The 104,016-nt window shown below is 44.1% G+C and overlaps 8 protein-coding genes and 1 long non-coding RNA gene across 16 annotated transcripts; 2 read left to right on the top strand and 7 right to left on the bottom strand.

Annotated features, from left to right (window-relative positions):
- Positions 1-5,770: 5,770 nt before the first annotated feature.
- On the bottom strand, positions 5,771-6,539 carry LOC128082315 (uncharacterized). The gene is made up of 2 exons (XR_008207609.1): positions 6,146-6,539; positions 5,771-6,032 (listed from the first exon to the last, which is right to left on the bottom strand). It is a non-coding gene; the product is annotated as an uncharacterized LOC128082315 (long non-coding RNA).
- Positions 6,540-12,517: 5,978 nt separating this feature from the next.
- On the bottom strand, positions 12,518-29,530 carry LOC128082309 (carbohydrate sulfotransferase 6-like). 6 transcript variants are annotated; one of them, XM_052686360.1, is made up of 3 exons: positions 16,534-16,722; positions 15,431-15,748; positions 12,518-12,960 (listed from the first exon to the last, which is right to left on the bottom strand). In XM_052686360.1, exons 1-3 carry the CDS (start codon positions 16,575-16,577, stop codon positions 12,675-12,677), a joined length of 648 nt encoding a protein of 215 aa, XP_052542320.1. In that variant the 5' UTR covers positions 16,578-16,722; the 3' UTR covers positions 12,518-12,674. The 6 variants fall into 6 exon arrangements, with proteins under 6 accessions (XP_052542320.1, XP_052542318.1, XP_052542316.1 ...); XM_052686361.1 differs by lacking the exon at positions 12,518-12,960 and adding an exon at positions 15,206-15,303; XM_052686358.1 differs by lacking the exons at positions 12,518-12,960; positions 16,534-16,722 and adding an exon at positions 29,407-29,530 and having other exon boundaries at positions 14,132-15,748.
- TMEM231 (transmembrane protein 231) lies at positions 27,333-32,371 on the bottom strand. The gene is made up of 7 exons (XM_052686365.1): positions 31,972-32,371; positions 31,731-31,900; positions 30,745-30,873; positions 29,407-29,550; positions 29,043-29,124; positions 28,799-28,909; positions 27,333-27,963 (listed from the first exon to the last, which is right to left on the bottom strand). Exons 1-7 carry the CDS (start codon positions 32,111-32,113, stop codon positions 27,779-27,781), a joined length of 963 nt encoding a protein of 320 aa, XP_052542325.1. The 5' UTR covers positions 32,114-32,371; the 3' UTR covers positions 27,333-27,778.
- A 119-nt stretch (positions 32,372-32,490) lies between these two features.
- Positions 32,491-40,380, top strand: GABARAPL2 (GABA type A receptor associated protein like 2). Its single transcript, XM_052686367.1, has 4 exons — positions 32,491-32,628; positions 32,923-32,978; positions 37,669-37,841; positions 39,821-40,380. Exons 1-4 carry the CDS (start codon positions 32,595-32,597, stop codon positions 39,909-39,911), a joined length of 354 nt encoding a protein of 117 aa, XP_052542327.1. The 5' UTR covers positions 32,491-32,594; the 3' UTR covers positions 39,912-40,380.
- Positions 40,381-45,484: 5,104 nt separating this feature from the next.
- Positions 45,485-61,435, bottom strand: ADAT1 (adenosine deaminase tRNA specific 1). Of its 2 annotated transcripts, XM_052686352.1 has the most exons (9): positions 60,946-61,426; positions 60,211-60,279; positions 59,288-59,342; positions 57,485-57,615; positions 55,703-56,321; positions 53,607-53,752; positions 51,221-51,320; positions 50,274-50,360; positions 45,485-46,459 (listed from the first exon to the last, which is right to left on the bottom strand). In XM_052686352.1, the coding sequence occupies exons 1-9, from the start codon at positions 61,112-61,114 to the stop codon at positions 46,327-46,329; spliced, it is 1,509 nt and encodes a 502-aa protein (XP_052542312.1). In that variant the 5' UTR covers positions 61,115-61,426; the 3' UTR covers positions 45,485-46,326. The 2 variants fall into 2 exon arrangements, with proteins under 2 accessions (XP_052542312.1, XP_052542313.1); XM_052686353.1 differs by lacking the exons at positions 45,485-46,459; positions 50,274-50,360; positions 51,221-51,320 and adding an exon at positions 51,597-51,634 and having other exon boundaries at positions 60,946-61,435.
- Positions 61,436-61,616: 181 nt separating this feature from the next.
- On the bottom strand, positions 61,617-73,397 carry KARS1 (lysyl-tRNA synthetase 1). Of its 2 annotated transcripts, none has more exons than XM_052686351.1 (14): positions 73,305-73,397; positions 72,421-72,571; positions 72,051-72,216; positions 71,089-71,182; positions 70,700-70,886; positions 70,396-70,521; positions 68,330-68,449; positions 67,303-67,465; positions 67,030-67,203; positions 66,220-66,305; positions 65,240-65,325; positions 64,793-64,919; positions 62,045-62,188; positions 61,617-61,742 (listed from the first exon to the last, which is right to left on the bottom strand). In XM_052686351.1, exons 1-14 carry the CDS (start codon positions 73,364-73,366, stop codon positions 61,656-61,658), a joined length of 1,773 nt encoding a protein of 590 aa, XP_052542311.1. In that variant the 5' UTR covers positions 73,367-73,397; the 3' UTR covers positions 61,617-61,655. The 2 variants fall into 2 exon arrangements, with proteins under 2 accessions (XP_052542311.1, XP_052542310.1); XM_052686350.1 differs by lacking the exon at positions 73,305-73,397 and adding an exon at positions 73,075-73,239.
- On the top strand, positions 73,348-76,397 carry TERF2IP (TERF2 interacting protein). Its single transcript, XM_052686363.1, has 3 exons — positions 73,348-73,895; positions 73,984-74,060; positions 74,630-76,397. Exons 1-3 carry the CDS (start codon positions 73,424-73,426, stop codon positions 75,065-75,067), a joined length of 987 nt encoding a protein of 328 aa, XP_052542323.1. The 5' UTR covers positions 73,348-73,423; the 3' UTR covers positions 75,068-76,397.
- Positions 76,398-81,398: 5,001 nt separating this feature from the next.
- On the bottom strand, positions 81,399-87,201 carry LOC128082310 (carbohydrate sulfotransferase 4-like). The gene is made up of 2 exons (XM_052686362.1): positions 84,056-87,201; positions 81,399-83,455 (listed from the first exon to the last, which is right to left on the bottom strand). Exons 1-2 carry the CDS (start codon positions 84,076-84,078, stop codon positions 82,309-82,311), a joined length of 1,170 nt encoding a protein of 389 aa, XP_052542322.1. The 5' UTR covers positions 84,079-87,201; the 3' UTR covers positions 81,399-82,308.
- Positions 87,202-93,904: 6,703 nt separating this feature from the next.
- On the bottom strand, positions 93,905-102,710 carry TAT (tyrosine aminotransferase). Its single transcript, XM_052686354.1, has 12 exons — positions 102,570-102,710; positions 100,725-100,960; positions 100,406-100,510; positions 99,480-99,547; positions 98,991-99,149; positions 98,662-98,800; positions 98,062-98,114; positions 97,653-97,805; positions 96,803-96,931; positions 96,374-96,457; positions 95,341-95,439; positions 93,905-94,558 (listed from the first exon to the last, which is right to left on the bottom strand). The coding sequence occupies exons 2-12, from the start codon at positions 100,957-100,959 to the stop codon at positions 94,415-94,417; spliced, it is 1,368 nt and encodes a 455-aa protein (XP_052542314.1). The 5' UTR covers position 100,960; positions 102,570-102,710; the 3' UTR covers positions 93,905-94,414.
- Positions 102,711-104,016: the final 1,306 nt, after the last annotated feature.

Here is a 104,016-nt window from a genome sequence, read left to right on the forward strand (position 1 = left end):
CGGGGACACCAGAGACCGCGGAAAAAAAGTTGGATGCAGTTCCGTATGTTGGCCACACGGGGGCAGCAAGAACTGCGAAAAAACCTTCGTTGCAGTTCCGCATATTGGCCACACGGGGGCAGCACAGACAGCAAAAAAACCCTTCGTTGCAGTTCCGCATATTGGCCACACGAGGGCAGCACAGACAGCAAAAAAACCTTCGTTGCAGTTCCGCATATCGGCCACACGAGGGCAGCACAGACAGCAAAAAAACCTTCGTTGCAGTTCCGCATATTGGCCACACGAGGGCAGCACAGACAGCAAAAAAACCTTCGTTGCAGTTCCGCATATTGGCCACACGAGGGCAGCACAGACAGCAAAAAAACTTCGTTGCAGTTCCGCATATTAAACTTCGTTGCAGTTCCGCAAATCGGCCACACGAGGGCAGAAGAGACCACGGAAAAAACTTCGTTGCAGTTCCGCAAATCGGCCACACGAGGGCAGAAGAGACCACGGAAAAAACTTCGTTGCAGTTCCGCAAATCGGCCACACGGGGGCAGCACAGAGAGCGGAAAAAAATTCCCTGGGCGTCCACGCGGTTCTGGAATACCTCCACGCAAGGAGAAACCACGGCCTCCCTGGGCAGCCTGTTCCAGAGCTGCGCCATCCTCACCGTGAAGAACTCCCTTCTCGTCCACGGGCGGAACTTCCCGTGCTCCACTTGACGGCGATTTCCCCTTCTTGGGGCCGCGCAGGGCTCCTCTCCCTGTCCCGCACACCTCCGCACAGCTCTCCCGCACACCTCTGGCGGAGCTGCCCTCAGCACTCGCTCCCGTCGCTCTGCGGCTTCTGCCTCGCTGCTGCCCGGACAGCAACGGCTGCCACTGAGGTGGCATTCTAGAATCAGTGGGTGGTTGGAATCCTACCTCAGCCCAATCCTGCAGAAGCTGCCATGGGGTTGTCATGACCACAGCGCAGGACCCAGCGCTTGCTCCTGTGCAGCCTCGTACGACTGGCCTCAGGCCGTCCCTCTGCAGGGCCTTCCTGCCCTCGAGCAGATGGACGCTTCCTCCCAGCAGCGTTCCTTGCACTGCGGGGCCTATGTAAAACCCACACTAGAGTCGTTTTTTCAATTCAAGAGCGTGTTACAGCACCAATCTATTTCACCCGTAAGGAAATCCAGGAAGAGATGGGAGAAATACACAACTACTGCCAGACTGCTTTATAAATTTCTTTCAACAAGAGCATTTTTCCTTTTTGCTTCTATGACCACCTCATTTTCTCCTCCCTTTTTGTGGGGAAGCTGCCTCCAGTGCCTGACTTCAGCAGACAGCACGAAACACAACACAAAGAAAAACGCTTGCCGTGAGTGCGGGGTGGCTGTGCTTTGCCAGGCACACGCTTGGTCAGTAAGTGCCCCACAGCAGCCCCGAGCCAAGCCCTGCATGCAGTCACTGTGCCCACAGCTGGTGCACCACTGCCAGAACCGATCTGAGGACACAGGTGGATGCAGGCACTCCTGCTCCTTCTGCAAAGCCATCCTCTGCAGAGCCCGCTAGATGCTGCTCACTGCTGGGCCAACCGGGCTCCCGTTTACTGCAGCCCTGGGATAAACACATGTGCACTCTTCTGTGCAGCAGTGAGCTCCAGGCATGAAGCACCAGAGGGCAAATCAGCGGAATCTACTGCTGACTCCATCAGGTCCTTCTTCTACCAACCACAGGGCAAATACCATGGCACAGAACACAGGGGGGAAAAGCACTGCTGCTCGCGCGCCTACAATGGAATTGAAAACAGCTACTGCAAGAAGAGCTCATAGGGCAAACCAAGCCTCAGACACGTGCGCGCACACACACATACATATATTCATTTCTCTCTACCTTAGTAAACGGTTTTCTTTCAACACAAGCTCTATTTTTCTTTTCCCACCCAATTCTCTCCCCCATCCCATGGGGAAGAGGGGAGTGAGCGAAGGATTGTGTGGTGCTGAGCCACCCACCAGCTTCAACCACAACAGCGTCACAGGGCAATGGGAGCAAACAGAGATAAAACACAGAAACTCGCTCTTTCTTTGGCTCATGGCCGCCACAGAGCTCGTGTCTTAGTGACACACACAACCGTATCTCCAGCTATTATGCGTCTCACTAACGCAAGCTCAGCTGTGAGCTGTCGCTCAGCCTGTCACCACAAGCAGAAAATAAATGGACATACACAGATGCCCTTATCCACACAAGCCAATCTGGGTGCGAGGAATAAAAGCTCACTGGGCCATGGGCAAAGCAGGGAGCACATAGACAGGAAGCAGGAAGGAGCTGAAGTCCAACTCTCCTACACAGAAGACAGGGAGAGCTGAGTGAGCACCACAGGAGGAGTTACAACGCAGCTTAAGAGCTTACAGAACCCTGAGATTGCCAAAGGACCCTGCCAAGGTGACTCTCACCATTCTTTTGCAGGGGTCTCACAGATGTTTTGGATGCTGACTTCCACTTCCTCTGTCATTTGTAGGAAGTCCGGGTGAAAAATGCTCATTTTGTCTGGGCAGCACTTCCATGGTTCCATGGTTATGACTGGGGAAAAAAAATAGCACGCAACTCCATAAAATTTACCTCTCCGCTGTTCGTGTCAGCACAACATCTGAGATGAGCATTACACATCCCTGCACCTGATTGAAAAGTCATCCAAGCCTATGTTCCACACAGCTTCATCTCAGTGCCAGAAAAAACACACACAGAAACGTTTAGAAGATTCTTTGCGCAGATAAAAGTGCAGAGTGCAAATGTATTCTTTTCAGTAATAAATAGTAATGTAGAATCCAAAGGTAACTTATTCAAGAACTAATATGAAATAACGGTCAATGAAAAGGAAATACGAGATTAACTATTTTCATCTAAAAAATCGTTGCTAAACCTCTTCCCATCAAAAAGGAAGCATGCTGGGCACTGTTAGCAGCAGCTCAGACAGCATCTTGCACCACAAAATGTGGCACATTCTTTTTGCTCACAGGCCTCTTGTTTCTCTAATTAGTGTCAGATTCATTCAAAATACATGCACCAGAACAGCCATTCAGTTCTGTTGAGGTAGGAACCCACTGCTGGGATGTCCCCCAGTCCCATTCCCTGCTATTTCCAGCATTGGCGGGGAAAAGGAAGAGCAACTGACTTCACCTACCCAGACTTCTGCAAGGCCTTCGATACAGTCTCACATTACAGGGAGAAGCACAGGGGAGAGCTCTGGTGGCTGCAGAAATCAAGATGGTGCTTTAAAACAACATGATTTACTGGGCACGAGACATGAAAGACAAGGTTAAGGTGAAAAAGCCTCCAACCCCTGTGGATGTGGCTGTCTGCACAGACAACAGCTGCCTGCTGTCCAGCTAAGCACTCACCAGCAGATGCCTTTCATAGAATCATAGAATTAGCAAGCTTGCAAAAGATCTCCAAGATCATCCAGTCCAACCGTCCACCTACCACCACCATTTCCCACTAAGCCACATCGCTCAGTATAACATCCAATGTTTCTTGAACACCTGCAGGGACAGTCACTCCATCACCTCCCCCGACTGCCTGTTTCAGCATCTGACTACTCATTTGGAGAAGTGTTTCTTAACATCCAACCTCAATCTCCTCTCATGCAACTTGAGGCCATTCCCCCCAGTCCTGTCACTACTTACATAGGAGAAAAGGACTATCCCCACCTCAACATAACCTCTCTTCAGGTAATTGTGCAGAGGCGTAAGGTCTGCCCTGAGCCTCTTCTCCAGACTAAATCATCCCCGTTCCCTCAGCCACCCCGCATAAGACTTGTGCTCTACACCCCTCACAGCTTCACTGCTCTTCTTTGGACACATTTCAGGGTTCCAATGTCCTTCTTGGACAGAACTGAACACAGCACTCAAGGTGAAGACTCACCAGAGCTGAGTACAGGGGATGATCACATCCCTGCTCCTGCTGGCTCCAGCCCTTTGCACTGCACTTCCAATCTAAACCCGTTCCTTCTGCGGTAGCGCTTGCATCCTCACTTAGGGCTGGAGCTCAAGAGCTCAACGCAACAGGAAGAACACAGCGTGCAACTGGAAGACGCGCCTCAAAGCCAACAAGAGTCATCTCTCTGACCTTGGGCACAACTCACCAACCGAGAGCCAGGCCTTGCCAGCTTGGCTGATCTGAGCATGTCAGAGGGGGCCGGACATCAGATCACAAAGTGTCCATTTCAATTGCAGCTCCATGTAAGGAAAAACACCAATTAACAGGCACGAATGAATTCATTCACAAGCTGCACAGCAAGTGTGTTCTTCATTAAAAAACCCACATGGATTCTTAATCCAAAAAGAGAATGGCAAGAGTTTGTACCGATTGAAGAGGTTCTTGTTCCTAAGCCTCATCCTCTTATCCCGCCTTTCCTTGCCTCATCCCCTACCCCAACTCCTGAACGATGCACGCAGGTTTAAACTCAGATCTCAAACCCATAGGACTCCTTTCACAGGACTCCATCAGAAAGGACGACGCACTTGTTCCATACACCCAAGCTGACCAAGCAGTGATATCACGGTCACTTAAACACACAGCAGCATCCACACCCCAAGCACGCACACTGCTTCCTGTGTTACTGGAGCCCACAGCTCCCCTTCACACCTCTGTGGATTCCTGGTGATTCACATCGATGCAGCCTCACTATAGATCCACGGATGTCACACAAGGCCTGCAGGACTTCTTTCTCCACAAATCCCATCTGCAGGCATTGGTTCATAAGGTTTACCACCCGCCCTCCTGAGCAAAAGAAAACACTAAGAACAAGAGCAAAGTGCTGGATTTGACCCGGCCTGGTCCCCAAGCCTCAGTCCTGCTAGACATACCCTGGTATGTAGACTCATCCCCAAAGCCTGACTGGACATCAGCACATGCATCAGTCTGCAAATGCCCCATCCCAGCAGCAAGGGATCAAAGCACTGGGACAAATGCTGAAATAAAAATGCCACGCAAGTTCTCTATTAGCATTGATCATGAACAAATCTACCCCGGAGGATGTGGGACAAGTAGCAGAAGACAACAACCTGCAGAACCAGCTCATTTGGGGCTGCTCCAGATGTTTGTATGCTCCCTTCCATGGCCCAGGCCAAGCTTGCTGAGCTGCTCACGCAGCAATTAAAGGCCGCTGTGACATTATTTTTGGATTTGGTGTCCTCAGTGGATGAACCCAGCACCTGCCTGTATGGCAACATGTGACCTTTTGGCTCAAACATCAATCCCAAATCCCAAAGAAACAGGGAGGCTGCAGCATGCATACTTTGTGCAGCCCCTGCGCTCCTTGAGTCAGAGATCGCTGACATGCTGCAGTGCCCCATTTCCGTTGCAGAATGACGCAGGATTGCTGAAGTCACTGCAGATTTGGAGAAAAGACAAACTGTCTCCAGAACGCACTCCCCGTAGAACTTGCCCACATGTGTGGGGCACAAGCCCCATTTTGGGGGCAGTGAACACCACATGTGGGGTGCAACCCCAATTAGGTGACCCCACCGTCATAGCCATCCCAGAGAACACCATCAGCCCGCTGCACATGGCCATCAACTTCTTCCTAGACTCCACGCACCCCACAGGCATTCCTATCCCCATCCTCAACCCCATGGTGACATCGGCATTAAAGCACAATTGAGACTGTGCGAACATCAATATAGCCCTGTGCTTTCTGCCACCATGCTTTAATTTCGTTATCATTAAGTGTGCTGAGCAGTTACATTTCAGTATGTGAATATTTAAAAACAACGCCACAGATACTGACAAAAAATTAAAAAAAAAAAAAAAAAATCTCTTTTTTTTAATACCTATTCATATGCACTTCGCACAACTTTTCTGGCTTAGGAGTAGTTTCCCTCTGTTTTCTTCGTCTTCCCCTCCCACTTCTAGCTTCGCGTTACTCCCCCATCATCTCAAGGCAGACACAACAGATCGCCACGGACTCCGCCGCGGGCCCCCGCCAATGTCCCTCGGAAAAGTTCTATCCGTGGTCTCTGCTGCCACCTCGTGGTCAATGCGGAGAACTGCAACTGCCTCTTAGTCCTGCAGGCAGTAAGACGCACGCGAATAGAAATGCGGAAGCGGCATTTTAACCGCTCTGCGCAGCTAATCCGCCGCATTCAATGGTGATCAGTCCTCCAAGCAGTAGCGGACACGCACCCAACTTTAAGACAGCAACTGTTTCGACAAACGACTGCGGGTACGGGCAAGCAGTCGATTCTTGGACTGCCGGCTCAGCGATAATCTCCCCTTCTAATCCAGGATGCCCCTCATATATTTCCGCCGTTTCATGCCCGAGCCCACTCGGGAACGGTATGGCTCACAGCTGGCTCTGAACGCCCCGTGACGTCCAATTTACACGCCCCCGCGGTGGACTAGCAGACGTCCCCCCCAGACGTGCACCGTCCCCCACCCTTTTAAAAACCCTCGCAGTGGCAGTGGAACACGAGCAGCTCGGACATTCGCGGACACGGCACTGGCGTACAGCGGTGCCGACACTGCACGATAACGGGACCGGAAAGTGTTCAGAAATCAACACGCGTGCGCCCGCCGCGGTTTGGGGTGCATACGTACGCAAGCTCTGCTGGAGCTCCAGTAGTCTATTACCGAGACGGGCTTGGGCGTAAAACCGCCCGAGAAATTAGATAAAGATCATCTAGGTTTGGAAGAGAGAAAAGTATCGCTGAGCCGGTGGTCCAAGAATTAACTGCTTGCTCGCATCTCAAGGCTTCTTAGAAATCGATGCTATTTATAAGCTTTCTGGCGCATGTGCACTATTGACTGGAGAACTAAGCATAACAAAACTTGGCAGATTCGTTGCGCAGAGCGACGATTAAGTACGAACACCACTTACACGTGCCTGCGCGCATGCGTCCTGCTGTCTGCGGCAGCAAACATACACGGCCGCCATTCCACCGGTTGGCCACAAAGGGGCATCAGAGACCACGGAAACAACTTCGCCGACCGGTTCGACGCGGAGCTGCACCACAGTCCCTGGCGCTCCGTTCTTTCTCTTCTTTGCAGAGAAAAACCTTTAAGTTAGATGGAGGATGAGAGGGGTGATAAAAAAGCGTAAATTAAAAAAAGACCAAGGAAAACTTCTCCACCCCCAGAAGAGCTGTGCTAAGTGCTTATGAAAATCTGTAAATAAGTAAGTAATCATCAAATTGATGTTGTCGTGCTTGGATTTTTTTTTTCTGTTTGTTTGTTTTTTTTCCAGCATCTGAGGTGATGAAAAAGCTGGTATCAGTTGGACAGATGCATGCAGTGAAGCTAAGGATGGCTTGAAACTATTAACAGAGCAATGCAAAACAGTCATACAACTTCACGAAAAAACGTAGTAACAGCTTCAGTACCTGGCCACACCACTCTGAGATTCCATCCGCATCACCCAAGGTTTGTAGATACCCACCAGAATGGTTTTGATATCAAGCAATTTGTTGTCAGTTCTTTCATTCACAATCACTGCCAGGATCTGCCACAGGGTGTTCTGACCACGGCCACCACAGCTGAACTGTTTTTATAACAGTGCTATTTCCAGGCGTGGTTTCAAGCATTTGGTATAGTTTTGACCCAAAGGAAGAATTAATATGAAATGTGAGGTATGCATAAGTCATCATGAGGCGTGTTTCTCAGCATCACCTTTGAGAAACAGAGAATGGATTTGTCAAAAAAGTCTCAGAACAGCAGTAACATACAAAGCTGTGTAAGAATAATATGAGAACACTTTGCAAGGAGGTGAAGAACTTTATGACCTCCGCCTGGGAAATCCAGCACCATTTGCCTGCAGATACCTCTTTGGCAACTGTTCTAGATCCAGCTGTACATTCTGCTTGAGAACACAACTCAAAACTACAAAGACGACAACGGGAGTTTTACATAGGCAGAAGAAAAAGAATGGTATGCCTCTTTCAGTATTGAAAGCGAAAGAAATGCACACCTTATCAACAGGTTGACAGCATGTCAAGCAGCAGCCAGTCCCAGATAACGATAACAGCTAGACACTGAAACAGCTTCTGACAAAATCTACAATTTCTTGTACGGAATAAATCATGACAGAAGTTGACTCTGAAGAACAAACTAATTGTCAGCCTAGGGTATTCCACATTACTGAATTTACCTCAGAGTCTGTGCTTTTATTTCTCAGCAGCGAAAGTGCTATCAGGAATCAAGTTTTCCTTCAGCCTCAGCTACCGTCTGCTCTGTGCACCCCTTTACCAGCGTCATCCCAACTGATCTTCGTAACTGTCTTGACATTATACTAGCAGTATAGTTTGCAAGAGAGACTGCCAGTGCAGTATCTCTTGCAAACAGGGATTCAAGGCAAGTGTAGCAGTAGTAGATTCAAAGCATTTGTTCAGCAGTAGTTACTGAGGGTTTTGCAGTCTTCTGGTGCATTGTTTGATTGGATAAAAGCATGAATTTTTATAAAGTCATTTATCTAGGATTGAAGAACTTCAACATCATAAACAGCCACTTAAATTCATTTAGGGAGGAGTAAAAAGTCAGATGCTGAATCTGTTTAACAGCTGTGGGAATACCAGGAAGACTATTCAAAGCAGCAGCTGTGAAGCAAGATAAACAGCATGAGAAGCAAGGATACCTCTAGAAGAGGAGAAAAAGCAATAGAAATGGCTCACGGCTCTGATCAGATCAGTGCACAGTTATGGAGAATTTGTGGAATACTCTGTTGACATGTAAAAGTGGATGGGAGAGCTGTAAGAGCAGATGGGAAAGCTACGAAAGGAAACTTAAGAATGTATGTAAGTGATGTGAAAACTTGTAATAAGTTATTTGGATCTTTCACATCTGAGTCTGTGTATCAGACACTGCAAACAGCCTTTTACATGGTCTCTGAAATACCACAGAGAATCTCTGTAACCTCTCTGACTTGATTCAGTCAACAACAAGGATGTATCAACAGGAAAGAATCCAAAAATAGGTCAGATAAAGGACTTTTTTGATAAATACTGCTACCCAAAATGTTTTAGTTTTTTTTTTTTTTTCTTAGTTATTAGGGACTCTTTACTGCCTTCACTACTTGGTCCTTGTGTGCTCATAATCCAAACAGATTTGATATGCCTTCCTCTGTTAATAGCAACACCACTGGGACTGAAAACAGAAAATGAGCATTTAATTTAGATTTTGAATGAAAGAGAAGTAATTAGAATTCTCAGGTTCTTTCTGCTGCTCAGCTTCCAACTTCCCTTCAGCTAAATAAAACATAATGGAGACATGCTCAAAACATAATGGAGACATGCTCATCTTACAAGCTATATGCAGTAAGAGAGAAACAGTGAAACATTACCTGTTAATCCTATTAATTGTTATTGTGAAACACTTGAAACTATCCCCACAAGTAGTGTGGGCCTTCAGAAACACAGCTAGAGAACAAATTAACTAAACAATCAAATACACAGCAACTCTTATACATGAGGGTTACATGGCAGATGCTACTGCTGGAGAGAAGAGTGATGTAAAATTCTTCAGAGTGGATTCTCTACTACTGCTTCACGGAACATAAAGTAGCCAAGGAATAGGACTACATTTAATGGGAGAGAGTGCTATTTTCAGGAGTTGCAGGTTGTGGTTGTGTTTTTTTGTTTGTTTGTTTTGTCTGTTATGGGCAGAGCACGTGCTCCTTAGACAGGAAGAAGCAGAAGCCCACAGGCCAAATAAAGTGGTAACAGTGCAAAGCATATATTTCACTTGCAAACATTTCAGTTACAACACTGGAGAAAGATTTTTTCGTTACTCTCCTGTAAATGTGCCCAACCTTATGATGAATAACCACACCACTCATTTCATGTCCTCACTTCTCCAAATCCCTGGACAAATGAGAAAAGAAAGGGACTCCTACTCAGATATAGAGTCATCATAGAATGGCCTGGGTTGAAAAGGACCACAATGCTCATCTAGCTTCAATCCCCCTGCTGCGTGCAGGTCGCCAACCAGCAGCCCAGGCTGCCCAGAGCCACATCCAGCCTGGCCTAGAATGCCTGCAGGGATGGGGCCTCCACAGCCTCCTTGGGCAACCTGTGCCAGTGCCTCACCACCCTCTGAGGGAAAAACATCCTCCTAAAATCTAACCTAAACTTTCCTGTCTCAGTTTGACCATACCCCCTTGCCCTATCACCCTCATAAACAGCAGTTCCCCCTCCTGTTTATTCACTCCCTTCAAGTACTGGAAGTCCACAATGAGGTCTCCCCGCAGCCTTCTCTTCTCCAAGCTAAACAAGCCCAGTTCCCTTTCTTCGCAGCAGAGGTGCTCCAGCCCTCTGAATCTTAGTGGTCTTCCTTTGGTCTTATTCCCAGAGCTCTGCCTCTTTCTTGCGCTGGGAGTCCCAGGCCTGGATGCAGTAATGAAGATGGGGCCCAAAAGAGCTGAGTAGAGAGGAACAATCACCTCCCTCTCCCTGCTGGCCACCCCTTTTTTTATGCAGCCCAGAACGGAGTCATCCTTCCAGGCTTCAAGCACACACTGCTGGCTCACACCCAGCTTCTCATTCATCAGCACCCCAAGTCCTTCTCCACAGGGGCTGCTCTCATGGGGTTTTCATCCAGTGTGTATAAATACCTGGGATTGCCCCGGCCCAACAGCAGCACCCTGCACTTGGCCTTACTGAATCCAGTTAGGTTCACAAGGGCCCACTTCTCCAGGCTGTCCAGATCCCTCTGGATGGCTTTCCTTCCCTCCAATGTATCAACTGCACCACCCAACTTAGTGCTGTTTACAAACTTGCTGAGGGTGCACTCAACACCACTGTCTGTATCACTACTCACTTCCCCTTCCTCTTCAGTGGGCTGGGGGAGAGAATTAGAAAGAAAAAAAAAAAAAAGAAAAAAAAAGCAGCACTTGTGAGTTTAGAACAGTTTTATAGGACAGCAAGGGAAGAAAAAATAAAAACAACAGTAAAAGGCTACACAAAGCAAGTGATACACATTACCTCCTGACTGATGCCCAGACGGTCCCCAAGCAGTAGTCTCTCCCCTTGGCCAACTCCCCCATTTTTATTGCTCAGCATGATGCCACATGGTATGGAATATCCCTTTGGCCAGTTTAGGACCTGGTTCTGTTCCCTTCTGGTACATGATGGTGACCTGGACAACTGATGACTGCTTAGAGGTACCTTTCCTCACTCGCAGGGATAGGATTTACCTTGTCTGCAGCTAGAAAAATCTTCCAGCAGCTTCATTTCAGACCTCACCTGCTTTACTTCTTCTCCGTCTTTTCACCTTCAACCACAGTAGTTCCTGCCAAAAGTGACAGGATTCCTCCTTCTTCTCTTTCCCACAGAGTGAGACAAAAGACGTACAAATCTAAGCCAGATGTTGCCAGTGACATCCACATAGATGAAGGGATACCTTAGCCTGCAGCCCCACCCCTGGAAGAGAGAGAACACACAACTATTACCAGCAGTTTTCCCTAACCTGTGTGAGGCTAGTAGCCTTTCTTCAACATGATTTTCTAGAAACGCTGCTCTTTCCTGGATTTCTCTCTGACAGTTCCTGCTTCAGTAAAGGTCCTGAGGGAGCCACAACAGGAGAAGCTCTAGGAAAGTTCTGACAAAGTGTGTATACACCTAGCTCCTGTAACTACTAAGTGTAGCAACTGGACAGATCAATACAATAGGAAATGCATTACAACAGAGATATGATGACAGAAGGACCAGTACAATAGAAAGGCACCATAAAGGAAGCAAGGAAGATTGCTCACCTTATCAGAGGATTCCAGGTTCACAGGGGAAAGCTTCGCCAAGGAGGCATCTCCAACCAGAGCCCCTTCCCCCATGGCAGTCAGCCCTTAAATGAGGTCTAAGAGCTGCAGCCAGGCTCCGTCCCTTCTGGCCCACAGCTGAACTGCTTCACCTGTGCTCCCAGGGCTGACCGGGTCTTTTCCCCAGCTGCTCAATCAGTGCTTCAGGCTGTGACTCATGGGAGGAGGCTCTACAACCCTCCTCTGGTCTTCCCTCCTGCTAGCTCTTTTGGCGATTCCCTGGGGTTGCCCTGACTCTAGCTAACCAGGAACCTGCGAAGCGGTCATTTGCCTATGTCCTCGCAGGTCCCCCTCCAGTACTCCGAGGCACGTATGCCACTGCAAACCTGGTCTCCGGGCACCAGAGACGGCATCGGGTGACAGCAGAGGCCCCGGCGCGGCTCCCCGCCCGCTTCTAGCCGGCTGCGTTCTGCGGCCGCGCCCCCGTTCTGCCGCCTCCGGGCGGCCACGAGAACCCCCTGGGGCTGCCACTGCTGATGGACCAGATTCGTGGCACCGCGGTGATGGTCCCAGTCACTCGGTCACTCGTTGCCACCACCACAGGAAAGCATCCTAGGCCGCCGCCACCGCACAGCTCCCGGGCACCGCGCACGTGCTCTCGGTGTACGTGGTGAAGAGCGGAGCGAGGACCGCGCGGAACGCCGCCGAACACCAGCAGGGAGCCGCGGCTCCTCCTGGCGCCGCCGCGGGAAGCGCCACACCTCGCCGCGCTCCTTCTCTTTTTAAAAAGCCCGAAAGCGGCACCTTGCAGAGCCTCCTTCAGCGGGAACTCACAGGGCGCGACCCCCGCCCGCCTCTCCCACCGGGAGCTGCCTATCGCAGCCCGACCCCGACCGGACCGCACTCCTCCCACCGCCGTGCTGCTGCCTCCCCGCGGAGTCGTGGGGTACCCGAGACGGGGCCGCGGCTCAGGGCACCCTCGGTAATCCCCTCGGTTTTGCCGTCGTGCTAGTGGTACGCGGTCTTTCTCCCGCCCCGCCTAGAGCCCGCACGATCCTCATCCCAGCGGTTAGAGTCGGTCGCGGCGCCGTTGTCGCAAAGCTAAGCTCCGCACGACCCTCCCGTGCAGAGACCCTCCAACGGACGCGGCCCATCTGCCCTGAGGCTTCGTGCCAACTGCTCCCCAGCTCCACTGCTCTCCACCTCCACAGCTGTCCTCCTCCCTCCTTTTTCCTTTGGGAGTACGATTCAGCTCTGGTATTTGAGAGGAAAAAACTCTGATCCCAACTCTGTTCCTCCACCCTGCCCTTTTAGCCTGGGCTCTTTAAGAAACTTGTATTGCCCTCCTATTTCCATGGGAGAGTACAAAACATACCAAAGAAACAGACTGGTAACAAACCTTATGTAGAACTGTATCATAGCAACAGCGTCGGGAAATTGTGAGTCTAAGACGCTCAACCAACGAGCGAGCGCCAGGAGAGATTTCCCCGCGTCGAATTCGGGCACCGAACGGAATGAATTTCGCTCCGTGGCCAATAGGCGGCGTGCGGCCGTTACCGTAATAGTGAATAAACTATCACTATCGCTATCGCTAAGATCCTTGCCCAACTGAAATTTTTGACTTCGAGTGTTTCTCACAGGAATCAAACATGTGCCTACTGTGTTGCAATAATGAAACACAATTGGGACAGCATTAACATGCTATTTCCACAGCAACTCCAACAAAGATTTCTCGCCTCGTTTTTTGCATCCCAAGCTTTATGCACTTTGCCAACATCTCTGTTTAACTATTTGACTGCAAAATCTGCCACTGCAAAACTCTAAGAAAACTATCAATAAGATAACCTTGAGCCTTTTACAACAGAACCACTGCAGTTATTCCAGCTGTTGAAATTTCGTGTTCAAACGTGTTCAAAGGAGGGCAACAAAGCTGGTGAGGGGTCTGGAACACAGGCCATATGAGGAGAGGCTGAAGGAGCTGGGAATGTTCAGCCTGGAGAAGAGGAGGCTCAGGGGAGACCTCATTGCTCTCTATAACTTCCTGAAGGGAGGCTGCAGTGAGCTGGGGGTCGGCCTCTGCTCTCGTGTCATCAGTGATAGGACCAGGGGGAATGGCTTCAAGCTACGGCAGGGGAGATTCAGGCTGGACATGAGGAAGTGTTACTTTTCAGAAAGGGTGGTCAGGCACTGCAATGGATGCCCAGGGAGGTGGTGGAGGCACCGACCCTGGGGGTGTTCAAGGAAAGGCTGGATGTTGTGTTGAGGGACGTGGTTTAGTGGGAGCTGTTGGGAACAGGTGAACGGTTGGACTGGGTGATCTTCTAGGTCTTTTCCAACCTTGGTGATTCTATGATTCTATGAATTTAAAGAAGCCTAAAAAAATACACAACTGCATAACAATTTTAAAGCAAAAGAAAAAAGACGAGTATTTCTTAGGGGGAAAAAAAAAGGCAAATTAGTTTGTATTTTGATCCCTTTATATGAATCAAAAACAATGAATATTTTAAGTATGAAACTGGAACAAAACTATTATCAATGAACAAAGATGTCTTTTATCGAAAGAATTTATATTTTAAAAACAACACTCAAAACAGCACAAACAGTTGCAAATTTACAATCTCACAAGTATCTTGCTGAATTTTTCACAATTTTTTTTTGTTTATTTGTTTTGTGGTGTAAGAAGCTTGGGGGGGAAAAAAAAAAAAGCTTTACTTTATGAACCAGCAGGCAGGAAGATAATTAAAGTCATTAGCCAAGGATTTTCAAACTACCTATACAATGCAAAACAGATAGATACACTCTACCTTTTTCCCCTCCCTAATCTCTCAAAGTAATGGCTTAGTTCTTTGGGTTGAACGATGACCAACTGAATTGATTTTGTCTTCTTGGCAACACTAAATCCAGTGACAGATCTCTTTGTTCTTTTTCTGAATCCACTAGCTGATAGCCCAGCATGTTTATAGCGCCTTTGCAAACGTCCTGTATTTTTTTAATTTTCTGGAATGAAAGAACATTTCTCCAGGCCTGGGAAACATTAACTGCATCTCGAGATGTGATTTTGAAGGCTTCTTTTTTTTTTCCTGATCCCTGTCCATGTGTGATGTTATAGACCCAACTTTTAAGTGTGGGGGTCAAACTAAGATCTGCAAATTTATACATTTCTGAAATTTCTGACAATGGGTCTCTTACCAGATCTTCAAAACGAATCATTAGATAGCGATCTTTAAGGAAGCTAGGTGGTTTTAGAGTTGCTGTTTCATAAATCTGAACGTGACTTCTACAAATCTCTTGCATTACTTTATATTTGCTGTCTTCCACTTTAGTGCCATTGGTACTCAGAACAATCCCATTGTCACGGGCTAATGCTTTGACTGATTGTTCTCGTGACTTTACAACCGCCCTGGGGTCACGGACCAAGTGGATTATTTTGAGGTTCAGGGATGGATCGGTGAGAAGTGGGTAGAGGACCTTCAGGTCAAAGAAGCGAACCTCCTTGATGACAACGTGGCTGTAGGTTTTACAGGCTTCTTCCACCTTGCTGAATGGGTACCGTCCACAAAGAGTTTTGCATGCCATTTCACTGGTTATGTCAGTACGCTGAAAGGAGTCACAAGCGGGAGCTGTACACAGAGCCCGACTCACTGCCCACTGGAAAAGATCAGATAAGTTTCTTTTCCAAGGCATATAGGCATCAAAAACAGACATATCGCAGAGAAAGACTGACCTGACCAGGTCCCGCACCGCCATGTGCAAGACTTTGGCGCTGTTCTGGTACATTGTAACCCATACATGCCATGCAGGCTCCATCAGGTAGAAGACACTGGGGTGCTGGCTGAAAAGCTGGCCGACAAAAGAAGATCCCGACCTCCAGGAGGAGAGGATGAGGATGTGGACTTGAGACGATTTCTCTTCTGAATGAGGAGTGAAGCTATTGTAGCGAGCATACATGAAGAGTAGGAATCCAGTCTGGACCATAACAAGAAGCGTAATGATTGTGCTAGAAATCCGAATCCTTGCCATTCTCTCTAGGCAATTAAAAAAGCTGAAAAAGAGAGGGAAAACAACAGTGAACAGTTGATACTATGGCATAATAACAATAACGCACAGTACAAACTCTAGCATTAGTAAGACCCTTCTTTAAATACGCATATGTATTTGGCACTCCTTGGTTCCATCATTCAGGGAGGAGAGCATCTGCGGATGGACAGGTGTTGGAAACAAATAAATAAATGCATTACAGCAAGATCACAGTAGAAATAAATTTGGAGCAAAAGCTTCACGCTGAAAGAAATCTTGAAGCTGCTCAACTGCTCAAAATACAGAATGCTCTCTACTTGGAATCTGGCAAATACTGCCAATGGAAAAAAAAATCCTAATCACTCCAATGTATTTCAGTCTTTGTCTAAAATTACAAGGGTTTCCATCCTTTGAAAGGGGTAAGCGGCAACATTAACAACTGTGGCTAATGAAATCAAAACTACCTTATCAATGACTGAGCACTGCACCCTGTGGTGACAGTAGGCTGCTGCACCAGCTGATCGTTAAGCACAACTCTCCATTTTTCGAAACTACAGAAGGGTGAAAGCTTGCAATTTGAAGCAGCTTCTGGCCATAAATGTTATATGGAACAAGCAGTTGATGCATGCACTTGGGCTACAGTGTGCTGAGGGAGCTGGCGGAGGTCACTGCCGAACCTCTCTCCATCATCTTTGAGAGGTCTTGGATAATGGGTGAGGTCTCTGAAGACTGGAGGAGAGCCAACGTCACTCTGGCCTTCAAAAAGGACAAGAAGGAAGACCCAGGTAATTATAGGCCTGTCAGCCTCACCTCTGTCCCTGGAAAGGTGATGGAACAGCTGTGCTGGATGCCATCTCCAGACAACTGGGAGAAAAGGAGGTGATCAGGAGTAGTCAGCACGGGTTCACCAAGGAGAGGTTGTGCTCAACCAGTGTGGTGGCCTTCTATGATGTTGTCACATGCTGGGTGGATGGGGGAAGAGCAGTGGATGTAGTCTACCTTGATCAAATACCTAGAAAGGCATTTGATACTGTCTCCTTATAACAAAGCTGAGGAAGTGTGGGGTAGATGAGCGAACAATGAGGTGGGTTGAGAACTGGCTGACTGGCAGAGCGCAGAGGCTCGTCATTGGCGGTGCAGAGTCCAGTTGGAGGCCTGTAACCAGTGGTGTTCCTCAGGAGTCGGTGCTGGGTTCAGTCTTGTTCAACATCTTCATCAATACCTCGATGAGGGGATGGTGGCCACCCTCAGTAAGTTTGCTGATGATACGAAGTTGGGAGGATTGGCTGACACGCCTGAAGGCCGTGCTGCCATTCAGCGAGACCTCGATAGGCTGGAGAGCTGGGCAGAAAAAGACCGGATGAGGTTCAACAAAAGCAAGTCCTACATCTAGGAGGAATAATTGCATGCACCAGTACAGGATGGGGGATGAGCTGCTGGAGAGGAGCTGTGCAGAGAGGGACCTGGGTGTCCTGGTGGACAACAGGTCGGCCATGAGCCAGCAGTGTGCCCTTGTGGCCAAAAGGCCAATGGCATCCTGGGGTGCATAAAAAAGAGCGTGGCCAGCAGGTTGAGGAGGTGATCCTCCCCCTCTGCTCTGCCCTGGTAAGGCCTCATCTGGAGCACTGTGTCCAGTCCTGGGCTCCCCAGTACAAATAAGACAGGGATCTCTTGTAAAGAGTCCAGCGGAGGGCCACAAAGATGGTGAGGGGCCTGGAGCATCTCTGCTATGAGGAAAGGTTGAGTGAACTGGGTCTGTTCAGCCTTGAGAAAAGAAGGCCGAGAGAGGATCTGATCCAGGTTTATAAATATCTGAGGTGTGGGGGCCATAGTGGTGAGGCCAGGCTCTTTTCAGTGGTACGTGGAGACAGGACAAGGGGAGGCGGACACAAGATGCAGCATAAGAAGTTTCGCACGCATGTGCACAAGAACTTCTTTAGGTGAGGTGATGGAGCACTGGAACAGGCTGCCCAGGGGGGTGGTGGAGTCTCCTTGTCTGGAGATGTTCAAGTCTCACCTGGACGCCTACCTGTGCGATCTGGTTTAGGGAACCTGCTTTGGCAGGGAGGTTGGTCTCGATGATCTCTAGAGGTCCCTTCCAACCCCTACAATTCTGTGATTCTATGATACAGTGCCCTGTGAGTGACTACATGGAGATGGGATTTAAGGAACTACCGACTTACGAGTTAAGCATTCCTTACAACCTTTCACTAGAGATTTTTGGACTTAACCCTTTATGCTCTTACTTTTGCAGATTTCACTTGAAAGCAGTCAGAATGCAGACAACACCAAAGCTTAGTGGTGCAGCTAGAGGGAAGAGATGTCATCCAGAGGGACCTTGACAGGCTGGGGGGGGAAGAAGGGGGGGCATGCCAACCTCATGAAGTTCAACAAGGCCAAGTGCAAGGTTCTGGGTTGGAGCACTTTCAAGCACGAATACAGATTGGGCAGAGAATGGCTGGAGAGCAGCTCCGAAGAGAAGGATTTGGGAGTGTCAGTTGATGAAAGATTCAGTGTGAGCCAGCAATGTGCTCTTGCAGCCCAGAAGGCCAGCCACATCCTAGGTTGCATCAAGAAAAGTGTGACCAACAGGTTGAGGGAGGCAATTCCACCCCTCTACTCAGCTCTTATAAGACCCCATCTGGAATACTGCATCCAGTTCCAGAGCCCCCAACACGAGGACATGGAGCAGGTCCAGAGGAGGGCCACAAAGATGATCAGAGGGCTGGAGCACCTCCCCTATGAGGACAGGCTAAGAGAAGAGCGCAGGGAAGAGAAGGCTCTGAGGAGACTTTACAGCAGACTTCCAGTACCTAAAGGAAAGCTGGGGAGGCATTTTTTATGAGGCAGGTAGTGACAGGATGAGGGGAAATGGTTATAAACTCTAAGAGGGTAGATTTAGACTAGATACTGGGAAGAAATTTTTGACTGTGAAGGTAGTGAAACACTGGAACAGGTTGAGGATGCGCCTCCCTGGAAGCACTCAAGGCCAGGCTGGATGGGGCTGTGAGCAACCTGGTCCAGAGGGAGGTGTCCCTGCCTATAGCAGGGGGTTGGAACTAGATGATATTAAAGGTCCCTTCCAACCCAAACCATTCTGTGACTGTATGTTAGTAGTCTGAATTTAAAGGAAATAAGATCCTTATGTGTGAAGATCACACTGAGCATTTTATATATAAGCATTTACTATTCAACTGCACTTAATTTTTTTCTTATTGCAGCAATAGGTACCTACATTAACCCTCTCTGGACTCTGTTGAAAGCAAATCATGTGGATTAGTAAATACAAATATAAACCTATTTGACATAATAAATGTCTTTTTGTGCTAGTAGAGAAAGCTGAAAAGAAAGGTTAAGTGAATGAAATGGTAGAAATAGACAGTTATCAGCTCTTTAAAGTATGATAACAATCACAGGGAGTGAAAGGGACCTCAAGAGATCGTTTAGCCCAACCCCCTGCTAAAGCAGGTTGCATACAATGAATTGCATAGGTAGGTGTCCAGATGGGTCTTGAATATCTACCTAGAAGTAGACTCCAGAGCCTCTCTGGGCAACCTGTTCCAGTGCTCCGTCATCGTTTCTGTAAAGAATTTCTTTTGCAAATTAGTACAGAACTTCCTATGCTCAAGTTTTAGGCTGTTACTCCTTGTCCTATAGCAATGCACCATTGAGAAGAGCCCAGCCTCATCCATTTGCCTCCCACCTCCCTTTAGAGATTTATGAATGCTTATCAGGTCCCCTCTGCATCTTCTTTTCCACACGCTGAACAGATTCAGGTTACTCAGTCCTTCCTCATATAGGAGATGCTGCAGGCCCTTTATTACCTTTATGGCCCTCTGCTGGACTCCATCTAAGACATCCCAGTTTTTTTGACCTGGGGCACCCAGAACTGGACACAGTAATCTAAATGTGGCCTCATCAGGGCAGAGTAGAGGAGGAGGATCACCTCCCTCGACCTGCTGGCCACACTCTTTCTAATGCGCACCAGGATAACATTGGCCTTCTTGGCCACAAGGGCACACTGCTGGCTTGTGGCCGACCTGTTGCCCACCAAGACCCTCAGGTCCTTCTCCATCAGGTCATCGCCTAACCTGTAGCAATGCGTGCAGTTATGTGGTGCAAGATTCTACACTTGCTCTGTTGAACCTCATCAGGTTCCTCCCTGCCCAACTCTCAAGTCTGTCCAGGTCTCAACGAATGATAACAAAACCTTCCTCTCAGCACTGTATCATCAGCAAACTTGCTGAGGATGGACTCTATCCTTTCATTAAAGTCACTGATGAAGATGTTGAACTAGATGGGACCCAGCACCTACCCCTGAAAACACCACTACTTACAGGCCTCTGACCAGACTCGGCACCACTGATGACAACCCTCTGACTCTGCCAGTCAGCCAGTTGTCAATTCACCTCTCTGTCCACTCACCTATCCCACACTAAGTTTCATAACAAGGATGTGGCAGGAGACGTGTCAAATACTTTGCTAAAGTCAAGGCACACAACACCCACTGCTTTCCCCACATCTATCCAGCTAGTGATGACATCATAGAATATCTCATCAGGATATAAACACTATTTTAAATGAACACAATTTTGCTACTAAACGCAACAACATGGAAGCCTGATATATAAGTAAAGCACTGAATAAATACACATTTTCAGTGTTTAAGATTAGTCTTCTATCCTTTTGTGAAAGTTGGGAAGTTTCTGAGCAATGTACACACATGCAGACTGCAAAAATAAATGAATAATTACACAACAAAATGCAGCATCTACGACAATGTTGCCCGGGGTGTTTCAGTGCATGAGATCACACACGCATTCCGTTCAAGAATTTCTCAATAACACTATCTTTTATTTCTAAATTTCTCAAACTAAGCACGCACAATTCTATTTACATATAAATATTCTTTTATATTTGCAATAGCGTCCTCCAGTTTTACAGTTCTTTAACCCTGTATTAAGCTTACACTGCTCCAATGTACACCTTGATAACATACTAAGATCTTCCACAACTTCTCACAAATGCAAAAAGCTGCTGAATACCTTGATGGATCACCCTCCCATAAAACTCTGAATATTTATAAACCTACTAAGTAGATTACATGATATCATAACCTTAATCACAAGGGACAGGAGCTTGTACTACAGGGTGCTCCTTCTGATCCTGTTTATTTCCCTGCAGGACTCACCAGAGGGTGCTACTATGCAAGCTCTTCCTTTAAAAACGGAAGGACAACATGCTTAAACATGGTCAGCTAACAGGTGAAAAACTGGCCTGTGCCTTGTTCTGTGCTGCCTCTCTATTTGCCTGCCCTCTCTTCCTCTACCTGCAGCTCAGCACTGCAACCTGCAGATCCCACACCCCCCTTGGGAGAGCAAAGGAGCTTGTTCCTGCTTCTTTTCTCCCTTCTTTGCTTCACAGCCGCACTTCCCTGGGGTTGCACCAGCCTTACTAGAGCAGGCTTCTTGAATGCAATAAATAAACAAACAAAGGGTGGAAACAGAAAAGGCACCCGAGCAGCCAGATTTCCTACTGTTACTGACCCTTCAGCTGCCATCTCATTGGCCAAATCACCTTTTACATCTCCAAAAAACTTGGGGTATCACAATATATGCTTTCATACACATGGATGCTGCTAAGCATTAATTATTTTAATAATAGTTACAACGTTCTCAGATTTTGGGGAAACTAAGACTTTTTTACTACAGTACTTCCTTGGAGAAAGCTCTGGAAAATAGAACAATTAAAATTCTAATTCTAACAAATTCCCAGTACAGAATTATCTTTTCATGAGCTGATGCAACTGCTCAGAACATGGTCTGAAAAGCATCTGCACACAGCTGCAGTCAGGTCACAGTCTAGAGTTAAGCACACTCATCAGGTTTGTCTGTTAATGGCTACTACTAGAAGCAGGATCCTGGACTAGGTAAACCCACAGTACGCTCTAGAATGCCTATTTCTATGTATTTTGCAAACTAAACTAATTATACAAATTAGATAGCAAAGAGATGATTTTCCTCTGATAGAACGCTGAGCTGCAGAGCCAGTAGCATCTGCCATCATTCACCGAAAGACCAGACCCAGTGCAGAAAGCCACCCAGTTTTCATCAGAAGGGTAATAAATGCATAAATAAATCAGCAGTACTCACCTCAATAAGCTTGCTATCTAAATAGGGCACTTTTCAGATGTAACACAATATAAAAATGGAGTAGGGATGAAATAATTTGAGCCAAGGAGGTTTGTTCAGCCTGCGCTTTTAAGGACATGTATTTATTTGTAGCATAAGACAAGTTATGTTGTAATCAAGAAAATGAATCTATGGAAGTCTGAGAGCAGGATAATTACTGAGTGAACTTCCTTTCACTACAGAATTTGACCCTAAGAGACTTAATATATTAATAAAAATTAATTTTAGATTAAAAAACAAACAAAACAGATCCTACTGTTATATTTTACTAAAATTACTATAAAGACAGAGCAGTGCACTAAGCTTGAGGCAAAAGACTGGCTTGGAAGACTGTCAGAACAAACAGGTCTGAATCTGTTGCAGAAAGACTGAAAAATTGGGCTAGAATAAATCAAAGAACTGGAAATAACTGAATGAAAAATTACAAGTACATTATTCTCCAAAAGCAGTTCTGAGCAACTGAATCTCAACTGTTTTTGCCGAAGTCTTATCCAGTCATATTATGTCTAAGAAAATTTTCAGCATACTTTCTTTTAAAATAGTTTATATTTATGAAGCATTTTTAAGCTGAAGTCTTTATGCATTACAAATACATTACTTTAGCTTCCACAAAATGCAAAAACATACCATTAAAAGATTTTCAGAATGGATTTCATCCACTGAGAAATGAATACTCACTTCATTATACACTTAGGCTTTTGTTAGCTGAAAATTATTCCATCCTATATGCTCATCATACTTTAAGTGCTGACTTACAGACCAATCATTAGAGTTGAATATAAATATAGTTTACGTCCTCACAATTCACCAAAGCATACTTCAGTACTGACTGCAGAAAAGATTGTACTAGTAAATGCCAACATGCATTTTATAGAATTAATAGGAAAATGCTTGTGCATGGTTTGATAAGCACAGCAGAGTTCACCGGAGAGCCTGTATTTTATGCAGGTTTACTCACTACGTTCTTCAGATGTAAGACATCACATCACTGTGTATAAGAAACACACCACCAGAATGGCTTCCATCAGCTGACATTAGAAACAAATTTTCCACTCAAAACAGTGAAAAACACAGGAACATTACAAAGCAGATCCAAGAAAAGGGCACAATATTGCAGTAATTCTTGCCATAAATCACGCTACTGACACAAAGTCACTTTCCAGTGGTCTTTCCAAACTAGAAATGGTGCATCTTCACAGGGCAAAAGCTTATTGCATTGCCAACAATACGGGGATTGGCTGGAGGGGGTTGGGGGATGGAGTGTGGATTAGCTTAGAGGATGTCTTCTATAACCACTGGTACCTTTCCAATAGTTTCGCTAAACGGTTGAAAGGATTGCCTGCTTAATTATTTTAACGTAACAGTGAAAGTAGAACAGCAGAAACAGTAAAGCACAATAAATGTACTATAATCATACATTTTGAAATCTGACATCATTTCTTTTACAGTCTAGTAGAAAATCAGACTGCAGGAGTTCCTTCCAAGTAATGATGAAGTTTAAGTTTAAATACTCCATAGTATAATGAAACATACCATGGTTTTCATGGTATGACCATAACATTATATTAATAATAACGATTTTCAAAAAGGTATTGAGGTTTAATTTTTTTTTGTTTTTGTTTGTTTTTCAGCCAAAACAGTTTGAAATTAGACAGTTTGATGAACAAAAGACTACGTCAAGACCTACAAAATCTATTTCCCCATGCAGTGTTGCAGAAGATAATATAGTGTCTTCTGCCACTAGTATTTTACTCAGAAATAGTCGTTCCCAACCAAAGCTGCAGCTGAGCAGACGTCATTTCTTTAAATCCTTGTTGAGAATATCAACTGTTTTCAAGGATGACAGAACCGGGATCACGGAGACACTTGTGGTGACCAAGTGCATTTCACCTCGTTCAGACTTTGCAGACGCTGTTAACAATAGCATCCTAAAAGTCAGCCTGAGGACGTGCAGGCTAAGCTGCGCTGCGCAGTGCCCCGTGAAAGTACCACTAAATCTAAGAAGAAACGACAAACTATTTGGCTCTATGTTATTTTCACCTAGAAACAGAGGCACGTTAGATCAACGGCAGTGACACGTTAGAAAAATGGGAAGGGATCTGCTAGAACGCGCTCCACAGCACCTGACTTCACCGTTTAATCCCCTTAGCTCAATCAGCCACGTTCTCCAGATTAAAAAAAATAAATAAACCGACAAACCACCACGGTCACAGCACCGCCGGTACCGCTCGGCAGCAGAACCGCGCCCGAGGCGGGAACAGGGCCGGGCCCAGCACTGCTAATTCACAGCACGAGCCGCCTTAAAAACCCACCGCCCGGGTCGCTCAGGAAGGAGGTGCCGCCGGATAGCGACAAAGAGCCCCGTCCCACGGAGCCGGAAGCACGCGCAGCTCGCCGACTGCGGCGCGGACCCCCGTCCGCCTGGACGTACCTGCCCGCCGCCTCCCGGCACCGCCGCGGATTTGAGCTCCCTGCGGAGACAATGAGCCGCTTTCAGACGTGGCCGAGGTACCGCGGCAGCGGGAGGAGCCCGGGAAGGGGCCGATCCACCCCGACTCCGGAGCATCCCCGGCAGAGGAGCAGCCCGGCGGGGGCAGGCCGGCAGCCCGCCCCGCCCCACACCGACTGGTGGGGGCCGAGGCCTCCCCGCAGCCCGCGGCTCAGGCGCAACTGCGAGGAAGGGCCCTGCGATCCTGCATCTTTCTGCTGCGACGCCGCCAACCCGGGGCCCCTGTGCCTCGGGCGCGGTGCTCCTCGCCTGCTGCTGACAAGGCAGCCAGGAGAGAACCACAAGGTCGCTGCCACGAAAAGGCTGCTTGGCTGGTTAAACAGACCTAGAGGCATTTTTCACTTTCACTCCCCCCAACATATCACCTCCTAAAAGAAAAAAAAAAAAAACAAAAAAAAAAACACCTCCTAATATATTCTCTTACATACTTGGAAACCCAAATGTCTACATTTCCACTTTGGTTCATGTGCAAAAATTTTAACCCACAACTTCACTTTTCTAATAACACTTCCTAAGACGCTTCCTAACATCCAACTCATTTTTGCACGCCTCTGGGGCCTCATCACTGAGCAGGGCTTAGATTGCTCTCTGGCAACTATATACACAGTTCTGCTACACAGAACTACTGGTGTTGATTTGCAGCGGTGTTTTTATTTACTGTTGTTAAGCAAGATAAAGGAAGAATCTTTAGAGGCAGACTTCTAAGAAACACTTTTTCTTAAAGCTCCCTTACAGCTAGGCCATCTGTTTCTTTTATTTACATGGTTCTCCTAAGTTCTGTTTTGCACTTTTTTTCCCCCCAGGTCTGTCCTGAAGAAAAACATGAAGAATGTTTTCTCTATTTCCTGAACCAGACCTATTCATCATTTCTAATCTCATATACTGTTACTCTCATAAGCCTTACTTATCGCAACTTAATAAGGAAGACTGTAACAGGATAGAATAGTAAAGTATCTCCCATTAGCGCTGTTGTCCTGTCATCATCATACAATCCTCAGAGCTGGAAGGGACCTCTAATGGCCTGCTAGTCTAACACCCCTGCAACAAACAGAAACACCACAGCAAGACCAGGTTGCCCAGAGCCTGATTCAGCCGCACCTTTCAAGTCTCCAGAGACAGGGCATCAACCACATTACAGGGCAGTCTGTTCCAGTGCCTCACCACCCTTTACTGTAGAAGGCTTATCTAACCTAAATCTACTCTCTGAGCCTAAAACCACTTCCCCTTGGTCTGTCACCACAGATGCTGCTAGCCTCTCTTTCTTTCCTGTAGTTTCCCTTTAGATACTGGAAAGCCATTATCAGGTCACCTTGCAGCCTTCTCTTTTCCCCAGAGGAGCCCCAGCTCTCCCAGCCCCTATCCTCTTTCATCTTCCAGATGCTAGCTTAAGCAAACTCCTGCTCACCTTTTTTGAGTGCTAAGAATTCCATTGCTGCGAGAGAACAAAAAACTCAACCCCCTAAAATGGGGTTCTAGGGTCCCTTCAGATATTTCTAGTCCTTGCTCACGTGCATCCTACATACCACACTCATTCAGTAACTGATCAGTCTTATAAAGTGAGTACATTTGGTATAATCTTTGCCATAACAAGCTCCCAGAGCTAATTCCTGCAGCCACATAAGCAGTAGCAGAACTGTAATGGAGAAGAGCAGGGACTATGGCAGACCAGCTATAAATACCAATTTCAGATACTGAGCAAATGAGCTCCCAGGAATCAGCGCCTATCCTTTTCAGTGCCTGGAAAGGCTAAAAAGCAATTAACAGCTGCTTTGATACTGGGGACTCTGATATAAAGTCAATTTTCTGTATTCATAAGCTATCAAGTTATGAATATGATATAATCTATCAGAACTCAGAGATTCAAAGAGCAAATGGGACACTTCAAATGAAATACACTTACCTGCAAGTACAGATGGAACAATTTACAGTTCACAACTGTGTAAGTTTCCAGAACACAAAACGCGCTGGATAACCAAGACAGCCCTCCCTATGTTAGCATTAGCACTTGTGTTGAAGAAAAAGCTGGGACGGAGTCCATCTAGCACATAAAGGTTGAGAGAAATGGAAGTAACCAGACTGCAAAGTTTCAAAGAAAGTTAAACAAAACCTCCAGGGAAGATGGCTATTCTGAGAAGGTGAAAAGGAATGGGCAGATTTTTTTTTTTTAACTACCAAGATTCAGGAGGGCGACAGCCAAAAGACAAACTGTACAATTCTCTGCAAATTATTCTTTCGCCTTTATTAGCTACACCATGGTTCAAGAGAATTGTATTAAATAATACCCAGAAATGTTTTAGAATCCCCCTGCCATAAAACTGCTTTGCTAGAATTGAGTAGTAACAAATTCAGAAACATGAGCCCCAAAGGAAAACAAACAAAAAAATTTATTTGCCTGTTTTCTCTTTCTGGGCTTAAGTCATCTTTTCCACCTGCCTCCAAGAATGAGGAACAGTCTTCCAGTTTTCAGCAGGAATTACTCTATTCTGAATTATCATATACATTCTGAAAATAATTATTCATTTGCTTTGGAACTCTGAAGTTTCTTTGGTAGACTGTTAACGTTTTCTTTGTGAGATGCTATGCTTCTGTGTTTTGATGTTCCCAATAGCTTACAGTAACATTGCCAATAGTAAATGACTGTACAAATTTTGCAGATACCATCACCTAGAACCCAGCTTCTCAAATCTGCCTTAACTTTTCCATCAACAAATTTAATAACAAAGTCAGTGGACACTTATAACCACAGTTACAGAAACGTGGGGGGAAAAAAAAAAAAAAGAGTGACAGTCTCATCCCCCATATATGATAGATATATTTTTCCCTTTTATAGCACACAAGTGGAAATATAAGTAGCCCTTAGCTGAATCCTAACGCAATAACAAATTGATTAAAAACACAGTACAAGTAGCTCATATTACGATGCTTGTCATATTATTTTCAGTCTTTGTGGTTTAACAAAATTTAGGTCATTCAAAAGCAGCTCACTGAATTCTGGTTTGGGGTTTGGTTTTTTTTTTGTTGTTTTGTTTTGTTTTTTGAAGTGCGATCCTGTTGGAGAAAAAAAAAAAAAAAACAACCAAAGCCCACCAAAAACCAAAGTTGTTCTTTAACTGTTCAAAATTAAACACTTCAGTCCCAAAGTTCCTACAGAAATACAGAGACACGCACATCTTCAAAAAAAGAAAATGACATCCTTTCATGACAAGACGTAGCATTCACAAGATGTAGCAAGAACAGAACATACTCAGAATATATTTACAAGGTTCTGATCTTCTAAAGAAAAAGGAAAATGTGCAGAGAAAAAAAAGCAGGTACTTATTTTTAAACCACATTTCTTAAGTTTTCAGGCATTTCCTCAGGACTGATGCTGTTTGTAGGACAATACCGGAGACAATGGCAGAATTGGCGAAACTGGAGTCGTAGCAAACACCTGATTCTGGAACACAAACATTTTAATCCTACCAAACACCCAAAGAAAGACGAGGAGAATGCTGACGTACTGGATCCAGGCAAATTTAATCATTTCCCAAAATCCTGGCTGATATTTACATGAAGTCAAGGAGCGTTAAAGAAGACACTTCTGATACACTCACTGCAATAACTAAACAAAAGAATTCAGAGGTGGAAAGGCACATCAATTTGGCAACAAGTACAAAGCCTTTAGTCACAGAAACCTCAAAAAGCCTCTGACCACAGAAAAGCTAGAATGCCTATCATAGAAGACATCCAGAACAACTCTGTGGAAAGTGCCTATGTTGCCTCTACTTCACCAGCAAGTAGGTATTGGTAATTCTTAATTCAGGTAAAGAAAAGTTGTGAGGGATGTGCTCTAAGTTTTTTTCTAATTACAGGCCTATTCTTGTCTGAGAAACTAAGCAAAGAACATAAGGATAATTAATTACTTTGGAGCAAAAAAGGCTTTTTTGTTTTGTTGGCACATGCAACAGATTTGCCTCATCCACTGCAGGGCTATCATTTGTTGAGCCTACGCCACATACAGGTTTCTGATTTGCTTTAGGTCATAAAATGCAGTAACACGATTTGCCTGTAGCAGTTACAACAATTACAGGATTGAAGAACTAGACCAAAACTTAGTAAGGACGTTCAGAGCGAACTGCTAAGAAACTGCCTTAAAATATCATTTTAGTAAGGCAGAACAGCAACAGACATTCCCTGTAGGAAAAGACAGAAAGGGTTTTGCAAGCAAAAACAGTAATGGTATGCACATGCAGGGACAGGCAAACAAGTATACAGCATACACTTCATTGAAAAAGGAAAAATTTAGGGACAAGTCTAAAAGAAGGTAGTGTTCATTTGTATGTGAAGGCTCAAATAATACTATCCGGTTATTTCACCACTAATGTAGTTTTCTAAGGATATAAGATAACTTCCACTGGGTAATGAATAGTGGCAGTAACGATAAATGGCGTATTTGCTGCTCTTCCAGTCGTCCAAATGGGGTTAGGATCTGAAAACACTGTCGTCACTAAAACAGGGAAGGAAAATATCCAAGTGAATGGTCTTTTCAGTTTTAATAGAGAACTCAAATCCTTAAATAACAGCTACTAATGTAGTAAATGTTGCTGTCCTGCAGTTAGCAGCTATACATTCAGGCTTACCATTTCTATCTCGATACGCTGCAATGATGTTTTTTAGATCATAGTCACTTGCAAAAGGGCTTGTGCCATTGATCACAGACACCTGTCACCACAAGGAGATATTTGCATTATTTGTCCACTCTTCAGGAAAGTAATTCTACTGAGTTTCTTAGCCAAAGTAACTGTGCCTTGTAAGGAAATCACAAACATTAGACTGAATATCTCAGCAGAAGAACATCTTCTACCCTCCAACGTAACAAATAAACAACAGCTCAAAAAAGTTTCAGTGTCCACTCTATGTATGTGTGCAAATAATTAAGGGGTCATTTACAGTAACAGGAGAATAACAAGGGAGAAATTTACAGAGGAAAAAAAAAGTTCTCACATTGTATCTGGTATCAAGCCCACAGTGGTTAAGTAATTGCCTCTGGTTCAGTTTCAGGTCTCCATTCGCATAGAGCTGAGATCCCGGTACAGGAGAAAAAAACTGAAGAAAAGCCATGCTCTGCATCACGAATGTCGACATCCTCTGAAACAGTGAACACACAAGCAGAAAATTTAGGAAAAACAAAATCACCCACAGTTTTCTACCAATTTGTATCTATAGAATTTCTTCATAGATAGGATTTTGCTGACATGAATGTTTCAAATTATCACATTATTCTAAAGAAGGGAGTGTCTAACAATTAACATGCATAATCTTTTATAAATGAACTAGCTTTGCTGCTAATTAATTAACTAATCTTGTTAACTGAAGTTCCACAGATGATTCAGTGAAGTCCAACAGTTTGACACTAATGACAGAAAACAAAACAGTGCCTTGCCATAACATGCTTAAGGTAGCAAAATTATTAAACACTTTTACTGGAGAAAAGCTTTGAAATACTCAGTTACCAAGGCAAGATAAGGACTCCCAGACTTTGTTACAGGCCAAACAAAGTTGTTTCTCTGCACTGGTCAACCACTCAATCTGAAGGAAAACTTGCACATTTACTGTAAAATGAAGCACTGTTAGTATTGGAGCTTTTCACATGCTATTGATTGCTGGCTTAATACTTCAGCACATAAACTCAGGACTGCAAGGCTTCTACTCTGTGATTCAGAGTAAACACAGCACAGCAGCGCTTGCTAAGTTTTTCCATCTGCATTCAGCAAATTTGTTCGATAAACTAAACCTAATCTTACTAGTAAAATGTCCTTGCCTATCTCTTCATTGAACTCTATAATATATTTTACTGCTTTGTACTATTGCTACTTCCACATACTTCCCAAGAATTCTCTCTGCACTAGTGTCTCATCCATTCCCTTTATGTATTAAACTGCCACCTGACCCTCCACTTCAGAAAACTGCTTGTCAAGACACAGCAGTATTTAAGAGCACACAAACTTCTGTGTACTGCAAGACTCTCAAATATTTTCTGATGCCATCAACTCCAACATCTGTTGTTGTACATCTCTGTTCTATATGCTACACTAGAGATCAAGAGAATACACAGAAGCAAATCAGCCCTACTCCCTGGAAAAAAAAAAAACAAACAAAGCCAACCGATCCCCATGCAGAGAAACCAGGAATGACCTGATAGCAGGAGGAAAAAAAAAAATCAGATATGTTACTAAAATCTCTCAGAAATTTCAAACGTGCAAAGATTCTTTGCATAACTAGTACTGAAATACTACATTGGGTTTATGTGTCACAACATAAATAAAACAAAAAAATGCTCACATAAAGGTGGTAGGAAAAGATCAAAATCAGCTGAACACCAACTACATGCTCTGTAGGTCGTAGCGGAAGCTCCAATTTAAAATGCAACTGATCCATTTTGCCATCTTGATTTTTGTCTTCTTCTCTAGTCTAAAAGGAACAACCAGACTTTTATTTATTTTAATAGAGGAGTTTTCCTGTTAAGAAATACAAAGAAAAGTTAAACTACAGATTTCCATAACTGCAACATGTACATACAAAGAAAGCAAATAAACAGCATAGTTAGAAATATATAGAATATATAGAAATATAATAAAAAGCTGCTTGATTTTAAAGACATGAGATTAGAGAGAAGCAGCCTTAATCTGTTACACAATGCTCCATGCACTCCACAGGAAGAGAAATGACTCTCCAAGAGCTCTTCTGTCCTATGCCATTCCAGACATCTTCCCTGTATGCGGCAATCCATATCTTAATGCTGGATCCATGCTACATCCATGTGAATGTTTAATGGCCTCCAGCCATGGCAGCTCACTCTTAGTAGCTTCTTTACACCACGTATAGTTCCTGGTAGTAAGCCAAGGCTCGCGGTGCTTCTGTGTCACTCTTGCCCAGTACCTCAGCAATTCACAACCATGAGGAAACATAACAGAGCTTTCACAGATAAATAGCTACTACTCCTGAATCCCAGAAGAAACAATGGCTGCAGGGGAGAGACTATATGCTTTAAAAGCATGTTTCTGCATTCAAAAGCAGGGGGCTACCTGCAAACCCCCACAAGCCTCAGAGTATAATCCTTACAGAAGGGGGAATGGGAGGGGGAAGGAAGAAAAATTAAGAAAAAAAAAAAAAACAGGAAAGAAAACCCAGCAACTAGCTTTGGGAAAATTTGCAATGTCCGTCTGCAAGCCAAACACAAAAGCTGCCTGTCCGAGGCCAACGAAGCCGCATAGCGCGAGACTGAGGACGGAGCTCCCCGACTCCCTGCCCATCACCGGGCCGCCTACCGACAGGAGCGGGACGCGCAGTCGGTCCTCCTGGAGCCGGTTGAAAGCTGGGAACGTGCTCCACGCCAGGAAGCTACCCGGGCCAGGCCCGGTGGTGGCCACGAACAGCACCTCGTACCGGAACCGAACCGTCGGCTGCTCTCGGTACGCGTTCTGCTTCAGCCAGAAACCTGCAGGCAGAGACGGCGCGAAGTCTCAGCGTGGCCCCGGGCAGGGCTCCGCGGGGCTGGGAGTTGCTCACCGTGGCTCCTGTAGGCCACCAGCAACGGCGGCACGTAGGTGAGCACGGCGATGAGCAGCAGCGACAGCACGGCAGTGGAGCAGAGCCCAGCTCGGTAGCGCGTGTGAAGCGCGGGGTGCGAGAACAGCTCCACGCCTGCCATCCCGCGCCCACGGCAGCAGCAAGTACTGAGTGGCCGAAGCCAGGCTTCCCCACGCGCCGGAACGGGCGCGTCAGCCGGTGAACATTGGTTCGCACGTTCCGGGAAGGACGGTCGAGGCGAAGCGGGGAGCGCCCAGAGACGGCAGCAGGAAGGTAGTGAGGGCAGTTGCTACGGCGTCGGGACCCGCAGCGCGACCGCCAGCATCGCAGCGGCACCGCCGAACGGACCGCTGCGCAGCCTCGTTTCCTCCGCGTGATTCCCCGCCGTTCGCCGCAGCCCCGCCCCTCCGCCCGCGAGCCGGAAGCGCCGCGTTCCAGTGGTTGCTAAGGAACCGCCGAGCCGGAAGTCCCGCCTGCCGAGCCGGGGCTGATTTTGTTGTGACAGGGTCCGTGACAGCCGCAGGCTCCGCCGCCTGGCTCGGCTCCCTTCTTGCCCGCACCAGGGCCTCGCCGCTGGCTCCGCTTCCCGCCCAGCTCGCGCCATGAAGTGGATGTTCAAAGAGGACCATGCGCTGGGTAAGGGCGGGCCTGGCGCTCCCCGCCGGCGGCCTCCTGTCTTCTGCGTCGCCGTCCGCACCGGGCCTCGCAGTCGTGCGTGCCGCGGCGGGCTCCCCGCGCCGGCGCGGTGGTGCTGGGCGGACGGTCCCGCGGTTCTCGACGAAGGGCGGCGCGGCGGTGGAGAACGAGCTCGGTGGCTGGGGCCGCGTCACGGAAGGCACGACGGTGCCCGCTGGCTGCGGTGCTGCTCGCTGTGTAGGACTCTGACTGCCCTGTTACTGTGCAGTGACTAACTGCGAGTTTTGTTCACAGAGCACAGATGCGTGGAGTCGGCAAAGATCCGCGCCAAATACCCTGACCGTGTCCCGGTGAGTAACCAGGCCAGCTTTGATCCAGAACTTAGAGGCAGAGATGGATAAACTGCCTGCATCCTGCCCTCTATTCTTTGACTGGATCCCACCAAGTAAATTCATTTTCCTTTTTGCCACCTTCGATGTTTTAAAGAAGGCCCAAAGACGTGCAACTACCCAGCATTCCTTCCTCTGCCCTAATGTGCATTATCAAATAAGCAAGAGGGCCTGACTTTCTGAACACTTACCACGCATGTCTATGCTTTATCAGTGTCCTGCTGATTGCTTAGAGCTATTATATCCCCAGAAAAGACCTTGTAGAAACATAGAATGAGCTGGGTTGAAAAGGACCACAATGCTCATCGAGCTCCAACCCCCTGCTGTGTGCAGGGTCACCAACCAGCAGCCCAGGCTGCCCAGAGCCACATCCAGCCTGGCCTTGAATGCCTGCAGGGATGGGGCATCCACAGCCTCCTTGGGCAACCTGTGCCAGTGCCTCACCACCCTCCGGGGGAAAGACTTCCTCCTAATAGCTAACCTAAACCTTCCTGTCTCAATTTAAAACCATTCCCCCTTGTCCTATCACTATCCACCTTTGTAAGCAGCCATTCCCCCCCTTATTTATGCACTTCCTTCAAGTATTGGAAGGTCACAATGAGGTCTCCCTGGAGTCTTCTCTAAACAAGCCCAGTTCTCTCAACCTTTCTTCATAGGAGAGGTGCTCCAGCCCTCTCATCATCTTAGTGGCCCTGCTACAGACCCACTCCGAGAGCTCCACATCCTTCCTGTACTGGGAGCCCCAGTACAGTACTTTCAGTGTCTTGAAGATAATTCTGTGCATGATGTCAAGAAAGGGAATAAGTTCTTTACACCTTTACAGTCCTATTTCCTGGCTGGATGAGGGAGGTGATTTTCCCATATGTATTCTATGCCTGTAACCAGCCTTACCTTGGTGAATCCATGTCTTGCAGACCCAGTTGTTTGAAGAACCATTGCAAATGGTGACTCCTTTCTGCAGTAATACCTACCTGCCTGCTAAATAATGGATGGCTTCTTCACTCTGCAATAATCCCTTTTACCATGTTTCAGTCATGGAGGTGACCATACTTACCCTACTAACACTCTTAGTAACAGTTAGCAACATGTCCACACTTTCAGCCTGCCTACTTATGAGTAAGATTTTCCATATCTCATCTGATGACATTAGTTTCTATTAGTACCATTCCTATCTGACCTCTTGGTAACTTGGTACAGCACAACCCAGAGGAAAGCCTCTAAATGCATTACCTTTCTCTGCTACTGAATCAAACCTAGTTACAACATCTCCAAATGTAGCGTGGCAAGCTGATCCAGTCCTTACCATTCTCCACTTGGCTAACTATAAAACATACTCTGTTGCATACTAATAACCATATACCTTCACAAGCATACTTTTGTCCATTTCCAAGATGTCTTTGAAGATGAAAAAGAGAGACGTTGCAACTCATGGTGCATGTTAGAATTACAATGAACAGCAACAGGGAACAAAGTAACAGGAATTAAATCTCCAAGTGCATTGTGACGCTTTGTTTGAGCAGATAAGTATTTTTCTGCTTGATGTTTCATACTGAGCCACCTAACTTTTACAAAGTAGTTGGTTCCTGTAACAATCAGAAAGATCAGTAGGATGGAATGGTGATACAGGAGGTGTAACAACAAAGGCAGTAGTGTAATAGATGTTATAAGGGAAGGAAGAAAGGACCGCTCACCTGTCTCTGAAGATCTAAGCTCACAGAGAAAAACTTCACAAAGAAGGGACGCCGAACGAAGATACTTCGCAGTGCTGGTCAGCCTGCAATGAGGTCTAAGAGCTGCAGCCAGGCTCCGTCCCTTCTGGTCCCACAGCTGAGCTGCCTTCACCTGTGCTCCCAGGGCTGACCGGGTCCTTTCCCCAGCTGCTCAGTCAGTGCTTCAGGCCATGACTCAACAGTTACCATACAATATCAAATACGTTTTTTTCATTTACCAGTCAAAGATTTTTTTTCAGACTTAATGCATGTTTCCTTCTTTTCAGGTTATAGTCTACATCCAGAGTGATGTAGGTCAAAGGGAATTCAGTTCTCAGCTGCTGTATACACATATTTTAGGGGCTCAAGCATTATAAAATGTATTAAGATAACATACAACTACCTGCCCTTGTCCCTTTAGGAATGAAATGGGAGTAGAAAGACATTCATGCTTCCTAAGCACTGCTATTTTAAATTTGCTGAGAGATCAAGTGCTTGAAGGGTAAAAAGTATCTGTAAGTTTTACTAAAGCAGTTCACCAGTAGCCTTGACTTCCAGTTGTGAAGGTTACTTCATGGTGAAGCTACAATGTGTGGTGGATTATTGCAGTGTGGTTTTTTATGTTTCAGTTGTTAAGGCTTGAACATTTTGTTCAGGCTGTTCTTTGTGTTCTTTACGGTTCCCATATATTGTAAGGGCCAGCTAGTTTACCCTCCTGTTTCAGTTGACTCAGTTGTAGAAAATAAGAAGATTCTCCAGACCATACAATATTTTGTACTTTTATCTGAGCATTACCTATATGCTGTAGCAATGGCGAATGCAGATAAGCAGTGGAGATGTGGCAATTTCTTGTCAGCTCGATTTCCCCTCATGCTTGTCCTTGAAGGACTACTTTATGTGGAGCAATGACCATCAGGTCCTTTCTAGACATTATACTCAATTCTCGTTCTGATACCTGTTGCTTTTTGTGTACACCTTGCAATCTGTCCTTCCCGTGGTCGGTTTCTCAATTTCCTTACGTACGAGTGAAATACTCTGATGCACAAAGAAGAGACTAATATCTGGTAAGACAGTAAGAACAAGAACAAACCATGTGCTTTAGAGTGTAGTTGTGCACACTCAGAATAGCATGTTGAATTTTTTTTTGCTGTCTTGTGAAAAAATAAGGAAATTATTGCAAACCTGAGTCAGTAGGCATTCTGAAGTGGTCATTAGCGTGGGTAGCTGCTTTTCAGGGTAGCAAAAAAAAGCCTGTTGGTGTAAACACCATCGTATTTAGGCATCTTTGTTTGGGTCCCGTGTGCCTTCTTTTACCAAACTCTCCCGGTATAAGCAAGGAAGTGCCAAGTTCTTATGGCCAGGCAGTATAAGAATGTGTGATTTTTATTAGACTCTTAGTCCACGTATCCCACCTGGCTCTTATTTATATGTAGCTAAAACCTACATTTTATTAGCATGCTTTCCCTATTCTCCTGTTTCTTCATCTGACCAACTGACGCAGTCATCATATCATCTGTACATGTATCTATGTATCAGATGCTTACATAGCTGGTGTAATTTGGTATGGCGCAGGCACACAGATGACATCGCATCACGGCACGTTTCGGGTACTTTGGTAGAGTGCTCAGCTGACACCGTTGGCAGACCAGCTGGTAACTCCAGGGCACACTGAAGGCATGCTTCATTTTGATGCCTTGGTTTAGAGCTCGGCAGGAACACCGACTGCCTAATTGGGAAGTCAGTAATCGTTGCCAGATTGATTATACAAACCCAGACAGAAGGAATGTCAATTCAAAAGCAATGCTGCAATGGTAGAAATATGAGCGTGTGTCTGTGGCAAGCTAGAGCATTGGGTTATGCAATTTACACTGCAATTCTAAGAATTTTGACTGTACTCAGAGCATGGCTTCTCCAGCTCCTCACTGCTCCCTGCAGTATACCTCTGCTTCTGCTGAACCTGACAGTTTCTGTCACAGTGGTACACGTGATGTACATACATACATACCAGTATATGTTGTGTTATGATACAGTACATTGCACAGATTAATACAAAGAGCTTTAAAAAGAACTTAGACAATTCTGGATTTTTTTACATGGAAGCCCAAGAGATATTTTGGCATTTAGGACTTGCACACAGCAGGCAAAACGGCCTCTCATTCACATTGATTTTTATTTTGTTCTAAATTTTTTGTTATACTCCACATGAGGGCAGTTGGCTCTGTCACGTATTAGGAATGATTTGAGACATTATTCAAAGACCACAGTTGTTTGAAGAGTGGAGGTGGTGTACCTATCAGGCTTCTATTTCTTGGTATTGCCCGTTGCAGACTAGAGTTCTGTGCAACAGAAGATTTCCATCAACGAGGTTGCTGAGGCAATGGAATAGGCAGCCCAGAGAAGCCATGGATGCCCCACCTCGAGGTCAGGCTGGACAGGGCTTTGGCTAACCTGGTCTGGTGGGAGGTGACCCTGCGCATCGCAGGGGTATGGAACTGAATGTTCTTTAAGGCCCTTTCAGCTCTTACTCAGGATCTCGGTGATTCTATCATTAAATTGACCCCTAGCAGGGCTCTATTTTATTTTTTTTCTCCGAAGCTTCATATCATCCTGCACGTGGATGATAGTTTGAAAAATTAGCAGGCCATGTTTAAACACAATAGGATGTTACTCTCCCAATTTGAATAAAAGTAATTTTAGATCTCCAGGATACGAGAAATAATTTTCTTTAAGAAGCAGATGTTTTCCAGGATTCTTTTGGGCACCTTGCATCTTTTTCACCCTGCTCAGGCACAGGAAATTTTGAGCCGTTGTATAAATGAATGTAAGTTTCAGCACAGCTGTAAAATCAGGTTGTACAGTAGTGAGGGAGTCCTGTCTCTCACTATCAAAGCTGCCTGTTCATACCAGTCCTGAAAAACTTCACTTTCATGCATGTTTTACAGGTCATAGTGGAGAAGGTATCAGGATCTCAGATTGTTGATATTGACAAGAGGAAATACTTAGTTCCGTCTGACATCACTGTGGCCCAGTTTATGTGGATCATCAGGAAGAGGATTCAGCTGCCCTCTGAGAAAGCAATATTCCTCTTTGTAGACAAGACTGTCCCACAGTCCAGGTAAGCAGCTGTTCACTTGCTGTTCAGAACCATTTTCGCATGGCTGTACGTATCAGAGGAACAAAAAGAAACCCTCCTGAGGATTAGTCAGCAATTTTTGAAGGCATTTGGTCACATTTTCATCTTCTTGTGGCTATGACTTTTTTTGGTCACACATATTGATAAATATTTAGTTCCTCAAGCTCAGCTGAAAGGTGAATGTAAAAGACATTCTGATTGCAGTACATTGCAAGAAGGTAGACTGGGGTTATGACATCGTAAATATCAGATAACTTCTCCACGTGGCAAAAGAAGCTGTATGTTAAATGTTCAAAAGCCAACACTGTAAACTATTTTAAAAAATCATTAACCTATTTCTGTCAGCTCACACAAAAACTTTTTTTTTTAAAAATAACTTTTCCCTGTAAATACTAAATGCAAAATGACTAAAAGTAATGTGAAAAACACTGCTCTGTAGAGCGGAGTAAGCATCAACGGTTGTCTGCTACATACAGAACAAAACATGATGTTAGCAGCTACTACAGCAGCTTGCTGTACAAGCTATTTTAATAATATTTGAGGAAATAGAATGTGGTGTTAGTTTAGAGGCAGTGTTATTCTTGTTAACGCTTACCTGTGTAACAGCACCTCCAGATCACCTGACCAGACTCAGGTAGAAATATTTTTACTTAATTCATGACACCTATGAGCATCATAGGACCTGTGAGGACTTTTTCTTTTCCTTCTTCTAGGAGTATTAGGAATGCCTTAGTCCCATCTTCTCAGTACTGTAGAACTGATAGGAACAAGCAGGAAAGGAAAAGAAAAAAGGGCACGCCGTATCATCGCATGCAATGATGATATCACAGCCCTGCTGAAAATACAAGGCGTTGAACCTTCGAGCTGATGTAAAAATAGGAACTTTTGTTAAGAGGCAAAAACGTCACCGGTCCACAGTTCTGCCCGTTTTCCAGGCTAATGGTGCTGCATAAACTCCTAACATCCTTTTCATCTAGGTGGTTATCTACTATTTCTCAATTTCCATCAATTTCAAATACTGTCTGCAGCTCTCCCCAGCTCCTCTCCTTGTGCACTACCCCTTTCTCACAGGGAAAAAGCCGTGATTGTTTCCCCATCACCCACATTCAGTCTTTATCTTTCAGTTCACTGTCCTTTTCTCAGACACTCTTGGGAAGTTAGAAAAGATGATCTGAAGGAGCATCTTTATGCAGCTGACACACATCAGTCACTGTTTATCTGTCATTCACAGACAGCTGTGTTATTGTGCTGGCCAAGTCATCGCTTGGGTTTGATTCTGTTTTCATAATACAGTCATCCCACAAAAGGCTACTTAGATTGTGAAGGGCCACAAGCCTATCCTCATAAAATAAATGAGTAATTAAGTTGTCCAAATGTTCAAGAAGTACTAGTTTCTAACTGGTTTGGAATTTTGGTAGCAGCACTATTTTATAGTCATCACTTCTTAGCAATATAGACAAAAGAGCTTTTTACTTCCCCAAACAACCTGGATCTGAAAGAAACTGTCCAGAAAATACTTGTGATGAATTTGAGATCGTCAGAACAGTAAGGACTGTAGCACATGGAGGAAGAAATCAGGTTGTTTACTCAAGAAGCAAGGTTTCAATGTGGCTGCAAAGAAGGTGCTGTCAGGCTCTTAATCTTGCTGTTAAGTGACGGCCACAATAATGTCTGATTCAGAAACAGAAATACATCCAGTGACTAATTTTCAATATAAGGAAGCACTGTGATAAACAGATTTGTGATGTACAGAAGTAACAGAAATCTAACAGAAACGTTCCAGAGAGAGCACTGGACACTTTGCGAGCACAGATGTCAGATGCTTTTTATATGTTCTTATTTTTGTATTCTATTTTACATACAAACTTAACATTAGCTTTTATGAAGCCTTGTTTACGTGAGGTTGAATTACCATTTGCAATGGTCATCTTGTAAGAAAGCTGTTTCTCTTTTCCTTCAAGCTTAACTATGGGACAACTTTATGAGAAGGAGAAAGACGAAGATGGATTCTTATACGTTGCCTACAGTGGAGAGAACACCTTTGGTTTCTGAATGGTGGATCTTGGCTACTATATCATCCTGCTGTGCACCTTGTAAATAGCTGATCATTTTCTGTTCTGACATCCACAGAAGTTCCTTCTCTATACATGCATTTGTAACTGGATTTATTTCCTAACAATAGACAGGTCTTTTATTAGACGGTTAAATTATGAAAAAAAGGTTTTTTTGTGTTTTTTCTCATGGCTATGAATTCCTAGAGCCTCATTCCTTTGGAAGTTACATCTACACATTGATTAAATAATAAAGCTAAGTAGTTGGGCTTCTAAAATATGGAAAGAAGAATGCACATTTATTCTGTTTTCAGATGTTAAGTTTATGAAAAATAAAAGCGTTGCATTAGTATTGAGAACACTGGAGTTGCTAGATTATCGTAAGCAGTAGCAAGATGTTGATCATGTTAAAACTGCACTAGTATGTACCTCTTTCTCACTTAACAAACAATAAAAATTCCTACCACGGAGAGCTTTGTCGTTTCTTTACCTTGGTCAGGAAATTGGATATCTTATTTACTAGGCAGTATACAACTGTTCACATTATTTACTATACTCTGTGCCGTTTCTCAGCATTTAGGATGCAGATAGTGACAGAAGGAGGGAAGAGGATCTATCTGTAGGATTTTAAATCTAATAAATTCAGAAAGAAAAGAAAGATAATTTCAGAAAGAAAAAATCAGAAGAAAAGCCAGTCCTTTACACAAGCTATCAAGAGAGAAGTAAATACTGTGGGCTTTGAGAAGCTGGACCTACGTGACAAAGTCATAGCATATAAAGGGCACCCTGAAGAAGGAATTATACTAATAGGGAACCAGAGAGTAGAGAACTGGAAGGAACAATTTGTTAGAGAGAGAGAGAGAGAGAAATAATTGGTAAGGGGTACATATTAAAACAGTTGCATTAGCAGCTCTTAAAAAAGCAACAAACACAAAAAACCCCACAACACACAGCAGCAGTCATGCTAGGGGCATGAACATGTAACATCTTGTCCAAGCAAAAAAATTAAGTAGGCATTTTAAGGATATTACAGAAACAAGTATGTGAAAAAAGTAGCTTTGCTTTTCTGAAATAGAGAACTAGAATTAGAGATGCTGCATACAAGATAAAGACTTAAAATATCACTTGCTGTAGTCTATGAGCACTGCTGCTAAAGCATAGCACAGCAAAAATAGAGGTTTTGCCATCAAACCATAACTATGTCTACTTAAGAGGCAGTTCAGTCACAGGTTTGGTTCTATGAAACTGCAAAATCAAAAACAACAAAATCAAAAATTTGCCAGCACAGTACTGGAGTTCATGCTCTGATAAGAAAGGACAGAATTACATTGGAAAAGCAGCATTGCTTTTAACTTCACGAGTCAAAAAGGAGTCACTAACTCCAGTTTAGGTTCTTCATAAAATGTTTTAATTTTTATGCTAAATGGTGTAGAACTATACTTTACAAAATGCTTCTGGACAGGAAATGCGTTGCTTTCCAAGTGTAAATCACACTCATGCTGGACTCAAGTTCCCATAAAGCCATGTTATGCCTAGAATTACGTTTGGCTCTGCAGGTCCAAGAGGTTCTGCATAAAGACTCCTCCATGAAGAGACTGGAGCTCGTGAAATATTGAAACCACACTTTCTGGTGCTTGTTAGAATAACAGAGCTGCATGCGCTTACTGCCCTAAGAGCACAGTTGATTTCGGTAAGCCTTTCATTATTTGAAATAGCACACAGTGTATAGCAGTACCTTAGTGAACATTCTTTCACTGTTTCTTCCATGGGTTCATTCCATCCCCCCTTCAGTGGATTTTGGGTACTGTTTTCTCTGAACAGAATTTTTGATTCAGAATTAAGTGGCTGCAGCTATGATCTGTAATACTCTGTTCTACTGAAACAGGAGAGTTGTTTCCTTTCAGCTGAAATTTCTCCATTTATCTGTGGTAATAAGTTAACTAGCTGCTAACGTGAGTAAAATTGTACCTTTGCCCTTAAAACTGCAGGAGAAAGCTGATTACTTGTGAGCATGCAAATATATCTAATCAAACAAGAAAAGATGAAGTCTTATTCCCAGTGTTACAACTTAACTTCAGAAATACCTTTCATAGTCCTCTAAAAATCAAATAACTACTCTTAACTTTTCTGTTCAGACTTAGGACCCCAGCTACACAAATAATGACAGCAAATGCAGAAATAAAAGCTTCTACAGCGGCAGCTTTGCTTTGCAGCTGCCAGATGTACTTGAAACTGCAATAAAACAGATTTTAATTCTGAACCTCCCCCGCTGAGAGCAGTCTCTTACAAACCAATTAAAAGCAACTTGTTTGGTACATCTGAATCCATCTGATCTTGCCTTTCTGTTAAGCCTTAAGGACTGAGAAGACATTGCAATTTATACACTGAACAAATGAAGTTGAATTTTACTATTTCTACAGCAGCACTTCTATTTTTTTCTTTCCCTATTTTTAAGCTTACATAAAACATCATCTTTGGTATAAACAAACCATCTAAATTCATCTAGTATGTGTATTTCCTCAAACCCTAGCTTGCTTCCCGTCTGTACATCATGAATGTTGCAATGCCCTTGTGAGGACATTATTGATTTCCAGGACTGTTACGCTCTGAGAAAGAGCAGCTCAACTGCTCAACTGCATTTGGTGGCCAGTTTTCCTCTAACACTTTTCCTCCCCCTTTATCAGTAGTAACTTTCCAGCAGTAAGTAACTCGTTTTCATATTTATGCCTCAAGCATTTCCTCCAGGTGCGGTTTCATAACCAGCTAACAGTATGTAATCAACAAAAGGAAGTAAGGCTCTTGTGTTTACTGGATTAATTGCAAAACTGGCAATTCCTAGCAAAAACCCATTTTGCTTGGTTTGTTTTTCCACTAAGACAGTAATTTCAATCATTTTTCCATTTACTCTGAATGTATTCAAAACAGTAAGCATTCAAGCCAGTGTGAGGTGAGCAACAGAAGTACACGCTGAAGATAAGAACTTCGCTTTTTTAAGGCAGAGATGCTACCATATAATCTTACATAATCACAAACTCAAATGGATGCTAAGTCTACTTCAGACCTGGCCAAACACTTGTTTACGTTCTGATCCCGACTTCCTTAAAAATGAGTGAGCTGCCCACCCAGCCTTCGTACAATTTCTCCATCCGTGAATCTGTTGTAGGCATCCCACACAAATTAAGAATTACTGGCTTTTGGCAAATAGGGATGATCAGTCCCTATACTGATTTGGAAAAGCCATGCATCTAACTAGGTGATATATTATGTAGAACACTTTACATATGCCATGTCTCTGCCCTCACAAGTCCTGCCATTCCCAATTATTGTTTTTCCTCATTAACCGTAAGCTGTGAGCATTCTCCTCCCTCCAACCTGCTCCTCTTCAGCCATCTCTGCATTATACTGTCCTCTGTACACCTTAACTACCTCTGTTTTTCAGTGCATCAGCTACACTGCAGCATGAAGAAGCAATAAAAGCTTGGAACATGTCAACTGCTATATTCCAAGAGCAATTCTTTCAGAGATCTACAAGTAATGCCAATAGTTTAGTATGCTACCTCTTCCAAAAGCAGAGCTTGTGATCTTTATGCAGTTTTGTCTTCCAATTTTTAGAGCTGTTCCTCAGTTCTACTTACAGCGTTTCCTGACATTTTCTAATTAATCAGCTGCAGCATTTCAACACCTATTTTCAATCCCAGAAATCCTATCAAGCAGACTGTAAGGTCCCCTGTACAAAAACGACAGCTGTTGGAGAGGGTCCAGAGGAGGCCACAAAGATGATCAGGGGACTGGAGCACCTCCCCTACAAAGACAGGCTGAGGGAGCTGGGCTCGTTCAGCCTGGAGAAAAGGCGGCTGCGGGGTGACCTCAGTGCAGCCTTTCAGTACCTAAAGGGAGCCTACAGACAGGAGGGGAGTCAACTCTTTGGAAGGGTAGATAACAGCAGGACAGGGGAAATGGTTTGAAGTTGAGGGAGGGAAGATTTAGGTTGGACGTCAGGGGGAAGTTCTTTACAGAGAGTGGTGAGGTGCTGGAACAGCTGCCCAGAGAGGCTGTGATGCCTCGTCTCTGGAGGTGTTCAAGGGCAGATTGGATGGGGCCTTGGGCAGCCTGGGCTGGTATGAGATGGGGAGGTTGGTGGCCCTGCGTGTGGCAGGGGGGTTGGAGATTCATGATCCTTGAGGTTCCTTCCAACCCTGGCCATTCTGTGATCCTGTAAGACTTAGCCCAAGTCTTCTAAATGCTGCCTTGTCTTAGTTCTTTCCCTTCCTGAGTATTCATTGACTCACTATAAGACTAAATACGTCCTTAACTTCACTCAGAAAACAAAGTTCATATTAGCGTTCAGCACCTCTAAAACTGCTTTTAAATTTCACAAGTATTAGAAATAAGCAGTCTACAGTTGATAAGTGCTTTACAAATACACATGAAAACCTTACTTGGAACAATTCTAATTGCCAGGCACAAATTTTAGGAGAGTTAAAAGCATTTGCATCACATAATTGCTCATCCGAAAACTAGCCTGATGCCAGGAATGCAGAACAACTAACTTTATTATAATGCGTTTACGTAACGCATTTCAATATTGCATCTGGATAAGAACTGGAAATACTCCAGTCCAGTCGGCAGGTTCACTAGGGGCCTTGCTGATGATTAACGAAGGGAAACGAGGAATGTTAAGGAATAGTTTCTGCAAGACTTCAGGGAAGGACAGAGGTAGATTTCAGGAGCCTAGGAATTTATTGATTACCTCTTTAGTTACAGCACAGGACTGCCGTGGGGTTGCTATTTGCTCACTCACAGCAACTGCTACCACTTCTCAGCAGTTCATCCAGGACCCATCTGCAGTGGCACCTGGCCATCTTCCAACCTTAATGACTAATACAAATCAACCATTCTGCATAATCTCCTGCCCCCTACAAACACAGAACAGCTCTCCTTTCACCAACTCAACCGGTCTTTCTGGATGTCAGTGCTGGACTTCAGAGGATAGGCTTGCACGCACATAATTCAAGTTGTTAGTCCTTCAACAAAAAGGTAACTATTCTTACGTGAAAAGTCAACTGAAGTATGAAGCAAAATGATCTGCTCTAATCAGTTCTCATGCTGCAACGTGATCTCTGCTACCCACCTTCCAATTCCATATGCAGCTCTGCAGGTTGACAGTAAAAGCTGATTTGAGAACTGCTGTGCCCATTTTTCAAATACAAAACAGTTAAAACACTAAAGAACAAAACACTCCAATAACTAAACAATTTTTAAGTTGTAAATTAATTACTTCTTTCACCCCGCCATTGCATCGTCCAAACATTAGGAGTAATAAGTTACAAGAGAAAAGGCACAGAAAGTATGCTCAGTATCAGTCATGCAGTCCTGAACTTGCTCACAGACGGCAATAATTTGGACAAAGTTTGAGAATTACCCATTCATCCTCCCCCAGGCAAGCAATGTGGATTGTTCTACCATTCAGATGTTAGTTGTTAATCAAGCATAAAGGAAAAGATTGCCAGAGACTACTTGCTGTCCCCACCTTGGTGGGGCTTTTTAACAAACATTTACCAGGAAACACTGACATAAATCACTAAGGCATTTCTGCTTTTAATGAAGTATCACTGAAGGAGGAAAAACAAAAAGCAAGAATGACCCATGCTTGAAACACCGAAGTGTATGTAAATGTTTGCCTGGAACTGCACAGAATTAGGAAGTGTCTTTCCTGTACACAGAAGCACAACAAATGAAGGGCACGTGGTGTGGTACTGAAATCATGAGACATGCACAGAATACCATGAACAGTGTTATTTGACAGCTTTATCCCCAGCGCTCTTTTGCTTCTGCTCTGGGTCCTTGTCACAACAGTAGCTGATACAAAGGACTTCCAGAGGAAGACCCCTGAAAACAACTACTTCCAGTTAGGAGCAATGGGCCTGGAGGGACAGAAAATTCTTCCACACAAGGAAAGACAAGAGTTATAAAATATACGACTTACTACACATTAGGTTGTCCCAGCATCACAAGAACAACCTCAGTGTTATGAAGAGTAGAAGAAAAACAAGCACTGAAGTTTCACAGCAGCAGCCTCTTCCATAGCACTGCTCCAATTTTAGTTAATGTCACTTCCATTATAGTGGACTCTGATAGATTATAATACCAAGAAACAGAGGATAGCACATCACTGCTTCCTTTGTTTTGAATTGTTTCATGCAGCTCAGAATTAAGTATGCAATGATCCTTTCCTATATTTAATAAAAAGGAGGCTTCAGATCAATCAAAACAATGAGTTCTCTAAATCGCTTCCCTTTTCAGTTCTGTCTTCCTTTGGCATAGGAACTAGAGGATATTTTTTGCATCCCTCAACCAGCAGAGGTATCTGCTGTGTTCCATGGCTTACTGCTGGATTTACATAGCTGCTTTTATTCTCATGTGAAGAGCAGATACTCCTGGGCATTCTTGATCCAGCCCAGCAGTGCCTGGCTACGCAGTGCCTTCCAGGCTTCTTGATAATTTAATGCAGCTTCCTTGTAGTCCAAGTAGGTTTCCAGAGTCTTCATCCTGACAGAAAACACACAGCAATGACAATTCTTATATTACTCTTTTAGATATATAGTCACAAAATGAAAAAAGCAACCAAACACGTAAGAACACGATAATGTCCTATGAGCTTTTCCATGCCACTAAATGAAATTCTCCTGTTCTTCTAGTCTTCTGAATAAACTGTACCTGCTTTGTAATCTCACTTGGGTTACAGAGTTTGATTCTGCACGTCACTAGGGAAACCTAGAGAGACCAAGGCCTTTAGGAAACCAGTGTTTTCAGACACTGTCAGGATTCTTATACAAGAAAAAAAACTTGTCTGTCACGCTTCATACACACTCTTCAGCAACAGAAGTTACCAGTGCCTTTGTGACAATATATTACAGAGAACTTTCATGGTAATAAGAAATGCTGATGCAAAGTAGAAAAGGTGGATAAAGATGGGTGCTTTAATATTTTGCTAGAACAGCTGTGATTGCTGGTTGGCAGGGAAGGGGATAGGGAAGAAGAGTCTTCCAACATAAAATAATGGGAAAGAGCGAGATTAAAGTTAAATACACACACACACACCCACACCAAATCATCTCCTTAAAGCGTTAAGAGGCTCAGTCTTGGTGCTCTGCTCCCTCTCCTCATGTAGCACCCATTCCCTGCAATCTCAGAACCAGTAGTTACTCTGCTGAATGCATCAATTTTCAGAAGACAGAATTACAAGTTCATGGTATCTGATCACCAGTGAGAAAAGAGAACACAAACACCTCTAAAACAGTTTCATCAGGACTTCGTTCATTTCCTTGCACTTTTGCCAGCCTCTTCTCCCTTTGCTGAATGGCATCAGCTGCATGAGACAAAATGTTTATAAATTCAACCCAATATGAAGGGGATATCATGGGCAACACGACCTTCCTCAAGAAAGAGGAGCCAAACTGCTGTAAGGAAGCCTAATGCAAGAGGTCTGTGGAGCAGGGCGCTAGGCTCCAGAAAAAGGAGCACCACAGTCACCACCACCACCCAAAATACCAGCAGATTGACCAGAAACTATAATTCAGTCTTTCAGCCTTCTGTTATAACAGTGTGATACGCACAGCAAACCATGATATATTACCTATCCTAAAGACCTTAGGGCTGGAAAATGGAAGGCTGTGAACTTGCCTATGTGCCACTGCTGAACACAGGAGATGTACAGATCATAGAATGATTTGGATTGGAAGGGATTATCTAAGTTACAGCCCTCTTCCACTAGAGCAGGCTGCCACGGCTCCATCCAGCCTGTCCTTGAACACTTCCAGGGATGGGGCACCCACAACTTCTCTTGTGTGCACTCTGACAAACCTGCCTGCACAAACTGTGCTTCAAGGGCATCACTGAAGAGCTAAAAGACCAGCAATTATCTGCATAAGCAGAGCTCAGGGAACAACACAGCTCCAAGGACTGTGGACCTTAACCAGTTCCGATCAGGAGTTGTGTGCTTCATACTCAAGGGTGATGACCGACACTTTCTTTGGGAAGAAATCATTACACTACCACACTTCCTATACTTAAAGTGCTTCCAAGATGTTTAAGATTTTGATGCTGTCCTTCACTGTAAATTCAGGCCATGACTTGTATTTGTCCTTTACTCTAGAATAGCTGATGTCAGATGCTGTTTACATCTTCAGAACAGTTACCTGTACATTCTAGCATGGTCAAAGATCAAAAAAGAATTACAGTACACAGATTTTTGAGCTAACTTAATCTTGTTAAAGGTGAAACACCTATTTTCCTTGCATGTACTGTAGATGCTGATGCATACAGACATATACACACAGGTACATATGCATTACACAGACATTTTTCAGTCAGTTGCTAAGCCAAGATAAAGATTGATGCCTACCTCATTTCCCTGAATGCTGTTTTGTTCTATTTTTTTTTTCTTTCCTAAATCTGCTGGCAACTGAATGGTTCTTCAGTACACATCCAGCAGTCTGACCCAATTTAAGTAACACACATAAGGGATTTGTCTAACTTAATTATTCCAATTGACCTCCTTCATGAAAATATTACAGTAGAAAGTAAGAAGAAAACTGAGTTGCTCCTCATGACACATTTTTCCATACTCATTATCAAAGGAATGATAACATGAAAGTGATGCAGCAGCTGAGATGGAACCAGTAAGAGAACCGAATGAGGCAGCAGTCTGGCTGCTGTAGCTAAAAAAAAAAAAACAACCAACCAAAAACCAAACCAGAGAGATGGATTTATACACCAGCAATTTCAAGCATTCTGCCCCAAGCAGGCTCTCGGCTTGTTCCAATTTAACACTGCCCATGCTGATCCTCAGAAGAGATGTGAAGAATCAGAGAGAGGGTCAAAAAAGCAGAAGCAGATTTACATATAGGAAAAAAGAAAACAAAAGATCATCATAATCACCTACATTAGTTCACTGCAAAGCTTTAACTGCCCCAGTATCTTAGCAGTGAACAAAAGTAAATTAGAGAAGAGTTAAATGAAGTCCTGAAAAAAAAAAATAAAAAAGCAACTGGACAAGTTGGGTGGTGAGCCAGCACCTCTACTGTGCAAACAGAGCCTGTGCAGCCTAAAAATAATGCCACATGTGCAAGTCATCTGCACTTTATCAGAAGACAAGACAGAAAAATAATAAAGGACAAAAATGCCAAAGGAAATTACAAAGCCACTGAACTCAAGAAGAGGCCTGAGGTGAAGTGACTTTATGTAAGGAGCACGAGATCAGCACAAGGAGGCAGCTACTCAACAGTGAATCAGGTCATGCTATGTTGGCAGAAAACAGTGATGTAAGCCACAAGCAACTCCTTTGCAAAAGAGAGTGATAATTTTAAACTGAATTAAGAAGAAAATGTGCCTCTCCACACAGCATCAATTAAAACCATTTCAACAACATAGGTCATGTTGACATTGAAGCTTTTAAATACACAGAAGATAACTGCAATCTGTAATTCACAAAACTTAAAACCAAGTAAAACCTAATAATTAAAGATTGAGGGTGCACTTACTATGGCTGAGTTTATCTTCCCTGGTGTCTTAGTGCTAATGAAAGGAAGAGATGGCCTATTTCCCCTGCTCCCAGTCACACATACCTTCTATTTTTATTTATTTTGCATGGGTTCTTTTATTTGCTCCAGCTTTATCTCATCTCACTAGCTCCTGCTCCATCACATGCTTTGATGAACAAAGATTTTTGCATACATTTGACTAAAAAAATTTTATTCAAACTCTTATTATGAAGGAGAAAGAGATGGCATCTAATATAATTGCTTAAACACCAGTGAGATATCAATAATCACAGAACCATTTGAGGACAGAGGCTTTGAATCCCATGCTGAAGGTAAGTGGTAGCAGCTCACACTTCCAGAAAATCCTACCTCCTTCCTCTCACCTCCCTCTTTGCTCCCCCTCTCCCAGTTGCTCACTGACATTGGACAAGATTGCTTCGACTCAAGGGGGAAAAAAAAATTCTGCCAAGATAACAGATTGGAAAGGCTTACAGAGGGGTCCAGAAAACAGCACATCTAGAGAATGACAAGGCTCTGTGATCAGAAAAAGAACACATCAGTTCAAAAACAGTAAGCCTTCGCACAGAAACAACCTGCAGCTTCTTTTCTCTCATTAATACATGAGCTGTTTATCCAACAAGGTAATTTAAAACAAAAAGACTTCCTAACCCATCAGGGATATGACATATTATTCAAGTCTCAAATTTTAACAGTAGATTTATCTCAGGTGACACTGATTGGCAGAGCCTGGGATCAGCAGTGTTCCCGAACCTCATGAAAATAACTTCTCACTCTTAAAGATATGATGAGAATGTATTTACCGGAGAGTGTCTGGTAAGCTCTCCTTTGAAATGCTTGTCACCAGCTTTTGGAATTCATGGAAGAGTTCCACTTTACAGATCTTTGATCTGATGGGGAAAAAAAAAAAAAGCAACAAGATAAGAAATGCACTTTCACCTATTAGTTCCTTCAGTGTCAGCCCTGTCAGGGCAAAATGCCTCTGCCCAATCCTAAAATGAGCTGCAGATACCACAGCTCAATCTCCCCCCCCTTAACGCTTCCCACCCCATCTGAGCTGCCCACTAATTTTTTTTTTTTTAAACTCTTGATTTAGATGTTACACACAAAAAAGCTGAATTATCCCAACTGTCCCAGGTAGCACTCTGACAGTTTGCAGAGAACATTTAGCATTATCTAGTAATTATCTAGTATTTCACATGGAGGAAAACAGACCAACAAGCAACATTTTCCACCAATCACTCTGAGATTCCTTGAAGAAGAAATGAGGATAGAAATACAAAATGTTTATTATTAAGCAACCCCCCTGTAGTAAGTCTACAAATTCCTTATTTATTTATTCCTTATGTAGTATCTTTTACTACAAAAGCTCTTACAGAAAGAGAAATCTGCAACAACTAAAGAAGTCCTGCAACAGGCTCACTTCCTTCAGTCTCTAAAAGTTACAAAGTAAAAGCTCTGCTAGCTTTGCCAATAAATAAGCTGTCTTTTAATAAAAAACCATCACAGTTCCACAGCAACACTGTTAATGTTTTTCTTTATTAACAGCGACAAGCAAGACACAGGAAACTTCTCAGCCCCTAAAGCCCTTGAAGAAAGTGAGTTCCTCTCACTTTCCCTCCCTTACACAATATTTACTTATTCCCACTCCTTAAGTTTCTGCTCCAACAATGCATCACGCACCACAGTGACCTAAAGGAGAGGCTAAAAGGTAAAATACGTGCATCTAGATATCACAGCATTCTCAAACCTGCTCTGAGAGCTTCCAATCCCTTTCTTTGTAGTTCCTTGCCGAAAGCCATCTGAGGTGACATCCAGAGGTCGCTCTGGAACTGCACTCCAACTGATAGCTGGGAACAGAAGATTGAGAACAAGGGAGACACTCTTAGAAACAAGACTTAACCATTCCCTCAATTTTCTGAGTTCACATGACACCACGCTACTCTCCCAAAGTAATTAAGACAAATAGAAAGAGGACTGTGTTTCTCTTGGGTACACAGGTAAACTCCGATTAGAAAAGCAGTAATAAAAACAAATACACACACACTTTTACTCTTCATCTTCATCAGCTCCTTTAAGAATCCATGCCTCTTTAAACATTCAGCCTACAGCTTCACCATTGTCTCCTTTTTAGAAGGATTCTATTCTCTTTGGTACATCCAGTCTAGACAAAGTATGAAGAAACTTCCAAGTTAGATGGCAGCTGCACATCAGTCTGCAAACTACCAGCCTACCTTTATACCTTTACCAGTCATCCTTTGTTTTCCTTATTATTTTGTGTATCCTCTAAATTGCTCTTCATGTGTCATAATTGACACATACCAAATGTACATAGTCATCATCTGTGAAAAAAGTTACTAGCTTATAGTCAAACAAAAATACTTTGGTGGAAGAGATAACAAGTGCCAACAACATTATGCTCTTCCCCTATCCTGACACCTGATTACCATCTTAACCTGTAGTGCTCTGCAGGCTGAAGCTTGGCATGTCCCACCTCACAGCCTTATAAATAACTACCAAACATCAGAAGAAACACGTTTGCAGAAACAAAACTGACATGCCCAGCCTGCCCCTCTCTAACTGAACAGTAGTATCTTCAACATCTACTGCCTTGAGGAAATTTCTGCTCCCTAAACTCTCTCATTCCTCTCTCTTCCTAATGGGTGAAACAGCTGCATGTACATGAAGTCTAAAGAGAATTTTCACAGCTTCTCTTATGATGCCATCCTGCCATTCGAGATACTCAAGAACTACATAATATAAAGCATTATACATTACGCAGACCAGTAATGTATTGTGATTCAGCTGTCAGCTACAGTTGCTATGCTCTGCTTGATGCAAACTGTACTTATGCTGTGACTTAGGTGATTTAGTGCTGCAGTACTCCACAAAAGTGAAATCCCTACATAATGTCAAATAACATAAAATACACAAATATTAAACAATCCCTGTATAGAATATCTAAAAAATAAGTTGTTTAGAGGACATCAAACTCCAGAAAGTAGATTAAAACTGACTTGAAATTCAAAACTTTCTCTATTTTTCCCCATTTCTTTCTAGATATTGCAGACTTCAAAATATTAAGTTGAACATGTTCTTCTTAGAAATACTAGCTGCAATGTACCTATCCAGCACATCTCAATATCCAGCTTAAGAACTATGAATTTAGATTTAATTTTGATTTTCATTGCTACGTGAAAAACTCAATCTAGTATATTTCATACATGCAAAACAGTTTAATATTCACCAACTCCTTACATAGTGACCTAAGTAACCATACAAAAATACTAAAAAAATACTTTTTTTAGATTTAGTACATTTAGACACAGGTTGCCACAGACTATTTTTGCTTAGTTAATTCACACCACTTTTCAATGATGGATTTTATTTCCCAAGTCCCAGTATAAAAATCTTTCCCTTATTGGCACCTACAGGTAATTACAAATTGAGGCATCTGTGAATTCCACAGAGGAGCTCTTTATTTCTATGCTGTTTTATGATCAGGTCTGTTCCAATCACAGGGTATCTCCAAGTACAATAGCAGTTGAAGTTTTGAAAAACTGCTTAACCTCACACACACCATCAGTTCCCTCCCCCTCCTTCCTCCACCAAAAACAAGACCACACTGCTAAATTACAACGTGATTTGCACATTAATTCATTACGATGAAAAAAAAAAAGGCAACATCTCAAAGAACTTATAAATAAATAAACTTACAAACTTATAAAACCTTTATGCTATGCTCTCCTGCATTCCTTCTACATTCAAAAATTTCTGGAGAGTTTAAAAGCACACTTCAATATGGCAAATTTTCTATTGATCGAGAAGAAGGTAAAGCTAATTAAAACAAGAAGTCTCAATATTTTTCTTTTCACCCTCAAAATTTTTGAATTGGCTAGTTATTTTTTGCCTTTCTTTAGATTATATATTCCTACAAATTCTCAGCTCATGCTCTGCCTCTGCTTTCCTCTAAGCACTTTCCAGTGCTGTCTTCAAATTATTCTACTGCTGTAAACCACGCTTTGCCTCCAGCACTGCCAGTGAACAATGCCACATTTTACAGAGCATCACCAAATCCACCCAATTTACATTCGGCCCTTTGCATGCCATTACACAACCAGCCCACGTTCACTCACCTGCGCTACAGGGAACCAGTTTTCTTTTGCTGCTCATCTGACCTTGTTGGATGGCCTGACGGCTATGTTCAAACTGAAGGTCTGACTGCAGCAACTGAACCTCCTGAGTGCGAAAACCATCTGGTAACAAAGAGATGTGCCGACACCTAAATAAACATGGAGAAATGCAAGCAGTTTCAAGAATTGTACTCCAGGACAAGCAGATTCTGCACGATTTAGTTTCACAATCTAAAATGCGTTGCATTTTAAAACAGAACTGAATGCAAGCTGAAAAACAGAGGTAAGAAGATCTGGGGACATTTCCCCCTTCTAAACAGTATCTGTTTAGGCTATGAAAAAAACAGCCACATAGTTTAGTAAGACCTTGTCCACCCTACATAAACTACAATGAACCAATTTTAATGTAGATACAGTTTAAAGCTAGGACAAATCCATAGAAGACAGGCAAAATAAAAACTGCAATATAATTCTGCAATCAAAATGAAAAAAACAATCAGAAATTATTTACACAGTCAACCACACTACATTAACAACATTTTTACAAACCTGAAGGTTCTTAATCAAAGACTAGAAAGTTCCATATACAACCTCAGCACTGTTACCTTCACAAGCACTCAATAAATGTTATTAGAATTTGGGGTTGGACTTGATGATCCCTAGAGGTCCCATCTAACCCATACAATTCTGTGATTCTGTGAATCACTTGAGGAGGAAAAAAACTGTGTATGTTTAACTATTGTAGTATTCACATAAAGCAGCAATGAATTAAAGCTAAGGGTCATCTTATCAGATGTACTTTGCAAAGTCAGTTTTCAGACTGTATTTATTAAGTAGCTGGTCAGGCACTATTTCTGCAACCTTTAAACATCTGAGCTCTTAAAAATTAGCAGCAAACTCACAAAAATGAAATTAATTACAGGGTGAGTAGTCACGTGGCAAAGTCACAGTATTTATTTTCTACTCCTGGGACTAAATAACAAAATGGTGAAAACAGAAACCAACAAAAAAATATTCCTCAGTATGTTATTTTAAATTCAGCAAAGAAAACTCTGAAAAGCAACATAAAACCAGCACCTTCCTAAAACACCCACATATGAAAGTGTGCAGAAAGTCTACCAAAGTGCTCATTCATTGCCTTGTAGGAGAGACCGTGTAGCAATTGCACAGACCAATACAAATGGGAAAGGTGTCACAACAGAGGTTTGCTGATGAAAGGACTGGCACAATAGAGGTGGTATAAAGGAAGGGAAGAAACTGCTCCCTGTATCTGAAGATTCCAGGTTTACAGAGGAGAGCTTCACCAAGGAGGGATCTCCAGCCAGAGCCCCTTCCCCCGTGGCAAATCAGCCCTTCAATGAGGTCTAAGAGCTGCAGCCAGGCTCCGTCCCTTCTGGCCCCACAGCTGAACTGCTTCACCTGTGCTCCCAGGGCTGACCGGGTCCTTTCCCCAGCTGCTCAGTGGTTCAGAATGTGACACAACAGTTACTATACAGACTTGTCTTCAGGACAGAAGTACTTGGGAGCTTAATTCAATTCAAGGAATTCATTATTCAGACATTTGCAACTTTAGGAATGTATTGAGGACTCTACTATTCAGTTACCTAGAAGAGACAAAAGCTGCTTTTGCTCACCAACTCATCTCTATAAAAGAGGACTTGGAGGATTATTGAGAATATCCTGAGTATAGGCAACTGAATAAATTACAAGCTCTGCTTGACCTTCTTTGATAAAATAAATTCTGGAAGACAGTGAGAAAAATTCAGCTTTACTATGCTAAAAATATCCCAAACCTGTGTTCTTTCAGGCTTTACTTTCTGCTTCTAGAAAAGCTCGGGCAGGTAACAACCTCTCAATGTTCCACAAAGGAATAATCAAGCAGATCCTGAATCTAATGAATTGTTTTATACACCTTCAAGTCTAATCAGTACTTTGGTCAGCAGAAGTCATCTACACAGGGCTACTTTCTTAAAAAGTGAATTTTCGAAGTCCACACGTTCTGCAAGTGACTCTGGTGCTCAGTTTGGATATCTGCACAAGTTGTCTTCCATAACTCAATTTCTATACAAGCTACCCAACTTCCAGTGTAGAGCGCATACCTTTCAATAATTGCTCTCTGCATAGCTTCTTGGCTGTATGGACACTTCCCCACTATAACTGCTGACAAATACACTGGATACTGCAGGAAATGCATCAGAAGGGCTCCTTGACATCCCAACACATTCCAGCGAGCCAGTTTATCGCTGCATGACATGGAGCATGTTCTATCCCCACGACCCGGCTTCACCCGTAATAACCCTACACAGTGATACTCTATGCCAGGTATTAGTGCGTCACTCAGCTCTCCAGGTACACATTTTGCTCCAGTTCTATAAACGTCTACTGCCTTCAGTTTGTCAATGTTGGTCTTCTTGTTAGCTGCCTGCATCTCTTCAGAACATTCACAGCACTCTGGACTCACGCTGCCTTCTGGTTTCACAAATACTTGCTGAATAGCCACGTCCTCAGTGATCGTGGAAAAAAATCCACCATCAGCATTCTTCATTCTCTTGATTATATGACTACCTGCCATCTTCTCTGATTTCCTTTTATCTTCTGGGCCCCTATGATCATGGTTACTACTGCACAACACTGACTGTCCAGTTACATCACGTCCATTCACTGATTTAGAAAGATGGTTCTCTGTTCCTCTAATTGGAATAATAGAAGCATCACCACCTAGAGAAGAATGAACATCAAAGTTAGCCAAACAGGTGTCTCATATGAGCTTAACAGATCAAAGCAATGTTATGGCTACTACTAGTTTTCACAAATTTGTACTCAAAAAAAATTATAATGACTGTAATACAATGATCAGTGTGAAAAATCTGCAGGAAAACCAAATGATACAACCCCCAAAATAATAAAGAAAACACTACCAAATTAGAATGGAAATCATAATTTACGTCACTAAAACAAGCTCAAAACCAAAATTCCAGGATGAGTTTAAAGCAAAAAAAAAAAAAAAAAAAAAAAAAAAAGCCAAAAACCTGGGAAGCATGTGAGGATAGTAAGTCAGGAAGTTACTATTAAACTTGAAGATGGTAGATTCTGTTCTTATCTTGCATTAATGAAGAAAATAATTACAGCCTATACCAGCAATGACATGAAATTTACGAAAATGTAACGTGTCTGTACTAACTCACTGTTAAATACTGATGGGACATTTAGAGAGTACTCTGCTTTGGTAACAGACTAATGGTTGAAAGAGCACACAAGGAATCTGAGCAGCTGAGAAGTGGCATTCCTATGTTTTGCCAACAGGCCTTTATCTCCGTTGCGGTGCCATGGTTTTTAGTTTCTTTTCACTCATTAGTTTTGTTGGGTTTTTTTCCAAACGTTCCAGGAGTGTCTTTTGTAACAAAACAAAAGGATGCATTCCATTCCATAAGATGGGTTGCATTCCATTCCATAAGATGGGTGGAGAGACATAGCAGGACAGGAGTATTTATTTATTTACAGGAACTGTAGTAAATGCCCTTTTTTTTTTTTTTTTTTGTCCATAGGAATCTGAGTCCAGGAAAACAATTTAAAACATTTAAAGTAAAGTGATCAAGAAATATGACAGGATGTCTAACATTTTCATTACTGGAAGCCAAACATCCCACCATACAGTGAGCAGTTTATTGGGTTTAATGAGTTCTCACGGATCATATCCAGTGAAATAAAATGCCAAACATATCTGTGGAAGCCCAGTCAAGTACCTCTCAGGGCACGTACTGATAGCGTTGACATGAACTGCCTACCACCTTACTCTTACTCCGGAAAGCCTGGAAAAAGTAAAATCTTTTCTGTTTCTTACGCTTGGGAATCATGAAATTGGTTCACTCCTAAATACTCACACGGGGTATGACTACAGAAGAAAATAAATACGATATTTGGTTTGAGTTTCCATTTCCCAGTTTCAGCTCCTGGAATAAAGATGCTGCATTGTTGGTAGGAAGTTGCCAGGCGCATTTGATGGAGAAGATACCTGTTAGACAGAAAGTTTCCAAGAACCATTTGTTTCACTTTTGATGCATGGTAAAAATGACAAAACTTGTATGTCCAGTACTGTTTGCTCATTCCTGATCATGTATTTGAGGAGCCAATCAGTTATGCTTCTGTAGTCAGAGAGCATCCTGACATACTCCATAAACAAGCAAACCACTACAACCTTAATGAGAGCTCAAAGGGTTAAATTCAGAACAGTTAACTACCTCCTCACATTGCACAGGCAGGACCTACTCCTACCACTCTACTTATTACCAGCCCTGACACTCTATAAGAACCAGTTTAAGAACAGACTATAAGAACCAGTTTAGTAGCAAAATCACAAAATCACAAGGTTGGAAACGACCTGCAAGATCATCTAGTCCAACCACCCTCCCATCCCTATTAGTACCACAAGCAAAAAAAAACTACAGAAAGTCAGATATTTGCTTCTGCCACCTTAGTCCCATGAACCAGCTTCCCCACGCTTTCCACAGGAAATATCATTGAGCAGATCCCCCTGGAAGGTATGCAAAGCCGTGTGGAAGAAAAGGAGATGAGAAAGGATACCAGAATTACTTCGTCAAGAGCAGGTCCTGCCTCACCAACCTTGTTGTTTTTTATGATGGCATTAATTGCATTAATAGATAAGGGAAGAGCCGCTGATGTCATCTATCTAAACTTCAGTAGGCATTTGACATAATCCGCCCATAACACTCTTCTCTCCAAATTGGAAAGATACGTGTTTATTGGTGGACTGTTCAGTTGACAAGGAACTGGTTGTGAGATCACACCCAGAGAGTGGTGTTCAATGGTTCAATGTCCGCATGGAGACTGGTGACAAGTGGTGTCCCTCAGTACTGGGATGAGGGCTCTTTAACATCTTCATCAATGACAACAGAATTGAGTGTACCCTCAGCAAGGTTGCAAATAACACCAAGCTGTGTGGTTGACATCTCCAAGGAAAGGGATGCCATTCAGGGGAACCTAGACAGGCACAAGGAATGGGTCCAAGCAAACCTTACTAAGTTCAAAAAATCAAAGTGGAAGCTGAACATGAGCCAGCAATGTGCCCTTGCAGCCCAGAAAGTCAACTGTATCCTGGGCTGCATCAAAACAATTGTGACCAGCAGGTCAAGGGAGGTGGTCCTGTCCCTCTACCCTGTACTGATGAAACCTCACCTGGAGTTGTGTATCCAGATGGGAAGTCCTTGGCACAGGAGAAACATGGACCTGTTAGTGCATGCAGAGGAGGACCACAAAAATGATCCAAGGGATGGAAAACCTTCTGTTTGAGGTAGACTGAAGAAGAAAGCTCTGGACCAGGCTCTGAGCAATCTGACCTACCTTTTCATTGCAGTGGAGTTGGACTAGATGACCTTTAAAAAGCCCTTCCAACTGAAACCATTCTGTGATTCTAAGCAAACATAGGAATGTATGTGGAAATAGTGAAATGCTACCTTCAACACCTAGTCATAATGCCAACACTGAAATCACATGAAATAACATCCTACTTCTTTGTAAAGGGTCTCTATAATAACAAGGAAGAAATAAGCATTCTCATTCCTGAAGCTGTCATTTCTGGCTATTTCAGACGTAAGTTAGAAGTTTTTTTTACATCACAACAAACAACCTCAAGCAGCACGGAATAAGAGCACGTGTTCATGTCTCACCTCTGGAAGCTCCTTTTGGCCACAATTTCTGCATGACTGTCATTCAGAATGTCTCCTAATGCAAGAACCAAATGAGAATACACAGTATTAATGAACAGGGGAAAGGTTCAGCAGATTTGCTAGCATTTGAAGGGTTTAACATAGGTTGGAATAACCTAATACCAATTTTAAACATCCGATCACTACAAAAGGAGATCAAAACTCCCTTTCAGTCTGTAGCAAGTCCCAAGGGGAAGTCTTAGCAGTAAAGATTGAAGTAAGGAAGGCAATAACTTGACCTTCTTAGTGTTCTGAGTGAACCAGGCAAAATCCATACTATGGATATATATTAGTTTTGTATCAACACAGTTTCAGATTAAAAAATAAAAATTGGAGGAGTCCAGATTTAAGATAACTTTCCTTTTGGGCAAGTGTTATAGAGCTGCTATGGCACTACACAGACAATTGGAAATTGTAGCTACTGGTTGTCACCTGTCTTATACAGGTACTGCAGAGTCATGGAATATGTAGAAAAGAAGAAAGAGCTGGCTAGTACCTCTCGTGTCACGCCTTCCTTAACACCGCAAGTATCTTTCATAGTGGACAACAACAAAACTAGACTGCACCAGGTGACAGAAGCACAATAACTTCAGTTATGTTTTGTTCTGCTTTTAGCTATTAAATGTTTGGGTAAGTAGATCTGGGACCTAAACTGCTCTTTTCCACACAAAACTTATTCACCTTCAAGGCAGCAAACGTTTAAGGCCACTATTTTGTCAAACTCCTGTCTGCTTGCTACGGATAAAGACTGCATTATATTGCCTCAGACTTCTGGCTTCAATCCAGAAGACCGACTTCAATGCCTTGAACATTCTTCATTGATTCTATGGCATCACCAAGAAGGAAGTTAAGACATGTAGTCTTGGATTTTACATAATGCTTACCAGTTTTTCTCATTTTGTTTAGTCCAATACATTTTGTTCCAGTTCCGAGAGCAACAACCTCCTTGGTTACTGAAAAAGAAAACAAACTGGACAACTATCACCAGAAGCACTGTTGTCATGCAGTTATTTTGTTAAAACGGTACAGAAGACTGAATGGGTACAGTAGGGCAACGTACAGGGAGGCAGGCAGCGAGATGTTCCAACTATAGAACTGAACGCAGTAGATAGAACCACCAGTGTCATGATCACAAAGTACAGGTACTAGCATCGGTATGACACACTAGGCAACCAGCAGTGAGCAGCAGCAAAAGACTCCTCATGTCTAAGAACTATGAGTTACAATCTGCATTACAGCAACTTGAAAGTGCCAATTAAAGAAAAGATGATGACGGGGAACAACAGCAGAAAAAGCACAGTGCACCAATGCTTTTACTGCAGGTATCTAGGACCTGCCCAGTCTTTCATCGCTTACTAAATAGCTGAATGCAGGCTTTCACCTTCTTAGTTGCAGTCTGAACAACAGTATTTCACTGCAACTCTCTTTTTTCAGACAGAAATTGTAAAAGCTCTTACCAGAAGAATTTCACAATAGAGAGAAATGAGACAGGAAAGGGTGCGTTTGTTATTTTAAAATAAATAAATAAATGGGTATCCTGAAGGATAAAAAAAAAAAAAAAAAGAATTATCGCAAATTCACCGCTGCCCCTCAGCTTCAAAGCACAACTCAGTTCTCACCCTGCAGGCTCCCCACATCAGCAGAACCCTCTCCTTTAGCTGCAGATTCCACTTTGACCACAGCTGCCAGCAAAGTCCATTCTCTGCTTGGATCTGGCTTTCCCTGCTTAGGGAGTCTGGTCCTATAATGCTCATAACACAACTCAGCAATTTCATCTGCTGACCACATGGCGCCCCTGCAAGTGCAGCTTCTGCGCCGGATGCAACCACGGTGACAAGCCCGTCCCCCCAAATCTTGCTACGCTGTTGTGCAACACCTTTCTGGGACAGATTCTGAAGTGCTTGCACCTCCCCTTTCCAAACTGTCACGCCAAACAGGAGTTTTCTAGTTTCTCCCAAATTGTTCGGAATAATAATAATAAACCAAAGCCACGCTGGACCCCGAGCAGCCCACGAGCAGCAGCTGCGGCTGTAATCTCCCGACGTTCCTATCTCACAGTGCCGCTCCCGGCACGGCTCCGAGCTTCCGCCCCTCTTCAGCGACGGGGTCGCCCACGCGCCCACGATGACAGCTCCGAAGCCCCCACTCCCCGTCAACGGCGCACGGCACCGCGCCGCCACCTCCCGCCAAAAGCACCCGAGGCCGCACCGCACTCCGCAGCCCCACCCCGCCCGCGCGGGCCGCCGGGAGAAGCAACTCTCGCGCAGGCGCACAAAGAAACAGGCACACGGCGGACACCGCTGCGTTTATTCGTGGCCCGCCCCAGGTTTCACACAGAGGTGCCTTCGGCGGGCTGCTCGGGATGCCCCTCCTTCTTCTTGTCCTCCGGTTTCATCGCTGGAAACAGCAGCACCTCCTGCGAAAACGGACACCGAGGTCTGATCGCCGGCGGCAGAGCGCAGCCGTGCACAAGTCTCGCGAGACCGCCGCCGCTCTGCCCCGCCCTGCGCCAGACACGGGCGGAGCGGGGCAGGGCGCTGCGCCTACGGCTACCGCTGAGCGCGCAGGAGGGGTACGAGGGCCGGCTGCGCTGAGGCGGAGTTCTAAGCCGTACAGCACTACAAACGGCTGTAGGCCCTGCTATTTTGCATCGTTACGGAACCTCATTCCTATTTTCTGATGCAGCCAGCAGCAGGCGCTGCCGCTTCTAATACTCACCTTGATATTACTGGAATCGGTAAGGAACATGGTGAAGCGATCGATTCCCATGCCCCAACCAGCTGTAGGGGGAAGTCCATACTCCAGTGCAGTGCAGAAGTTTTCATCGATAAACATGGCTTCATCATCACCCGCAGCTTTTGCCTATACGAGAAAATAAACAGTAAAGGGTGTTTGCACAGAGCTAGGATAGTACCAGTGCTATTAACTCCTACCAGAAAGGAGGAAGATGTTTGTAGCAGCCATGTCACTGATGGAACTAAGTCCCTCTACAGCCACACAAGTCAGTGACAAAGGAATTTCACACCTGTGAAGTTGTGCAGGTGCACTGTATATGTTTCCAAATCGACCTAAAGTTCAGTTCCCTTATGACCCAGAAGCTTCTTTTCCAGAGTCAGCCTCCTGACTGTAGTGAAAGCTGTATCTGGAGATACACGACAGGAGACCACAGTGCAGTCAATTGCTTTCAAATGTTTCTCAAGCTCTTCATTGCTTCCGAGTCCCCCTTTAATGCTTGCAGAAACAGTTAAGGACCAGAGTCACTGGAATCACTGCTTTGTTTCATGAAACAAAATTAAGTGATTATTTTCCTTCAAGAGAAATATTAAAACCCACAACACTGGGATGTTAACTGCTGCTTCTTATGTAAACTTACTCTTAACAGCCTCCAAGCGCTAAAGGTGATAATAATAAATAAATCTTATGTGTAACTATTGAAACAACAAACATTTTGGCTCACATAGTTTCAAAACTGCAACAGTTTTAAAGCAAACTACTCTGAGTCTGAAATTCTAAAATATGAATGGACACTCTTCAACTCGATTTCTGCCTTAACATTATATTTTCAGGGAAATTTTCATTCCATACACACAACCAAAGGGCTACAAAGTCTGGTCGTGTTTATAAAGAGACAAGCGCAGCAAACATGCACACAGCATTCTGAAATTTACTATTAACTTATTTAACATAAATTAGATTTTCCTGGGCTTGACAATTTTTTAATCCTCTCAGGTATTGCAAAGCCATCAGAAAGAAAAGGAAGAACAGAACTTCTGCAGACTGCACCATCTGACCTCAATCCCATGCACACACACGCATCCACGTGTATGCACATGTACCTACTAACAAAACAGTACAGACATGTAGTTCTACACATTTGTTGTCTTAATAGCTTCCAATATGCAGCTCTATTATGTGAGCCAATTTAAAAGAATTCAGTTCTGAAAATGAGATATGTCATTCCACTCAAACTCTTACTGGACATGGAAAATTATTTAAGAAGCTAGAAGTATCGTGTTGTATGATTACACAAAGGCTTTGTTGTGGAAAAATAACTGAATTTCAAATTTCAGGAAGACAGATTAAACTGTCTATCTGCTTTTTTCAATCAGCATTGTAGGTACAAAAAAAAAAAAAAAAAAAAAAAGGGGAAATAAAATCACAGAATCACAGAATGTCAGGGATTGGAAGGGACATCAAAAGATCATCTCATCCAATCCCTCTGCTGGAGCAGGAACACCTAGACCAGGTTACACAGGAATGTGTCCAGGTGGGTTTTGAGGAGAAGGAGACCTCACAACCTCTCTGGCAGCCCATTCTAGTGTTCTGTTGCCCTTACTGAAGTTTTTTCTCATATTTATGTGAACCTCCTAGCTTCCATCCGCTGCCCCGTGTTCTATCATTGAATTTCACTGAGAAGAGCCTGGCTCCATCCTCCTGACACTCATCCTTTACATATTCATAAGCATTAATGGGTTGACCCCTCAGTCTCCTTCAAGCTACAGAGATCCAGCTCCCTCAGCCTCTCCTTGAAAGGGAGATGCTCCACTGCCTTAACCATCTTTGTGGCTCAGCGCTAGACTCTCTCAAGCAGTTCCCTGTCCTTGAACTGAGGGGCCCAGAACCAGGCACAACATTCTAGATGCAGTCTCATCAGGGCAGAGTAGAGCGGGAGGAAAACCTCTCTTGCTCTGCTAACCACAGCCCTTCTAATACACCCCAGGATGCCACTGGCCTTCTTGGCCACAAGGGCACAGTGCTGGCTCATGATCACCCTGCAGTCCACCAGGACCCCCAGACCCATTTTCCCTATGCTGCTCTCCAACACATCAGTCCAACCTATGCTGGTACATAGGGTTGCTCTTGTCCAGATGCAAGACTCTACACGTGTCCATGTTATATTTCACTAATTTCTCCCTGACCAACTCTCCAGCCTAAGTCTCACTGACTGGCGTCACAGTCTCCTGGCATTCAGCCACTTCTCCCAGTTTTGTGTCATCAGCAAACTTGCTGACAGTGCACTCTATTCCCTCACCCAAGTCATTGATGAATAGTACTAATCCCACTACTGATCCAGTACTGACCCTTCAGGGACTAGATACAGGCCTCCAACTAGACTCTGTCCCACTGACCACAAGTCTTTGGCTTCCTTCCTTCAGCCAGTTCACAGTCCACCTCAGCATCTGATTGTTCAGACCACGGTTCCTCAGTTTAGCAGCACCAAATGCTTTACTAAAGATAAAGATATTCCAAAGCCTAGAAGTACTACTCGATAGCAGAGGTTAGATTGCTTTCTTGTAAAGGAACTTTGCTGTATGGTAAACAAGTTTTAACCACAGGCTTTCACTTAAGTGAGGAACGCTCACTCTGTGTAATCATAACCCTTTTCATCAGTAGGACCAGTGTCAAATTTCAAAATACTTTTATACATACCTAAATCATTGGTTCCCTATTAGGGAAACATCCTACCTTGGCCTGGTCTTCAAAAAGCTGCCGCTGCTGGAAAGGATCATTCAGTTCTGTGTATGCATTACACACTTCCTTCTTCATCACAAAGAGCTCAAAGCGTTCTGTTAGTCCCCGCTGAACACGATGCCTATGTGAAAATGACAAATCAACCACATCTTAAATAAAATGGATTTACAAGACTGAAAGGGCATGTACATTACTTTGGGTGCATTACCCATATTTGGCAGCAACAGCTGTCTAGATTAGTCAGCATGAACATACCTCTCCTCTGGATGCTGGGTTTCACAGCTCAGGACCCAAGATCTATATATAGGCTTGTGTCAGAATAATATTTAACTAACATGTAACATCAGTACCTCCAGGTTTTGTTTTTGTTGTTTGTTTTTAAATAAAGTAGGAGTGAAGGACTTAAAAGAATTACATTATGACTGCATATCATACCCTTACCATTTGGCCAGAGGACTCATGATCTGTGGATGATCACAGATGAAAGTTGGGTTGATACAAGTGACTTCGAGAAATTCACCAACTAACTAGGAAAATAAAAGCAAAATACATGTAAAGTACAGCATCACTTCCCAACACTACCTTCCCCAAACATCCTATTTCCTTTTCTTCAGCATAGAAGCGAAAAACTTCAGTAATTCATGTAAAACCATGAAATGGTTTGAATCCATTTAGCAAACCATAAAAACAAAAAGCTTTAATAATCACAGTAATGTCTTCTTTAAACAGAAAACGTGTCCTAATTGGATAAGAAAAAACAAAATTGCAAAACCTGCTAAAAAAAAAAAAAAAAAAAAAAAAGTACCATATTTTAATTTGGATATCATAGCACAGGACAATGAGAAAAGCAGCAGAAAAAGCAGCAACTAATGCCACTGATTAAAAACAAACAAACAAACAAACAAACAAACAAACAAACAAACAAAAAAACCCAAACAACCAAAAAAATGATATTGAAATCTACCATTCAGTAAGGTACATACAAATATATGGTTCTCTCGAACAAAAGCAACAAAATTATCATAAAGCAGATCTGGCTTGGGCCTAAAAGATCCATTTTGCACACTAACATTTTCTAGAGCTCATACTAAGCATGCATCAGTCAACAACATTTTATTGAACACGACAGGATTTCAACACAGGGAGGTTTGTCATTGTCATGGAGAAATAGCTTGAGTGCATGTCAGTGTTTTCTCACATGCAGCTAAACTTGCTCTGAAGAGACTTCTATTAAGTCAGAATCATTTCAATTGGAAAGGACTTATAGAAATCATTTGTCCAACTTCCCTGCAAGTTAGATCAAGTTGCTCAGAGCCTGGTCCAGGTACTTCTACAGACAGATCCTCAAAGATGACAGCAATACAAAAACAACAACAACAAAAACCAACCAACCGACAGACAAACAAACCACCTTTACTTACTTTGTCGAGAAGCCTGGCTGTTGTCCTAGGAGGTGGACACTCCACATTTCTCACTGCACAAAGGTCATCAAAGAACCTTCGAGTTTCTGCAATTGTAGACACAAACTGTAAGAGCCACCCCAGTAACCACATCTTTTCCTTCTGCAAGCTTCAACATGTCTTAGAGTGATTCTCAGGATCTTAATAGTGGAAACATTAATAGCAGAAATCATAACAGAAAACATTAGCTTAAATGTCAGTTTCAAACACCATGAAAGTGGTATCTGCTTCTCATCAGTTTACATTAAAAAAGTTATTTTGCATTTTAGAAACCTGAACAAGTTACACAATCCAACATTATTACTGCCAGATATTAGAAAAATTACTGAAAAGTGCACTAATGTATTTCCTTAATTCTGAATTCCAAGAATTAAGTAATAGATACACACATTTGCTAGAAATACAAAAATAATCTTATTCCTAACCTGTCATCACAGACATGGAGACTCAACTGCACAAAACACAGAATAAATAAGAAGTAAAAAGCTGTGCCTCTTCAACAGATCAAAACCTCTTCAGATCATGCCTCCTGAGTATATGGTGTTACATATACTCCACAAAGAAAGAGGCAAGACAGTCAGATCTTGCCTTCATGGCAAGAAGGCTTCACTTCTTTCTGTACTTTTTTGTAAAAGACAAGGCTGGAGAAAGGCAATTCCACATACTGATGCCACCACGAGAAAGTAGGTGGTGGAGTGCAGGCTAAGGGCTTCAGATCTTTACTCCCTTTTTCCTAAGAAAGAATTAAGACATCCATAATCGACATCTAACCTTCAGTTTCAAAAGACTCAGTTGATGGAAATTTCACTCCTAAAGTCTTTTCCAGTTCATCCACCATACTAATGCGCCGGAAGGGAGGCGTAAAATCTATCTCATAGGCCTGTCCATCTTGACCATCTGGATGGTAAGTGATCTTGTAACTTCCAGTAATGTGCTTCACCATCCCTATAAGAGGAAGCTGAAGTTAAGAAGAGAGCATGGAACATAATATGCAATTGTCTTTGGAGATTCTTACTCTTTTTTAATTAGTAATGCATATGTAACCTGAAAGCAACTTCTCTGTGATTTCCATCAAATCATGGTAGTCTGCATAAGCCATGTAGAATTCACAGGTTGTGAACTCAGGGTTGTGAGTCAAATCAATTCCTTCATTCCGGAACTGACGTCCAATTTCATACACTCTGTCCAGGCCTCCAACCACCAACATCTGAACAGAAGGAAATGCAAATAAATACTAACATTGTCAAAAGAACAGTGGCTCATAACCACTGCATCATCTGACAAATCTCATTCAAGTTTCATTCTGTTAATGCCATTCCAAAGAGTCCACTGTTGTGCAGGAATATCTTCTCTTCAGTTACACTTTTTTTTTTTTTTTTTTTTTTTTTTCCCCAAAATGAGAAGTGACCTTGCTGCTAAGCAGGCTAACATACTATTGTCTGCATTAGGCAGAGTACTGCTAGCAGGTCAAAGGAGGTCATTGTTCTCCTCCAATAAGTGCTGGCGGGGTAACATCATAGAGGGGTACTATGATCAGTTCTGGACTCCTCAGGAAAAGAGAGACATGGTCACACTGGAGACAGATCAGTGCCACAAAGATGAATGACTGAATAGAACGCTTCTCCAATGAGAAAAAGATGAGAGATCTGGGACCGTATAGACTAGAGAAGAGAATGCTCCAGGGGAAATCTTATCAATGTACATAAATATCTGAAGCAATAGCTTGAAGACTGAGCCAAGCTCATTTCAATGATAGTGACAGGAAGAGGCAGTGGGCACAAACAAAAACACAGCAGACTTAATTTGAACATCAGAAACTATTCTGTACTGCACAGTTGACTAAAGAGTGACAAAGGTTACTGACAGAGGTTGTGGAGTCTCCCTCTGTGGAAATATTCAGAAGCAATTTGGATACAGTTCTGGGTAACCTGCGGTAAGGGTCCCTCCTTGAACACAGCGTTTGGACCAGATGACCTCCACAGGTCCTTTCCAATCTCAACCATTCAGTGATTGTGTGAGATCACAACAATTTGAAGAATATAGGCTTTACCACAAAAGGCTTGTATTTTACCTTATGGTAAAGCTCTGGAGCGATTCTCATATACAACTTCATATCCAGCTCATTGTGGTACGTGATAAAAGGTTTTGCCATAGCTCCCCCTGGAATTATATTCATCATAGGAGTTTCAATCTGTAAAATAACAACAAAATAAAGAAAATTAACGTTGGCATAAATGTTTCCAGGCTTCTCCCGCAATAAATGCCCTGCTTTCACCATTAGGGCATTTTTATTTCTATAGTAGAACTCTATAATACAAGCAAACCAACCAACCACAATTAATTTTAACGAAAATTTTCTGCATTTCATTTATTCTTTGACATATTAATATATGAGAACAATTCTGAAGGCCACTTCTCCCACGCAGCAAATAAAGACAAGTCACTTAAGCTATTTTGAATTATAGAACATCATAATCATACACCATATAGAAGGGACCCAGGAGAACTACAGAGTCCAGTCGCTAACGCCACACATGGCAACCTAAGAGTTACACCATATATCTACGAGCGTAGTTCAAATGTTTCTTGAACACAGGCAAACTTGGGCACATGACTGCTTTCCTGGGGTGCCTGTTCCAGTGCCTGACCTACGGCGTAGCAAATAATTTTTTCCTAACAGTCAATCTGAACCTCCCTCAACACAGCTTTAAGCTCACCCTGCAAGGCTTCCTCTACTCTCAAGGGAAATGAAGGAGTACTTAACTCTTGTGTCCAGATCGTTGATAAAAGTACTGAAGATGACTGGCCCTAAAGCTGAGCCCTTGGAAATACCACTAGTGACGGGCTGCCAACCTGGTGCCAACCCATTTACTACACCTCTTTGAGCCCAATCCTTCAGAAAACTATTCACTCATCACCTTGTGAGTGACTTTGTCTAGAAGGGTACATTTTGTCTGGAAGGATACAGAGAGAGACAGTACCAGGATTTTTATTGCGTCCATTGCTTTCACTTTGTCTATCAGGCAATGTCATGAAAGGATATTAAATGAGTAAAGTACAGCCTTCCATTCATAAACCCATGCTCATTTTGACTGATGACTGCACTGTGTTTCAAATACTTTTCAGTAACTTGCAGAATAACCTTCACCGTAAGTTTATCAGGCACCAAAGGCAAGACTCTGAAAGGTCTGTAATTAGCAGGGCCTGTTTTCTTGCCCCTCTTGGAATTCAGAATAACATTTACTAACTTCCAATCAATTGGGACCTTTTCAGATTCCCAGAATGTTTGATAAAAAACTGAGAGACCTCACAACATTGGCCAACTCTTCAGTACCCTGGGTGAAAACCACTGAGCCTTGGAGACTACAACTGCAAAAGCAAAGTCCACCCCAAACCAATATCAACTGGGAGCTTAGCACTCCACCAGACATGGTCCTCCAACCCTGCATTCCAGGGGTTCCAGGGACAATCCCTGGTGTTTAGAGACAGGGATAAACAAACAAGACATTTAATATCTCTGCTTTATCAACCCAATTTGTGAGGTAACCAGCCTCAGCAAGTAACAGACCAGTATTTCCTTTAACACTTCTCTTGCTGTTAACACTTGAAAAAGCTGTCTTTGTTATTCAGCACAGTACTGGCCAGCATCAGATGACCTGTGGTCACAGAAATTTTCTCCCTGCAATATGAACTGCAGTCCTCCTGTGCAGTCTGACCATGCTTCCAAAGTCCATACTTTTTTTTCTGCCTAAGTTCCAAAGGAGCTCTCTTTTCTGCCTAGGCAGCATCCCAGACAGTACCAGAACCACAGATACAGTTCAACTTCAGAGGACAGAACTGACTGCAAAGTAACAAGCCCTGACAATAAATTGAACAATACAATGCTCATGAGAGCGTGGCAGTATTTTTCTAAAAATCAAGCGTCTATTTGTCTATAACTTTAAAAAGAAAGAAAAACAACAACAACAAAAAACCTCTCCAGATTCCATTACTGGAAATTAATAAAATACACTGTGCTGAGACAATTACTCTCACTTCAGAATAACTTAGTATGTGAACTTGAAAACAAAGTATCCCTGGAACTGAGAAGCTCCAGATATGTTTGGTACGCAGACAGAAACAACAAGGAAGTCTTACCTCAAGGAAACCCAATTCATCCAGAAAGCTTCTAATATACGTCACAATCTTCGCACGGGTTATAAATTTCTGCCTCACATAATCGTTAAGAATTAAATCCAAATATCTCTGTCGATATCTAGTTTCCTGAAAGAAATATCTTTAGAACAAGGTAGAGAAAACGGACTGCCAAAAAAACAAAATGAAGGGTACCAATACAAGATGAATGGTTCTTTGCTCTCTAATATCATTTGCAAACATAAAAGATCATTCAATCAAAACTATCTATCAAGTCACCTCCAAAAGTGGCAAGTATGACAGGTACCTTATCTTTGAGGCCAAAATGAAGATGAGGCAACATGTGCAGGCATGGGGATAAAAGAGTTACTTCATAAGGAATAATACTCAGTTCTCCTTTCTTTGTTTTCCCAGGATTCCCCACCACACCAATAATGTCCCCACGACGCAGTTTGTTGTTAATTCGGAAATATTCTTCCTCAGACTTGTAAAGCCTGTAATTACAAAACTCGGTATAAGCAGTTTTGCTTAAAATTTAACATTCCAGTTGTCTTACACATCTCTTCCCAAGCTAAATTCTTAAAGAAGGTAAGAGGGAAGCCAATGACTGACAACATCCAAAACTAAACATTACTGCCCAAGCCAATCCCAGAACGCAGTTCAGTTTAGAATGCTAACACAAATACTTTTACTTACCTGGAATTCGCCATGACCTGCAACTTGACTCCTTCACCACGAAGATCATAGAAAATCAGTTTTCCTCCAGAGGCACGCTTTGCATGGATACGACCTAAGCAGCAAAACAATGCAGGTCATTGGGAAACATATCCCTAAAAGGACGCAGCTGTTGGAGCAGGACCAGAGAAGGGCCACAAAGATGATCAGCGGGCTGGAGCACCTCCTCTGCAAGGACAAGCTAAGAGAGCTGGGACTCTTCGGCCTAGAGAACAAAAGGCTCCAAGGAATGGCCTTCCAGTAACTGAAGGGGGCCTACAGGAAAGTTGGGAAGGGACTTTATATAAGGGCAGGTAGTGATCAGACAAGGAGAAAAGGTTTTAAACTGGAAGAGAGTAGACTAGATAGTAAGAAGAAATTCTTGACTGTGAGGATGGTGAGACACTGGAACAGGTTGCCCAGTGAGGCTGTGTATGCTCCATCCTGGAAGAATTCAAGGCCAGGCAGGATGGGGCTGTGAGCTACCTGGTCTAGAGGGAGGCGTCCCTGCTTATAGCAGGAAGTTGGAACCAGGTAATCTTCAAGGTCCCTTCCAACCCAAACCATCCTACAATTCATTGTGTGATTCTATGACACAGGAGCAAAAGCCACAACATTACCACTTGTAGAAAAGATCATCAGCCCTACACTGATCATTAAGCATGAAAGAGAGACAGTCAAAGCCTCAAAACTACTAAGACTGCATAAAAGTTCACACAAGCTTTGGGGATCCTGAAGCCCAAATCACTATCTGATCTTCTGCTTATAAGGAACGTTGCAGTCTGCTCAATCTGAAAGGGCCCATGTTGAATAGTCCAAAACTGCTCAAGAGGAGCAGCAAGATCAGCAAAATTTGAAAAGAGACCATCCCACTTCTAAAATCAGCTAGAACTTGATTCTATACAGCAACAGACCATCTTCCTATATCTTAGATAATATCTTACCTGCCACTCTCACTGTGATATCTGTCAGATGATCTCCCGGCTGCAAGTGACTGTACCTCTCTATGAAATCTGAGAGAGATAAGTCTACATGGAACTTGTGGGGGTAGGGATCTTCATTGGTGCCCTTCAGCTGCTGGACTGCATGACTACGGATCTTATAATATTGCTGTCGCAGGAAACAAACAAAACCAAGTGACTTTGTTAGAATTTCAAAATATTTCACAGATTATACATTAAAACACAACTGCTCTGATTTACGAATACATAGGTCACTCTCTATTTCAACTACTCATTTCACTGTGAATAAAAATCAAATGTAAATCAGTAACATTTATTTTCAGAACAGTATTAAGCATGTGGCCACACTCACATTTGGATCCAAGCTTTCCTCATCAGCACCAATGTTGTTCTCTGAATCAGCAGCCAAAAAAGGTTTATTTGGATGCTTTTCACTTTGTTCTTTTTGTTTTGCCTCCTTTTCAGCAATTTTTCTCTCAGCCTTCAGGCGTCTCTTCAGTTCACTGTACAATAAGGAGAAATTGGATGTACTGCATACCCTGATACTTCTGTAGGAGAGCATGTGGCAAGACTGACAAAAACTGACTGTACAAGCAACCCTATCATCATCCCTCCTCTGCACAAAAAACAAAGCAACGCTTAAGCATGTTTAAGAGTTATCTTTTCTGACCTCTTGGTCTATCCTCTAAAAGATACAAATATTCAGAAAAGGCTAAAACCTAGTTAGATACTGTATGAACAAATGTGGAGAAAGTGCCTCTGCGTGCTGACAGATGTCCGCAGGGCCCTCCCTTCCCACGAGCGGTTACGGAGCACGGCTGCCCCACGCAGCTCTCACTGAAGGAACGCGCCCTTGCCCCGCAGGAAGCCAGGCGCCACCGAGACGCACGAAGCCGCCTTTACGGCCCGTCCCGCCCCACGTCCCGTAGGCATCCGCAGCCCCAGCTCCACCATTCAGGACTTCACGAAGAAAGAGGCGGGGGCGGCCGGACCACCGAGCACCGACCTGCTTCGGCTATGAGGTACCCGGCACCAACGGAGCGCGGGCGCGGCCCTCCAGGCCCAGCCGAAGAGCCGCACAGCAGGGGGGCTCAGCATGGCACGCTCCGACGGATGGTCGAGCAGATTCGCACCCCAGTCAGCCAGGCGCACGGTACAGTACGCTTCACTTCGCCTCACCTGCCCTGCCTCGCCCTTTCACTCCTTCCCCAGCCCCGCCGGCCCGCCCACCCTCACTTTTTACTGAGGCGCGACTCGGAGTCCGCCAGATCGAGCTCCCGCTCCGCCGCGGCCGCCATCTTCCCGGCTCCTTGCCGTGCTTCCGGTATCGGTGCGCCTGCGTGGAGAGCGCGGAAATGGCGGTACCCGCGCGGAAAGTGTTCGTGTGGGAGGATGGCACCCCCATGCGCTTCTACATACGGCCCGGGATGGCCAAACTGCGCCTGGCGCCGCTGCTGCTGGCGGGGGGCGCGGAGCTGTGCCGCGTACAGGAGCCGGGCGCCGTGCACCTGGTGCAGCCTGGGGAGCCAGCGCCTGATGGGGCCGTCTCCACCGAGTACGTGATGGCGTGCGTGGAGAGCCAGCGGAGGCTGCCGCTGGACCGCTACTGGCACAGCGGCCCCGCGCCACCAGCCGCCTCTCCGCGCGGCCGCCTCCCCTTCACTGAGGCGGAGGATGTAGCGCTGCTGCGGGCCGTGCGCGAGCGGAGCGGGGCGCGGGTGAGCGGCACGGCGCTCTGGAAGGAACTGGAGTGCGCTGGGCTGACGCGGCACAGCTGGCAGGCCATGCGCGACCGCTACCTGCGGCACCTGCGGCCGCTGCACCGGGGTGAGCTGCGGGCGGGGGTCGGGCCGGGGGGTCGGGCGAGGCGCCGCGTGCCGCTGCGGTTCGACGCTATACGCGCCTCTTCCCGCAGAGCCCCGGCAGACGGAGGAGGCCGCGGCACCGATGGGCATTTTCGAGGCAGCGAATCGGGAGTTTGAGAGCTCCGAGGTAAGCCGGCGTGGAGCGGCTCTGCCGCGGTGCCGAGCGGGATAGTCGCAGAGGTCCTTCCTGGGTGCCGCGAAATGACGGTGAACCGATGCGCAGGACACTTGTGAATTATTTTGTCCTATGATGGCCCTTCCGCTGTGGTGGAGCAGAAGCTTCGTGTAAGCTGTGAAATGCAGTGTGCGTGGTGATCAGTGCCTCCGCGCAGCGTGTGGAAGAGGATGCGTGCGCTTAGTTTAATTCCCTACTCAGAGTTACTTGAGGAAAATAACCTGATGTGTTGTTGCATGTTAAAAGCTCTATTGACAGCTTTCACTTGGGGCGTAAAACGTTTATGTATTTTTTTTATACTCGAGTTGTTCAAATACTGCTGTATATTTGATGTTTTTACGTGCTCTTGCAGAATCTTGTTAAGGTGTTGCTTCACTTCAGTCACTGAATTTTGCTGTGTCTCATAATTACCTCATACCTTGTTGAAAGTCATGGTAGAAGATAGTGTTTGCAGTAAAGCAGGAATAAAAGAAGCTTGCCAAAAGCAACCTTGTCTGACTGATGTCTCTTCTTACTTGTAGTCAGGAAGTGACACCACAGACACTCCCGATGAACTTCCTATGCAAAATGGAGGAGGAATGTTTCCAGGTGACACAGCGTCTGGCCAGAAAACTGGACTGGGGAACTGTGCTGTCCCTGCTGCTCAAGAAGAAAATAAACGAACAAACGTTTGTCCTGATTCCAGCAAGGCTGAAGAAGCAGCAGAAATTATTCAGCACTTCATGGAGGAGTTCCACATGGACCTGCTCTCTGTTACACAGGCCTTTCTGAAAAACAGTGGTGAAGTGGAGGCTACTTCGTACTATTTGCATGCAGGGCAGCGCCTGGATGGATACCCTGTGTGGAGCAGAGAGGATGACTTAGAATTGCAGAAGGATGATGAAGATGTCAGAAGTAAATTGATAGCAAAATTTGGAGCTGAAAATGTAGCAAGGCGAGTAGCATTTAGGAAAAGTTAAAATAACAAAGCAGAGTAAAATGACTGATCTAGGATCTGTGGCAATAATTTGCTTGGTTTTTTTTTTAAGTCACTTCAGAATAGTACTTTAGAATTTTCCATCACGCTTGCATTTCTAAAAGTTTCAGAAATGCTTTAAAATAAAGCTTGTAAAAGGTTGTTGTACTGTGTTCAGAATATTCTGAAGTGAAAATGGTAGAGAGGTCCTATCCATTATCAAGTTTTCTCACTGCAAATTTGATTTAAAACTGTATATCTGCTATATTTTTTTGTGACAGCCTGACCTGTACTTTGCTGTATGCAAAGGATTTTGAATGGGGTTGGCTAAATGTTATTCAGTTCTCTAATGAAAGCTTTATTAGTACGCTGTCTGTTACATGTGTCACTTAAGAGTGCTGCAGGCAGCCATGTAAACCCGCTCTGCTGGCTGTTTTCATTATCTTTTTGTTGTTAATAGACCTTGATAGTAGCTGATGTGTGGCAAAGATACCACTGAAAGTTTAGCGGTCCAAAACGAGGGTCAAAAGCATTCATGCAAGAAGACTTATTTGAGGCACTTGGTCTAATGAATCTATGCTGAGATTGGGAATGGCCAAAAATGTTCTCTGGGATGTAGTAATCAGTATCATATTACAGTGATTTTTTTTTAAGCCAGCACTGGTATTTTTATTACCACTTCAATATGTGTTCTCTAGTGCTAATACTTCAGGATTTGCTTAATAACATTAAATGTGTCATCTGGCATGTTATGATTTCAAAAACAATGATTATCTCTTCCCTGGCTACAGGTTGAAGAGTCCCAGACTCCTCGATCTAGGTGAAGTAACCTAACATCCATCTCAGACTTGAAGTAAAAAATGTGTTCAAAGTATCAGCTGCGTTGTGTTGGAAGGAGTGAGAAAATAATTTCTAATATATGGTGACAATCTAAAAAATTCTGAAATTGTGCTCTGGACTCTGTTGAAATGTTATTTGAACAATCACTCAAAGCAACAGCTTGTCATTAGTTGTTTATAACTCCTGTAAGTCTGGAATTCAGTCATCCTTTTGGTGAAGTAAAATAAAAGCAGAGGTTGATATTTTTCTACTATTACTGTTATATATTTGTAGCAGTTATATTCACTGTTTGTGCTTATTGCACTGTAGTACACTTTGTAAGATTAAGTTGAGTTTGGAAATTGCCAAGTCTAAGCTGAATTCCACATTATCTTGAAAGTCAGTGGTAACTTGGTGCACTGTGACTTCTGCTTCAGAAAATGGATGTCTTGAAACACCAACTGACTGCCTTGTAGGATTGACAAATGTTAACAAAATAAATGCCAGAACTTTAACACTGTGGTGTTTTATTGGACAAGTCATTTCTACTGAACAGTGAGAGTGATATGGCACATTCCTGTTGCTCTGACTAGTTCCTTGGGGTTTATATGGAAGACCAGATGGGATTTTAAGAAGAGACTGGAAGATGCCGTAGCAAATGGTAAGTACTGTTTGCTAGATCTTCCACAGCTGGATTCAAAATCCAAGGACTGCTTCTGGCCAGGTTCAATAGCACGGGACTCTTAACCAGAAGCGCCTGTTCCAGCTTGTATGGTATATTTCAGCAGTGCCATTACCTCACAGTTCAATGAAATAATCTTGTGGAATCAAAGCTGTTCTAGAACTCAAGATGTATAACACCTTACATGGCTGCAGCACAAAAAAAGATGGGGCATAAGGCTTGCTGTATCTTATTACTAGTTTCATCTATTTTGGTTGACATTTCCTGTGAGAATAAGCTTGTCTTTTTCAGGGCAATTAATCATGCCTGCATTGCCAACTTCCAAGACTGCATAAGGTGCTTTTATCTTTGTAAAACTATGTCAAGACATCATCTAACACTGCTAACATTTTAATAGATGCTTAGTGAATTCTTCAGGTATAGGAACTGAATAAGAAGACAAAACGAGAAAAAAGCAGAGCTAATGGAGGAAGGATACCTTCTATCTGTTTTGAACTCCTGAAAGGCACTGCTTGTCCACAGCTGCACTCTTGCTTGTGTGAGCATGTGGCAGTAGCTCTGGTCTCTTTGTTTCACTTTTCCATTAATGGAACTTCGAGCTGTCTCTGTTGTAGGTCAGGTTCACAGCATTTTGTCTCTGCCTTCTTCCATGACAGAAACCCTTTCTCTGCTTGGTTTTACTAAGGATACAGATATGATTCCTCAGCTGTGAGACAGCTTATTTTTCTAAGGTGGTATTGAGGCCCTGAGCTGTTTGTATCAGGAACTCTGCGTAGCCCAAAGAAATACACACCTATCTTCCTTGTTTAACTGGAATAGCTACATTTATAAAGCTGGGAGAGTGACTAATGTAGCAAAGCAAGTGCCAGAACCTTGAGGTTAAGAATTCTAGGCAGACCATTATATGGAGTTTGGATATTTCCCACTTACTTCCTTTCATCCTTATCAATGAATTCCAGTCTTTCATAACTACAGTGAATGAATTCTGGCCATTGTTAACTAAAATTACCAATGAAAAACAGATTGTATATGCTAGGTTGAAGAGCAACATGAAGGAGTTTATTTTTAAGTGCCCCTCTGATTATTGAATTTTTCTATCTTAACACTTCATTGCTATAAAAAGAGTTTACTCATCTAAAAACTTGCACAATATGAACTTCACATTTGTTTTTAAACAAACTGCACAGATCTTTAGTTATGCATCCACCAACAGATATAGCCACAGTTTTATCTGTCATGCTCACTGTCTTGAAATGTATTTTTTCCTCCCCCAAGTTGTTTTTAGTCACCTTTGCTACCACTAATCCAACTGACCACCCTGTATAGTTTTGGTGCTTCCAAAAAGAAAAAAAAAAGTCATTATTGTCAATAGTTGCAGTGGGAAGCATAGCAGAAGCGTAACAACGAGGCACTGAAATCCATGGTTTTTTTTGTTTTTCCTGAGTTTGCTGAGGAAATGGAAGTAAAAACAATTTTCTTAACAACAATTTAAGAAAATGCATTAAATGTCATTTTATGTCATTTGGTTACCGCAGACTGGAAACACTGAAGTTTTTTTTTTTCATCCAACTAAATATTTAATACAAAGAGTTGAGCCCATTGAAAACAAATATGTATAATAAAACTTGTGCTACTCCAGCTAACATTGATCAGTGGATAAATGTAATAGTAATGTAGTGATGTACTGAAAAGAGTCTGTGTCTGTGAAGAAACAGGTTTCTTGGCACTTCAACTGAAAAGCTCCTCACTATGACTGCAGTAAAAACTGGCTTCTGAGACTATGCTTTTATCTGGATGTGTGATATAACCCGTAAGCTAAAGAGATCTTTAGAAGTGCAGCAACTGTGCTCTTCTCTAGTGCTGTACGAATCATACTTCTCTATGCCAGCCTGCCTGCACCAACTTTGTATAAGTGTCACGTAAAGGAAGGTTTTCACATTCACTAAGAGAATCCCTGGCAGTATCACTCCAATTTTGATAACATACACTATTCCATCCTTTTGAAGAATTAGATCTTTAGTTCTAGGACCACAGATGTCTTCAGTACTGTGGTAATAGTTAATCTGTAAAAGTCACTTTTTTACGCTGTGGATGACAGAGCACTGGCACAGGCTTCTCTCCCTGAAGACCCTAAAAGCTGCCTGGACCTGGTCCTGGGCAACCTGCTCTAGGTGTCTCTGCTTGAGCAGGGTATTTGGAGCAGACGGCCTCCAGAGATTCCTTCCAACAGTAGCCATTCTGTGACTGAAGCCTAAACGTTGGGCAGAACAGCAGATGTCTCCTCCATGAATCTAACTTTAAAAGCTTCTTAAAAAGAATACTAGATTGAGATCTAGATCTTCACAATAGAGTCAATATTATTCCAACTTGATGAAATGGAAATTCAGACTTTGGGAAGATACAAAAATATCACATTAAGTTTTTCTAGCCATTAGGAATAAGATCTTAAATTTGATCAACAAAATTTATACTTAGAGAAACCCTGTTTTAGTCATCTCCAGAAAATAAACCATGTCCCAGCTGCTTTAAGTTGTTTCCAGTCATGGTGACTGGGGCTGATTGCTTCATCTAGAAGGGAAGAATGTTTGGAAGTAAGATTTGGATAGCTACTGCACTGAAGCAACAATCACCAGCTATAGGACAAACCCAGCATGCATGGCATACTGACCTTGTAATGCATCTGAATATTTCAGTGTGCTAGGCCCTGTCTAGTGGTAAGAGACATGTGGATTCAACGTCAAAGAGCTTCAAAAACAGTGACATTTATCTTGTCCTGCACCTGGAAGTCAGGAAAGTCTTGTTAGCCAGTTAATAAGCTAATAAGTTAATAAGTTAATAAGTGGGGTCTGCCCCACACTGCTCACTTACGAGGTATGAATATACACAGAAGTACATAAAAAAGCAGAATTTCATGGACAAGAAGAATACTGCAACACTAGCTTGTTAAATCTAAATCATTAGAAATATTTATATTGAGTTACATCAGAAATTGGAAAACATGATCCTCCCTCCAGCTCTTATCATCTTTCCTCACTGCTGACAAATTGTACTCCTACCAGATCCCTTTCTGGGCCACTAACTTCCATTTGTCACCTCCTGCTCCACAGTTGTACCTGCAATTTCCTTCCTAACTGCTGCAGGATGGTCTCTTACCTCAAAGGCGTGCAGGATCTGAGACACTGATGCTCGCCTCACTGAAGGTGCCTGAAGAGATGCTTCTGGGATGGGAAGCCATGCACTTCTTTGAGCTCCAACGCTTGGCGGTCCCAGAGCAGACCGTTAACTTCAGATGACTCAGTTTATTCCAAAGTCTAGTCTATATTGCAGCTACTTTGTTTTGATAGTCAACATAACCGCTCAGCATCTGTGGCAGTACTTTCTCTGCTTTCCTTACCAGAATCAGCACATAATAAAACCTTAATTGATTATCTGCGACAACATCAGTAATAACAAAATTCAGCTGTAAATTTGACAGAAGAGTCTTCTTCCTGTTATTCGAGATAAGTATCAGTAAGGGTGACTCCTGTCACCCATCAAACACAATACATAGAACCCGGACACTGCTTCTTGCATACACACTTTCAAACATGAATGCAGTCACTAGAGAAGTGCAAAAACAGCTGTGTTCCTAGCAGTGCTGCAAATCAGTACAGGCCTTGGGAAAGCATTGTAAAAAGAGCAGAGAAGCATTACATTTGTCCCCACTTATCTTGCATGTGTTAACAGTGTGCCATTTTGAAGATCATGGGAGGAGTTTACAGTTCTCTGTACTCCCAAGATAGAGATGCTTGTAACCTATGATTGTTTATTCCTGGTTAACAGTATACATTACAGTAGTAAATTTACCTAATTAATAAATTTAAATGAGCTGTTGCTTGCCAGTTGGTTTAAGGAAGTGGAGTCCAATTGAGACAGTATATCAGTGAATTTTTAGACATGGATTTCCCTGCTTCAGACTTTAAAAAAAAAAATTAACTAAGCTGAGAATCAATGTTAAAGGGACACTGCAACTTGCATTTGAAATGGGATGCTCAGAAGGGGCTCTGTGAACATTTCGTTCCACGTGTCTGATAGCAAGATTTCCTCATTTTCTTACAAAGTGCTGTTGTAAACAGATAAAAATTCTGTTGTTCAGGTTTAATCTGGATATTCCCATTGAAGATGGAAGAACGACATTTCTGATTGATATAGGAGATAGTGGACAACAGCAAACTCTATGAAATTTTACAGTGATCTTTTTAGGGTACACTTGGATCTGAGAGACAAGATGGCTCAGTAGCAGAGGCAAGCAAACCATGTGCTCAGAGCAGAACAGAGGGTTATGAGTTTTGGTCAACATACACACACTCATACACATACCAGCATCCATTTTTAGATAATCCCCACAACTGGGAAGCAGAGACTCCCTCAACAGGCATACTGTTACTCACCAATCCTTGAAAGATGACAAACCACTGAAAAGGAGAGAGAAGGACCATGCCAGCAGGGCATCCCCTCCAAAGGGCACTTTTCCTCTCTCCCACCACAGCTGCTTTCCTTTGATTCTGCTTCGATTCTCCTCAGCGTCTGCAGGGTTTGTTCCACTGCGCCCTGTACCCACGAAGCCAGTGTGTGACAGAGCCCAAGAGGAACACCTTGCAAAACAAGTCTTTGCAAAAACAAGACCAGCTACCAAGGTCAGCTCTCTCAACAAAACAAGGCATTTGCAGCCGCAGACACAAATATCGGTTCCCTTAAAACTGTCAGGATACTTGTTCCATCCTAGGATCATTCTTTATTCGGGGGCCTTCGGGTCCCTTGCACGTGCTCTAAGACAGGAAATGCTTTCACCAAATAAATAATACAATATAATAATTTATTGTTCTCAACTTTTTTTAATACACTGCCACAAACCTATCTTTCAGTTTCACTATGCATATCAATAGAAATTGTGTTCCTACCCTTTTATAGTCTTAGCACTAGCATGAATTCTTCTCATTCTCACATGAACTGTGAGAACTCCCAGGTCAAGAACTCCTTCTGGTTTGGAAAGCTAGAAGATATAATTACTTCAGCTGAAAAAATCAGTGGGTTCGCCCCATCTCAGAAATAGACACCTATGTGCAGGGATCTACTGTGACCTAGGAGTTTTCATTTACAACTATAGCTGGTTTATTCCATTTTTTCCCACTATATGGCAAATGAATGAAGACATTCTGCCAACATTGCCATGAATGTTAAAGGCTCAGGCACAGGAATGGAGCTGGGGAGGAGGGGAGGAGGGAGAGCTTTCCAGAAAACACCATATGCTTATCGTTGTCTCTCTTCCAGCTTTATATGTCCCAAGTGGCAGCATGACAAAGAACGCTCTCTTCCCTTGGCTTCCATTTGTATTTCCTCTTCCATTACAGTGCAGTTGTTCCACATAGTTTCTCCCGTACTTAGCCGTGGCTTGTGGAGGGGTTTGAGCTCTGACACCCAATTCCATTCCTCTGGCAGCCTGTTTGCTTCCATCTACACATAATTCCTCTTTCCCATACACCCCAAACTTAATTTGGATAACAGATTTGCATTACTCCAGCCTGTATCGTAGCTTTGGAGAGTTACCCTGTGCTGTTGCTGGTAAAACTGTGGCAAGTGCTGTCAGCACTCCTGTAGTACCTGACCTCACCCACCCACCCACCGATACACCTCTACCCTCTTCAGTATAAGTTCACCACCATGCAGCATTCAGAGAGGAGGTACAGAGAGCAGCTTTTCTGCCTTCAGAATTTGTTCTGTCCAAACAAAAGATCCAGTGACATGTCTTTCTGTTCTTCTTCAGACTGAACTAGCCGGTACCCCAGTAAGTCCATTGCATCCTTGCACACACTTTGAACTTTTTCTATTTTTTCAAAGGGAAACGTGTTTCTCCAGGCCTCAGATGTGCTCAGTGCATCTCTGGATCCAGTATCAAATGCTTGATCTCCTTTTCCCTTCCCATGGGTAATATTGTGCACCCACTTCTGAAGTTCTGGTGTGAAATGGAGTCCTGCAAACCTATACATCTGAGCAGCCTTTCTTAGTGGATCTCTGACAATGTCTTCGTAACGAACTAGCAGGTAACGATCCTTCAGAAAGCTGGGAACAGCCTGGCTGCCTGCCTTGTAAATCTCAACGTGGCTTTTGCAGATTTCTTGCATTGTGATGTAAGGTCCCAGTTCTCCCTTTGCGTTCTGGGACCCCACAACAATGTCACTGTCACGTTTCAGCTCTGCCACTGTATTCTCTCGGGACCTGAACACAGCCCGAGGATCACGGACCAAGTGAATTATTTTGAGGTTCAGGGATGGATCGGTGAGAAGTGGGTAGAGGACCTTCAGGTCAAAGAAGCGAACCTCCTTGATGACAACATGGCTGTAGGTTTTACAGGCTTCTTCCACCTTGCTGAATGAGTATCTACCACAGAGAGCTCTGCAGTTTCCTGCAGAAATTATGTCGCTGCGACTGAAGAAGTCACAGGCAGGAGGGGAGCACAAGGCTCGGCTTTTCTCCCACTGAAATAAGTCAGACTTTTTCTTCTCGCTAGACATGTAGGCATCAAAAACAGACATATCGCAGAGAAAGACTGACCTGACCAGGTCCCGCACCGCCATGTGCAAGACTTTGGCACTGTTCTGGTACATTGTAACCCATACATGCCATGCAGGCTCCATCAGGTAGAAGACACTGGGGTGCTGGCTGAAAAGCTGGCCAGTGAAGGATGATCCTGACCGCCAGGAGGAGAGAATGAGAATGTGGACTGCAGAAGATTTTAATTCCAGGGAGGCACTGTTGCTGCAGGTTAGGAAGTGGAAGTGGATCAGAAGAACAAACAGAACTGCCAGAATCAGAAGCATCTGTATCCTAGGTTTCATCATGGTTGAAAGGAACCTGCAGAGACAGAGAAAGGAAGTTCAGCATCACAGTCATGATGAAGACAACTGCAGTGAATTAGGCTCCTCCCAATCCCACTGCAGGCTCAGCGTTCTGGAAAGCTGCCACAGCACTATGATACTGTGAAAAACTACAGCACATGCTATCCTTCTACAGCCAGATGGAGAGACAGGTCTGTGGGGCAAGCTGGAGGCCAGCCCAAACAAAGCAGTGCTGGAGTCCAGCTTCTCACAAAAGTGTACATCACTTTTGTGCAGGCCACAGTTGCACTGAACTCAGACAGCCATGCCCATGCAGATTAGCTTCCTCTTGCTAAAGCAGCAGAGGTCTGAGGCATGACCCAGCTGTCCAGAGTGCAGACACGGCTTATCATGCTCTCTTCTAGGTTCATTACACTACTTAAATATTCCCAGTTAAAATTTCTCTAACCTGCAACCTCCTCCTTATGCCTTGCCTCAATTTCCCTCTGTATGGAAGCCTTCAGAATAATTTGCATAGAGGCAGGGAGCTGCATCCTCCCATGACTTCAGTTACTGTAGCACTGTGCACATTTCCAAGCGTAGTCACTGCTGCTAACCAACTAGGAACCAAACTTACCTCTCTGTCCAGCATGTATGCATACTTTTTCTTGTCTATCATCTCATGTCCATTTTGTGCACATTTATTGAGGTCAGGCTTCATAGGGCAGCAGTTACCACTTCTCAGAGCCAGGACAGAAATCAAGATTACATGTTATGCTGTGTACTGCCACTATGCACTACCACAAGTTTTATTTTTGTAACATCTTGCAAGGATGAGGCTGTACAGTTAGAAAGGGACCACATTCTTATCAACTCATGGACAAGAAGCCCATTACCTGGTGTAGGGAACCTGCTTTGGCAGGGGGGTTGGACTCGATGATGTCTGGAGGTCCCTTCCAACCCCTATAGTTCATTGATTCTGTGATTCATTTTTTTTGATCATATAAATCACAGACATATAGACTGGTTTGGAACACCTTCCTCTAGACCAGGTAGCGCACAGCCCCATCCAGATGGGCCTTGAATGCTTCCAAGGTGGAGGATTTGCAACCTCTCTAAGTGACCTATTCCAGTGTCTCACCACCCTCCCAGTCAAGAGTTTCTTCCCAGTGCCTAGCCTAAACCTACCCTCTACCAGTTTAAAACAATTACCCCTTGTTCCAGTCACTACCCACCCTGATTAAAAGTCCCTCCCCAGCCTTCCTGTAGGCTCCTTCAGGTCCTTGAAGGCCAGTATAAGGTCTCCTCAGAGCCTGCTGATTTCCAGGCCAAAAAGCCCCAGCTCTCTCAGCCTTTCCTCATAGAGGAGGTGCTCCAGCCCCCTGATCATCTTCATGACCCTCCTCTGGACCTGCTCCAACAGCTCCATGTCCTTCTTGTGCTGGGGGCTCCAGAACTGGACGCAGTGCTCCAGGTGGGGTCTCATGAGAGCTGAGCAGAGGGGTGGAATCACCTCCCTCAACCTGCTGGTCACACTTCTCTTGATGCAACCCAGGATATGGTTGGCCTTCTGGGCTGCAGGCACACACTGCCAGCTCACTTTGAGTCTCTCATCAAACAACACTCTCAAATCCTTCTCCTCAGAGCCGCCCTCCAGCCATTCTCCACCCAACCTGTATCTGTGCTTGAAAGTGCCCCAGCCCAGATGCAGGACCTTGCACTTGGCCTTGTTGGACTCCACGAGGTCGGCGTGGGCCCACCTCTCAAGCCCATCCAGGTCCCTCTGGATGGCATTCCTCTATGTAGGTCTGTAAAATTCAATTCTAACAAGAAACATATTTGCATAGTTGTTCAGACCAAGCCTAGTAATAGCTGCAAACAAAGACCATTGTAAAAGTAAATCACCTATCAGCTTCCTCCTAACAAATGAATACAACATTGTTTACATAAAGCCTTGGCTTTCAAATGAACTTTGATGATATCATTTCCGTCTGGCACCAGTAATATCTTTCTTCTAATTCCCAAAAGATTTCCTGGACTATAGTTACATACACAATTAGAAGAAAAAAAAAAACAAAAAACCAAACAACTCTGTTGAACAAGCACGAACCTTGACCATTAGATACCCAGGCAGATATAAAAGCACAGAAACCACTATTTCTTTGAAAAACTACACGTGAATAGTCTGAATACATGTAAAAGAGAAAGGAATCAGTTTTGTTGGAAAGAGGGAATATGCTTTTACTTTCAGCAAAACTAGAGTATGACAACTGAATGTTGTATACATTTCCCCCAACACAAGAAGGACATGGAGCTGTTGGAGCAGATCCAGAGGAGGGTGAACTAGGTCATCTTAAAGGTCCCTTCCAACCCAAATTATTCCATAATTCTATGATTCACAGTGTACATGGATCATCATTGTGGCTGCTATTGGCGTTTACCTGAAAAAAAACCTCAGGCTGCAACCTCAATGGGGAATTTCTTCTCTCATACGAGAAGCAGTGATTAATTTTACCCTGACCAGTCTGCTCCAGAAGGTGAGGAGAAGACCTAAAATGAGTTGTGTGCAGCCGCTGACACAGAATAGAGGAGTAGCAAAGAGAGTTAGAAGTCTAGCAGACATTTCTAGATCTGAAATAAACACTGATCACACACACTTATTTTTTACCACTAGACCTCTTGCTCATGGAATGATGGAATGCTTTTAAACCAAATTCTTAAGCTTAACCACATTATTTTCCTGACAGCAAACATACGGCACCACAAGCAGAGTGATTTAATCCATTTCACCTCGTAGAAGTGAAATATGACGCCCTCACAAAACTGCAGTGTGGAAAGACAAGAATCACTGAGACAATCTCAATTGTAGAGCAAAAAAGGCACACTACTACTGTCAGCTTGCACAGAGATAAGCCAGGATCTGACACAGTAGTGAGAGAGCTGCAAGGCTGGCCCGTGAGTGGCTGCCCCATGCTAGATAAGCAGCAGTTCCAACCTGCTCCAAAAGGGACCTGCTGCCTGCCAGAGCTGAGCCAATGATCAAGATGGTTGCACCTCTGTGAGAGCAGGTTTCAGAAAGGGAAAAAGCACTGCATGCAACATGGTGGAGTTTTGCTAACCCTAAGCATGAAATCACCACAGCTTTTATGGAAACACACAGAGACATAGGGAGAGCCAGTTCTGACAAAGAAAGAGCATTACAGAAGGCAGCAAGCAGTCCCAAGCACAGGTATGCGTTATAACTGTGGCTGGCACATCTCCAGAATGCAGGACTCTGGAATCTATGCATCTGGGAGAAGTGATCATACAGCTCAAACACTTTGCATCATGTGGACTGTGGCTTGGTATTCTACTAAATAAATACCGGGAAAATCTCCAGACCGGCACTGCTACAGTAGCACTGGTGTAGCAATGAGTATCTCGTGCCAGGAAAGCCCCAGAGATGGGTCTTCCATGGCAATGATGGTTGCTCATAGCTTTACTACATCCTTCTTCAATTTGACTTCGTTCGCATTTGCAGAATTAGAATTAGCACCTACCCATTCGGAGCAGACAATGGCATGGCTGGCACTAGTGGGAGATACTGAGAAGACAGTCTAGAGAAGCAGGAAATACCTTCTAAGACAACCAACAACTTCTGTCTACATGAGGAATCATACAGCACTTCATTTGCATCTATACATCAATAGTACTTGGCAAAAATGATCTCAGACTGCTGAGCACAAACAAAAACAGTTCTGAGCACCACAGCATCTGCATCAGTTACCAAGAAATATTTGAAAATCTCACCTCAGCATATCCTCTTGAAGCACTACCAGACTTGATTCAAGCAACGCTTCCCTGTCATACGTATACTTCAGCAGTACACACTATTTCAAGCAGCCTTACAAACACCTGCATGTGTATATACAGGCACTCAGCCTTCATGCTAGGCTCTCACACACACATGTACTCAGCTCTTATCTATACCTCACGCTACCTCCTCTACCTTTCATTTATGCCTGAGCTCTGAATACTGTGCCTGCCTACTTTTACCTGCCATAAATTATAAAACTCCACCCTCCACTAGAGCAAAGCATGGGAATGGCAGTTTCTTGCAGGAGCACAGAGGTCCACACATTGGTAATAAATGAGAAGAGCCGTGAAATTCATGAGGGCAACTGAAAGCTGATTTTGCTGAGATCTGTTGCAGGCTTCAGAAGAGCCTGTCTTTAAGATGTGGAACAGGATTGTGACCTGCTTGAGTTGATTTTCTGGGAGCTGAAAATTGCCAGAAAGAGGCAGCAGAAAAAGGAGCTGCCAGACTTGTCCTGTTAACAATTCAGAAGGATACTGGAGCTGCAGTTGGGCTGCGCCAGGTAAAGTGGTAAAGAAGAGCAGACCCGGACTGAGGAAATGCGTAATATTCTGCCACTGTGAGAAGACAAGTCACTTCAGGTAATTCCTATTCCAAGTATAATCTTTTCTTTATGCTTTCTGGTGAGATGTTGACCTCTTGATGGTGCCCTCTGTTCCTGGAGAGCTTACTGTGCTGCTCTGAGGACTGCTGGAGTATAAGAAATAGTAGTAGGAAAAAATACAGGCCTTTTCAGGAGGGAGAGCCTGAACAGGGAAGGGAAGGTCATGTTCCCTTTCACTTGCTTCATTACAAACACAGATCAAGCCCTGGTAATTTTGGGTCAGGAAACAAGGCTAGAAGCTGACACTTGTCCAGATACAGCCCTGCGAAGACGAGCAAGCGAAGTTGTGTGCAGTTGGGATCTCAGCTATGTGTTCCTAGTCCCTCACAAACAGCATCTGTAAGATGGATTTGTATGTATCATAGAATCGCTCCGGTTGGAAAAGACTTTAAAGATCATGAAGTCCAACCACAATCTAACCGAACTACCCTAACAACCCTTCACTGTACTGTTTCCCTGAGCAGCTAAGTTATGTCCTTAAGCAAAAACATCTGTGAGAGTTACAAAACTGACATCTAGGGTCACACCATTGGGTAGCTCCTCCTGAAGCCTAATTTCTCCCTGCTAACACTTGCATGAACAGAGATACACGAAACTCCTACTCCACCTGTACATATTTTGCCCAGGACATGCTGGCCTTTTGGCACCAGTATTCAGGCCCCACGGCAGCACTGAACACTGCTGTACAGTGCTCCAGTCACAGAGCTCAGACTTTTCCATTCGCACAGATCAGAAGTACGAGACGCTTGGCTGAGCTTTCCAGAAGGCAGCCTCTGTGGCATAAGCAGTTGCACAGAGGGGAAGAATGTACTCTTCCTTGGAGACAAGGCTTGGGAAGGCACATTGTTCTGGCACTCTGCCCTCCTAGAAACCTGCACATTGTGGAAAGTGAAGGAGAACACTCTGGCATTTGAACAAAAGACCTGCTTCTCCCTGTATGTCTGACTGATAAGCTTTAAGCGACAGATGAAGCAAAGCTTTAAGCGTATAGAAGTCAACGTGTGCTTAATGGCAATTAGCCTCCTACTACTTGGTCTTGAGCAACTTCCTTCCACCTCAAACATGAGGCTGACTGTATTTCTGTTTTCTACTCCATTCCTTGATTAGAAGTGTTTTCTAGGGACTTGGACTTGCAAGCCCTGTGAACTGTCATTTCTTATTTCCCGAAGGAGAGAGGCACACACAGGCACATCTGAACCATTGTAGCAGTAATAGGAATAGAGTGAGAAATAGCACTGAAGGTATGGCCTAGAGATACTTTTTCAGTTCTGACGCTGTAGTGCAGGCACCCCAAAGGCATGTCTTTAGTAGTCTAATGAGAGAAACAGACATACTTGGAGAAGGAGAACTAGCTCAGCTGAAAAGCCTGATCAAATTTTGCCCTGTGTTCTTCCATCATCAAGAGCAGCTGCCCAAAGAAGAGAATATGCTTTCCTCCATGTGCGCTCCCACAGCTGCAGCGAGGTTTGGAGTACTTGATTCACCTATCCAAACACAGATGTTCAAAACAAGTTAGAGTGATGTCCTAGCAGTTCATGTTTCTTTCCATTGACTATGACAAGAGGAGAAGGTGATATTTTTGAATAGGCATTAGTACTGAAGCTGTGTAATAAAATCAGTTGAGAGTAAAGTGGTCTTTGTATTTCATAGCACCTAGGTTTTTTGTTTTCACTTGTCCAGACATGCTTTGAACTCGCTGGTTCTTCTGGCATCTACAGTACTCCCTGGCAATGAGAACGTCTGGCTGCACATTGAGAACTACTGCCCTCTGTTTCAAACCTAGCATATTACAACTGTATTTAATAACATCAACATTTTTGTATCAAAAGAGACTAAGAACAATTTCTCCCTATACACAATCTTTACTGCTAGCCAGAATTTTAGCAACTGCCCTCGCATGCCCAGGAGAACACATTTTCTCTTATTCTGTATTTATATATGAAGCAGGTCATGGGAACAATGCTGCAGAAATCTCTCCACCAATTGCAAAAGGAGCTCTAGTGCTTAAGTCAGTGGAAGAATATTAAGAATACGAACCCTGGAGCCATCTGTCACACACAGGAGCACAACTTTATGCAACATACAACTGATGAAAGCCCTTCATACATTCTGTACCTTTTTCCCCCTCTTCTTCAAAACAAACTCCTCCACTTCAAGAGCCGTGCCCTTGGGAACACCCTCCTTTGGAGAAAGCAATGTTTACTTGCTGATAGGATTCCGGGCATGGATGGGAGGTACATTCTCTTTTTAAATGGAAGTTTGTTATCCTGTGTGGCTCAGAATCATGACTTCAACCTTGGAGATTCTCAAAGCTATTGCCTTTTTTTTTTTTTTAAATCCTCTTGACAGAAGGGCAGATTTAGGCTACAAGTCTCACTGTCATGTGTTTGCTAATATTTATTTAGAAAGATCAGTTAGTTCATGACTCATGTTTCCTGCATCCCAGATCCATAAAATCAGGAGCTACCATGTGAATCAATGCAGTGACTGTGGACTTGCAAATGCTTGCCACAGAAAGAGATCTCTGTCTCAAGGCAGAGGAAGTTTAGATGTTCTCTAGCTGAGGTGACTAAGGCTGTAGAGGACAGAGAAAGTTTTTATCTGCAAGATCTGTGACAGAAAGCTACAGTGCAGCTGCTCACATTAAGGCCTGCTAACCCCGCTACTGACTGCTGGATTTTAGCATTTACAGGGAAAGCCTGGCTCTTTGATACTAGTCGGAAAAAAAAAAAAAACAAAAAAAAAAAAACGGACCTGCACTTCAATTGCTTGATTGCTTGTTGCTTTCATAGGGCTGAGGGCAGCAGAGCAAAGCAGAATTCTTTGGCTTTTGAAAAGAGATATTTTTGGTAGGGATGCTTTATACATCCACTCTCGTTCTCTGGTTGCATTAGAATTGGTTGTTCATAGGAGGCGGAAAGGAAAATCCACAGTCAGGCAAGTGCCAGAATGCATAGATGCAATGCCCACACTAAATGCCAGTTAGGGTTGGTTTCTCCTGAGCCAGAGCAGAACCCACTCCATCTGATTTCTAAAATGAGGAACAACAAGGGAGATAACTTAAGTGGAGTCCTACATGAGACATAGCAATTCTCCATAGCAATTCCCTGGCACAGCCTGGTGTAACACTGGATTTCTGTTGCTACAGCTTTTTTCTTGTGTTTGAGATAAACTGTAAAGTTATAATCTGAATTATAAACAGTTTAAGGTAAATATACAAGCCTGAACTGATACAGTCTAGTCCCAGAAGATAAACTTGATCTTCAGACTTTGCTCCCATTTAGCTCAACTATTTGCCTAAAACACCAAACAGTTTAGGGAATGACTTGCACCTTACTCATGGAACACTGATAATGACTGGGAGTAGGATTTTCAAGTAAGAGGTGCATGTGAGTACAGCAAGCATACAGGAATAATTACTCAGAGTTGCAGTAAGCAAGAGTAAAAATGCTGGCTGATTCTTCCACCCATCCTGCTTCACCCATATGTGAGTGAATCCTTCAGCTGGGTTCTCAGACTGAGGGCTAACATATAAGACGCAACCACAACCTTGTCCTGAACAGTTGTTAAGTGTAGCTAGCCAGCTTTCAAGTGACAGTACCCCTGCTGACAACGAGTCTTGTGTGCTTGTTCGCTCAATAGCAAGACTTGGCCCACACTGAGCCTTCCTTTTCCACAGCTCCTCTACTTTCTCATAGTCTGGTTTCAAAATTGCTCCTAGTCACCTTAAGAAAATGCTGTCCCCCGGCCTCCTGCTACCACTTCCTCTTACACCCATTGTCTTTCCTACAGTCCTGGACACTTCACTTCATGGAATCCTGTCCATATCTCCCTTTGACACACTGAATATTTTCTTCCTCCAATACTCATGGATAATACTACTGAAGGAGATCGGCTCATCTGCTGTCAAGTTCTGACAGGGCCTACATGTTCAACTTGGACAAATGACGTTATGTGCCACCCTTTACCTCCAAACAAGCTTTGCACAACCAGTTTCCCCATAGCATTTTGTTCCCCCCGAGCAATGCCAGGACTTCCTCGGTCATACCTTGATTATCTCCATGCAACCGCCCAGGTTCCAAGACAAACCTAAAAGGATCCGGATGCATTCTGCTTTCGAGTGGAGAGCAGGCTGGTCCAAGACAGTCTCTCACAGTCAAGGGCCATAGCTTCATGGTGGGAGACAATAACTATTCCAGGCAGCAGCCCACAAAGGAACAGTCAGGACTGCTAGAGGAGACAGTAGATGAGGAGAGTGGGCTGAATCCACGTTCTTAGGGCACCTGGATGCTGATGGCCTAATTGCTGGCAGGTGTGATTGAGCCCAGCCCAGCAGGGCAAATTGTGGTACTCCAGGCAGGTGAGTCTCCTGCCAGCTCCTTTGGGAGCTGAGAACACTTAATTTAATTTCTTCATCTGCCTAGGAGTTCAGAAGTTACTTCATTTCCCTAGGAAGGTGTAAGTGTAGCCTAGGCACAAGGTTGCCTCACTGCTTAGGTCTCTGTTTGGTGTTTGTGTTTCCTCCTAAACATGGCTTGCCCAGACAATGTAGAAAAGAGGATAAGCATGCTGCAAGCCTGCCTCAGGAAATACAGCTTGTGCTCCCCAGCTAAGATATAGAGGATGGGTGTGGATCAGCCATTAGAGTGCTGAAAAATTATACCAAAGCACTCTTGACACAAAGGCAGTATTATGTTTACAATAGATGATGGCAATAGAGGATCAGGTGCTTGCCGGTCTAAGAGGAACCAGAATGACGTTAATCACTAAAGATTAGCTACACGTTAACAGAAATCTCTGGGAGTACTCTGGAGGAAAGAGGATCCATGAAGGAGAAGGATCTGAAAGGAGCAGCTTTGTTTAAAAATGGGAAAACCATTCATTATTAATGGAAATTAAAGCCTCAGAACCCAAGATACTTGGGGAAGAGTTCAAGGCAAACTTGACAGCTGTAGTAGATGCAGCACAGTAGAACAACGCAGCAAAGTCATGCTGTAAAGGCCTCCTGACCCAACAGACTCCCCATACACCATTCTATTTATCATTTGTCAATTTTTGCCTCAAGCAACTCGTGTTATCTGGTTCTATTTTGAGGTCTAGTGACCTCATATCCCAAAGTTCCTCTTGTTCCCGCACAGCCCAGCTTATCTCTTTTTTTCTGGGATTGCTTTGTTTGAAAGGGAAGGATGTAGCCTGGACCCACAGCTGATGAGTACCTTTTCAAACACTGCTATTTTTCTCACATAGCTTTCTCCTGCATACTGGTACTCAGACTTTGTGCTGGACAGAAGAAGAGTGCACACAACAAAGCAGGAGGTCTGACAGCATGTAATTCAGAGCCAGCTCATTTTTCATACTAGAGGGAAGGCAAAGTCAGACTGTGAGCTTCACCTTGCCATAAGACAGGTGAAGAGAGATGCAGGTGACAGCATGAAGCACACTGTACATTACTCTTTGAGCCCTGACTACAGCAGTCAGTTTGATGGGCCCATTTTTCCATTAGGCACCAGGCCATCAGTTCTTTGTATTTTATGGGGCTCATGCATTCAGCTATCAGCAACCTGGGCGTGACAGCACATCACAAACATTCACACAGGGAAAGCACTTCAGAGAAGTACCACCTTGGCATTTACTACCGGAGTGGGAAACACCCACCTTGAATATCTGGAGGTTGGTGCCTGGCAGTGCCCACGTGGGCACTAGCATACATCACTCCGCTGGGAGCAGCTGTAAGGATCAACAAGCAGCAGAAGATGGGGTGAGCTGTAGAGGGGCCCAGCCACCACAGGAAGCTTCTAGGCTCACTGGGATGGGAGCAGTTGGCTCTTGTCTGTACCAGGTTTGCAGGGCCTGTCCTGACGACCTGGTGAGCACTGCCAGGGTTGAACAGGCTGTCCCTGTGCTTTGGCTAGTGGTAGGGCAGGCCCCGGTCAGGCAGCTGCAGGGACAGAGACGAACATGGGACACCACAGGCTGAACAAGAGTGACCCACTGGGCACAAGCCCTTACTGACACACCATGAGGACTGCCATGTCAGAAGATTTATTAATAAAAAAAAGTCACAATAACTTACTCCCTCTGCTGAACAAAGGGCTTGGTATAAAGCACTCTGGCCTCCTAAAGTAAGACAGGTGAGAGGTGGGTGAGTGTCTCTTGTTCTCTGAGATTGTGACCATCTCCTGCCCCAGAGGGGGAGTGCAGGCAGTGCAGGAGCTACTGGCCACTCAGAGTCAATGCCATGGATCCCGGTGCAGGAGCAGACAGGCGTCCCTGCCTGTGGCTGGTTTGTGGCCAGCACAGAGACCAGTATGGGGTGCAGATGCAGAGTATATGGAAACCACAGGCATCAGATGCCAGAGGGTGTGGAAGGTGCAGTGGAAAAAGAGAGGTCTGCTTCTTTCTATGGTGCTGAGAGGTCTGTGAAGCAGCAGGACAGCACCTGCCTACAGGCAGGGAGATGTGGTGCTGGGTGGAAGCAGCCCTGCCTGCCACCTCACACAAGGTCTAGCCTGGCAGAGGCAGGAGGTTGGCTGTAGCTACTTGTCACACTCAAGATCCTGGGCCCCCTCAGCACCCTGGTAGTGCGTTTCACAGAACTCCTGAATGCGACTGCAGGCCTCCAAGATCATCTCCTCAGGTACAGTGATCACCACACGGAAGAAGTTTGGGTACTCAAAGCACTGAAATGATAAAGAATGAGACTGGCAGATTATTTGGGATACTGCTGGCGTCTCAGAGCCTTGCCCTGGGGCCATATTCTATATCAACAAGTGAAAATGGTCAGCACAGAACATAGAGTGAAAATGGCATGGTTGGACTATCACTCCATTAGATTGTTTCATTCCAAGCATATCTCCCAGCTCCCTCTGTAAAACTTGTTAGTGCAGACATAATGCTGTGCCAGTCACAGGCCAAAGCACCGCATGGACTGTGGAGGAACCATGGAACGGTCCACAAGGAGGTAGGGATTCCTCCCTTCTCTTCAAAGGGTTAGAGAAGGTCGGAACTGGAGAATGTCTGAGGTCTTAGGATTCAGTGCAGGATGTAGAGCAGGATGGACATGGGCACAAACATGACTCTCAAGTCTGTAGTCTCTTCCTACAAGTGTGGGGGACTGGAAATGGAGCATGTGAAGGAGCATAGGTGGGAACAGTACCAAGGCCTCTGAGTTACTTCTGCAAGGCAGTATGGGAGTACATACAGTTCAGGGATACAACTCTGCCAACATCTGAAATAAAGAGCAAGTCTGGGACAATCCTAGCAGTCCACACAAGGACTGCTATTGAGTTGGAGCTTCCCAGTTGCCCTCCCTACACTGCACTTGGACCTCACAGGCAGTACATACACACCATTACAGACCATGAACATTACGTACTAGATTCCCAGACTGTCCCTAGAGCTCAAGGATGCAAACCCCTATTGCTTCTCTCCCTATGCTTGGGGCTCTCAGTGTCAGACTCACTGTAGCTGGCAGGCAAAACACAGACTGCTCCGAGATGAGTCGCTCAGTGAACTCCACATCATTTTCAAATTCAGGAAAATGCTCCATTTCAATTTCAACCTGCAGCAGAATGAAACGTGGCAACCATTACTATATACCATGCTTACCCACATTGCTCAACAATTTCCCAGCTAAGTGCAGCTGTCTGTCCTCAGGAACTTTTGCTCATCATTTGGTCTGAGTTGAACACGAGAGACAAACAGAAACATATCAGTGAAATCCGGAAAATTTTTAAAAAGTGAAGTAAATTTAAAACTAGCTGCTCAAAGCTGGAATTTCAGTTTACAACACCTTTATTCAAAAGCTGGTAGCAGGGATACCGGAACCAATTAGAAATGAGAAGGGATAAATAAGATAAGGAAAAAAAAGTGTGTGAGAGAATTCTACCCATAATCTACTGGTAATTCCATCATGCAAGAAATCCATAAGGTAAGAAAAAAGGATTGGAGATAAATTAATGAGGGTTTGTTGTTGTTGTTGTTGTTTTAAGAAAGCGAGGTCTAGAATCCTATGGAGAAAAGAACTCTTTGTGGTCAAATAGGCATGGATGATATAACTGGTAAAGTGACAAATAAAATAAGAAATGTTCAATAACTATTTCTGTGCTGTATTTGGAAAAAAAGAAGACTGTCCCATTATCACATAACCAAAGACTTCTTATGAAAATATTCAATATTCAAATAAAACAGGTGAGAGATAATTTGCATGCAGAAGGTCTGAAAAAGCCAGCAGGAGAAAAATTTTACCAGCTGATTTCATATGGAATAAATGTTTAGATACTACGGAAATACTAGAGGTGTGAACAAGCCTTAGAGCTATCCCTCTACATAAGCAGCATAGGAATGACTGTAACTCTGGGTAAGACTGGCTACTAGCAAACTGATAAAGATTTATGTATTGAGTATGAGTGAGACTGATGTTGCAGTATATTTACATTTCTGAGTTGTAGGGTAACCACTGATAACTGGAATGGCATTTCACCCTCCTCACTTACCATGAGGTACATGGCTCCAGCAGGCTGAACAGGCTGGAGGCCTGGGATAGCTGACAAAGCAGCATAACAAAGGTCAGCATTGGACTGAAAAGTAGAAAGGAGAAAGTTCAACAACGGGAGAAATTCTAGGAAGCTGATTAGCAAATGGAAACCAAGTTCTGGACCAGGACTATGAACAAGTTTGCCCGCTGCAAATAAAGGGGCAAGGAACGCAAACAATATGGGTGATTATGGCCTTGAGTAAGGCAGACATCACTGAGCTGAACTCAGCAAGTCAGGGCTTAATGCTCCACCACCTGGGTCACCAGCTCTAGCTTCAAAGCTGGGCTGCCTGTCATGGCCAGTATTCCTGCCACAACAATAAGCTAGAGAGATACTGATTCCCCCACTCCAAATAATACCTGAGCAAACTACTGACAACCTGATTACCTTGAGGATGCTGAGGGTGTTGTGGTAGAAGTCGGGTGGTGTTCTGTGCAAGATACGTTCCAGTGCTCCTTGGACAATTGTACAGGGTCCTAGGATCCTTTGGCTCAACCTGGTAAGGCCATCCCTGATCTGAAAGAAATATGGTGATATTTGCAGACTATGCTCTGACTGTGCTTCTGTGCTTTTCTAACAGCTCCAAGGCCTACTGTCTGTAAAAGTTCTCTTCAGTAAGCATGGAGTCCTTCAGAACATTTACTTGACTACGTGCCAGGTATCTGCAGACTATTGTCACTGTCATTCTCTGTTCCCCAGCTGAAGACTGTAATGCCAGCAGAAATATCCTTTTGAGCTTCCCAGTCTGACTTAAAACAGTTAATATTCTGACTAAATAAAACCAGATCTAATCCAAATGCCACTTTACATGTCCGTTAGGTTTGTGCCCACATTCCACACTTCTGAAGTCAACTAGAGAGAATTAACATTAGCTTTTCTGCTCACTCACTGCTGGGTAGAAAGGTCACTGCAGTAGTAGCAGCATTTGCTCTTGTAACATGTATGAACAGCCAAACAAAACACTGGCTACAAGGCTTGGAATTTTGGTCCCACTTTTAAGAGAAAACATATGAGAGCTCATAGACCCCAGAGACTGCTGGATAAACCATGTGATACCATCAATGAACACGGGAGCTATTTGAGAAGAGAAGAAAGCAGAAGCACACAAAAAAGATGAGAGTTTGGCAAACGAAAGCAAAAGAGCAGTACATGCCTCTATCAGTCTAAGCCCTGCTGATCCACACACTGAAGATAGTGCAGATCTGTTGTCTTGACAGTGACATTTGGCAGTTCTCACCTCGTTACCAAAGATGTCTCTCCTGTCATGGATTAGGATCCAGCCCATCCGCCAGCCTGGGACTAGCCATCGCTTTGCCAGGCCACCACAGGACAAAATTGGCACATTGGTGCTGAGAGTTGCAATGGGTTCATACTTGCAGTCAGCAAACACCTATGACAGGTAACTGTGTTAGGGTTGTCACTGTGTCTCACTGTGAAAACTGGGAGGACTGTGCATGAGACACAAGAAATGAAGCAGGAAATGAAATGTACACCCAGGACAACATATTACAAGCATGGGCTCAGGAACAGTACAGGGAAGAGATGCTATTTGTCACCTCTGAAGAGCTCGCTGCCACGGCCAAAGGGCAAGTGCAGCAGAGAAGACAGGTAGTGTAAGGGTGGAAAGGACTGTGATGGACACTCACCATGTCTCCATAGATCTCATCAGCAAGGATGGGCACACACTGTCTTGATGCCACTGTGGGAGAGAGGGCATTCAGCCTAGTCATCCTGTGTCCTCCATGGGAGCAGACTTGCCTTTTTCTACAGGGCCTGGAAATTCTGCCCCAGGGCAGAGGGTTTCTCTTTTCCTCCTACAGGGTGACGATCATTTGGAGGGCCCTTCCTGGCTGAGCCTACTTCTGCTCTCACGTGTAGACCTGCACTGGCAGGCCAGTGCTCAGGAGCCATAGGGCTTCCTATGAACTTTCTGAGGAGCCAGAGTGGAGAAATAAGTGACCCAAGCCACACGGGCCATCTCAGAAATACTGAGACACACATTATACGTGTTCTTGCCCAGAAAAGGCAAACTCTTCATACCGAACAAGCCCAGAGTGCGGTTCAAGGCTGCAATCAGTCATGAGGTAAGAGACAAACCCCTGCACCACTGCACTGCTTCATGTAACACTGTTGTTACATTGCAGAGCAGCAGCCACAGCCTTGCAGAAAAACAGTGATTAAGGCACTGGCAGTTTGGACAAACACCAGTCTGCAGCCAAAGCCCAGATACACACATGCAGTCTTACCTGCCAGGATCTTCTGGAGGTGGCTCTTGCTGAACACCGAGCCACAGGGGTTTGATGGGTTGTTCACAATTACACAAGCTGTTTTCTCATCCACCAGGGACTCCAAATGCTTCAGATCAATTTCCCAGGACTTCTCTGGCTGATGAAAGAAGAAAGGGGGAAGTAGGGTGGAGGAATTGCACTTCATACAGAGAGTGAGATTTGACAAGGTGCCCAAGGATGCTCAGGTCATATTTACGCATTTCCCAGGCAGGGTCAAGATTTTTATTTATTTATTTTTAAGAGGCAGAGGTGTTAGGACTGCCCTCTCCAAGCTTGCTACCACTTACCATAAGATTGTAAAGTTTAACTTCAATTCCCATGGACAGCGCCAGAGTCTTGTAGAGAGAGAAGCCAGGCCGTGGCACCAGGATGTTCTGGCCTGGGTTAGCCAGCACTGCCAAGGCAAGTTCTATGGCCTGGCTGCAGCCACTTGTTAAGATGACATCCTGCAAAGAACACACAGGAATGAGTGGAAAGTGCAACCACTCTGAGGATCCCCAGCCACATGGAATGACTGTGGAGCCTGACTAAAGTTGGGGAACCTCCAACAGTTAGAGAGCTTGACATTCTTCCAATAAAGGTGGAATAGAATGGTTCAAGGCAGGGAAAGGGAGCAGCAGGTTGATGTGGAACAAGACCATGAGCTACCCACAGGTCCCAAGGCTGGAGAGGGAACAACAAGAGCTGGGGCAGAGTCCCCATGCCACATGGTCCAGGCATGGGCAGCAGCAATCTGCCTGTACTGCAGTGGCAATATCTTGGCTGGACACTGGTACCTGGGCCTCCAATGGTGCCTCTGGGCAGTTGTAATATGCAGCCACTGCTTCTCGACAGGACTGGTAGCCTGTGGAGAGAAGAGCCACAAATGGCAGACAGGTTTTTACAGAACATCTCTTTTTTTTTCCTTTCCTTTTTTTTTTTTGCTAGGACAAGGTTCCCAGGTGCTTGCCCAGCCAGGGTAAGCCCGTTTGTTAATGGCATTGTGTCAGGGTGGCAGAGATTGTCCTGTCTCAGGTCAGGCAGCCTGCAGCCCCGAGACAGGGCCAGGTGTGTCATGAGAGAAGACAGGCCTTGGACAGAGGGGTGGTTTTTGCCCCAGGTGTGCTGGACATGGAACACAGTTGAGCTGGGTAGAATGTAGCCAGGGAGATGTTTTTACCCAGTAGGAAACCAAGACTTGTTGCAGGACCTTCACTTGTTTAGTGGTGGTACAAGGGCAGCCCTCTCTGCACTGGGTCCTTATTGTCACAGAGAATTCTGTGAGGCAGGTGTGATCTGTGCTCTGTGTATTGCTGTTAGCACTAACTGCAAACAAGGCTCATTCTCTGTAAAGGCAGGGAATGCAAGAGGAGTCCTGGTCAAGGTATACCAGGAGGAATTTGGCTGCAGTCCATGGCCAGGAGATAGTCCTAAGGCTTTCTGGGTTGCTGGAGCCCTGCCTGCTCTAATGGCTCAGGAAGCAAACACAGCTGATTGTGGGAGAATCTGAGCCATGGTTGTATCTCAGGGAAAACACCTTTGTGATGCCTTCTCAACCAGATCATGCAGGGAAGGGCACTCATGGCATCTGAGACATACACATTTGTGAGCTCATGGGACTGCTGAGAAGGGAGCTGCAGAGTGCTACCCGAGGGATGTCTGTGGGTTCCATAAACCTGCTGTGGGGAATGACCTGCCACATGCCTAACCTATGTCAGCTTACCTACAGATGGAGCATAACCATTGTAACGTCCTGAGTCCAAAGCCTCCTTCATAGCTCGCGTGACCTCATCATTTGTGGGAAGGTTTCCAAAGACTGTTGGGTCTCCTTTTCAAAGATTGAAAAATAACAAAAATCAGAAAAAAAAAAAGAAAAAAAAGAAAAATATCAGTTCTCGCTGATCTGTGGCAGCCACAGAGCTGTGTGGCAATCTAGCACATTCTGTTGTTCCCCGCTAGCTTTGTGGTTCAGAGCCCTGCAATCTGGCAGCCCCACAGGCCACCTCACTGCTCAGAGGTTTCAGCCACAACACTGTGCTCACCTAAAGACAAGGAGATCATGGCTTTCTTTGGGTTGGGCTCCACCTTCATGCTGTCTACGATGGCTCTGACAGGATTGAAAGTCTTCTTTGACATTTCAGAAGCCCTGACAGCCCATCTCGGCTTCCGGCCCTTCACCTTTCCCAGTGACATGCTGTTTCCATTGGTCTTGAGATGAATATCCAACAGGGGGACATGATCTCCTTGGCCATTCACTTGGATCAGGTACGAGTCCATCCTGAAAGTTGTTAGTGGTAAACGGATTTCCTGAGCTTGGTTAGTACATGCCAGATGAAGGCTCTGCCTACCTGGGAGGCACTGCCTATCAATCTTCAAAACCAAAACTTCTGAAAGCTGCAGAACTGCCCGCTGTCTATGTGCAAGTCAGTCACTAGCAGCAAGTGAAGTTGTACTTAGGATCAGGAAGGAATGAATCTCCACACACAAATGAGCTCACAATGGAGCAGGAAAGACAGAGGCATTTTCCTGTGCTAGTCATATTGCTTTTTAGTATGAGGGCAATTGCTGTGCCGGAGAGGAGCAGTCCTGCTAAATCATAAATGCATCATCTAGTAGTTAGCAGCATACTGTAGTCATTGCATGGCTGCAGATTCAGCGTTCTGCTGATAGAAGGGCCAGCTATTAACTTGCAGACCCCAAGTTGTAACACAGTTTGTATGTGTACCACACCCAAAAAGTCCCTCCAGTCTGCAGATTGAAATGTGATACTGTTAAAATTAAGCCTTAAATAACAAAAAAGTAGTTCTGATACCATCTTATCAGGATACAGTTAACAGTGTCAGGGTGTAGGTTATGGCAGCACTCCAGTCCAAAACAGACTCCAGACCAAAAGGAAGTGCTTAAAAATCAATGAAGAAATGCTGGTGGGGTCATGAGGGATACCAAGATGGTGACACCATCCCAGGCAAAGTGCCTGCAATCCTGCCTGAGGCTGGGTAACAAGCAAGGCACAGCAGAGGAACAACTGCCTTCTAGACCTCCGAAAGTAGGCAGGAAAGTGTTGTATGTACTTGAGCATGTATACCCAAATTACCACCTAGTCCAAAACAGCAAAAGCTTAAGAGCTGCTGCTAACCTCAGGAGGAGGTTAGGGACAGCACCAACAGAGATCTCCTTAGCCACCAAGCCTATTCTCAGTGACATCAGAATTGTGCCTTGTAATCCTTTCATCAGCTGCCCATATTCTGTCTCTGCAGGGCTCTTTTTCTCTGCTCCACTAAAAGACAATTCACTGTGACCCATTCCCGATGGTAGTTATGTAGCCCCATCAGCTGTTAGATGCCATCTTCACAGATATTCCTGACATTATAAACAAGGGAGCTAGCTGATCCTCCCAACAGTGAAAGGGTTGTCGCATTACCCGGTTCAGGAGGGATTTGCCACATAAACAGATATCTCACTGATTCACTAAGGTTTGCTCATAGATATGCCCCATGCTGCTGAAGTTACTCTACCAGCAGTGCTTCATCTTTAAAGCAACTGAGATAGATCTAAGAGGTGGTAGTGATAAAAGAAGACTTAACGTTCCCTACTTATAATGCCTCATGAGTGTCCTTTGTACCAAAAGAAGGGTAACTGAAGAACCACATTGATTCTTCATAACTGCATAAAAACTGAGAAAATAAGTGAGCCGCATGTCTCTGTTCAACAGCAGAGATGAGTCCCAGTGTACAATGCACATCTCAGCAGAGCCTTCAAAACACCTTGCAACATGCAGAGGGAAGCTGCATATGCAGGCAAAATAGATGCCTTCAGTGTAGGCAGACAGGGAAACATTCCCCACACATCAGCATCACCAAAGAAGGTACCAGAGGATTGTACTTTACCTTCTAACAGCAGAGAGGGGGAGTCACCAACAAGCTTAGAGGTCCAGTCCCTGCTTTTCATCCAAGACAAGTCTTGAGAAGGAATTCCTGCAAATTCTTGCCCATGAAATAAGTCCCCAAACTGGGCGTTGGGACAGAATCCTTTAGCCATTGGCTCACAGAGAGGGCTGCTCTCTCCACCCAAAAACGCCCTCTCCTCTGTAACCACATTCACTGCAAATAACTGGAACATGCCTGCACATTAACTCTTTGCGAGTTAGCCTACAGAGTGCCACAGCTTTGCTTCCTGGAAGCCTTGGACCACCACCCATTTGAATGACTTCGCTCTGCACTGGAAGGCTTGGTGGTAGGAGAAGAGGAAGAATCCCATAGGGCAAAGCCCATATTCCAATCCTAGCATCTTATAATGCACCAAGAATGAGTTGGTGGACTCTAAAACCAGCAGATAGTAATGGTATGCCCTGCCCCACTTCAAAGGCTCACTTTCTTAATGCTGAGAAAAGACATTATGGCACTGCTACACAGAAGGGATTTTTTTGCCTATAGGATGATGGGAAGGAAGCACTTCCCTAGCAGGCACCAGGAGCTGAAAGGTTAAAGGAAGCTCAAGTTACCTTTTTTTGTTGTTGTTGTTGTCGCAATACCCAAGCAAACTCTCATCATTTTGGCAGGTAACAGAGATACTGAAATTCCCTCCCCCCTGATAGAGCTGCAAGCACAAATGATGCCATTACCAGAAGGCCCTTTCTTCTTAAGCGATGTAAAATCTATGCTCTCTTGTCCTTTGCCTGTTACAAACTGGGGATAAATAAGAAAGTCCATCCACACCCCTCCTGTCTTCCAAGGGCTGCTACAAGTCTTCCTTTACTACCTTGACAGCAAATGGCTGGAGATCAAAGAGCTGCTTAGAGGCAAGAGGCATCCTATTATCTCCTGGTAAACAGACTGCTGACACCTCCATTGCAGAGGTTAGCAGTAACCAACTGTTATTTATTGATTGATTGATTGATTGATTGTGGTCATAACCACTCTGTTCTTGTGTGGGAGGAAGGAGGACCACCTGTGCTTAGCACATGCCTCCTGCATTACCAGCAATAAGGCTGCATCTCCCCATGTGCAGTGGTGTGACCCTCCCAGCCCTGGTCATGGGTCTGGGGTAAAGCTGCTGGGGAGTTGTGGCCTGCTGTTGGCTGCAGTGCTGTACTAGGTGCTGCTGAGGGCACAACAGGGACTGGTGACATAGGTTCTGGAGATGGGCTGGGACCTGGTGGGTTGCAGCCACTGGGGCTGGACAGACACTCCTATCCCAGTTTTACTGGCAGGCCTCCCACAGCAGGCACCCCTAGGGGCTTTGAACAAGGAATAATGCCTTTCAAAAACATCTAACATAGAAATATCTTGTTTTGAAGCTGTCTATATTCTCTTCTGTTGGGAGCTGCACAGTGTT

Source organism: Tympanuchus pallidicinctus, unplaced genomic scaffold (assembly GCF_026119805.1).
Source record: "Tympanuchus pallidicinctus isolate F22 unplaced genomic scaffold, pur_lepc_1.0 scaffold22, whole genome shotgun sequence".
Lineage (NCBI taxonomy): Eukaryota > Metazoa > Chordata > Aves > Galliformes > Phasianidae > Tympanuchus > Tympanuchus pallidicinctus.

Coding starts and splice junctions, on each gene's coding strand:
- LOC128082310 (XM_052686362.1), bottom strand. CDS start 84,078: ATGCATACATGCTGGACAGAGAG. Junction 83,456..84,055: donor CATACATGCTGGACAGAGAG/GTAAGTTTGGTT, acceptor CTGTCTCTGCAG/GTTCCTTTCAACCATGATGA.
- KARS1 (XM_052686350.1), bottom strand. CDS start 73,166: ATGCTGAGCCCCCCTGCTGTGCGGCTCTTCGGCTGGGCCTGGAGGGCC. Junction 67,204..67,302: donor CACAGAGAAGTTGCTTTCAG/GTTACATATGCA, acceptor TTCCTCTTATAG/GGATGGTGAAGCACATTACT. Junction 65,326..66,219: donor CAGCCAGGCTTCTCGACAAA/GTAAGTAAAGGT, acceptor TTATTTTCCTAG/TTAGTTGGTGAATTTCTCGA.
- LOC128082309 (XM_052686356.1), bottom strand. CDS start 16,577: ATGGCATCCAGCACAGCTGTTCCATCACCTTTCCAGGGACAGAG. Junction 15,749..16,533: donor TCACCTTTCCAGGGACAGAG/GTGAGGCTGACA, acceptor TCTCTTTTTCAG/CTTTTTTAATTGCCTAGAGA.
- TMEM231 (XM_052686365.1), bottom strand. CDS start 32,113: ATGGCAGGCGTGGAGCTGTTCTCGCACCCCGCGCTTCACACGCGCTAC. Junction 30,874..31,730: donor TGCGCGTCCCGCTCCTGTCG/GTAGGCGGCCCG, acceptor TGTTCCTTTTAG/ACTAGAGAAGAAGACAAAAA. Junction 27,964..28,798: donor AGTGGAAGTTATCTTATATC/CTTAGAAAACTA, acceptor CATGTAAATATC/AGCCAGGATTTTGGGAAATG.
- TERF2IP (XM_052686363.1), top strand. CDS start 73,424: ATGGCGGTACCCGCGCGGAAAGTGTTCGTGTGGGAGGATGGCACCCCC. Junction 73,896..73,983: donor CCTGCGGCCGCTGCACCGGG/GTGAGCTGCGGG, acceptor CTCTTCCCGCAG/AGCCCCGGCAGACGGAGGAG. Junction 74,061..74,629: donor GGGAGTTTGAGAGCTCCGAG/GTAAGCCGGCGT, acceptor TCTTACTTGTAG/TCAGGAAGTGACACCACAGA.
- TAT (XM_052686354.1), bottom strand. CDS start 100,959: ATGGACTCGTACCTGATCCAAGTGAATGGCCAAGGAGATCATGTCCCC. Junction 99,150..99,479: donor AGGCACCATTGGAGGCCCAG/GTACCAGTGTCC, acceptor TGTTCTTTGCAG/GATGTCATCTTAACAAGTGG. Junction 97,806..98,061: donor ATGAGATCTATGGAGACATG/GTGAGTGTCCAT, acceptor TACCTGTCATAG/GTGTTTGCTGACTGCAAGTA.
- ADAT1 (XM_052686352.1), bottom strand. CDS start 61,114: ATGTGGTCAGCAGATGAAATTGCTGAGTTGTGTTATGAGCATTATAGG. Junction 60,280..60,945: donor TGATGTGGGGAGCCTGCAGG/GTGAGAACTGAG, acceptor TTTCTTTTTCAG/TAACCAAGGAGGTTGTTGCT. Junction 53,753..55,702: donor CAGAGAGCAATTATTGAAAG/GTATGCGCTCTA, acceptor ATGTTTATTTAG/GTGTCGGCACATCTCTTTGT.
- GABARAPL2 (XM_052686367.1), top strand. CDS start 32,595: ATGAAGTGGATGTTCAAAGAGGACCATGCGCTGG. Junction 32,629..32,922: donor CAAAGAGGACCATGCGCTGG/GTAAGGGCGGGC, acceptor TTTTGTTCACAG/AGCACAGATGCGTGGAGTCG. Junction 32,979..37,668: donor AATACCCTGACCGTGTCCCG/GTGAGTAACCAG, acceptor CATGTTTTACAG/GTCATAGTGGAGAAGGTATC.